Here is a 144,179-nt window from a genome sequence, read left to right on the forward strand (position 1 = left end):
GAAGAGTCAGGGGAGAGAGGACCATGGAGTACAGGGTAGGCAGCAATGGTCACCTACTTGGATGGCTTCAGAAGCGGGTTGGACAAGTTCATGGAGGAGAGGCCTACCAATGGCTACTAGCAGACATGACTTTGCTCTGCCTCCATGGTCAGAGTCAGCAATGCTTCTGAATGCCAGTTGCTGGAAATCACTAAAGGGGAGAATGTCCTTGAGTTCGGGTCCTGCTTGCAGGTTTCCCACAGGCATCTGGTTGGCCACTGTGAGAACAGGATGCTGGACTAGATGGGCCTGATCTGGGTGGGCTCTTCTTAGGTTTGTATATCTGGAGCTGCATCCTCCCTCTGCCTAATGGCAGAGCTGGCCCTGCTCCACCCTCCTGGAAGACTCCAATGCTATTCAGGGGCCAAAGAGGAAACTCCTTCCCAGAGTGGCAAAACCTTGCCACACAGGAAGCTGCCTAATACTGAGTCAGACACATTGTTCCATCTAGCTCAGTATCATCTACACTGACTGGCAGCAGCTCTCCCAGGTTTCAGGCAGGGGGTCTCTCCCAGCCCTGCCTGGAGATACTGGGGGTTAAAGCGGCGAGCTTCGGCATGCCAAGCAGATGTTTTACTATTGAGCTAGGGCCCTTGGCTAAGCTGCCTCATACCATGGCCCACCTAGTTCAGTGTTGCTTACACTGACTGGCAACAGCTCTCCAGCGTTTCAGACAGGGGTCTCTCTCAGCCCCTCCTGGAGATGCTGAGAGTTGAACCTGGGACCTTCTACATGCAAGGCAGATCCTCCTCCTCCTCCAGAAACAGCGCAGAACCAGTATTTCCCGGGGGGGGGGAGAAAATACAACGACGACCTGCCCCGCTTCCTCTTCGGGGCGCGCCATTCTCCCCTCTTGGCTCCAGCCCAGCAAAGGCGCAGGCGGGTTGGGCCAAGCAAGCAGCAGCAGCAGCAGCCGCGCTCTGGAGCCGGCGCTGGAGCGGCGGCCGAGAGAGGGAGCGAGAGGGAAGGAAGGAAAGCAGGAGGGAGGGAGCCGAGCAGAGCGGGCGGAGGAAGGAAGGAAGGAAGGAAGGAGGGAGCGGGCCGGCCATGGCAGCGGTGCGAGCAGCGGCGGCGGCGGCGGCAGGAGGAGCCCGCCGCAGGAGGCGAGGCGGGCGCGGGCAGCCGTCGTTGCGCGCCTGATTGGCCCCCGGAGCCGCCGCCGCCGCTGCTCCCGGGCGGCCGGTGGGGACGCGGAGAGGGCCAAGGAGGAGGATGCAGGGCAAGAAGCCCCGCGGCTCCTCGGGAGAAGGAGGAAGCGGCGGCGGCGGGAGCAACAGCAGCGGGGACGGCGGGGAGCTGCAAGGGGACGAGTCGCAGCGCGCCAAGAAGAGGAAAAAGAAGAGCTCCCCGTGCGTCTCCAACATCCAGATCTTCCTGGTCTCCGAGTGCGCGCTCATGTTGGCGCAGGGCACGGTGGGCGCCTACCTGGTGAGCCAGCGGGGCCGGGGAGCGGGGGGAGCCGGAGAGGGTGTGCGGAAAGTGCGGAGGGGGGAAGTGGGTGCCACCTTCTTTTGGAGAGGGAGAGAGAGGAATCGGGCATGCGGGTGGCATCTTTAGCCCCTCTCCGCTGTAGCGTCAGCCAAGGCTGCGGATGGTATTGAGGGTCTGGGGGCGAGAGGGATAGGGACCCTCGCTCTATCTCTCTCATTCCGACTCCCCCCCCCCGCACCTCTCACTCCGGGTCCCGTGCCAGGTTCGGCAGGATGGAAGGTGATGCGAGGAGGGGCGTGTTTGGTGCAGGTGGCTTGATGGACAGCCAGTAGCCTCGGTTCCCTCCTGGTGCCCAGGCAAGCTGTCCGCGGCGGCTTCCTCCGGGCATCCTGAGCCTTGCCGTTGAGCTTCGATTGGGATGAGCGAGAGAGGGGGAAGCGTGGCCTCCCCTGTCCGCAGTTAATGGGGGATACACACACACACACACACACACACACACACACACAGCTGCATGGGAGCGTCTTCAGTAATTGGCCCTGGCCGCAGTAGTTGCTCCGAAGTAATCCAGTGTGGGGTAGAAAGAATCCCATATTTGCCTAGGTGGTATGCAGTAGAGATGCTGTGGCTGAGGGGTCCATAGGGGATATACATTCCTAATGCTAATAACTGTAATCATCAACTTGAATTAAGCAGAGGCCATTGTGGGTCAACCCCTCCGTGACCTGATTAACTCTACCCGCTCTGGTCTGACACACAGAAGCTGAACCAACAGAGGCAGTGACATCTGTGTATCTAGCTGGCATGGTGATTGACAGCCAGGAAGCCCCTGGTTCAAATGTCGCCTTGGCTAGGAATGCACTCTGCTGCTTTATGATGGCTGTGGCCTCCCCCTTGCCAATTCATAAAGGGGGCAGTTAGTATTCTAGCCCGCCTTACAAGGCTGGCATAAAGGTATCCCAGTTAAGGTACATCCGGACATTTAGCCACAGTTGTGTATGATTAAACCCTTCTCCCCCAACTACATGCATGCTGCGAAATGAGGCCTAAGAGCACAAAAACTGCATTTGCTTAAGCCACTTTACCCTTTTCTCCTCTCAAGTTGTACATTCTAAGTGTGGGTTACCAGCTGAACAGAAGGGGGGGGGGAGATCCTTAACTGTGCCTTGTAATCTGCAGTGATCAGCAGCTTGAAGTGCTTCAAGACCATGGAAAGGAGCATTTTTACACCAGAGTGCTGTGTAAAGGCACAAGGACTGGTCAAATAAAGACAATAAAAACTGGCAACCCTAACTGTAAGCTTTGTGGGGCAGGGGCTTGGCTTTTTCCTGACCATCCTGTTGACTGATATAATTGTAGCTGTGAATAATAATAATAATAATAATAATAATAATAATAACAACTTAATGTACAGCTATATACTGTAGGCTATCATGTGAATATAATTGTCTCCATCCTGCACCTTTTGCTGGCAACGGGGAAAGGTTATCAAGAGTTGCTAGCAGCAATGGCTATATGTTAAAGACCCTGCTGCATCAGGCCGGAAGCCTTTCTAGTCTAGCATCATGTTCTCATAGCAGCCAACCAGATTCCCAGAAGGGCAGCCCACAAGCAGGACCAAAGAACAGCAGTGCTTTCTCCCCATTTGTGATTCCCAACAACTGGCAATCAGAGGCACACTGCCTCCTACAGTAGAAAATGGGTCAGGGGTGAACCTTGCGAATATGCTGTCCTATGCAAGGCTAACATATGGTGCCCTCCCCACAGCCCTCAAGGTGCTAGTTTAAGCCTGCTAAACAAGTGCTGGATTTTGGGAAGGAGGTGTGAGGCTCTGGCAGAGTTCTAGAGCCCTCCCACCTCCTTCCTAAAGTCCGCTAAGTGCTTGCCCAGCTTTGGGAAGAAGGGAGGAGAACTCTAGGACCCTGCCAGAGCCCTCGTGCTTCCTTCTTGAAGCCAGGCAAGTGCTCACTGGGCTTTGAGAAGGCGTCCACCTTGGTTGAGCACTCAGTGCGAGCAAATCAGTGGCACTGTCCTAAAACCACCTCTGGACTGCTGCAGACCCTCAAACATTTCTCTGATGAAAATAGGGACATCCTATTTAATAATAACAACAACAACATTTGCACCCCAGCCACTCTGGGTGGCTTCCAACATATATAAAAACTTCCCTATGCAGGGCTGCTTTCAGATGTCTTCTAAAGGTTGTATAGTTACTTATCTCCTTGGCTCAGGGGGTCGCCTAACTTCGCACCTTCCAACATTTCTCTGATGACAATATGGACATCCTAAGGAAAAGCAGGACATTCCTGGATCAACTCAGAAACTGGGACAGCTTCTGTAAATCTGGGACTGTCCCTGGAAAATAGGGACACTGGGGGGGGGGGACGTCTGCTGCTGTTGCATTGTGCTTGGGGGCTTCCTGAGAACAGGGTGCTGGGCTAGATGGGCCTTTGGCCTGATCCAGCTAGATTCTTCTTACGTTCTTTTCTGATGAGCCAGTGCAGTTCTATTTAGGGCCTGCGTTCAGCCATGAGCTTCTCACCTGAGTCCTTGCCCTGAAGGTGAAAGGGAAACAGGGAAAGGCAAAAGAGGAGAAAGGTTTCTGCAGTCACCTGGCTTGCAAATCTCCAGTGCAGACCACCTTGCAAGCAGGGGGTGGCTATTAGCAAGCTTGGTTTTCTCGTTAAGTGACTCAGCATTTGCTCTGGGGTTGCCGGCTGTCTTTCCCTTTGAATGATGGGGTGAGAACAAGCACACTTTTTGGGTGGCGGGGGGATGGGGTGGGAGATAAAAGGTTGCGTTTGGAATCTGAGAGCGCAAGGCAAATGGGTTTGATCGGGGGACCAGCTGTCCTGCCCTGAGATCAGATGTCAGGGCAAATCGGAAGAGGGAAGAATGGGATACCATCTCTCTGTTCCTCCTCTCGCTCTGTTTCACCTTGCTGGATCTGAGTGACAGCATGTCATTCACAAGCACGGGGTGCGTCTCATGTCTGGGTTGTCCTGTGTTTGATACAGGCAAAGGCCACGAGACTGCACATTTGCCGTTGGCTGATTCTGCCCAATGGGTTTTGTGTGGGTGGGTGTCATTAGGGAGAGGCAGCAAATTCCCTCGGTCGGCTCTTGTGAACAGATGGAAACCGAGCAGCGGAAAGAGTTTGATGTGTGTGCTGTGAAATGCAGGCCTGCGCTGGGTGTTTCAGTGTGGCCTTGCATGGAGGCAATATTTCATCCGGAGGTGCCGATAGCTGCAGAGGAATGAAATCGAGGTGCAAGAGAGAAGTGCGCCATTGTGAGCTGGCTTGACCATTCTGCTCAAAATGCTGTGGGTTGTAAAATTGCCGGTAAATAGTAAATGGTTCTGGTCCAACTGAGGAACTGTGCTTTGAGCCTTCCCACTCTGCAGTTCTTTCGCTCCCTTAATTGGACTTTTTACGCACCCCCTAATTCAAATTGCTATTTTGGCAGCTGCTGTTGAAATCCAAGTTGTTCCATTGCTTTAGAATAGTGTGAGTGGGCTTGCTGTTTCCTTGTTATAAAGTGTGTGTATGTGCACACACACGCACGAGAGAGAGAGAGAGAGAGAGAGAGAGGGAGAGATAGATAGATAGATAGATAGATAGATAGATAGATAGAGAGAGAGACTGTTCTCTAATTGAAATTGAGAATATCAATAGCAGGAGTTGTACCTCTTCTTTGATCTTGCCGTCAATGCCGCCGATTGAACCTATGAGTCCCCAACCCACCCGCAGTCCAGAGCTTCAGAGAAGCTGTGTTGTCGCTTAACACTCAGCTGTGACCACATTTACCTTGAGTGATTGGAATGCTCTGTGAGCATTCTGTGATATCACAGCAGCACAGACAAGCAACAGCAAAGCCTCAGAGCCTGAGCCTCAGAGCTTGCTTGGAAGGCCTACTTGGACACGGCATGATATAATCCTTCATTTAAAGCATTTGTATTCCGTCATGCCCCACGTTGGCTGAAAGATTCCTGCATTGCAGGGGGTTGGACTCGATGACCCTCGTGAGCCTTTCCAGCTCTACAATTCTAGGATCCACGCCCAAGGCAGTTTGTTCCAAAAGCATTAAAATCTACCCACCCTCCTTGCCTAGGACAGTATGTGGAGGCTGGCTGTCAAATTACCACTTATGCAGAGTCTATTTTACTCTGGATGGGCTGTGCAGGAAAGTAAAATAGGCAGATGGGGTGTCTGGTTTTGCACCTTGCTTTTCAAATATCTGTAGATGCCTCCCTCTGCTTCACTTTGATTTTGCTGGGGGAGAGCTGGAGCTCAGGGCCAAAGCATTGGCTTTGCCTGCAGAAGGTCAAATGCTTCTGCACACAGAAGGCCACAAGTTACTCTCTAGCATCATTTATTTAAGGACCATAACACGGTCCCCGGTTCAATTCTCTGCATCTCTAGATTGGGCTAGGAATGTCCCCTGCCTGAAACCACTGCTGCCAGTCAGTGTAGGCAGGACTGATTGTGGTTTGACTCAGTATATGACTGTTTCCTGTGCTCTTGTCTCTCATTTCATCCCATTTCAGGTAGCAGGACAGGAGACAACCCCCCCCCCCCGCCCTGCCCCACCTTAAGCCTGCACACTGCAACACAGTGTGGATGCCCTGGAGAGCAATCTGCCCCACATCTGCTCTGCCTTCCCCCCAGAACATTGAGCAAAACAAGACAGGCAATGTGCGTTCGGTGCTCTGCTAGTTTCCCCACCCATGAATGCAGCAGCCAATGAAAGTTGTAGGAGGGTGGAGAAATCCACAGTAAAAGGACATTGTGCCTTTTGTTTTATTCACTGTTGCAGGGGAGGAAGGAGGTGAAGTTTGGAGCTGCTGGATTTGGTGGGGCTCAGCTATGGCCAAAGGATCTTGGAGAAGTGCTGTCAGCCGTGGTGGGGACTGCTGGGTTCACCATTTACAAGGCACCTTCAGGTGCTTAGATGTACCCCTGGCGTGCAAAGTGTGGCACAGAATGGATTCAGGATTGGAGGATGATATGGGGTGGCAGTCAGTGCCAGTCCTCCTCAGAGTAGATCCACTGACGTTAATGGGCATTATTAAGTCTACCTTCCGACACTGAGGATTTTCGCATTTGTTTTTTTACTGCTTATAATGCTGACTCTTCCTTGCTGCGTTATGAAGTGGTGACTTCTTGATTGACAACTCCTGGATTGATCTGACAGCCAATCCCTCTTCCCAGGGAACTCTGGGGAATTGTAGCTCCGTGGGAAGAACAGAGGTCTCCTAACAGTTCTCAACGCCCTTAACAAACTACAGAATTCTTTAGTGGGAGCCATGATAGTAGCTTTCCTATCTAAATGCGCTGAAGTTAATGATGTGATTAATTACATTGGTGGATAGTGGTGACAAATAATGTAGGTCTTAGCAGAACTCAGACTGTGGCAGAATGGAAACAGTGCTGATTGCAATGAAGGCCCCAGCTGAACTAACATTTTAAAGCAGTGTCATACCACTTTAACGGTCATGGCTTGTCCCAAAGAATCCTGGGAACTGTAGTTTGTTTAGGGTGCTGAGAATTTTTAAAGGAGATCGTTATTCTCTTCCCAGAGCTACAACTCCTAGAATAGTTTAACAATCAATCCCACTCCCCAGGGAGCCCTGGGAACTGTAGCCCTGTGAGGGGAATTGGGGTCTCCTAAGAACTCTCAGCATCCTAAACAAACTACAGTTCCCAGGATTCTTTGGGGGAGACCGATTGGGAAATTTGGTAGGATTCAGCTTTACATGGATAGTGCAGATGGGTGGGCCTAAGACAGGCATAGGCAAACTTGGCCCTCCAGATGTTTTGGGACTACAACTCCCATCATCCCTAGCTAACAGGACTAGTGGTCAGGGATGATGGGAGTTGTAGTCCCAAAACATCTGGAGGGCCAAGTTTGCCTATGCCTAGTTTAAAGCCTCCTTTTTCCAGCTGTTTTTGTGAACCCCTTGAAAACCGTGAGGGGGGCTTGTCAGACCTAAACATTCCTCCCCTCCCCCCAGCTGTGTCAAAACCACCACCATATTGTGAAAGCCACAAACCCAGAATTAGGCCACTGACAAAAGCAGCTAAAACTGGAAGGTTTCTAGAGAAAAATGAGTATGCTGAACCAGCGCCATATTGTCATTATTACAACTGATTTATTAATCTCCTTCTAAACTGCTGTATCAGTCTGATTTGCACGTAAGATAATTAAAAGCAGATAAAACCACAAAAGCCACAAGTAGAAGACTAAAATCCTAAAAGTGGACCTTCATGGAAAAGACCCATTTATCTGCTGGGAAAGCCTTTCAGAACAAAAATGTCTTCAACCGTTTCGAGAAAGTGCAGTAGTGGGCACCTGTCAAATCTCAACATGACTGCTATTCCACAGAACGGAGTCAGTCACACTAAAAGCCCTGCTGTTCTGTGTTAATGTGGAGAGGGCTTCCGAGATCTTTCGAATTTGCAGGAGAAACTCTCCCACAGACGGCGGCAGGCGGTGGGTAAGGGATAAGGCAGTTTCTCAAGTTACCTGGTCCTGAGGTGTATGGGTACTTAATATGTTAGTACCAATACCAACAGTATTATGAAAATTGTTGGTCCCAGACCAAACAACTTCAATAGCCATTATCAGAAGAAGGGAAAAGATTCTAGTGAGGCCCAAGTACACATATTTTCAGTTGTTCTACAGCCTTTCTTTAGATCACCTGAATGGAGCTCATAGGCCACCAGTGGTCAATAGACCACACTTCTGTTACTAGGTCAGGGTTTGTAGACCTTTTTAATCAGCCCAGAAACCAAATTAAGGTTGTTGTTGTTTTTGGTTGATCCAGGAGGAGAGACCAACTCCAAACTCCTCTTGTTTTATTATTCTTGGATATCCATATAATACATGGCACATTCATCCCAACACTAGCAAAGCAGCATTGGGTGGCAAATGGTATACTGTGGCACCTCGGGTTACATACACTTCAGGTTACAGACTCCACTAACCCAGAAATATTACCTCGGGTTAAGAACTTTGCTTCGGGATGAGAACAGAAATCGTGCAGCGGCAGTGCAGCGGCAGCAGGAGGCCCCATTAGCTAAAGTGGTGCTTCAGGTTAAGAACAGTTTCAGATTAAGAACGGACCTCCAGAATGAATTAAGTTCTTAACCCAAGGTACCACTGTAAATTTATTTTACCAATCCTGAAACATGTTGCTTGGTCATGTGCATCCACAGGAATTTTTCATATGTGTATGTGCATGCGCATGCAAAGTAGATACTCCAAACAAACAAACAAATAAACAAACAAACTTAACTGAAAGCTGGGAACGGACAGGCTTCTTGCAAAACAAATGAGGAGAATATTTTTTTTTATAATATTTTTATTGGTTTTACAAAAATTTTTATAGACAATACAAACAAATAAAGAAACAAACAAACATGTATAGTTTCGTGTCCTTTTTTTCATAAACCTCGCTTCTCCGACTCCCCCAAACCTCCCCTTTCTACATCCCAATTTCCAAAATTATTTCAGCAAATCCTAACACTTATTTTTACCAAATTTGTCCCTTATTTATTCTTTTCTTTTACTTAATCTTTGCCGCTGTAAACCCCTTTTTTCTAAAACTTCAACATTTTAGCATTCATCAATTTTATAATATTTCTTAAGATAAATTTTAAATTTTTCCCAATCTTCATCCGCCGTCTCTTTCCCCTGATCGCGGATTCTGCCGGTCATTTCAGCCAGTCCCATATAGTCTATCACCTTCAGCTGCCATTCTTCCAGAGTGGGTAGATCTTGAGTCTTCCAATGCTTTGCGATGAGAATTCTTGCTGCTGTAGTAGTAGCATACATAAAAAAAGTTCTGTCTTTCTTTGACACCAATTGGCCAACAAATGAGGAGAATAGTGCCTGAAATATTGTGCCTCATATCTGAAGTTCCACAAACACTAGAAACATAACTATCTCTCTTTTTTTATTGAAAGCTAGGAATCTGGGCATTAAGGTTCATCTGTGGCACGGGGAGTGGCTGCCTTGCTGACCCTGTGGGCAGCCATGTGGTTGGTTGGTCAGACCAGTGAATGGGCCCAAAACGTATCCACAGCTGGGTGTGGACACCAGGGATGTGGTCCAGTCCAGGTGATGGTGAGTCCAAGGAGTGACCGTTCTCAGAGTTCTCTGGGAAGAAGGTAGCTCTGCGAGGGAAATAGGGGGACCAGCTAAGTAGAATCATGATGATGATGATGCTCATCTGTGACAGAAGGGGGGGGGGGAATCTGTCAAGGATTCTTAAACTGTGATTCCTCCATTGCAGCAGGTTGGACCAGATGATCCATAGAGGGCCCTCCATCTCTACAATTCTATGATTCTATATCTCTCAGCACCCTTAAACTATAGTTTCCTGATTTTGGGCAAGATGGTGGTGGCAGCCATGACTGTTAAATTTGTATCACGGTGCTTAAAATGTATTCTGCAGATGCCACCTCTATGAGATCTTACCTGACGCAGACCGAAGGGTAACTAATTATGAAACGGGACGACGTAAGGGATAGGTGATGTAATTTCCAGGGATTATTCTAAATGGGTTTACAAAAAGCATAGTGAAAAATGTAATCCCACTTACTGGGGAAAGAAAACCATTATAAAATACACTGCACTGAATGGATGGTATTTGATGCCTACCAGGTTAAAAATAATTTATAATCTTCAGCATGATATATGTGAGGAACCCAGGAACGGACGTAATGAATACATTCTAGAACTGCACCCAACTAAGGCCTTTTTGACAAGAGATTATAAATATAAGTGGCATGGTTGGGTGTAATGTAGTTTTAAATCCAAAGCAAATGCTCCTTTGTTGTTTCCAAAGAATTGTTAATAAGGGGGAATTAGAGCTTGCTATGGCATTATTAATAGCTGTGGTTAATTTGAAAATCTCTCAGTGGGCCAAATGCAATGCAACGGTGTATCCAAAATCCAAAACAAAGGTGTAAAATAAAGGCTGGCAATAAATATATTGAGAGGAGCAGTTACTTTATAAACTTCTGGAACCCAAAAAGTTTCATGTTAGTATTCATCCATAGGTTTTGTTTCCTTTAGAACCATACATTTAAGTCAATTTAAGATGATTTGAAGGGTCTTTTCTTTTCTTTTCTTTGCCAAAGGCTGATATTAGTTGCTGATTTACAGATGTTTCCTTTGTTATTTAGAATAATATTTAATAATGTGGAAATATGGGGAAATATTGAATCATTGCCATCTATGTATCTAATGGGGATATTTTCCTTCTTTGAAACAACTTCAGTAAACAGGTGCTATGTGCTTTAATCGGGTTTTTGGCTTATTTTTGATTACAATTATTTTTTAATGTTTTAAATCATTTTTTATTGTTTTTACTGATAATGTGATTGTTTTTCTCCCCCTTTGTAAGCTGCTTAGGGTTTGTTTGTTTACAATCAAGCAGCATATAAATTCTATGAAATAAAATAAATAAATACAAGGAGTGGATTTAACCCCAAATACCCCTATCATGGTGCATATTAGAGCACTGACGTGGTGTTCAACTAAGTTTTACTGAGAGCAGCAAAACCTACTGGAACAATAAGAAACCAAGAATAAATGAATTTCATTAAGGAATGGGGAAAATTTGTGGAACATCTGGAAAAAAAAATGTATACATTTAAGTTCATTAACAGGATTAATGTAACAGGATTAGCAAGTAGTTGGTTCGCTAGAAGCAGCTTAGTCATGCTGGCCACATGACCCGGAAGCTGTACGCTGGCTCCCTCGGCCAATAAAGCGAGATGAGCGCCACAACCCCAGAGTCAGCCATGACTGGACCTAATGGTCAGGGGTCCCTTTACCTTTAAGGGTAATGCTAAAGAAAAATCAGGGAGTAACTACTAAATGGAATAATGTAGGAAATGCAGTATTAAAAATTAACATTATAAGGAAACCGCAAAAGGGGTGGAGGGAAGTCAAAACATATAGGTTTATCAGGAAGCTATTAGATTTGTATGTCTGTAAAAATATATATCCAAAATTGAATATATATATATATATATATATATATATATATATAAGCAGACATACTGAACTTAATGGCGTTAACATAGTCAGGTTCATTCATTTCAGTGGATCTACTCTAAGTAAAATTTAGCTTACGCCCCCTTGGTTTTTAACTGTTGGGTCCTCAGGACCTACTGCCAGAATGAGGCCTGATTCAAGAGCAGCACCAGCACCATGCAAATATATGGCAAAAAAATAAGTAAAATGTGCCCCCAAAAGCATGTTAAAGGCATATCCCAGGTGTGAAAATGTAGATAGTGCTACTATGAAATTAAGAGACCTATGCTAGCCATTCCCATTGATTTCAGTTTCAGTTATTCACCTGAGTAAAGCACGGGTCAATGAATGGCTTTCAGGGCATGTCCATTCCTGGATGTAACCAAAAATAGCTAGACGACAAAGGGCATGGGAAGCATCTGAGAGACGGCTGTAGGAGTAGTTTGGTAACAGAGGAGGGAGAGGCGGGATGTGGCTGCAAAGGTTTCCTGGATGAAGCCATTATCATTATCACAGACCCTCCAAGTGTTCCTGTTTTCCAAGGACAGTCCCAGATTTACTGAAGCTGTCCCTGTTTCTGATTTGATCCTGGAATGCCCTGCTTTTCCTTAGGGTGTCCCTAATTTCATTGGCGAAATGTTGGTGGGTATGGAGTTATGCAACCCCTGAGTCAAGGAGATCAGTAACTATACAACTTTTAGAAGACATCCGAAGGCAGCCCTGTACAGTGGTACCTCGGGTTACGTACTTAATTCATTCTGGAGGTCCGTTCTTAACCTGAAGCTGTTCTTAACCTGAAGCACCGCTTTAGCTAATGGGGCCTCCCGCTGCCGCCGCACGATTTCTGTTCTCATCCTGAAACAAAGTTCTTAATCCGAGGTACTATTTCTGGGTTAGCGGAGTCTGTAACCTGAAGCGTATGTAACCCGAGGTACCACTGTATAGGGAAGGTTTTTTAAAAATGTTTTATATGCTGCCCAGAGTGGCTGGGGCAACCCAGTCAGATGGGTTGGGTATAAATAATAAAATCATTGCTGTTGTCATTGTTGCTGAATAGGATGTCCCTATTTTCATCGGAGAAATGTTGGAGGGTAAATTCGATTATGAATCACTTCTCATGATGCATATCAAACTGATTTACAATATAATGACACATATACGTGTGTGTGTGTGTGTGTGTGTAGAATTAGAAAAACAGCAGCTATAAATGCTGAAACACTTCAAACAACAACACATACATAAAGTCAGGTCAGAACCAGGACACACATCAACTGGGATAAATATTTTAGGAGGCTTGTTGAAAGGGGAATGTGTTTAGCAGGTACCGGAAAGCCTGCAAAGAAGGCGCCTGTCTGATATGCAGTGGGAGGGAGTTCCAAAGGGCAAGTGCCGCCACACTAAATGCAGCTTGCCAAAGGGATGTCCTTTCTTTATGCTATGTGGGAACATATGAGAGCATTCAGTCCATCGTGAGCAGCCAGTTGCACGTCGCAACAGGCTGGTCGGGTGATGCAAATGCAGAGTGCTTTAAGAGCTAGCCAGACTTTATCATGCCACTGCTGCTACTTGACACCACCCTCTTCCCTTCTGCAAAACCTATTATTAGGATTATACTGAGCCAGCCAAAACAAGCCCTAGGTGGGGCTCGGGACAACCAGCAAGTATACCTAAGGAATTTATCAGTGAGACCAACTTTGCTGACTCCTTTGTGGGATTTCTTTCAAGCTCATGTTTATGCTACCCACAATGCTGTTACAGAAGAAAAGGACTAAGATATTTAAAGCTGTACATTTCTCTTTTATCCCAAAGGCCAGCTTCAGTTTTGCGCTGCTTAAGTAGCATTTTTTTATTGTTTGCTGTTTATAAATCACTTTTAGAAATGTTTTACAATGCCAGTTTTAACCGTCCTTGAAACAGGTCAGTTGCAATTTATCACATAACCCACAGAAACATTTTTAGGTTGCCAGGAAGCCAACGGTTACGCCCTTCCCCATTTTTCCTTTCTGCACATTTAGCTTAAATATTTTAAAAATGGATGTCCTGTGGCCGATCATCTGTTGCTGGAGCCTTCTGCCCGAGCCACTGAATGAGTTGCTGGGATGTTATGGAATAGTTGCAGGCATTCTGACTGCTTGCTGGAGAAAGTGTCAGTGCTGGATTGCATCAGAACAGCCTCTCTAGCAGGCTGGGCATTTCTGACAGACCTGTTTGATTCCAGCCTTCATATGCTACTAAGGCAATATGATTCAGCCACGGAGAAACCATTTTCAAGTGGCTATCAATCTGCGTTGGTAATGTGTCATTTGGTCCATCACCAAAGCAACAAGGCACTTACAGAAAGTCTGCAAGGTCCATTATCTAAGCCAGGGATGAGGAACCTGTGGCCTGCCAGATGTTGCTAGATTACAGTCCCCATCATCTGATTGGCCAGCAACATCTGGAGGGCCACGGGTTCCTCATCCCTCATTGAATGACCAGTAGTTTCTCTTGGTGCATCGTGGTTAGAACAGTGGTTCTAAAATTATAGTCTGGGGAACCTTGACATTGCTTTTGTAGCTCATTAGGATCCTAGGAGTGGGCTAGTTTTTCAGAAAGGCACCAGCCACCATTCCTTGCAGTGTGCAGCCAAAAGAAAACTCAAACTGTGTCCTGGGATGACAAGACCCCATAGGCCTGCGCAACATGTTCTCTTGTGCAACTAAGAATGCACCCCAGCATCCTCTGCAATGTGCAAAGGATTTCATGGCAGGGGATACATAGAAAGCTGTCTTATTCGAGGTCCATTGATTTGCCTGTCTGGTTCAGTAGTGTCTCCTCTGACTGCGAGTGACTTTCCAGGGTCTCAGGCAAAGAGAGGTCCCATTCACCATCTTTGACCTGATCCTTTATCATAGGAAATGCCAAAGAATGAAACTGGATCATTTTGCATTCAGAGCGGTGCTCTGTTAAAATTGAGCGACAGTCTCAGACTTTGGACCCAGTGTTGTAAGAACATAAGTAGACCCTGCTGGATCAGGCCCATGGCTCATCTAGTCCAGCATGCGGTTCTCACAGTGGCCAACAAGATGCTTGTTAGAATCCTGGACCCACGCACAAGAGCCCTCTCCCCTCCTGTGGTTTCCATTAACTGGTATTCAGAAGAATTAATGCATCTAGCTATGAAATCAGAGCACAGCCATCATGGCTAGCAGCCATTGGAAGCCTTCTCCATGATTTTGCCCAATCCTCTATGAAAGCCATTCAATCTGGTGGCCATCACTAAGTCCCACGAGAGCGAGTTCCATAGTTTAATTATGGGTTGCATGAAAAGGTCCTTTCTTTTGTCTGTCCTGAATATCTCAACATTCAGCTGGGTATCCATGAGTTCTAGTCTTCTGAGAGAGGGAGAAAAATCTTTTTCTATACCCAGTTTCTCCCACATCATATCCTTCAGCATTTCTCTGATGAAAATAAGGACATCCTAAGCAAAGACAGGACATTCTGGGCAGCAGCGTAGCTAGCCGCTTGGGTGCCTGGAGCAGCATGTGTGCCCTGCAGCCAGGGGCAGAGCGAGCCACCCATGGGGACGGGGTGAGCGAAGGCAGGGCGCACTGTGTGGAGCCTCTCTGCAGCCTCCCCCTCAGCTGTAGGGCAGCAGACAAGCCCCAAACTGCTTGAAAAAGCAGTGGGGAGCTTGGAGGCAGTCCACCCGCCACTTCCTCCTCAGGAGAGATGCTCAGGCATGCTGCACGCCCCGCAGTGATGCCCAGTGCCCCCAGCTATGCCTCTGGATTAGGCAGATGCATGGAGGAGAGGGCTGTCGAAGGCTACGTTTCCAAGCGCAATTCAAAGTGTTGGTGTTGACCTTTAAAGCCCTAAACGGCCTCGGCCCAGTATACCTGAAGGAGCGTCTCCACCCCCATCGTTCAGCCCAGACATGGAGATCCAGCTCTGAGGGCCTTCTGGCAGTTCCCTCACTGCAAGAAGTGAGGTTACAGGGAACCAGGCAGAGGCCCTTCTCGGTAGTGGCGCCCGTCCTGTGGAACGCCCTGCCATCAGATGTCAAAGAGATAAATAACTACCTGACATCTGAAGGCAGCCCTGTTCAGGGAAGTTTTTAATGTGTGACATTTTAATGCATTTTTAATCTTTGTTGGAAGCTGCCCAGAGTGGCTGGGGAAACCCAGCCAGGTGGGCGGGGTACAAATAATAATTATTATTATTATTACTAGCCATAAAGGCTGTGCTCTGCCTGCAAAGTTGGAGGTGGCAACGTTTCTGGAAATCGCTCGAGGGGAAGGTGCTCCTGCAGTGGTGTAGGAAGGGGCGTGCAGTGGGTGCGGGAGTTATTTTTTCAAAAACACACATCTTGGCGATTTTGTCACACCCCTCAGTGATGACACCCGGGGCAGCCCGCACCCACCGCACCCCACTTCCTATGCCACTGGTTCTGGGATCAAATCAGAAACCAAGAAAGCCTCAGTTGTGCTGGTCCCGGGGGGTAGGTTACCGTTATCGTAGTCAAAGAACAGTCTTGGGTCACTGGCCTGGAAACAGTTCACAAGGAGCCAGGCGAGGTCCGAAGCAGGAAGCCGGGCGGGGACAGGAACACTGGAAGGTTGGAAGCAGGAAGCCGGGCAGGGAACAGGAACACTGGAAGGTCAGGTCTGGGTCCGGGTAGGAGCAGGTACTCAACGACGACGTTGCTCCCGCAACCTGGGACCGGGCTGACTGGCCTTTATCTTCTCTGAGGCCAGGGGCGGTCCCGGCCCCCAGGAGACCCGCCTCCCCTGGCCTTAAGGTGAGCACTCCTCCTGGGAGAAACCAGCTCCCTTCGCCTCTCTCCCCTGAGCCTCTGAGAGGCTGAAGGGTTAATGGACCCAGGAGGAGACTCACCTGTAGGCACCTCCGGAGCCAGAGTGGAATCACCTGGTGCCTGCTCCTGAGGATCCAGCACAGGTGCAGGCGCTTCAGACTCAAGGCCCTGCCCCAGTTCAGCCGGCCCTGGAGGTGGGGACTCCTGTGCAGGCTGGGATTCCTCCGGTTCAGCCTCTGAATCGGAATCCCAGGCCATCACATCAGTAAAGACGGGACTGTCCCTGGAAAACAGGGGCACTTGGAGGCTCTGCATGCATAGTTTAATAGACTTTGATCATGTCCCCTCTTACCTGCCTTTTCTCTAAACCAGAGTCCCAAATGCTGCTGCCTTTCTTCATAGCTGGGTGGCTCAACCCCTTGATCCATCTGGTTGTCCTTTTCTTCCAGGGTTGTCTACACTGACTGGCAGCTGCTCTCTGAATATTCCAAGTGGAGCCTTTCCCCGCTTGCCTGGAGATGCCAAGGACCAAACCTGACTGCTTTGGCATTCACAGCACGTTTCCTTAGCAGATATAACTATTAATTTATTCATTAGGATAACTTATAGCCAGCCTTTCCAGAAAATACAATAGTGCTCAGTGTGGATAACAGCTCCAACGCCCCCCTCCCAAAAAACAAAACCCCAGTAGAACAACAATTAAAGCAATTAAAAAGCAAAAAGAGCAAAGCAGAAGCAAGACAGACGATTAAATCATCAGAGCTGGCTCAAAATATAAATAAAAATGCAAGCATGTGGGAAAATGGGCCGTTTGGAAACAGTTGTGGGTAGAATAATTCTGCCCGGCCTTGCTAGCTTTGGAAGAGGAGAGGGGTGCGTCTGGGAGAGAAGGGACATTTACCAGTCTATTTACCATCCTTGGGACCCCCTGAGATACTCACCAAAACCACCTGTAGCCTGGAACTGGATGGGTGCAGCACAGCTGATTGAGGTCTGAAAGGGACACAGCCGCAAGAAGCCTGAGAAAGCGCCACACACACAAGCCTAGAGGGAGAGACTAAGGTGATGTCAATTTGTTTCAGAAACTGTTATAGTCATGAGATTTTGGGGGTGATCTGTGAGATTGTTTGGCCCCAGGGAGAGAGCCGGGGGGAATTGTGGCTGAGAGCCAGGAGGCTGAGTGACATTGAGTGGGAAAGCATGTCAGAGGAAGGAATTTATATCAATATTTGTTAGCAATTCGTATTACGGTATTATTAATTCCTGTAATAACTAGTATGTGCTGTATGCAGGTTAAATTTCTTTCTAGATTATTTATTTGTTTCATGATATGTATATACTGCTTGATATTTTTTTAAAAAAACACCACACACTCTCAAAGTAGTTTACAAAAAGAAAACAATGAAACTATCAGGGGTGTGTGGGGGTGTATTCTCTTTCTCATTTCTCATCTTTTCTCTCATTTCTCTCTCTTAATTATTTTTTATTAGATATTTTCTTGTGTCACAAAACAAACAATTAAACAAGTAAAAGCACATACAGTGGTACCTCGCGTTAAGAACTTAATTCGCTCTGGAGGTCTGTTCTTAACCTGAAACTGTTCTTAACCTGAAGCACCACTTTAGCTAATGGGGCCTCCCGCTGCCGCCGTGCCGCTGGAGCACAATTTCTGTTCTCATCCTGAAGCAAAGTTCTTAACCCGAGGTACTATGTCTGGGTTAGCGGAGTCTGTAACCTGAAGCGTATGTAACCTGAGGTACCACTGGATAGCCTCTCCTTTTTCGATTCATAGAGTCGTTTTCGCAGCTCGCTTATGTTTGGTATTGTCATAGACATCATGCCATAGCTGTCAACGTTTCCCTTTTCTTGCGAGGAATCCTATTCAGAATAAGAGAATTTCCCTTTTAAAAAAGGGAACAGTTGACAGCCTTGACAACCATATGTCAGGAGTGCTCTGATGGTGTTTCTTGCTTGGCAGGGGGTTGGACTCAATGGCCCTTGTTGTCTCTTCCAACTCTATGATTCTATGATTCTATGACAGTTATGCATCATGCAGTTGGGGGGGGGTAAGAGAGGGGAGGGAGGCAGAGAGACAGGGGGCAATGTTCTTTCCTTCTATTCAGTGGCGTAGCGTGGGGGGTGCAGGGGGGGCCGGCCGCACCGGGCGCAACATCTGGGGGTTAGGTTTAGGGGGCGCTAATCCACGTGTTAGGGGGCGCAAATCCATAGGTTAGGGGGTGCAAATTACTTGGCTTGCCCCGGGTGCTGACAACCCACGCTACGCCACTGCTTCTATTGCATAGTGTTTGTGTAGGATTTGGTGTCGGCATCACGTAGGTCCTTTATGTATTAATTTTTATTGGCAATATGTGGCACCTGCCACAGTGCCGGTGATATATAAACAGCCTTTATTTATTCAGAGCATGCGTCCACATCCCTGTGCTCCCCCCCCCCCTCACAACCTCCAAAATAAAATATCCCTGGTAATGTTTTCCAGAACATTTGCCAAGATGGCACCGCAAAGGGTGCTCTTCTGCAGCCTCGCAAGGGCTCTCAGCTGCCATTTGACACGTATGAAGGGCTTTGGCTGTGCCGCCTGCACCTCCCTGTGTCCACATCTTCCCCTTTGCATAGCTTTTATGCAAATGCAAACCCACGCTGCTTGCTCAGAGGCGGCTGCAGGCACCCTGCTATTTTCACGTTCTCGTAATGTTCTGTTTATGTTCTTGTTTGGATCCTGTCTAATTATCCCATAAGCACTTTGAAAATAGAAATTAGGGTGGACTGAAATGGCACCGGCAAAGGCCCCGCTCAGCTCGGGAGTTTCACCCTGTCTGGTTTAGTCCAAGCTCGATTCCCTTCACGGTGGTCAGCTTCCCCGCCGACTTGTCAATACTGGCTTTCCCTGGTCCCCTCTGGCGAGGAAGAAGGCCCTCCAGGTGATCAGGCCAGGAGGCCCGATGAAGCATGCTTCATTCAGGCTTCGGCTGACTAAGACTGCACTGCTAACCCTTCTTACCTGGAAGCAACCCCCACAGAATTCTATTGGGTTTACTTCTGAGTAGGCATTGCACTGTAAATCAGTATATTGAGGGCAGGTAGGCGAGAGACTTGGTGGGTTTGTAACTCTTCTGGGCATTTATATATTTATGTAATTTATTGTTTATTATTGCTTTTAGGCAATTATATATAATAGAATATATATTTTCTATTCTATTCTATTCTATTCTATTCTATTCTATTCTATTCTATATTGTTACACCATGGGTAGGCAAACTAAGGCCTGGGGGCCGGATCCGGCCCAATCGCCTTCTAAATCTGGCCTGCGACAGTCTGGAAATCAGCATGTTTTTACGTGAGTAGAATGTGTGCTTTTATTTAAAATGCATCTCTGGGTTATTTGTGGGGCATAGGAGTTTGTTCATATTTTTTTTCAAAAATATAGTCCGGCCCCCCACAAGGTCTGAGGGATAGTGGACCGGCCCCCTGCTGAAAAAGTTTACTGACCCCTGGGTTACACAGCCAAACCCAGAGCTGTTTTTAAAATATATGGAAACCATACAGGATCAATATGATTTAGGCTGTTTTCCTATTGTGTACTGCTTTGAAAGTAGGGCCTTAAGCAGCATTATGGAAATTAATAAGTTACATAAAGAAATGAGATGAATACAGGAAGAACAGTTGAGCTGAACGTCTTTAAAAGTCAGGGTGACTCATCTGAATCCTCTTTCACCCGGTGCTGAAAAGGCAATGGGGACAGCACCAGTTGAACTTCTCTGGGGCGAGTTACAAAGGTAGGGTGCCAAAGCAGAAAAGGCCCCGTCCTGAATTTCCTCTCGCATGAAATGGTGCTGGGACCTGCAAAAAGGCATTAGAAAAAGGAGAGGGACAAGTGTTATAGCCTCTAGGCACATCTGGTGACTTTTTAATATTAAAATAATGGTCATGAGCTGTGGGGACATAGGCTGCTTTCTGGTCTCCCTGGACACCTCCTAATTGATGTTGGGAAAGCATATATAGAAAACAGCAAATCCATATCTAGGTGCATGGACTTCCATCCTCAACCTTCTCCCTGCAACTACGGGATGAGAAAACTGGTCTACCTTCCAAGGCTGTTGTAGGATTTCTTGGGCACATGTTGAGCGCTTCAACTGCAGGTGCTAAGTGTTCTTATTATGAGGCGTGTCAGACGATTAGTGACATTTCAGTTGGTTAGTCCCCTTTTAACCAGTAATCAATTTATCCTTCAATTTTATTATTATTTTAAACTGGTCAATTTGCAAATAGCCAAATCCTCAGTGATGTTGGCGTCGTGAGAGGTTTGGTGGAGCAGAGCAAGCCAAAAAGCTTGGTTTTGAAAAGGAGATGAAACTATGCCCTGCAATTGGATTTCTCTTCTCTGCTTGCCCCCCCACCCCCCATTTCAATCTTATAAAGCCCCCATCCTTCTTAGGAGAGTGTTGCATACCTTTTTCCTTCTGTCTAACAGAGAATGTTTGTGCTAAATAATAATAATAATAATAATAATAATAATAATAATAATAATAATATTTCCCACCCTGAAGCTGATATTGTGGCTTATCTTGAAACGGAATTATTCTTTTTTGCGGCAAGAAGCAAAGCTCTCAGGTCTGACAGCTTCCAGGGTTGCTTTTTTCATTTTTTTGCAGAGCAAAGAGCCTGATTTAATTTTCTCTCCTCGGTCTTTAGCCTTCGAGAGTGCCAGAGAGCTCCAGTTCAGGCTGACCTAGTTGCAAGGACCCAACATCTGCCAGAGTCAGGGGGTGCTTCAGATAAAAGACTGTCCATCTGGGGGATGTGTTGCTGAAGAAAGCAGTTCCATGCCTGCTTTGGGCTAGCTGTTTAAACCGAGGCCTTTGGAGAAGTTGATTATTGCTCACCAGTCCTGGCTCTGAATGTGGCTGGCTGGGTGAACATAGGAAATTGCATGAATCAGACCATTGCCACACTTCACTCAGTATTGCTCCCACTGACTGTCAGCAGCTGTCCAGAGTTTAAGACAGGGGTTCTTTCTTAGCCCTACCTAGAGATGCTGGGGACTGGGCCTGGGGCCACCTATGGTAAAGAGACCTCGTGGTGGGAAGGAGACTAGGAAAGGGAAGAGCTGTGGTGTAAAGGAAAAACCATACTAATTGGGAAAGTGAGGGGGAGCTGGGCCAGTTTGGGCTGAAAAACAAGGCCATCTCTATCCTCAGATTTGCAATCTAGAAGACACGGCATAAAAGGAAGAAGGGAGGAAGAGCGAGGAAGAAAAAAGCAAACTCATTCCCCAGTTCTTAAAGTTAGTGTTCTTATAACAACTAGCAGGGATGGAAAAGGCTTAGGTAGCCTGATGAAACTGCTACTTCTCAGAGACAGTTGAAGGAGCAGAAAGGTAAGATCCTGGTGGCACAGATCTGCTTCCCTTCTCTCTCTCTCTCTCTCTCTCTCTCTCTCTCTCTCTCTCGCATCCTGATGGAATGGTTGCAGCTAGGTGACAGTTGAAGGAAAGCCAAAGGCAGCAGAGTCAATGAAACAGCCTTGCTTGCCTTCTCTCCTGCTGCAGCCTGATGAAATTGCATCTATTTGTCGATTATATCCAGCTTCACCCCCTCCCATATTTTGTGTGTGTGTGTTGTCATGCCTGTTTCTCTCAGGCTTGGTTCACACACTGTGTGCCCATTGCACGGGATCCATGTCAGGTGTCAGTTGGGCAGATCAAGGCTCTGTGCTATACTGAGAAAACCCAGAAAGAAAGAAAGAAAGAAAGAAAGAAAGAAAGAAAGAAAGAAAGAAAGAAAGAAAGAAAGTGCTTTTACACTTTCTGTCTTCCATACATTTAATTTGTGAGATTTCAGCTTGCCAGCCTTCAGCCACGTAAGGTTGAAATCTCACAAATTGAATGTGCGTAAGATCTGATTGTACTGCATTTCCATCTCTGACATTCGGGCGTCGTCCTCTCAATACAAGCTGCAACATCTTAAAACACTGAGGAGAAATGCTGATGGGGAAATGTGCTAGTCAGTTACAGCAAACACACAATCCCTTGTGGTAACAGATTTACTGTGGCAAAAGCTTTTGTGGACCAAAGCCGACTGTATCATATGCTCGGGGTGTTATTCTCTGTTGGCAGATACTGGGTTTGCTTTCTTGGCTTAGGATTTGATGTAGGTGATCCTCCTGGCTCTCCAGAAAGAACTAAACATGTGTAAAGAATCCTAGGCAGATCTGGCAAGAATCCATCAAGTGGTTGCATTTTTTTTTTTTTTAAGATTACAAGAAGTGTATGCCTTTCTGTCCTGTATTAGACTAGTTTCATCTTAGATCCTGCACCTAATTCAAAAGATCCAGTGGAGTTAAAGTATTTCTAGTTTGAATATTAGAACTTGAGGACATCTGGTGTTGCTGAATGTTGGATAAAGGAAAGCCCTCCTTCATTCTGTGCATAGCTGAACTATGGAACTCACTTCTGCAGGAGTCAGTGATGACCGCCAACCTGTAACGGTAAAGGGACCCCTGACCACTAGGTCCAGTCGTGACTGACTCTGGGGTTGCAGTGCTTATTGGCCGAGGGAGCCGGCGTACAGCTTCCGGGTCATGTGGCCAGCATGACTAAGCCACTTCTGGTGAACCAGAACAGCGCATGGAAACGCCATTTACCTTCCCGCCAGAGTGGTACCTATTTATCTACTTGCACTTTGACATGCTTTCAAACTGCTAGGTGGGCAGGAGCAGGGACCGAGCAACGGGAGCTCACCCCGTTGCGGAGATTCAAACCGCCGACCTTCTGATCGGCAAGTCCTAGGCTCTCTGGTTTAACCCACAGCGCCACCCGCGTCCCATGACCACCAACCTAGATGGCTTTAAAAGAGGATTAGCCATATTCACAGAGTTGAGGGCTATCAATGGCTGCTAGGCATGATGGTTGTATTCTGCCTCCACTTTTGGAGGCATTATACATCTGAATACCAGTTGCTGGAAACCACAGGAGGGGAGCAGGCTGTTGTGCGTGGGTTCTGTTTTTTGGCTTCCCATTGGGGTGTCTGGCTGGCCAGTGAGAGAACCGGAGGCTGGATAAGATGGGCCTTGTGCCTTGCACCATAGTGCCCTTCTTACATTGGTTAGTCTATTAAAACCATCTATGTTCCTTACTTAGGCTTTTAAAAACTATGTCAGGTGGGTTAATGAATTCCAATTCATCTGCTTCTCAGTAAGATGCAGCTTTTGTTCTTACCACCTACATCTCTGTGTGCCTGTGAGATGTGTGGGAGAGAGATTACTTGTGGTGTTTTTAACAGCTTGGCAGGTAAGTCTATGTGTGTGTGTGTGTGTGAGAGAGAGAGAGAGAGAGAGAGAGAGAGAGAGAACTTATATAATGCTTGTAAGTACAAAATTTGGTTCCCAGGAGTTTGAATTCCCAGCACTCTAGGGAGCAAAGGCTCATCTTCAGGAAATATGGAGCAAGTGAGAATGAACTTTTGTTACATCTGGCAATTAAAATGTGTCAGAAGCACTCCGGATGCAAATTGGTGTTGTTTGTTAGCTCCAAAATGGAGCCTTAATTTGCTGGGGGATTTATTTTACAAATTATTCGGAACAGAGGAGACTAATCAGGCATCCTGGAGCAGCAGCAGCACCTCCTTTCCATGTTGCTGCCTCGTTGCAGCTGAGCGCCTCCTTCCATGCCCACATTGTCTATATTTGTTTTTATTAAGGGCATTGCTAACCTGCCCTTCATTAATGGATCCCCAGGCTGGGTTACACCATCATTTTAAAACAATTTAAAATCACAATTGAGATGGTAATCTAGACAAAACAAGGGGCACGCCTGATATAAACTGAAAACAGAAGAGCAAACTCCAGGACAGGAATTGCAGCCACTGCAGGCAAACTTCCTTCAGACCTTCTCGGGTGCTCAGATTGGCAGAGGGGACTCTCAGAAGTTCAGAGGTAGCGACGTCCCAGGAGAAGGCATTCTCAGTGGCAGGCCCTAAGTTGTGGGATTCCTTCCCAACACCAGTGGGCCTGGCACCTTCAGCATATACCTCAAGGACCGCCTCTCCCTATATGAACAGACCCATACTCTGTGACCATCATCTGAGGTCCTTCTTTGGGTGCTTCCCCCACTAGAGGTCTGCAGGGTGGCCACATGGGAACAGGCCTTTTTAGTGGTGGCTCCCCATGTGTGGAATGCTCTCCCCGGGGAGGCTCACCTGGCACCTTCATTACATATATTTAGGTGTCAGGCAAAAACATTTCTCTTCAACCAAACATTTGGCTGATTAACATTCTATGGCCTTTTAAACGTGTCAGGAGGGTTATTGTTTTGCTTTTACTTTATTATGTAATTTGTATTTTCATTTTGTATTTTTACATTGTGAACCACCCTGTGATCTACACAAATTTAATTAATAATGATGATGATGATATAGCTTTTGGCTTATACTGAAGATGTACCTCTTTACCCTGGCCCTGAACATTCGAGAGAGAAAGAGATTTTAGAACCCACTCTGTTTTGTATTTTGGTTTAAATGATTTCAAATGCTGTATTTCATATTGCTGCAACCCATTCCTGGGGAAGAGTGGGTTGTAAATCGAATGATAAATCTCATTAATTACCGTATTTTTTGCTCTAGAAGACTCACTTTTTCCTTCCTAAAAAGTAAGGGGAAATGTGTGTGCATCTTATGGAGCAAATGTAGGCTGTGCAGCTATCCCAGAAGCCAGAACAGCAAGAGGGATTGCTGCTTTCACTGCGCAGCAATCCCTCTTGCTGTTCTGGCTTCTGAGATTCAGAATTTTTTTTTCTTGTTTTCCTCCTCCAAAAACTAGGTGCGTCTTGTGGTCTGGTGCGTCTTATAGAGCGAAAAATACGGCAATGATAAATTATGAATCACCTAGGTTTTAAATGCTACCAAAATATCAGCTTTATCTGTGCCAGGCATGCTTCCAGGAGCAGGTCATTTCATAGTTGTGGTGCCACCACTGAAAAGGCCCTGTCCCGTGTCCCCATCCAACAAATTGATTGGACCTTTGTGAGATGCCCTCAATCAGCCTTTGCCAACCATGTGGCAAACCCTCCTCGTTTAATCCCCACAACAATCCTGTGAGGTAAGTTAGGTTAAGAAGGCAATAACTGGCCTAAGCTCATTTAATGAACTTTGTGGGCAAGTGAGGATTTGAACCCCTCTCTCCCGGGTCCTAGTCCAACACTCTAACCACTGTACCACACTGCAAATCTGCAAATCTGTCAGCTAAGAGTCTGGAGTCTGAGTCTTTCATGGCTTCTCACTTTTCCTGTCTCTTACTTGGTAAATCCCATTTTTGTGTGACAGGCAGATATTTTGGGTGGAAGCTGAGGTCAGCAGCTTTTCACCCATCAGGCTGTTTCTGTGGGGATGATGATGAGCACAGTTATCTCTTGACATTGGAAGTCAGTGTTTGTGACAGTAGCAGGGAATATAGCACAGTTTCCTTTAACTGGACTGGGGAGGGCGGCAGAGGGGAGATGGGGTCTTCTCACAGAATCAGTGCTCAAAGCTTGTTAAAATGAGAACAAATTTTTGGGGGTAGGATCCTGAAGCAGATCTCCTAAATACATAATCGCTTTGCAAAACGATAAATGAAAATGGTTCCCTACTGTATGTTTTTTCAAAAATAGCTGTGATGATGTTTGGATTCAGAGGTGCTTCTTTTCCTTTTCTGTAAGGAGTTGCATTACAAAACAAATAGTATTTCTGATGTTAGACCTCTGGGAAATGTTTGTTTTCCTAATTATTCTCAACCCTTTTGCATTGCTTTCTGAACTGTATTGCTGTACATCTGACCTTGCTTGCATCTCTAGAAATGCTGCCAGCAAAAACTTGGCCTGTTTTGCATGGATCTGAGGTCCATTGAACCTCAGAGTAGCTTTTTCACACTTCTGTTTGCCTCTCTGCTTTCCCCCAAAGAAAACCTGTGATTTGGTGCTGAATCAGAACGAATGGCCATCAGGTTTTCCATAGATTGCGATCTGTTCCAATTTAGCCCCAAAGAGCAGGTTTCCCGGGGGAAAGCAGAGGGGTAAGGGCAAAACCGCTGGAACTCCTGCCTGCAAAACGTGGGACAAGTAGGAGACTTGCTTTCTAGGCATGGAACAAGCAGACTGTGTGGATGAACCCTCGCATTGGATGCTCCTTGCACCTTCATCCCTCCCCTTGCCCGACGTGCAAGCCATCCCTCCTTCACTCACTCGCAGAAGAAACCGCAAGGCTCTTTGTGTATGAAGTGTTATTACTGGTGTTCTCTACTTGCCAAGAAGTGTCTCCAAGGAGATATGGAGCAAAGACAAATTCAGGAGTAGGTTGTGTCATGTAAGACAATCCCAGGTGTGCCAAAGTACTAGGAAGGCATTTTGCAGTGATGCTTTCAAGTATGGCTTTTCTGTATTCTTAAATGTCTCACAGAAGGAAGACTTTCAAGGCTATCTCTATCTATCATCTCTCTCTCTATATATATATATACATATCTATCTATCATCTATCTATCTATCCATCTATCTATGTAATACATTTGTGTGTCGGAGAACTGCGTTGCAAAAATCAGATGAGTGCAAATTCTGCAGGATAACTGTGTTTCCATTCAATGCATTTTTACAGGAATTAGGTGCACCCACATTAAAATGTGAGCCAGACAAACGTCTTCTTGTTCCCCACATCCCATGCACAGCAAGAGTTCTTGCTCACATGTTTCTTATTCTGCACTGCCTGCTGTTTTAACTGGAAACTGTAGTGGCAGAAACACTACTATTACACTAGTGAAAAATAGCTAAGCATTACACCTAACCTCATCATTTTCCAGTGAGGGGTGTATTAGGACTGAACTGTATTAGGAAACCACAAACAGGTCAGAACTGGCAGGTCCCTTTTTGTCAAGTTCACCTGGAGGAAGGTTTTAATTGCTGCCAAACTAGGAGATAACCCTGCAAAATCCTGGGGAGCTATTGCCAGTCAGTGTGGACAATACTGAACCAGATAGACCAATATTCTGACTTGGTCTAAGGTAGTTCTGTATGGTGCTATGAGAGCTTTACAACTAACATCCCTGAAATCTTCTAAGGACCTTGAGGGGTCCTAATACCCTTTACCCTGCTTTGCATACAAGAAGTTCCAGATTAAATCCCTGGCTCTTCCAAGGTGACTTACCCTCCGGGAACTTGATGTACATTGGTGGCATGCAGTGAAATTTTTCATAGGGGAACAGATGTGCCACAAAGAAGGTCCGAAACACAACATAGTGGAAGCAGGCGCATTTCACCAAATTGCGCTGGCCTTGGCACAGGTTTGCAGCCTGACTGCACATGCGCAGATGCATTCTCTAAGCAGGGAAATGTTTCTTTAACTGAGTCCCTCTCCATACTTTCTAACTAAAGTACAGTGGTACCTCGGGTTAAGTACTTAATTTGTTCCGGAGGTCCGTTTTTAACCTGAAACTGTTCTTAAGCTGAAGCACCACTTTAGCTAATGGGGCCTCCTGTTGCCACCGCGCTGCCGCAGCATGATTTCTGTTCTCATCCTGAAGCAAAGTTCTTAACCCGAGGTAATATTTCTGGGTTAGCGGAGTCTGTAACCTGAAGCATATGTAACCTGAAGCGTATGTAACCTGAAGCATATGTAACCCGAGGTACCACTGTATAGACACACGGTATGGTCTTTCTGGTCACTTCACTTGAATGCTTGAAACTGCATGCTTTTAGTTGCTACAGGGAACAAACAAACAAACCTGTGCTGTGTTGTCTTGAGAACAAAAGGAGACACGTTAAACGCAAAGCACCAAACACCACGTGTAGTTATTTTGTCCAACAGACTATTCCTGTTCCTCGGCTCCAGCCACTCCCGCTGATGACTCATCTGTCGTAAGTAGAAGCCAAAGCAGGGCTGTACAAAATGCATTTGCACGCAGGAAATGAACCAAGGGAACATCTCTCGAACAGAGTATTTATCACGTCAGAGTGATAAATATCGTGATATAAACATGAATGTATACGAATGAGTTGGACACACTTTAATACTCTAATTTACCAAGAAGGAGAAGGAGAAGAGTTTGGATTAGATATCCCACTTTATCACTACCCAAAGGAGTCTCAAAGCGGCTAACATTCTCCTTTCCCTTCCTCCCCCACAACAAACACTCTGTGAGGTGAGTGGGGCTGAGAGACTTCAGAGAAGTGTGACTAGCCCAAGGTCACCCAGCAGCTGCATGTGGAGGAGCGGAGATGTGAACCCGGTTCCCCAGATTACGAGTCCACCGCTCTTAACCACTACACCACGCTGGCTCTCCAGGAACATTTAGGGGACTAGCCTAGTTCCCCTAAGTCCACTGACTGCATGCTGCAAGACTGAGCTAGATGGACAAAGAATCTCACGGTTTCCTATGTTCCTATGTCTTGCCCGTGGCTCAGTGGTGGCACACCTGCTTGACACACAGAAGGCCTCAGGTTCTACCCTCAGCACCTTCAGTTAAAAGAAATAAGGAGCTGGTGCTTATAAAGCCTTTCTTTCCCTGTGACCTTGGAGACCCACAGCTGTTCAGAGAAGACAGTGCTGAGCAAGATGTAGAAGTCATTTATGTATACACCTCATTGTTTTAATATTGTTTTTTATATGCAAAAGCTTTAGCTCTTTATATATGCAAATGTTGTAGCGGCCACCCTAGGCTCCTTTGGGAGGGAGGGATATAAACTTGAATAAACAAACATCTGCTATTTTGGGTGTATGTTTTCATTGGATTGTAAATCACTCTGGGGCGGCTAGTGGGAAGTGATTCATGAAGAAATATAGAAGTGTTTATTTTAGTTACTTTGAGGCAAGAGTAGCCAGGGTGGCACCCAGGTGATGTTCTGGACTGCTGTTCCTGTTGGACCAAACGAATGTGGCCAATTGCCGGGGATGATGGGAATTGCACATGACAACATCTGTATGTCACTACATTGGCTTTGTCTGGCTTCAGGGATACAAGAAATTAGTCCCCTACCCCTTTAATTTTCCCATACTAAGTAATACAGACGAGTCCAGTAATACTTATTCTCTCATCTGCCCAGTGATCTTTTAATGTCCTCTCAGCATTCTGATCTTCACTGAGGGCATATCTAAGAGGACAGAGGCTGCCAGAATCTCTTAGAATCCAGCTACAGAGAACATCATCTGCTTTTTGAGGAGGTTCTGATCGCCTCCAGTCCCAACTATTTTTTGCCTTTCTCCTAAGGCTGTCCTTTTTTGTTTTTAAGGTCTTTACTATTTGGGTGTGTGTGTGTTTTAAGTCTTTGGTGTGGATGTTTTTAAAGGCTTGCTGCAGAATATATGTTTCTCTCCAGAACAGTTTCTACATTTGCTCCTTTCAGGAGGAACAATTTTCTGTGTGCCTATTAATCTAATAAAGCTGCTGAAAGAGCTTATCCCCTGTCAGCAAGAGGAGAAAGTTCTGCAACAGAATATGGTGGGTCAGGTGTTAAGTAAGATGACCCCGAAACTGCATTCCCTCAGCCGTTTACTCCATTTCCCTCGTGTTTCCTTGTCAGTTTCTGCATTGTATTTGAGCTTCCACATGCCATAAAAGCCACTTCCAGAAAACTAATGGAATGTTGTGCATTTTTTGCGCTCATTTCCATTTTATTTGATTCCAGAAAAAACCCCTGTTTGCAGCCCCCTTACACCAGAAAATCACAGAAGTGACAAGATTCAGAGCACTATAACAGCATACAGTTCTTTTCTGCCATTTTCATGGGGAAATCACAGGGGAACGGAAACATGCATGTGTGGAAAGTGTGAGGGAGCTACTATTATTGTTGTTGTTGTATTATTATTATTATTATTATTATTATTATTATTATTATTCCCCAGCCACTCTGGGTGGTTTCCAACACATATAAAAACATAATAAAATACCAGACATTAAAAGCTTCCCCATACAGCATTGCCTTCAGATGTTTTCTAAAAGTTGTATAGTTATTTATCTCCTTGACATCTGATGGGAGTTCCACAGGGTGGGTGCCACCACCAAGAAGGCCCTCTGGCTGGTTCCTTGCAACCTCAGTTCTCGCAGTGAGGGAACCACCAGAAGGCCCTCGGCCCTGGACCTCAGTGTCCGGGCTGAACGATGGGGGTGGTGACACTCCTTCAGGTATACAGGGCCAAGGCCATTTAGGGCTTTAAAGGTCAGCACCAACACATTGCCCAACAATGTTTGTTGTTATGTCACACCGTGCCCACTGGTGTGAATGAAAATTAGCATGGCATTCTAGTATATGAGTAAAAAAAACACCACTTTCCATATTTGAACAGGTACTGCAATGGGAAAGGAACGTTAGAAAACAGGACACAAGCATGCTAAAACTCATTGTGAAACAATGAGTTTCATTGTTCATGATACATGAAGAGCATAAAAAGATTTTTAGGAGTTCAATCTTTAAAAAACCAGATGAATTTTTGCTGGGTTTAGTATCGAGTGACATTCCTAAGGATAAAAGGAATGTATTCCTTTACTCAACCGCGGCAGCCAGAATCATAGTGGCAAAAAATTGGAAAATTGATAAAATACCAGAATTATTCAAATGGAGAATCAAATTTCTTGAATTCGCGGAGATGGTAAAATTAACAGCGTCAATTAGAGGCTACTCTAATCAAAAAATTAATAAAGAGTGGGAATGCGTTAAGGAATGCATGAAAAAAGTTGGTGCTGGAGGTTAAAAATTAATATGCAAAAGTTTAAAAGGCACAAGGAGCTAGGGTAATAATATATTAAGGATGGAATAACAAATACAATAACAAAAATAATAGTAGGTAACGAAGATCGCACATGGGTGGAGGGAAGTGCCGGGCTGTGGGGGAGGGAGGTGAAGGGATTAATTGAAACTGTTAAAGATTGGTATAGGATTTAAGAGATTTAAATTTTCATAAAGATTCTATAAGGAAAGCAGAAAGCAGCAAGAAATATCAAGTAAAGGTATCGGAGAGGAGATCAGTGTAAATGAAAACATGAGACTTATGGTTTTGTTACATATTATTTTATTTTGGAGTTGTCTGTATATTTTGGAGTTGTTTGTTGTAAAGAATGTATATTATGTGAATAAAATAATAAAGGATGAAAACTAAAACTCGTTGTCTTTCCTCACAGGTGAGTGTGTTGACCACCTTGGAGCGGAGATTCAACCTTCAGAGTGCCGACGTGGGTGTGATCGCCAGCAGCTTTGAGATTGGGAACTTGGCTCTCATCCTCTTTGTCAGCTATTTTGGTGCCCGGGGCCACCGGCCTCGCTTGATAGGATGCGGAGGGATCGTCATGGCTCTCGGGGCTCTCCTCTCAGCGCTGCCCGAATTCCTGACCCATCAGTACGAATACGAATCCGGGGAGATTCGGTGGGGCGCCGAAGGGAGGGATGTTTGCGTGGTCAATGGCTCTGCCAGCGATGAGGGACCAGACCCGGAGCTTATCTGCAGGAACAGAACTGCCACCAACATGATGTATTTGCTTCTCATCGGAGCTCAAGTCCTCCTAGGGATTGGGGCCACCCCTGTGCAGCCTTTAGGAGTTTCCTACATCGACGACCACGTAAGAAGGAAAGACTCTTCCCTTTATATAGGTAAGTGGTGGAGCTTTCCAGAGTATCGTTTTTAACTGTTTCTTGTCCTCTTTACTAACTGGGTAGATTTGGAATGGTGCCTTCTTGCTTCTGAATTCTTGTTCATTGGGTGGTGTTAGGGATTGATTAGCTGCTTGTGCGTAAAAACGTGCTCCCTCAGAGTTTGTGTGACCCCACAAACCTCCGTGTGTGACGGAGCTCCTCAGACATGTCTGCTCTAGTCACTAGTAGAGTCCGACAGTGGCTGTCTGCGGAAGCGCTTCCAGCAAAGGAGCTCCTTAACGGAAACGCGTCTCCTGGACTCACGGCGTGACAGTTTCCGGCGAGGTGTGGGTCTCCCTATGGGAGACTCAGATACCTCCCCACTGTTCTCGCTGGAAGCGTCCCTGAGCCCTCCCTCCTGCTCGCATTCCCTCAGAGACCCACTCCTCCCCCTGCTGGTCCCTGCTTCAGCTGTTGAGTCTCTTTCTTCCTCCCTGAGTCCCTCCACCACCTGATGCTCCGATGGCAGTTCCCTGACATCCACCTCCCCTCCAGGGCCCCCCTCACCCCCTCCCATTTCCTCTCCCCTGGGAGGTGAAGGGCTAAAACCCCGAAAAGAATCTTCCTCATCTTCCGACGTCTCGAACAATTCCCTCCATCGATCGTCGTCCTGGCTCGCTGAATCCTCTTCCTCTTCAGAATCTGGGAACCCCTCCAACTCCTCTTCCTCGTCGGTGGCAAAGTATTCCCTTCGGAACCTCGCTACAGGCTGAGGTTTGCGTGGGAACCTCTGATGAAAAGTCTCTATTAAAACTTCGTCATTGACATCCTCTGCCCTAACCCAGGTGTTTTCCGACTCCGGTTCCCCTTCCCACATTACCAAATACTCTACTTGATCTCCCTTCCACCTGGAATCGAGGATCTCCGCTACATGGTAGCTGTGTTCCTTCTCCTCCATTGCTGGTCCCCTAGTGACCCTCCCTTCACTGTCTCCTCTATACGGTGACAGCAACGACCTGTGAAAAACTGGGTGCAGCTTCATGTGGTTCGGTAACCGGAGCCTGAAAGCCACTGGATTGACCTGCTGCATGACTTCAAACGGACCCAGCCTTTTGGGTCTTAATTTCTTACAACCTCCTTTGAACGGCAACCCTTGGGTTGACAGCCACACCTGGTCCCCCACCCTGATGCTTTCACCTTCCCTTCGGTTTTTGTCTGCCTGCCTCTTATATTCCTCCTTAGCCCTGTTTAAGTTGAGTTGGAGCTGGCGATGGATCGCTTCCATTTCTTCAACGAACTGTTCTGCGGCTGGAACGCTCCAGTTCTCCCCCTCCCCCCCTGGGAAGGCTCTGGGATGGCACCCGTGATTAGCCAAAAAGGGGCTCATCCCCGTGGACACGTTCTCTGCATTGTTGTAGGCAAATTCTGCCAACGCCAGCTTCTCCACCCAATCATTCTCTCTGTCATTAACATAACACCTCAAATATTGTTGGAGAACCCCATTTGCTCTTTCCGCCTGCCCGTTGGTTTCTGGATGACGGGCCGTTGAAAAATTAACCTCTACATGCAGTAAGCTCATGAGCTTCCTCCAGAACCTGGAAGTAAATTGTTTCCCTCGGTCTGAAACCACCCTCAAGGGGGCGCCATGCAACCGAAACACATTCTCTACAAACAATTTGGCTGTTTCTTCTGCTGTGACCGCATGTGAGCAGGCTATAAAGTGTGCCATTTTAGTTAACAGGTCTACTACAACCATGATGGCTGTTTTCCCTCTAGACCTTGGCAGATCAGTCATGAAATCTATTGCCACTGCTTCCCACGGTCTTTCAGGTGTGGGCAGTGGTTCTAATAAACCAGCCGGCGCCCGCCTCTCCCCCTTGGCTCTTTGGCATTGTTCACATCCTCTCACATACTCCCGCACCTCTTCCCTGACCTTGGGCCACCAAAATTCCCTGGTAACCAGCCACATGGTCTTGTGTTGCCCAAAATGCCCTGCTGTGGGGCTATCGTGCAGCTGCTTTAGTACCTTCTCCCTCAATTCCCCTTCAGGTATATATAACGCTCCCTTATAATACAATGCCCCGTTTCTCTCCTCAAAACCACCGGACTTGTCTTCCTCCCTCCTGAGACCCCTGAGTTTGTCCTGGGCGTATGCATCCTGCACCGTACCCTCTACCAATTCCCTTTGCCCCACCAGAGTCGCCCCACACACCCAGCGGTCCTCTGGAATGATATGGGTTTCTTCGGGTGCTCCCTCCCCCTCCAAATATTCAGGTTTGCGGGAGAGAGCGTCCGCCCTAACATTCTCTGGGCCTGGCACGTAACAAATCTCAAAGTTAAATTTGGAGAACTCCTGGGCCCATCTCAACTGCCTTTGGTTGAGCACTCGCGCAGTTCTCCAATACTCTAGATTTTTATGGTCCGTGCACACTTGCACCTTATGTTGTGCACCAACTAGCAGATGCCTCCATCTCCGGAACGCCTCATGAATAGCAAGAAGTTCTCGGTCGTACACCGTGTAGTTCCTCTCGGATTTGTTCAGCTTTCGCGAAAAGAAGGCACACGGTCGCCACTCTGACTCCTCCTTCCCCGGCTGCAGAAGAAGCACCGCCCCTATGGCTCTGTCAGATGCGTCTGTTTCAACCCTTAGCTTCTTTCGTAAATCCACATGCAGAAGTTGTTCTTCAGAGGCGAAGGCCCTTTTCAGCTCCTCAAACGCTCGCTCCGCCTCCGCCGTCCATACAAACTTCTTTTTACTGCTGAGACAGTCAGTGATGGGCGCCGTCAGATGGGCGAAGTTGCGGATGAACTTACGATAAAAGTTTCCAAACCCTAGGAACCTCTGCACATCCTTCTTGGTTTTGGGTGTTTTCCATTCCAGCACTGCCTGTACCTTGCCGGGATCCATGGCCAATCCCTTGTCTGACAGGCGGTACCCCAGGAATTCCACCTCCTTGGTATGGAACCGACACTTCTCCAGTTTGACCCACAGCCTGTTGGCTTGCAGTCTGCTCAACACTTCTCTGACGTCTCTCACATGTTGCTCCTCATTCTCCGAATACACCAACACATCATCTAGGAAAGCAACGCAATTCTTGTAGAGCAAAGGGCCCAGTACGTGGTTCATAAAAGATTGAAAACACGCTGAACCTGCTTGTAATCCAAATGGCATAACGAGGTATTCAAATGCCCCCAAAGGGGTAAACATGGTGGTTTTCCATTCATCCCCTTTCCTTATGCGTATCAGGTTGTACGCCCCCCTTAGATCCAGCTTTGTAAAAATCTTTCCCTTCCTCACCCTGGTCAAAATATCATCAATCCTGGGCATAGGGAAAGCCACCGGTTCAGTCACTGCATTTAACCTCCTAAAATCACATACAAGTCTCGGCTTGTCCGCGTTTTTTTTGTCCACAAAAAACACTGGGCTACCCCCTGCTGCTTTGGACTCTCTGATGAAGCCTCTCTTCAGGTTCTTGTCAATAAACCCTCGCAACTCCTGCATTTCTCTGTCTGACATGGCATACAACTTGCCCACGGGAAGCTGTGCTCCAGGGAGTAAATTGATCTGGCAATCAAAGGGCCTATGAGGGGGTAGTTGGTCAGCTTCCTTCTCGCTGAACACGTCGCTGAGATCTGCATACTGTGGTGGTACCTTCACCTTCTCCATTACTTCAGTCCCTGCTAGGGTGGCTTGGGCCCCTGCTGAACCCTTTTCCCCTTTGCAGTGTTCTAAGCAATGTGCTGAACCAAAGGACACCACTCTTTGATGCCAGCCAACCAGCGGATCATGTAGAGCTAGCCAGCTCATTCCCAAAATAATGGGAGCGCCTCCCAGGGTGGCCACATTAAACGCTATCAGTTCTGTGTGCCTTGCCACCCTCATTATCATTGGGACCGTCTGCAAGCTGACTCCTCCTCCCAACAACTCCCTGCCATCAATCGTGGTCACCTGCAGGGGGTTGCTTAAAGGGATAGTCTGTATCTGGTGTTCAGCAGCAAACTCCTTGCTCATAAAATTGCAGGAGCTGCCTGAGTCCAATAGCGCCTTTATTTTTAGGGGGTGCCCATTTTGCAGCTCTAGCGACACTTCAATCACTAGAGCAGGTCGAGGAGCTTCTGGCACGGGCACTTTCACTGCTCTTTGGCCTGGCTGCAGTGCCCCGATTGTGGCAACCAGGCGTTGGCTTTTACCTGCTCCGTTCCCCCCTGTTCTCCCCCCTCAACAGCTCCCACCATCCCTTGCCATTCCTTCCTCTGGGGGCAGACTCTGGCAAAGTGACCTGGCTGTTGGCAGAGATAGCATTTCCGGGCGCCCTTTCCCTCCTTCTTAGCCCCTTCGCTGGTTTTTGAAAATGCGCGCGCGCGCGCTGTTCCGATTTCCATCGGCTCTGCCGGCGGGAAAGCTGGCTCAGGAATGTCTGGAATGCGGAACTCCTTCCAACGTTCCCCTCTCCCTTCCCGCCTCTCCTAGGCTCTTGCCTCCTGCCGCGCTCCTATGGTCAGCGCAGATTTGGTCAGCTGATCCATAGACTCCGCCCTGGGGCTCCGTGACAGCTCGTCTTTCACCGCCGAAGAAAGACCTTCTTCAAATAGCATTTGAATGGGTGCCGCCGATAAATCCCAACTCAGTCTGTGAATCAGCATGGTAAACTCAGTCCAGTACTCACGGACAGATCGACTTCCCTGCTTGCAAGCCATTAGCTGTCTGCGCACCGCCCCTTCCTCAATATCGCTGGAAAACATGATATCCATTGCACGAAAGAACTTCCTCGTGTCCTTTAGTATGTCATTGTGCGTTGCCATTAGGGGTCGAACCCAGTCTCTCGCCCCTTTCTCAAGATGCCCAATTACGAAAGCAACTCGCGATTCCTCATCAGGGAACTCATCGAACTGCACATTAATGGCATATTGCATCTCTGTCCTAAAGGCATGGTAATCCTTGGGGTCCCCCCCAAATTTTTGCACCAATCCTGGTACCTTTCTGGGGAACTGAGTGGCTCTCCCCTTCTTGTCTGCATCCTGAGCCCTTCTCTCCTCCAGCCTCGCCGTCTGCAGCGCCAGTTGGACCTCCAACGCTCGGTATCTATCTTCCAAGCTTGGACCAGCTCCAGCCCCCGCTCCTCCGGTTCCGGTTGGTTCGCTCATGATGCTTTCTCTTGCACAGGCAGCGTACAGAGACTGTCGGACTGCTGTTAGGGATTGATTAGCTGCTTGTGCGTAAAAACGTGCTCCCTCAGAGTTTGTGTGACCCCACAAACCTCCGTGTGTGACGGAGCTCCTCAGACATGTCTGCTCTAGTCACTAGTAGAGTCCGACAGTGGCTGTCTGCGGAAGCGCTTCCAGCAAAGGAGCTCCTTAATGGAAACGCGTCTCCTGGACTCACGGCGTGACAGTTTCCGGCGAGGTGTGGGTCTCCCTATGGGAGACTCAGATACCTCCCCACTGTTCTCGCTGGAAGCGTCCCTGAGCCCTCCCTCCTGCTCGCATTCCCTCAGAGACCCACTCCTCCCCCTGCTGGTCCCTGCTTCAGCTGTTGAGTCTCTTTCTTCCTCCCTGAGTCCCTCCACCACCTGATGCTCCGATGGCAGTTCCCTGACAGGTGGGAATCCTCATCATCATTATATTACTACAGTGGTACCTCGGGTTAAGTACTTAATTCGTTCCGGAGGTCCGTTCTTCACCTGAAACTGTTCTTAACCTGAAGCACCACTTTAGCTAATGGGGCCTCCTGCTGTCGCCGCACCACTGGAGCACGATTTCTGTTCACATCCTGAAGCAAAGTTCTTAACCCGAGGTATTATTTCTGGGTTAGCGGAGTCTGTAACCTGAAGCGTATGTAACCTGAAGCGTATGTAACCCGAGGTACCGCTGTATTTGATGGACACCCAATGAAGCTTAATGTTGGAGGACTGAGGATCAATAAAAGAATGAACTTCTTCACACAACGCATAAAATATGGAACTCGCTCTCATAGAAGGCAGTGAAGGCCACCAACATGGATGGCTTTAAGAGAGGGTTGAACATTTTTGTGGAGGAGAAGGCTATCTATGGGGACTAGCCATGATGGTCATGCTCTGCCTCCATGTTCAGAGGCAGTAATGCTTCTGGATTCCAGTTGCTGGAGGCTATAGGAGGAGGAGGTGCTCTTGTTCATGGGCCCTTCTTACAGGTTTCCCACATGAGAATGGGGTTCTGGGCCAGAGGGCCCTGATGCAACAGGGCTATTCTTATGTTCTTAAGAATAAACCTCTACAGCACCTTCCTCTTTCCTGATGACTAGTTTAAGTCTCCATTTCCTTTCTTTTTTATAAATTTATTTATTTGGTTTTTCAGACTAAAATTTTGCAGTCATGTATCCAACATGCAACACAGAAACAAGATTCCAAAGAATCTCCTGGATTCCCCTTTGTGGGTCCTATTGTTAATCATTTCCTCCTGCATCTTTTATACTAATCCAAATCTTTTACCTCTCCACTGTATCCAAAATTCACCATTAAACTACAAGTGATATATTCCAGTCCTACTAACAATTTTAACTGTGTTTACAATGGTTTTTAAGATAAATTATACATTTCCCCCATTGCTTATTAAAATTTTGGTCTTCCTGGTTTCTGATTCTTCCGGTCATTTTAGCCATTTCGGCATAATTCATCAACTTGATCTGCCATTCTTCTCTGGTCGGGACTTTATCTTCTTTCCATATCTGGGCCAATAACATCCATGCAGCCGTGGCCACATACATAAATAGTCTTTTCTTAGGTCTCTGTTTTCATTCACCTTCCCCAGGAAATAGTTGCCATTCCAGAAACATGTGTGCCTCTTGCTCCGAAAATTAGTTATTTTGGAACACAATGGCAAAATATTTATGATGGGGAAAATAATGGCATCTTGAAACGAGATAGAATTTGTGGATATCCATGGTGGATGGGTGTAGGGGCAGATTAGGGCTGTGCAATGGGTGCTGAACCATGGAGCTGCTGTCTTAGAGCCCAGTAAACAAGGTGCTGGACTTTCAGAAGGAAGCATGAGGGTCTGTCAGGGTCCTAGAGTCCCCCCTCTTGTTCCTAAAGTCTAGTTAGTGCTTTCCTAGCTTTGGGAAGGAGGAGGGAGGGCTCTAGGACCCAGACAGGGCTCTCGTATCTCTTTCCCAAAGCTGGGTGCCTCCTTACCTGCCTATGGAAAGGCATTGAGAGGATGGTGGGGCAAATTTTGGCCTTGTGCAGGGTACCGTAGGATCCAAGTCTACCACTGGTGGGTGGATAGGGAAATTAAGGGTGTGGCAGAGAAGAAACTATTATGAATAGCTCCTCTTGCCCCATCTATTTGATATATATTTTTTGTAATTAGAATGGCAGGGAAGAGATAACCATTCTATTTATTCATGGTTGTTGGCATTAGAGAAAGCTGATGATCTGTTAATAATCCTTTTGGGCTGACAAGTGTAATGAGAGAGTGGTTAATTAGGAAGATATTCTCCTAATGTTTTCTGCAAGTGAAATCTCTAAAGCACCCTTAACTTTTTTATGGATCTTTTTTTTATTGACTTCAAAGTTACCAATTATGACTTTCTTATCTAGGCAGTAAGGTTCCCCCCTTCCACTTTTCATTGCTTTAAGTCAGTTGCTGGAAGATTCAGGTTTAGTTTCTGCCTAGTGGGAAGTAATATGTTTTCAGTCTGCCCTTGGGATCACAAGCCAAGACTTGTAAGTTGTTCTTGTGTAAAATAACAGAGGAAGACACCAACACTTTTCACAGACGCTTGTACCGATGTCATTCAAAAGATTCAGAAGCACCAACCGGACATCATAAGAGGTCAACAATGATTTACAAGGAGCTAAGATAGGGAAGGTTGCTTTGCCTGGCATCTTTCACCAAACTGAGGAATAGGTGGCTGCCTACCTTTAGTGATGAGAAAATCCACCAATTTCAGTTCCCCTGTTCCTCTTGTTTCCAATCTTAACTTTTAGACCACATTTTCACATCAGTTTGTGATTTCTTTTCAAAAGTCCTCATAAAAAAATGCATTTTAGCATAAATTTCTGCAAATATACACATTCAATGCAGTAGCCACATATTTTGCAAAGTGATCTCCCCTACTATAACATTTTTTTCTATGTTATTTTCAATATATGCATTTCTTTGGACACTTTGTGCATTTTGTGTACACATTGCTTGAGAACTGCATTGCAGAATTTGGAGGATTACAAAAGATGGTCGTGCTTTGGTTTCCGTATGGTTTCAGAAAGTGCAAATTAGGTTGGTTTCATTCTCAGTGCAAACGGAGTCTGATTTCTCCCTTATTCCTACTTACAGTACATCCCATTGGTGCCCCAAAGCCACCAATAAAGGACAGCAGAAGGGATAAGCCACCTTCACTAAAGACTGAGCTGGAAAACAGGTGTATGAAACCCTGAATTGCAGTAATGGATGCATACCTGTTAGAAGACCCCTGTGGGAAGGTGGTCAGGGCTGGGGGTCATAGGGTAGAGTGGGCATCTTGAAGGCTCGGCTGCCCTTCTCAGACACTTTATAATGATAATAAATAATAAAATTTTATTTATACCCCACCCTCCCCGGCCAGAGCCGGGCTCAGGGTGGCTAACACCGATAAAATTACAATAAAACATAATGGGGGGGGGGACAAACAAACAAACAAAAAAACAGTTTATTAAAATATGGGTTAAAATGCAATTTAAAATACAGCCTCATTTTAATAGTAGCCCATAAATCAAAACTATAAGGGGAGGGAAACATAAGGGTCAGACTGAGTCCAAACCAAAGGCCAGGCGGAACAGCTCTGTCTTGCAGGCCCTGCAGAAAGATGTCAAGTCCCTCAGGGCCCTAGTCTCTTGTGACAGAGCGGCCCACCAAGTTGGGGCAGGTACTGAAAAGGCCCTGGCCCTAGTTGAGACCAATCTAACCACCTTGTGGCTTGGGACCTCATTGTCATTTGTGGACCTTAAGGTCCTCCGTGGGGCATACCTTTGGAAAACAAAGAAGAGGAATCCTTTATGATGGTTTGACATGTTCAGCCTTAAACTTTTCCATCAATGGTGGCTGGGGGCCCATTTGGGATTTGTGGGGCAGAAAGCAAGGGAGCCCAACAGAGGATGGAGCCAGAGTCAGTGGCAGGCACAGACAGCCAACTTATTCATTCATTCATTCATTCTACTCAATTAAATCTAGATGCCATCTTTCCCCCAAAAGGAGCCTAGGGTAGCAGACACTTCTGTGATGGAAACAACAACATACAATTAAAAGCAAATGTTATCCCCCTAGAGCATTGTGGATCCAGGAAAAGGACTCCCCCTGTCATTTTCATTTGTGGGAAATGCTTCCTTTCTCACCACTGGCCAAAGTGAACTGGGGTAGTGGAGAAGTTTTTTCTTGGGCTCTGTCTTCCTCCCTCAAAGGCCTCACATAAACCCAGCCTAGCTCCTCATTGTTCAGCCAGCTTACACAGCCCTGCCCTTTTCTCCCTTGATCTCCATCGCGACTGGCTGCCAGGAAGGGAAGCCTCTGTCGACTAGTCCTTTCTGGTAGCTATGATACCTCTTGTTCCAAAACACAGATGATGACTTGGCAACCCTTGGATTGTTCCCCTGTTTCTGCTTTTTAACTTTCTGCACTGCAATCTCACTTTAGGTGAAATATCAGGGACAGAATGCCTCTATTGGCTGGCCTTTGTGGTCCCTCTTATTTGTTTTAATTACTGTCTTTTTTGCTCTATAAGACTCACTTTTTCCCTCCTAAAAAGTAAGGGGAAATGTGTGCGTCTTATGGAGCGAATGCAGGCTGCGCAGCTATCCCAGAAGCCAGAACAGCAAGAAGGATTGCTGCTTTCGCTGTGCAGCGATCCCTCTTGCTGTTCTGGCTTCTGAGATTCAGAATATTTTTTTTCTTGTTTTCCTCCTCCAAAAACTAGGTGCGTCTTGTGGTCTGGTGCGTCTTATAGAGCAAAAAAATACTGTATTTGACAAAATTTATATACCACTTGATTGTTTACACACACACAAAAAAAAGACACATGTCTAGTATCTAGATTAAGACACATGTCAGTATCTTGCAAGTCTGAATAGGCTTGCTTGAAGAAAAAAGTGGAACAGGCTACTTCAGAAGGTGGTGGATTCTTTTTCATTGGAGGGTTTTAAATAGAGACTAGATGACCAGGGATTCTTGAGCTGTGATACCTGCATTGCAGGGGGTTGGACTAGATGACCCATGGGTACCATTCCAACTCTGCAATTCTCTGATGCCTGATAGGTAAGGAAAAGGAGGTTCCAGCACAGAAAAGTTCCACAACTCCAAAGGCCTAGTTCCTACATTGTGTGGAACAGACTTCTTGATGAGAATGGTGTCTTCAGGAGGCCCTCTTCTACAGAGTGCCAGGGATGTGTGCAGTGTATAAGGGTGTGGTTATCTTTTTGGTCAGGGCTCAGGAACAGCTTGACAGACCGTTTCTCTCATTCCATGCCCATTTGCCCACACCTGTTGCCATATGTGATGTCAGGTGTGGGTCAAGTAGGAACACGGCTGGGTCAGAAAACAAGATTGAGCTCCCTGTGCATCACCTTTATCACTTCCATCCTATGTGATTCCAGGAATCTGACTAAGGTCTCCATGGGGAACTCGCTGGCACATTGACACCTGCAGGGAACAGGACCTTCACATCACCTTGTTCCTTCTGTCTTTCTTTTTTTGGTTCCTTCTTTCTAATGTATATTTTGTTCCAGGGCTTTCCTGTTTTGCATTGGATGAGTCAAGGGGGTGGGGCAACGTATATTTGCCTGATAAACAAAGTTCAGGGCTCCAGCCATCCATTCTGTGGTCCATTCTCTCCATTGATTTTTGGCATCAGAGAAACAGAACATAGATGGAGGCCATGTTTGCTGAATGAAGAGCTTTATTTCAGAATGCTTTCCTTGCTCATAGTTAAGTACAGACTGGAGTTCCTGCTTCCAGAATTCCCAGAGCATTCTAGAATCCTGGTCTGGGTCAAAGGATGGATCTGCTCAGATATTACAGCCCTCCAAGCAGGATATACCAGTTTCCCCCCTGCTGTTTTCTCCCCCGCCCCAATTGTCACAACGTTCCAAGGCTACGGTGCATGTTCAGTCCTCATTGGACTATGGGGTTTGGGAGTGGGGCAGGAATATTTGGCTATCACATTTTTTTAAAAAAAAAAATACTTCTGAAAACTTTGGGTTCCCTTGGGCATGCAGATACCTCCCGCTTGTTCCTCCTTGGCCCCATTTTTGTGGCAGTCCTGTCAGCACTCGCCACCTGAGTTTGCTATTAGAAGGATTGATGCCAGGCCCTGTAGAAAGCTCTGTAGTACGTGCTGTAAAGGTTGTGAGACAGCCACAAGAGAGTGTTGCTGTAGCAACTGTTTATAGGAATAGCAGGAAGGAAGGGTGGGGGAGTGCTTTGGAGTCAAACCAAATCCAAATTACCCCCGCCCTCTCCGAGCTCAAAAGAGGATGTTCAAACTGCCAGCACATTCAGCTTTTCGCAGGCGCCATCCTTTCCAGCTGGTGATGGGCACTGCATCTTCCTTAGCACCAAACGAAAACAAAAGGCTTGAAACGAAAGATTTGACTGCTTGTTTCAAACTGGTATGTGATTCCTCAGCTCTCTGCAGCTGCCAGGTTCCTGGCACTTCTCGTGGATCATTTTGTCTCTTGTCAAGAGCACAAGAAGAGCCTGCCGGGTCAGGCCAATAGACCATTTAGCCCAGCATGCTGTTCTCACAGGAGCCGACCAGATGCCCCAAGCAGGAGAAAGCACAAGAGCCCTCCCCCCTCCTGGTATTTGGAAGCACTGCTGCCTCCAGCTGTGGAGGCAGAGCACAGCCATTGTGGCTAGTAGCATAGCCCTCAATGCAGGTTGTCAAAGCCCTGTGTTTATTTATTTGTTGTTGTTGTTTAGTCGTTTAGTCGTGTCCGACTCTTCGTGACCCCATGGACCAGAGCATGCCAGGCACTCCTGTCTTCCACTGCCTCCTGCAGCTCGATCAAACTCATGCTGGTAGCTTCGAGAACACTGTCCAACCATCTCGTCCTCTGTCGTCCCCTTCTCCGTGTGCCCTCCATCTTTCCCAACATCAGGGTCTTTTCCAGGGAGTCTTCTCTTCTCATGAGGTGGCCAAAGTATTGGAGCCTCAGCTTCAGGATCTGTCCTTCCAGTGAGCACTCAGGGCTGTTTTCCTTAAGAATGGATAAGTTTGATCTTCTTGCAGTCCATGGGACTCTCAAGAGCCTCCTCCAGCACCATAATTCAAAAGCACCAATTCTTCGGCGATCAGCTTTCTTTATGGTCCAGCTCTCACTTCCATACATCACTACTGGGAAAACCATGGCTTTAACTATACGGACCTTTGTTGGCAAGGTGATGTCTCTGCTTTTTAAGATGCTGTCTAGGTTTATTTATTTACATCATACAATTCATATGCAGCTTGACTGTAAAAGAAAAGAAAAAAAAGCCCTCAAAGCAGTTTACAGAAAGAATAAAGCAATGAAATGATCAGTAAAAACAATTAAAAACAACTACGTAAAACATCAAAAAATAATAATTTAAACCAACAGTAAGGTAAAAACCAGATTGCAACACATGTCAGCATTCTCTACATGTCTTGATAGGCTTCTCTAAACAAAAGTATTTTTTAGCAGGTGCCGAAATGAGTACAGTGAAGGCACCTACCTGGTATCAATAAGCAGGGAGTTCCAAAGTCTGTGCTGCCACACTTAAAAGACCAAGGTCTCCCGAGGGCAGAATGGGTATTGTGTGGCCCTTGTGACAGTGCCAGTTCCTTAGATTGAAGTGGTCAAGCTGGTGAATGTGGGGAAAGGCGATCTTGCAGGTAAACTGGTCCCCAGTTGGTAAGGGCTTTATGTACCAATGGTAGCCCTGTAGCAACTTAACAACCAGTGCTGATCTCCAAGTATGGGTGGTATATGCCAGCAAGGCCTCAGTCCTGTCAGCAGTCATGCTGCAGCATCCTGCAATAACTGCAGCTTGCGGATCAAGTGCAAGGGGAGCACCATGCAGAGTGCATTGCAGGAATCCAGTCTTGACGTAACCAGTGCATGAATTGTGGCCAAGCTGTTCCTCGTCCAATCTTCCCTGTGTTGGTAATGTCAGGTGGATGATTTGTATAGCGGTACCTCTGGTTATGTACTTAATTCGTTCCGGAGGTCCATTCTTAACCTGAAACTGTTCTTAACCTGAAGCACTACTTTAGCTAATGGGGCCTCCCACTGCTGCCGCCACACGATTTCTCTTCTCATCCTGAAGCAAAGTTCTTAACCCAAGGTACTATTTCTGGGTTAGCAGAGTCTGTAACCTGAAGCGTATGTAACCCGAGATACCACTGTATTCCAATAAGAGAAGAGGGTGGGTCTCCCTTCCTTTTAATTTCCTGTGTTGATCTGGTGGGTTGTCAACACAACAGATACCGCATTGTGAAAGGAACATTAGAAAACAGGACAGAAACATTAGCTTTGTAATCAGGAAAACCAACACAATATTCCCCACATCTGTACGTCCCCTTAGTTGGTTACAGCCTTATCTATTTTCCATGGAAAGTACTCAACAACATTTTTCACTAATCCCAGACGAGAGTCATTTAGTAAAGTCTTACAGCTTCCATTCCCTGCCTACCCCATGTACAAAGGGATGTACTAGTGAGAAATGAATGAGTTATTAATACTAGCCATCCAAGAACTGTTCCCAGAAGTGCCATATATATTCTTAACAGCAGGTGTTCTGTCCATCTCGGACCGATTCCTCTTAAGATTAAATGGCAAAAATCTACAAGGATGTTGTGGTATCAGCCACACCGTCATTGATCCAGAAAAAAACCTGAAGCCTTTTAAATCACTGCCCTTCCTCCGGAGTCATTGTTTTTGAATATCCGCTCCTTAGTAGACCAGGCTCAGGTTGCCCACATCCCTGTTCGCGGCAGCATTAACCCAGAAAATTAAATGAAAACATAAATATTGTTGCAGTTCACTTAGAGTCATGGCCGTAATCAATTAATGGAAACACCTTCTATGCTTTGCGGGGGCACTCAAGCGGATGTATTTATTAAATTACAAAGAGGGGGGGGGGGGAGAAAAACGTTCACTGCAGCACCGTCGCTCTGGATCTCTGGCATATCATGGCAATTGCTCCACTTCATGTCATTTTGCTAATAGCTATCGGAGCTCTGAACGCAGCAGGCAAGTCAGGGAGGCAAACGAGAGCAATACAGCTGGATCAGCTGCCTGGTTTGCATGAGATTGGTTGAAGCCAGCTGGTCGTTACAGTTTCTGACTAGTCAAATAGACTGCATCATGAGAGGCTGCTGAAAGCTTCACCCTTTCCAGAATGCAGCATGTCTGTGTGCTTAATTTCGCAGGACCATCAGAAGCAGTCTTATGTTTATTTTCAAAGCGGTATAGCTATGATCTAAAGTACTAGGCACGTATCGTCTGCTTGGTGCCAAAGTGCAAAGCATCTTGTGAGAGGCACACAAAAGCCCTGCCTTTCTCTGCGTATCTTCTCCTTTTCTGGGTTCTGCTCATTCCAGGAGCAGTGGATGCGGGGAGTGGGGTTGTTGATTTGTGGTTCCTAAAAAGTAAAGGGACCCCTGACCATTAGGTCCAGTCGTGGCCGACTCTGGGGTTGTGGCGCTCATCTCGCTTTATTGGCCGAGGGAGCCGGTGTACAGCTTCCGGGTCATGTAGCCAGCATGACTAAGCCGCTTTTGACGAACCAGAGCAGAGCACGGAAACACCATTTACCTTCCCGCTGGAGTGGTGCCTATTTATCTACTTGCACTTTGATGTGCTTTCGAACTGCTAGGTTGGCAGGAGCAGGGACCGAGCAACGGGAGCTCACCCCGTCACAGGGATTCGAACTGCCGACCTTCTGATCGGCAAGTCCTAGGCTCTGTGGTTTAACCCAAAGTGCCACCCGTGTCCCTTGTGGTTCCTACTTCCTGCTATTATTATGTATTTTGTGTTTTTATCTTGTATATTTATGTTGCGAACCACCCTGAGATCTATGGATGAAGGAGGGTATATAAATACTGGTCTGTCTAGACTGGTATTGTCTACACTGACTGCCCGTTGCACTCCAGGGTTTGGGGGGGGCGATCTCCCTCTCCCATCCCTACCTGGAGATGCCATCAGGGACTGAATCCTGAGGCTTGCTGCATGCAAAACAGATGCTCTACCCCTGAGCTGTGACCTTCTCCATTTTGCATGATGTTTGCACACCACTGACAGGTCATTCAGTTGCTTTTGTCCTCTAGGACTAAGGGCAGAAAGGGTTTTTTAAGGCTTCCTTTGGAAAAAAAAAGGTTCATTGCAGCAGAGGAAAATGTGGTAGACATTCAGGTGGCATGGAAGCAAAATAAACAGGCATTACAGAATGAATTACAGAGACTGGAACCACAGAGCTATACAGTGGTACCTCGGGTTAAATACTTAATTCGTTCCGGAGGTCTGTTCTTAACCTGAAGCACCACTTTAGCTAATGGGGCCTCCTGCTGCCGCCGCGCCGCCGGAGCACGATTTCTGTTCTTATCCTGAAGCAAAGTTCTTAACCTGAAGCACTATTTCTGGGTTAGCAGAGTGTGTGACCTGAAGCGTATGTAACCTGAAGCGTATGTAACCCGAGGTACCACTGTAAAGGCTTTTCTCCATTGGACGAAAAGGAAGTGTTGCACCTGTTGCTCCACCTACCTTTGCTTCTGGCCCTGCCCACCACTTGCATCCGGCCCCCAGAAATATGCCTGCAAGGGAATCTGGCCCTCTGGCTCCAAATGGTCCCGCACCCCTGAGGTAGCTGTACAGGTAGCAGAAGTGCTGGCAGAGCCTGCCCCAAAGTAGGGAAGGGTGGACTTTAGGCTTGTAGAATCAGCTTTTTCTGTTTGTTTGCTCGAACCCTGGAATGCATTCACCGTTCTCTCGGCTTTTCCTCCAGCCTTCGAAGGCCTCTGCCCTCCCCACACCCACCCCTCACTCACCACGCTGCCCCAGCAGTAATAATAGCAGAGGAAGAAGTGGGTGTTGCAAGATATTTTCAAGGCCTGTCGGGGAAGATTATTCCGGCTGCCCTCAGCCAAATGAGCAAGACGGAGCTCTGAAGAATTCAGCGATGCCCTTTTCACCTTCCACAGAGAGCTGAGCAATATGCTGAGTGATGCAGGACATAATGTTAGCAGAAAACCACTGCCTTAATCACTAAGTAGCTTGTGCGGCTGGATTATGACTGAATTTGGGGCTCTTCCAGGCTCTCGCTAGTTTCGGGTGGGATTCAGTGCCAGCAGATTCAGGGAGCTTGATGCAGTCAGCCCCTCTTCCCAGGGAATTCTGGGAATTGTTACTCTGGGAGGGGAATAATGGTCCCCCAGCACCCTTAATAAACTACCACAATTCTTTGAGGAAAGCCATGACTTTAACGTGGTATCCTAGTTCCTTGAATGTATGGTTTGGACATTGCCCAAAAGTGTTATTTGTTCACAGCATAGGACACTGCCTTATACCAAATCAGGCCATTGGTTGGTCTAGCTCAGTAGTGCCTACACTGACTGGCAGCAGCTCTCTGGGTTGTCCAACAGGGAGTCCTTCCCAGCCTTACCTGGAGATGCCGGGGATTGAATTTGGGACGTTTTGCACGCAGTGCATTTAACTTGGCATTATCTATAATGACTGGCATTTCAGGCAAGAGAAGTTGGGGGTTGAACCCAGGTTCTTCTGTATGCAACACAGATGCTGTGCCACTGAGCAGCACCCTTTCTCCTTCTTTCCCTTGGAAATTGCCTTGCAACCCAATAATGGGACGCATGAGTTGGCTCTTCTCCCCATTCTCAACAACAACTTTCTGTCCTAAATACAGCCTGCTGCTTCTCCTCTGTTCATGTTGGATGCTGAATAAAGGGCAGGTTCCAACAGTGGCGATGGCCTCTCCAGAGTGGTGCATGATCTGGTTATCTCCCGCTTGGACTATTGCAATGCACTCTATATGGGGGTACCTTTGAAGGCGACTCAGAAACTAAAATTAATCCAGAATGCGGCAGCTAGACTGGTGACCAGGAGCGGCCACCGGGACCATATGACACCAGTCCTAAAGGATCTACAGTGGCTCCAAGTACGTCTCCGAGCACAATGCAAAGTGTTGGTGTTGACCATGGTTAGGCAAACTAAGGCCTGGGGGCCAGATCCGGCCCAATCGCCTTCTAAATCTGGCCTGTGGACGGTCCAGGAATCAGTGTGTTTTTACATAAGTAGAATGTGTCCTTTTACTTAAAATGCATCTCTGGGTTATTTGTGGGGCGTAGGAATTCGTTCTTTTTTAATAATAATAAAAAATAGTCTGCCCCCCACTACAAGGTCTGAGGGACAGTGGACCAACCCCCTGCTGAAAAAGTTTGCTGACCCCCTGGTGTTGACCTTTAAGGCCCTAAATGGCCTTAGCCTTGTATACCTGAAGGAGTGTCTCCACCCCCATTGTTCAGTCCAGCTTCAGGGGCCTTTTGGCAGTTCCCTCACTGCAAGATGTAAGGTTGCAGGGAACCAGGCAGACAGAGGGCCTTCTCAGTAGTGGCACACACTCCCATCAGATGTCAAGGAGATAAACAACTATCTGACTTTTAGAAGACATCTGAAGGTAGCCCTGTATAGGAAAGTTTTTTATGTTTTATGGTTTATTGTGTTTTTATATTTTGCTGGAAGCTTCCCAAGATGGCTGGGGCAACCCAGTCAGATGGATGGCATAATAATAATAATAATAATAATAATAATAATAATAATAATAATGATGATGATGATGATGATGATGATGTTTTTACTTGAAAATGAGCTGAGCTTTCTCCATAACAGAGAGATTTCCAGGCAAAGTTACATTGAATCTCATGGACAAAGAACACATTACCGTAATTATATCCTGAGCAGGGGGCGCACAAAGTCTTATCAGATTTCCAGATAACACTAACGAGAAATCCGTTAGCCTTCAAGGTGCCGCAAGAAATTCTCTCCCTTTGTGTGTTTGCTTTATGAAACTCACAGGGATACTACCTTTGGATCTGTCGGAGGGATGTTGGGTCTGGGCTGCTTAGATAACAAATATTTTACTACATGTAATCAAGGAGTGCTTTGTAGAAACTTTTGTAGCTTGTTCATAAAGAGCTTGTTGTCACAGCATCTGGTTGCAGACGTAGCAACCCTTTTCACTGTCCTTTGTTCCAGAACAATGGACTTTTTATCCATTCTCTCTCACATACACACACACACACCCTCCCACCTGCAAGATCTTGTGGCTCTGGCGATTAATAGGATCGTGCTAAGCCTCACCAAACCCAGACGTATCAGCTTGGCTGCCTTCCATAGGCCTTGTAACACAGTGGACTTCTGTTACGACCTTTCCCCTGTTGGATGCCAGCTTGAAGGGTGCCAAATAGAACTCATGTTACAAACATGCCCCCTGGTACAGATGACAAATCCACACTCAAGACTGTATATATTTAAAGTACATAGTAAAGGGACCCCTGACCATTAGGTCCAGTCATGGCAGACTCTGGGGTTGCGGTGCTCATCTCGCTTTATTGGCCGAGGGAGTCAGCGTACAGCTTCCAGGTCATGTGGCCAGCATGACTAAGCCACTTCTGGCGAACCAGAGCAGCGCACGGAAACGCCGTTTACCTTCCTGCCAGAGTGGTACCTATTTATCTACTTGCACTTTGGTGTGCTTTCGAACTGCTAGGTTGGCAGGAGCAGGGACCGAGCAACAGGAGCTCACCTCGTCGCGGGGATTCGAACCGCTGACCTTCTGATTGGCAAGTCCTAGGCTCTGTGGTTTAACCCACAGCACTACGCGCGTCCCCCAAATAAGAGCCACTGCTTTCAACATGTGGGGGAGATGGGATCTTAGAAGCATGATGCTGGCTGTTCCTGGTTGACCATGATGCCAAACTAGGCGTCATAGATCGGCTGGATGCAGAGGAGTGTGGGAGGCACCAGCTGGGAACCCCCCAGGGGAAGAAGGCTCAGAGCCAGGGGATTGGTGGCGGGACGACTGTGAGTGGTTATAGGGGGAGGCGGTGTCAGAAACAGGGTTTAGTGAGCAGGAGGAGTCTGTGGCAGAGTGCAGTTCAGACTCCGAGGCTGAAACAGAGGCAGGAGAAGAGGAGGAGCTGCTGAAGAATCCAGGGAGTCTCCCCCTCCTGCTGCATCCAGCTCCCCTCCCCGCTAGTCTCAGAAAATGCACAGAGAAATGAAAAGTGCAGGAAAGAGATTGGTTGTGCACAGATGCAGTTTGAGACTATGGGGGTGGGACCCTGGACAGGAGGAGCCTTAGACAGCTGAGGGAAGGCAGGGACCTTCAGTCCTCACAACTGTGTCATTGGGCCAAGACCTCCTAGGAAGACTTGCTGAGACCACTAGACCTGAGCTACATCCCCCCCCTTGAATAGAGAACTTCACAGGCATTGTTGTTGTTGTTTAATCGTTTAGTCGTGTCCGACTTTTTGTGACTCCATGGACCAGAGCACGCCAGGCACTCCTGTCTTCCACTGCCTCCTACAGTTTGGTCAAACTCATGCTGGTAGCTTCGAGAACACTATCCAACCATCTCGTCCTCTGTCGTCCCCTACTCCTTGTGCCCTCCATCTTTCCCAACATCAGGGTCTTTTCCAGGGAGTCTTCTCTTCTCATGAGGTGGCCATGAGTATTGGAGCCTCAGCTTCACAATCTGTCCTTCCAGTGAACACATTAGTGACTTATTAATTTAGTGCTGACTCCAGCCCCTCTCACACTAGGTGGACCTTGCTTCTGATCTAATGGGGTTGTTCTAATATTTTCAATAATATCTATATATTTGACACCTTGCGATGCTTGATCTCTGTATTTTGATCTCCATCTGACAGGCAATCATTTTTGATGACATGCGAAGGCTGTGGGTCTCCCCCGCCCCTCCACCGGGTTTTCTTTCTTTCTTGATTCATAAGTTTATGACTTTTAATGTTCTCCATTTAAAAACATACCCAGGGCAGTGATAAGCACAGCAGGAACACGAATGATTAATATTAATGTGGATTTTTTGGGGGGAAGTTATTTAACATAGAAAGTTAATGCAAACAAGCCTCATTTTATGCTTGTGACTGCTATTTGTAATTAGTGTGTGTTGCAATTACCCTGCAATCAAGACCACCTGGATCTTGTTAGCAGTTGGCTAACTACACGCAGGCTTGTTATTTAATCAGTCTAGGCATCAGAAGAATAAAAACAGTAGGCAGAGGACTCCAAAGAGAGTTATGAGTTTGTGGTTGAGCAATGTGGGAGGTTGATGGACTCTGGGGACCAGGCAGGGTGGGCATTTGTAAATCATTCTTCTTCTTCTTCATAATTCCTTTAAATTCTATACCACTTTATATTTTTAAAGGAAAAAAATCTCAAAGCAGTTTTACAGCCTACAATAAAGCATCAAATAAAACATTACTGAAGTAAGCCAGGTATAAAGTATACATTCAAAGCAACATAAGGAACAGGAAACTAAAAATATTATCTTAAAGACTTCAGAATAAAACATTATAAAGGAGGTCAACTACAGGACACACATTTAATGCAGCAAAGTTAACAAAAAACATTTTTTTAAAAAACATTACCGAAGAAATTCAAATATAAAAAGCACATTCAAAACAGCGTAATTAGCAAGAGAATAAAATATTACCGCAAGCACAGAGCATCTCTGCTGTTGTTGCTGCTGCCAAGCCTGCCAGTGGCTGTTCATGGCAGGTGGCAGCTGTGGAAGCTCAAACTCAATGAGCTGGGTCTGCACACAGAGACAACCAATATTGTCCTTTGTCAGTAGCAAAGGATCAAGATGCTCAACCCCTTATTGGGCAGGGAGGGAGGGAGAGCCCAGCGCGCTACTGGCACCAATTCAAGGTGTTTGTACAAGGCCCTAAAGGACTTGAGACCCAAGTTGCTAAAAGAGCACCTTCCTCAATATCACCCATCTAAGGCCTTACAATTGGAAGGGGAGCCTCAGTTAGTAGTGCCAATCTGGATGTAGTCCTCCAGGGCTCTCTACCTGGCCCTTGGAACTCTCCCCAGGCCACCACCCCCTCCCCACTGGTCGGACTTCACACCTCCAAGCTTTATTTTTATTTTATTTTTTGCCTCAGTACAATTCATCCTTGAACTGTGATGGTGCTTCTTCCTTGTTGGAGGGATGATAGAGGCATATCGGTGCAGGTGTGCACAAAGGCAAATGTCGCCACTGTCTGTGGCTCCAGCCATCACTGCCATGTGGCCCTTGGGTGGCCCCTCACTCCTGGACCAATGTGTATAAGTTGCATAATTCTGATTGTTTTTCAGAGGATTTTGTTAAAAAAAAAATAGCATGGCATCCACACAGCTCTGAATATGAAGCAGCTTCATGATGACTATATGATATCATATCCCCAACATTTCTCTGATGAAAATAGGGATGTCCTATTCCATTATTATTATTATTATTATTATTATTATTACCCTGACCATCTGACAGGGTTGTCCTTGCCATTCTGGTCAGCTTCCAACATATCAAAAATATATAACAAAACATTAAAAACTTCCCTATACAGTGCCTTCAGATACAGTGGTACCTCGGGTTAAGTACTTAATTCGTTCCGGAGGTCTGTTCTTAACCTGAAACTGTTCTTAACCTGAAGCACCACTTTAGCTAATGGGGCCTCCTACTGCCACCGTGCCGCCGGAGCACAATTTCTGTTCTCATCCTGAAGCAAAGTTCTTAACCTGAGGTACTATTTCTGGGTTAGCGGAGCCTGTAGCCTGAAGTGTATGTAACCTGAAGCGTATGTAACCCGAGGTACAATTGTATCTTTTAAAGGTTGTGCTTATCTCCTTTGCTTGGAAGTTGCATAACTGCATACCATCCAACATTTCTCTGATGGAAATAGGGACATCCCAAGGGAAAGCGGTTCATTCCAGATCAAATCAGAAACCGGGACAGCTTCTGTAAATCCAGGACTGTCCTGGAAAATAGAGACACTTGGAGGGTCTGAAAGCAGATTCATATATGATATGATTCCCCATGTACCCAGAAAACCACCTTACACTGAGCTGGTCCATTGGTCCTCAGTACCAGCTACCCTGAATGGCAGCAGCAATCCAGGGTTTCAGGCAGGGGGTCTCTCCCAGCCCTTCCTGGAGATGCTAGAATGGAATCACACCTGGGATCTTCTACATTCCAGGCAGATGCTTTGCCACTGAACTATGACCCTTACCTGCTTACCTAATGGTAGAAGAGGGCAGCTATATGCACAATAACCCTATTCTCATCATTCTTCATTGGGAAGAATTCCTGTTTCGGTGCAAAAACAAGAGGCAGGGGCCTTAGATTTTTTTTTTTTTTAAATCTCTGACACCGCCTTCTACGGAAAGTCCCGAGCTTGTGCAGAACACTTTTTTAAAAAAGAAAGTCTATATACCCACCGCTTTGCGTGCAGAATTAAATAAACCGATAAACTAGGGCAGAGTTATAATCGCCAGCCGAATTTGAGTGCCGCCAAAAGCCTGGGAGTACGAGCCTGTACTATTAAAATAATTTAAATTGTAACTGCAGCTCCACACAGCTTTTAAAATGTTGTATGCTTCAGGAAAGCTCTTGATAAAGGACAGGGAGTGCCTTTGTTCATTTGTAGTAAGTGCTAAACAGAGGAGGCTTGCAAGGATGCCTCTTGAAAGAGATTTTTTCCTTTTTGAAGCCCCTCCAGCTGTTTTGGGCGATGACTCTACTCCCCTCTGCCAGCCAGCAGGACAGTGGTGATGGGAGTCGCAGTGCAATTGCAACTGGAGAACAACAGGATGTGAAAATGCTCCAGGAATGGATCTTCTCCCCTTCCTCCTGCCCCTAACTCTTATGTCCTGCTGCTGTGCTAAATAGACAGTAACATGGATCCTGTGGATAATTAGGTACATCTAAACCCATTGATTTCAGAGGTTTTAAGCATACATTAGTCGGCCTGGGATTGGGGCTGCAAGCCTCACGATGCATAGTCACCTGGTCCCTGGACTTTCTAGCGAGCACTTTTGTCCATGGCTGTTTATTATTGTACTTCCTATTGACTTTCATGTAGACTAGCAGATCTGGACCATTTGAGGTCATCCTGAAATATAAATGTATTCAAGGATATTTGGGTTACTGTGGCAATTCCCTTTAACTTTTAATTTCCAAATCATTTCTTTTCTCCAGTTGTTGTTGACCTTAAAGAAGAGGCCTTTTGTAGCGTACTCTATAATTTATTGAAGGTTTTTTCAAAGTCATTTTTTTTCTATTTTGCATTTAAATATAAGTTTACATACACACACAACAGCTTTTTTTTGGAACTCAGTTCTGGCACCTCTCAGGTGGGCACCATTGCCATTACAAGAGAACCAGGCAGGCGTTCATGGTGTGTTCTAGCACCTCTTTTTCTAGAATGTGTGTGTGTGTATTCATACACAATATAGATATATATATGGAGAGGCTGTATCTAAGTGATGGAATACTTGTTTTGCATGAAAAAATGGCCTACGTTCAATCCATGACATCTCCAACTAGGGCTGTGAAAATCCCCTGTCTGAAATCTAGGAGAGCTCCTGCCAGTCACTGTAGATAGTACTAGACTAGATTCCGTGTTCTGACTTGCTACAAGGCAACTTTCGGAAGAGCCGTAGCTCAAGGGCAAAGCTTTCTGCTTTGCACACATAAGTTCCGAGGTTCAATCTCAGCAGCATCTTCAGGCAGGGCTGGGCGAGAACCCTCTGCCTGCAACCCTGGAGAGCTGCTGCCAGTCAGTGTAGTGTGGTGAGCTAGATGGACCCGTGGTCTGAGGGATGCACAGGATCGGTCTGAAGGTAAAGGTGCAGCATCCTATTGAGCAGACGTTTTGGCCTGGCTACCAAGTCCAGCCAGAATATGAGGAACAACAACCTCCCATAGATGCTGCAATGCCCTAAGGGTAATCATGAACCTGGTCCTCCACAAGTTACCTAAAAGCTTGCCTTTTTCAGAGCACAGCTCCAGCCAAACCCAGAGGAGATGGGCCATCTTTTCTCTTCCACGTCAAGATGAAAATCCTTCTCAGATTAAAATTTAAGCATTAACACTCCTGCAAGGTAATTAGGGAAAACCTGAGCCTTGCTTATAAAATGGGGACGTATATTAATAGCATTCATGCCATCTCAGAGGAAAAGGGAGTGAAAGCCAGCCTTCCTTTCCTGATGTGCCTCATTTCCCAATGTTTCAGGGCCACATTGCCTCTTGGGGGACCTTCAGGTGGAGCTAATGTCCACATTGGGCAGGCAGCAGAAGCAAAAGTGGTCAGAGCAGCAGTTGTGACTGTTACCTTTGTACAGAAGTCACACCACACCTCTCTGTTCTCCATCTAGACAAGCAAGGGACATTATCACAGCTCAAGCAGGCCTGCCAGCCAAACAGTAGAACTCAAAAGGGTCATGGAGCAGGTCCAGTGAGAGGTGTGGCCTGGGCAGGGGAGAGTCCAGAGGGGCCATACAGAGATGCCTGAAGGACCAGATTCTCCAGGGTTTCATCCAGAAGATGTTGGGACCTTCTGCATAGCTCTGCTCTGCCACTGAACCATGGATTCTCCAAAAGAACATCAGACGTTACCGTGCATTGAGTGAGATTGTTGGGCACCATCTACCCTGACTGGGAGTGGCTCTCCAGGGAGCATTCCCAGGCCTACCTGTAGATGCTGGAGATTGAACCTGAAACCATCCGTATACACAGCAGGTGCCCTGCCACTGGGCTGAGGACCTTCCCTGAAGGTGAGGACTATGACATACAAACAGAATGGGAGTCATGGAATGTGGCATCCATACCTTGTTTTCTGGTATCTCTTTCATGGCTCCTGCAGCCCTTCAAACCTGCAGAAGACCAAAGGAGAGGCTGACTCTGTTGGTGATCTAACCTATTTACAAGTCTGGCTACAGTCGATGTGGCTATTTTATTTTAAAATCAATGCACTGTCAAGGCAGCAAAGCCTGTTGAGCATTTCATCTGTGTTTTTTATACAGGGTTGGTTTTTTAAAAAAGGAATCAATGCTGAGATCCAGCTCAGCAGCGGAAACCTCATGCAATTATTGAGTGCAGTGGTGCTCATTGTCATGTTATTGATTCCTTTTCATTCACTAGCCTGAGCCCCCTTCCTGGGCAGCTGAGTCAGCTTCACAAAGTGTCCAGGAGTGAGGAGGAGAGCCTTTTGCAGAGATATGGTATGTGGGTGATTTCATCATTGGAACTGAAATTGGGATGATCTAGGCTGCATTCAAATGGCAGTGTAGTCCCTTTCCTTGATGTTTCTCTAACTGGTGATTCTTGTATTAGTTTTTAGTTGTCACATGTCATAGAAGCCACTTCCAGATAACAAACAGAATATCGTTCATGCTCATTTCTGTGTTATTTGATTCCAGAAAAAAATTAAAATTGCAGCTCATTTAACCTAGAAAATGATGGAAGTAAAGTGATGGGCTCTAGGATGGCATATCGCCAAATAGTTGTTTCCTGCTGGTATCATGAGAGAACATGGGCAGAATAATAGTGATGTTATCCAATGACATTTGTTGTTGTGGCACACTACACCACATATGATGGTATATGGGTGAAAAAGCCACAGGTCCGCAATACAAGAGGTATTGCGGTGTGAAAGGGACATTAAAAAAATGGGTCCCAAGTGCTCGCATCATCATCAGGGAAACAAATGTGATATTCCCTATGTCCAAGTGCACCCCAATCCCCCCCCAAAATATGATTTTCAGTTAAATACATTTCAATAGTTTTACAATCATTCTAACATTTCAAAACTCAGCTTCCTTCCTCCTCTTTCTGTGGTTCCTTAAATTTATTTATTTTTTACATTTCCTTCATGTTCTAAATTAATTTAACTTAGTCTTTTATTCATCTACTTTAAATGTATGCTCTTATAAAACTGCAGGTTATTACAATAATCCTGCCAATGTCCTTATCTGTGTACAGTTTGTTTGTAAATATTCAATAAACCATTTCCATTCTTTTATAAAAAGTTTGTTATCTTGATTTCTTATTTTTCCGTTAAGTTTTGCCATTTCTGCATATTCCATAAGTTTTTGGATCTGTTCTTCTTTTGTCGGGACTTCTTTCCATTTGGGGGCAAAGGCATCCCAAATCTAAGTACCTTCCCAACTCCAGCCTCTTTGTTACATGTCTACCCATCTTACATATGATTTTATCCTGTATGTTTGTTTGTTTAAAAAACTTTGTGGATTTTATGTATCTTTTGATAATTATATGGGACTATTGTTCAGAGACTTGACCCACTGAAATCGACTGACCCAAATTAGGTACATCCATTGAAAGATCTCCTCTGAATATGACTAGCGTTGGGTACAAGCTATTGCGTTTACTGTTGTAAAGTCTGCTTTTAATTGCTGCTTGTTTATTTATTTGATTCCATTTTCTCAGTTGCTTCCCATAAAACATCTCAAAGCAATTTTGCCATTAAAAATGCCAGCAGTAATATAGAAAGGTTTCTGAGAAGGAAATGTGGCCCTTTAGACTGATCAGGGTTCCCCACCCCCTGCTGCATAGGCTGAATTTCAATGGTAGAGCAGCTCCTTTACTTGTAGAAAATCCAAGGGTCAATATCCATCATCTCCAGGTAGAGCTGGTCAAGACCTCCATCCTGGAACCCTAAAGAGCTGCTGCCAGTCAGTGTGGGCCAGAGGTAAACAGCATGGATCCCTCTATATGTTCTGGACTCCCACTCCTATCAGCCCTAGACATCATGGCCATGGACCAAGGGTGAGGTGGGAGGTAGTCCACAATTTCTGGAGAGCACTAGGTTGGCTACCCATGGAGCAGGCAAGTACTGTAGTGAGCTTGACAAACCAATGGTTCTACTCATCTGTAAAGCATTTTCCTCTCTTCCTTTGGATGGCTCTAAAAGAGGATTGGACAAATTCATGGGGGATGAAGCTATTGGTGGTCACTAGCCACAAAGCCAATGTTCCTACTTTCACAGTTGGAGGCAGTAATGTTTCTTGAATACTAGTTGCTGGAAACCACAGATGGAGGGAGTGCCCTTGCAGTCAAGATTTTGCTAGTGAGCTGCTCATTGGGAGATTTGGTTGGCCACAGTGAGAGCAGGGCTCTTTTTAGGTTTGGCTACAATATCTCTCTCTCACTGTGGGTCAAGCTAAGCAATGATAGAAGCATATTCTGGAGCAGCTGAGAGCTTCTCAGAGATGCCTGGTCCGGGAGTCCTGTTTGAGAGACTATTTGTTGGAAGCTGTGTGTTTTGAGTACAGGACTTGCTGCTCCATGGAAGCCTTTCCAGAGCTGGTTTTCTCCTCTGTTTTGTTTGGAGCTGCAGGAATAGACTCCTGAAAAATTGAACAATCTTAATTGCATTTTGCACTACACATTATTCCCCGGAGGCGAACATTCCACTTCAGAAGAAGCTCACTTCATTTCCACTCCCAGCCTGCTTCTCACTCTCTCAACCGAGACAGGACTGAAGCAGCACTTCAGTTTATCTGCACCTGCCTTTGCCAACCCAACGGCCTTCAGAGATATTGGACTGCAACTCCCATGCAAGATGACAGGAGTTGTAGTCCTAAGCATCTGGAGGGAACCGGGCTGGCAAAGACTGACCTACATACCAAGCTCTGAGGGCACTCTGCATTGGAGAAGTTACTCGTAGGTCAAGGCTAACAAGCAATCCTTTGTTAATCCTTGCAGCCTGTCTTAATTTCAGCTGAACTCTCTCTTCTGCCTGCTTTCCCACCTTTAGCCTGATCAGCTGCTTGGCTGCTGCTAATTCCAGTTCAGTCATGTGTTGGCCTTTGGGAAACAATGTCAGACTTGCCTTACTAGGTCAGGTGAAGGAGGTCTCTCTAGTCCTTCAGTGGCCAGCCATATACCTGGCTCCAGGAGTCAGAACCATCAGGTGCCTGTTTGGGACCTTCAGGGGCTCACTGACAAAGTGGGGAGGTTCCTTCTCCCTGCTTCCATTGGCCCTGCAGACCCTTTCTGAGCATCACACACTCTGGCCTCTGCTATTGGGCGCATGAACTATGGCCACTTGGAGGCTGTCTCCTGGAAGAACATTGTGGCAAGGGAGAGACTGGCCTGGCTCCATCCATCAGCCAGTGAAGGAGCACCTTCTCCAATGCTCTCTTTCCTCTGCCCTCCCCATTCATCTTTCCTTTCGTGCTAGGCTTATTAGATTTCAGGTAGCGATGGTCTTACCTTTTGTTGGAAGTGCAGCATTCAGAAACTTTTGGCAGTTCATGAGTGTTAAATGATAACTTTCTGTTTCTCCCGTACAAACACCTGTACACTCAGGAACACAGTGAGGCAAGTGGGTCTGTCTGTCTATTTTTCTCTCTCTCCTAGCCCATTGAAATAAAGAATAAACCCACTGCAGCCCAATCATTTTTGTGAAGTGTCATCGTCTGCTGCTGCTATGAGGTTCCAATTAAGATGAGCAGGAGATGGATGGCTAAAACTCAGTGTGAATCACCTTTAGAAAGTACCATTGATAACTGTGTTTCCTTTTAAGTGCTTTCAGTGTAAAGAAGGAAGCGCCTTGAATATAGAGCATTTCATGTAGTCAGGGGTGTATGTGTGTGTGTGTGTGTGTGAGAGAGAGAGAGAGAGAGAGAGAGAGAGAGAGAGACTATATGTTCTGTGCAAGGAAATGGAAGTGATTTTCTACCATAGGCCCAGCTTTTGGGGTGACCTTTCAAAGGCATACATTTACAGCATGTGTGCAAGTGTTTTGCATGAATTCTTCTTGCCATCTTAATAAGAATATTTGCTTTAAAGAGGTAAAGCATTTCACCTCCTGCCTCTCTGCCGAAAGGGCCTTCAAGGTGACTTGCAGCTGAAAAACATATGCATTGGACAATCACAGCTGCAAAACAGCAAAAGGATCCTATTATATCTGTCAGGGGTGGTTAGTTTCATAAATGTAGGAACTTGGAAGGTGTTTTGCTTGTATGTGCAGTTTTAATCTTATATAATCCCAGACTTCTAGTTCGGAAGAATTATTTGCTAACAAAATATATTTTGGGAGGTAAGGAATCTTCATCTGGGTCAAATCAACCGGCAGTTCATAGAATCATTCAACATCTGTTTCAATGATGCCTCATGGAATCATCTATCCACATCACCCTGCACAGCTTCTGCTAAAAGGTTCCATGGAAAGTTTTGTCCTAGGGTTGCCATATTTCAAAAAGTGAAAATCTGGACACAAAAGTTTTTAAGCTTTTGTTTTTGGCAAAATCTCAAAAAAAGAAGACATGCTGGAGCTATTTTTAAGGAAAATCTGCAAAAGCGACACTGCCGACATGGATTGCCATACGTCCGGATTTTCCCAGACACTGCTTCTGACTGCAATATTCTCGCTGCGAGATCACATTCACCCGGTGCTATACCAGCTGCACTGGCTCCCGGTGGAGTACAGGATCAGGTTTAAGGTGCTGGTTTTAACCTTTAAAGCCCTATACGGCCTAGGACCCTCATACCTACGGGATTGCCTCTCCTGGTATGTCCCACAGAAGAACTTACGGTCTTCAAACAAAAACATCTTGAAGGTCCTAGGCCACAGAGAGGTTAGGTTGGCCTCAACTAGAGCCAGGGCTTTTTCGGTTGTGGCTCCGATCTGGTGGAACGCTCTGTCACAAGAGACTAGGGCCCTGCGGGACTTGACATCTTTCCGCAGGGCCTGCAAGACAGAGCTGTTCCACCAGGCCTTTGGCCAGGCCACAGCCCGACTCCCTCCTTTGGCAATCTTCACAGAACTCTAGCCCAATGGTTGCCATCAATTTGATTTGAATTAATTTTATAATGAAATGATTTTATAATGTTGTATTATTTTATTGTTGTTAGCTGCCCTGAGCCCGGCTTTGGCTGGGGAGGGCGGGATATAAATAATTTATTATTATTATTATTATTATTATTATTATTATTATTATTATTATTATTCTGGGCATGTTAAGGAAATTCCAGATGTGTGGCAACCCTATTTTATTCTCATCCTCACCCCAGATGCTGCCATACAGTTGAAGCCAATCCTTGTTGTTGAGGGTGACTCCAGAACTAGGGTTGAAGATGAGGTTTTGTAATCCTTTCATTTGTGTTCCACATCTCAGCTTGTTTCCCTTACCCCAAGAACTGAATATGAACTACTGATAACTTGCCCACCTTCAACCCACCTAGAGTTCCATTGCTTGGTTTAAAGCTGGGTTGTGATAGACTCCCAGGACATGGAAAGTGACAAACATTTTTGGAGGGTGGTGGGATGGGGACAGGGAAATGGAACAGAGTACCCTGGAAGGGAGCGTGGCTAACTCAACTTCTGAACAGGATCATTCCACATTGCAATATTTTGTTGGAGGTTCTTGTAGTCCATGTCGGGCTCTTGAGTGCCTACCAGCTCCCCCACCCATTTGGAGAGCCAGTGTGGTGTAGTGGTTAAAGTGTTGCACTAGGTCCTGGGAGACCAGGGTTCAAATCCCCACTTAGAATGCAATACAAATTTAATAGCATAAGAAGAGCCTGCTGGATCAAGCCAATGGCCCATCTGGTCCAGCATCCTGTGGCAGACCAGATGCCTGCGGGACACCGGCAAGCAGGATTTGTGCGCAAGAGCCCTTTCCCATCCTTTGGTTACCAGCAACTGGTTTTCAGAGGCATTGCCTCCTCTATCTGTGGATAGCCACCATGGCTAGAAGCCTTCAATGGTCCCCTCCTCCATTAATTTCAGCTCCCTTGTTGGGTTGGGGCTCCTGTTCCCCTAAGAGAAACTGCAAGATCCCCAGACGTTTGGAACGGCGCCGATACGAAAGGAAGTGTCCTTGAGATCACGAAGCGTGTTGCATTGGTGCCAGACAGATTTCAGCTTTGCACTTCTCCAGAAAAATGCCAAGCTGCTCGTGCCCTCCTTTGTCCACCGATGAAAGGCTTTCTGTCATCAGCTTAGGAGTTCAACATCGGCTCCTTGTGCACAGCTGAGATGCTCAGTGGGACGCTTTCCTCTTTTCTGTTGCCAGCCGTTTCCCTGCTGTGATCTGGTTAACGGTATTCAATCTACTGTGCAAGGCTGCCGGCAAGGGATCTGGGAACTTCGGACTTATTTTGGATGCCCAGTTAAAGTTGCCAGATATCGAAAAGAGATTGAGAGACCTCTAGAAATGTCAGCTACATATTTTGGGGTGTGGGGGGCTTGGACAACAGTCTCTCAGTGAGCCCCCCCCCCCCCACGCACACACACACACTTGAACAAGTCCACCTCTTTGCCAATCCTTGCCACTGTCTATTCATTAAAAAAAAGCATTCATATTGATTTGTGCTCTTGATGGTATCAGGTAGGTTGTATGTGATCCTGCATTCAATGCTGTTTGCACCTGCAAAATTCCAGGAAGAATATATTACTTTTTTCATAATTCTTATTAATTTTTCTGTTTTACATTTTAGAATATTCATTTAAACATCCTTAAAATATCCGTGGCTTCCCTTCTTCTCTGTCCATGGTTCATTTTGCGTAACATAAATCCCTGCGTATTTTATATAAACTAACCATTCAGTATTCCATTATTACATCCATCAAAACTTATTTACACTGTTGAATTTATCTTAATGCTGCCAGCATTTTCAAATGTACACAATTCCCCCCCCCCATATATTCAATATCCAGTCTTCTTTAAACATGTGTTCTTCTTGTTCTCTTATTCTATATGTTAAGTCCACAAGCTGCACATATTCCATCAGTTGAAGCTGCCATTCTTCTTTAGTTGGGACTTTGCTCATTTTCCAGGAAGAATATAGTTTCCAGTCAGTGCCTGTTACATAGCTTCCAGCTGAAATTCTGTAACTTTTCCGTTTTTCTGGAGGACTTTAGCCTTTAGCCACCCCCATTACAGGCCTCATTTTTTGGAGTTTAGATACTTCCACATGAGAGGTCTGATTTAGAATTGATCCAGGAAGCTCAGATGATTTCCTTCTTGGACCAATAAGGAATTGTGCATCCTGAGTCCCAAGTCCACAGCTCTCCAGTTGCCTGCCGGCTATCAGTATTTTGCAAGAGGGATTCAGTCAAATACAGAAATCTAGGTTTGTACAAATTGACCTTTTGCATTTAGGAAAGCAATGGGGAAATGCAAAGAAACATGCGGCATGAACAAGTGATTAACATGAGGACAGGTATGCAGCCTGAAAGCAAATTAAAATGAATCATCACTGCAAGAAAACAGACCCTCCAAGTGTTCCTATTTTCCAGGGATAGTCCCAGAATTACAGAAACTGTCCCGGTTTCTGATTTGATCCTGGAATTTCCCGCTTTTCCTTAGGACATCCTTGTTTTCATTGTAGAAATGTTGGAGGGTATGGAGTTATATGAGCCCATGAGATAAGTAACTATACAACCTTTAGAAGACATCTGAAGGCAGCCCTGTACAGTGGTACCTCGCAAGACGAATGCCTCGCAAGACAAAAAACTCGCTAGACGAAAGGTTTTTCCGTTTTCGATTTGCCTCGCAAGACGAATTTCCCTATGGGCTTGTTTCGCAAGACGAAAACATCTCGCGACTTTGTTTCCTTTGTCTAAAAACAAAGACATGTTTTGTTTATAAAGTTAATTTATTTTCCCTTCAATTTTTGAACTGCTCTTTACAGTATGTGTGACTTTAAAGAGCAGTTAATAAACTCTTGTTGTACCAAATTTGGCTTTGTTTGGACTTTTTTTTGACCATAGGAACGCATTAATTGATTTTCAATGCATTCCTATGGGATTTCGTGATTCGCAAGACGAAAAATTCGCTAGACGACAAAACTTGCGGAACGAATTAATTTCGTCTTGCGGGGCACCACTGTATAGGGAAGTTTTTAAATGTTTAATGCTTTACAGTGGTACCTTGTCAAACAAATCGGCTCCAGAATGCCGCAAATCCGAAAGTAAGTGTTCCAGTTTTTGAACATTTTTCAGAAGTTGAACGTCCGACGCGGCTTCCGCTTGAGTGCAGGAAGCTCCTGCAGCCAATCAGAAGCCATGCCTTGCTTTTCAAATGGTTTTGGGAGTTGAACGGATTTCCGGAATGGATTAAGTTCGAGAACCAAGGTACCACTGTACAGTATTATGTTTTTATATATGTTGGAAGCCACCCAGAGTGGCAGGGACAACCCTGTCAGATGGGTGAGTTATAAACATCATCATCATCGTCGTCGTCATCATTATTGAATAAGACACTCCTATTTTCATCAGAGAAATGTTGGAGGGTTTGAGATAACTGCCCCATAAACAAATCCAAATGAATGATCAGTAAAAACCAGATGTACCGTATTTTTCGGCCTATAGGACGCAGCGTCCCATAAGGCGCACCTAGTTTTTTTGGGGGGAAATAAAGGGGGAAAAATTATTTTCCCCCCAGGCGCGGGGCTGGGGCAGGGGAGGCCTGAGCTTCCCCCGACCCCAGCCCCCAAACAGGCAGCTCTCTGCAAGCCGTGGGAGCCCAGCGCTGGCTCCCGCTGCTTACGGAGAGGTCCGCGAAGCCTGGACATGCTGATCTCAGTGCGCGCAGGTTTCAGCATGCAGGCAACTCTCTGCAAGCAGTGGGAGCGCTCCCGCTGCTTGCGGAGAGGTCTGCGAAGCCTGGAGAGCGAGAGGGGTCGGTGCGCACTGACCCCTCTCGCTCTCCAGGCTTCAGCGAAAGCCTGCATTCGCCCCATAGGACGCACACACATTTCCCCTTCATTTTTGGAGGGGAAAAAGTGTGTCCTATAGGGCGAAAAATATGGTAATCTAACTTTACACAAGCTCTGCTCCGAACAAATTAGGAAGATCCCACGGTGCAAACACAAATTCTTCTCCACAGTTCCTTCTGAGCCTCAGGGCCCATTTTCCAGGGTCATGAGCATGAACAGATTGAGTGGCCCGCCAAACCATAGGGCCATTTCAAATGGCGACAGTCCTCCATAGAGATGTGTGTGTGTGGATGTTTGAAACAGACTGATGGCTTTATATTCCAAACTTCAGGGTTGTTGGAGGGAAAGGAACTTTTAATCCTATGTGTAAAATTGCATCCTGAGCGAACGGCAAAATTTCTCTACAGACGGAGTTCCCAAAAGAACATTTATCTCAATGGTGCAGCTGGGTTAGTTTTAGACCTTGGACTTAATAGCTTTATTTCGGTGGGGGGGGGGGGAACGGGGGGGAGGGTGCTGCCATTTGGGATGGTCATGTGTATTGCTCCAGTGGTGAAGCAGACAGTGAACATTTCATCTTCTCACTGCCCTGAAACCCCACTACCGAACTGCTGTTCCATGGCTTGCAATGACTTACTACATTCCTGATTTGATCGAGAAATAACCAGGCAAAAAGTACTTTTCCAACCCTTATTGAAAAAAGAAAAGAAAAGAAAAGAAGTACTCTGAGCATGTGCAGTTTCTCATTTTAAAAACTCAGGCAGTAATACCATCGTGACTACAGGATTCAAATAGTGTTTGCTTTGGCTGCCCTGGTGTGAAACGCTTAGGACTGGGGATGGAGGGAAAAAATGATTCAGTTCATATTTAAAGCCAAATTCAAATGTGCACTTTCTGAGGCAAGATGTGACCCAAAACCGCTATCCCTTGAAATTCTCACTTTTCCGAATTTTGCAGAGCAGTTGGTATTAGGAAGGCGCCTTTACTGTACTGTTCTCAATGCCTGCTAAAAACTTCCTTCTTTAGGAAAGCCTATCCAGTCCTATAATTTTATTGTGTATATTTGTTTCTTGAGCATCTATATCTTGATAATTTTGCTATTATCAGTCTTTAAAGTCTATTCTTACTTGTTTTTTAAAATGAATATTTTATGCCATTGAGTATTTTTGAATGGAGAGGTATATACATTGATGGGGGAGAAGGTTATCAATGGCTTCTAGCCCTGATGGCTTTGTTCTGTCTCCACAGTCAAAGGCAGTAAATTCTTCTGAATAGCAGGTGCTGAAAGTCACAGGAGCAGAGAATGCTCTTGTGCTTGAACCCTGCTTGCAGATTTCCCACAAGCAATCTGCTTGGCCCCTGTGAGAACAGGGTGCTTGATCCTGTCGATCCTGTTTTTGTGTTCTCAAATCTTGTGAAATAAATGAAATAGATAAAAATGTACCATGTATGTGGCCACCCAACCCCTATACGGTCGTACAATGGAAGTCAAACGGAATCTGTTCCGGAAGTCCGTTCAACTTCCAAAATGTTCAGAAACCCAAGCGCAGCTTCTGATTGGCTGCAGGAAGCTTCTGCAGCCAATCAGAAGCCCCATTGGACATTTGAGTTTCTAAAATAGTTTACAAACCACAACAGTCACTTCTGGGTTTGCAGCATTCAGGAGCCAAAACATTCGAGAACTAAGCTGTTTGAAAACCAAGGGCACTCTCTCTCTCTCTCTCTCTCTCTCTCTCTCTCTCTCTCTCTCTGTGTGTGTGTGTGTGTGTGTGAAAGGATGCTGAGACCATCTTTAGCTCTGGTGGACTCTGGTTTGCATCTCAGATGCTGATCTGAGACTTGTTTGCCAGTGTCCCCATCATCTTATGTCCTCTAAATGGTCATCTGGGGGCCTCTGGACCATAGCCAGTATTCGAAATTCGCCAGGTGGATTTTGCACCTGGCTATCAGCCACTTGCAACCAAGTGAAGATGTCCGGGTATCCGGATGGCACCTGATGTCTCCACTATCTGGAGGTACATGCCTGGGGATCATTGGATCTTGCCTGTTTTCACACACTAGCAACACATCCTGTAGAATTCTACCCGTTATATTTTATCTGTGCAATCAGAATGAATTTCAGGAACCAAAAAGTCGTATTGAAAAATATGACTTTCGAGCCATCTGGCCCCAAAATAGCAACTAGGCATTTCATATTGGCGACTGCAACCCTGGATTAAGGAGCCATTTGACACCTAGCATGTATATCTGAGTTTCTAACACTGCCGTAGACCTGAAGTCCAGGCCTAGCTGTACCAAGTGGTTTAATTTGTCCTCTTTCATAGCTGTAAGAGAAAAGGGTTCGTTTGCCCAGCTTATAATACAGTTTTCCTCTACAGTCACAGACAGATAGGAGACCTTGCTTTGCCACTTGTGCAAAACTCATTTCTTCTCTGGAGCAAAAGAAGAATGCTTGATTTTTCCATGATTGGGGTGATCAATTAACCAACCAAAAGGAAAATCTTCTCCGTGTTTGCTTTATCAGGCAGGAAGGTTGAGTGGGCAATGGATCACCGCCTTGAACATAAAGCCGTCTCTCCCCTTTCAGGAACTCTGATTTCTATCCAAACTATGACAAGCAAGGCAGCTGTTCCTTGCTTGTCAAGTGCAAATCTGTAGACTTTATAAATAGAAGCAGGCAGTGTTTCTCGCCAACATCTAATGGTTGGAATCTCAGCCGTGGAAACGTCCCAGTTGCTGGAGTGATGGAGGTCAGCATACCGGTTTGGATGCTTCACTGAGCACTTCGCATCCTGACATCGAGGCATGTATCAGTAAACTGCAAATTGGATGAGGCCTTGGGACCTTGGGTGGGTTAGTCCCATGGCAGGTGGCATCGTAAATTTGCTCCCTTCAAGTCCCCAGCTAGAAACTGATCTGGGAAATGTGAGAATTGTAAATGTTGTGAGGAGTTGGGTAGTTTGCAGTTCTGAAATGCTTTAAATATGAGGGTTACTGACCCTCTAACTGCTAAGTAATACTGCTTCAGTGCTAAGTAATTTGGCTTTAACTGACTCTCTAACCCTAGTACGCTTTGCAAAAATAATTTCTGAGTTCACTAACATAACAACTGTCAATATTACTTGGATCTATGCCTGATCCAAAACCTGATTTTAGTATCCTGGTTTATCCTGGTGAAGAATTCTGGAGATCTCCAAAGCTTATGCTCTGTTTCTGAAATGTTTGGGTTGGTCCTAAGAAAGGTTCCATCCAACTGTAGGTTTATTTGGTTTTTTTCCGGAGGGTCTAACTCATCTGCTTCCTTCTTTTTCTTTATGTGACGTTGCGCACATGAACACCATGCATTTAAAGCACTATGGTATTGCTTTAAACAGTCATGGCTTCCCCCAAAGAATTCTGGGAGCTGTAGTCTGTTAAGGGTGCTGGGAGTTGTCAGAAGACCAACACACAAACCACTGCCGCCACCACCACCACCACCACCACATCCCCTTCATAGTGCTGCAATTTCAGAGTGGTTTAACACTCAATCTCTCTTCCCAGGGAACCCTGGGAAATGTAGCTCTGGGAAGGAAGCACCAGAGTTCCCAGAATTCTTTGGGAGAAACCATGACTGTTTAAAGTGGCACCATAGTGCTATAAATGTGTGATGTGAACAGGGCCTTTTATCTTCAATAGTCCACTTTCTCCATGATACCCTGGCCAGCTTCACTACTAGGGATGTACAAAACCTCACAGGTAGGGAAGGAAGAGAGATTTATTGCCTTTGCTGGAGATGAGCATGGACTGCTGTTTCCTACCCAGGGAAGAAGTGTTCCTTTTCCTTTTATTGGGTTTTATTTATAGACCCCAAAACAAAAGCAAATTATTGAAGTATTAAAGTGATAAATACTACCACTGGCCACATAACTCATAGTTCTTGGGTTTAATGCAATACAAAGCTTTCCTGATTCGCCTCTGCAGCCTTAGAGATATTTAGGTAAAGGTAAAGGGACCCCTGACCTTTAGGTCCAGTCGTGGCCGACTCTGGGGTTGCAGCACTCATCTCGCTTTATTGGCTGAGGGAGCCGGCGTACAGCTTCCGGGTCATGTGGCCAGCATGACTAAGCCACTTCTGGCGAACCAGAGCAGCGCATGTAAATGCTGTTTACCTTCCCGCCGGAGTGGTACCTATTTATCTACTTGCACTTTGACGTGCTTTCGAACTGCTAGGTTGGCAGGAGCAGGGACCGAGCAATGGGAGCTCACCCCGTCACAGGGATTTGAACCGCCGACCTTCTGATCGGCAAGTCCTAGGCTCTGTGGTTTAACCCACAGCACCACCCGTGTCATTTTATGGATATTTAGATTCCTCTTAAAAGAATTCCATGCAGCAGGGTGTCTTCAAAAAGTCTGTACCACTTGGGGCTAGGGAGGTGGGAGGGTGGGGAATATGGGGTGTTCCTTTTCTGCCTTATTTGTTGTTCTCATTTTTAGCTTTGTAAAATTATATGAAATCCAATAAAAAAAGAAAAAGTCCCTTGGATTATATCTGACTTGGATCAATGTGCTGTTTTTAATGACTCGTACCATCCCCAGTTTGGCTGCTGTATCCGGCGGGGATAAGAGGATTTCGTGATATCTGCTCACCTGCAAAATTTTTAACACCGTTGACAGGGAGAGTGGGAATGATTTCTCATGCATTTAGAAGGGTAAATAAATAGGGTTCCATATTGTTAGGCCAGATGCATATCTAGAAGGGTTCCTGGCAGTAGACGGTTTTGAAATCCACTGATACAGTTCATGAAAGCAAATAAGAGTGAGGGAAGGTTGTTTTTCCGCCCATCTGACTCCCTCTCTCATTCATACCAATTCCAAGCTATTGCAACTTGAAAAGCCATCAGCAAAACAGAACAGGTTCTTGAGATTTGAGAGGAAAGAAGCTTATATAAAGCGGGAAGGGTTGTGGCTCAAGGGTAATGTGCCTGCTTTGAATTCTGAAAGTTCCAGGTTCAATGCACAGCATTATTAATATGGTTATTATTATTATTTATTTACATCATTTTCAGCCCTCTCTTCAGCCCCAAAGGCTCCCATACAGTCCCTGCCTACAGGCTTAAAATAATCATGGCACACAAGGGGAAAGGGATGGGGGGGAGATGGGGGAAGCAAACTTTGGGGGCCAATTCTTAAACAATGGTTCTTATAATGACCATAGAAACAGCCCAGGGGCACGAGGTGCCCCATGAAGCTGGTCTTTTAGCCTCACTTCCCATCTTTCCCGCTGAGGAAGCCTGATAGAGTGGTTATCTACAAACCTGGAGAGCCAATCCAATTTGGTGTAGCGCAGGGTGCGTGGGAGGAAGCCAGTGGCCATTCAGAGGTTTTTGGACTCTGGATCCCATCACCCCTGACTGTTGGCCATGCTGCATGGGGCTGATGGAAGTTGGAGTCCAATAGCATCTGGAGGACCACAGGTTAATCACCCCTGAGCCAGATGGGTCAGTGGTCATACTTCTTAGTATGGCAGCTTCTTACATTTCTAGTTCTTCCTTGGAAGTTTATTAGGGGGTCCTCAGTGTAGGGACCTGTAACAATGAAAGCCCTTTGATAAAAGGCAGTTGGCACAACCATTCCTGAAATGTGAAGTCACACAAGACTACTGGGTGGAAGATTCAGGACAGACAAAGGAAAGTACCGTATGTTTCGCTCTATAAGATGCACCAGACCACAAGACGCACCTAGTTTTTGGAGGAGGAAAACAAGAAAAAAAAAATATTCTGAATCTCAGAAGCCAGAACAGCAAGAGGGATCACTGCGTAGTGAAAGCAGCAAACCCTCTTGCTGTTCTGGCTTCTGGGATAGCTGCGCAGCCTGCATTCGCTCCATAAGACGCACACACATTTCCCCTTGCTTTTTAGGAGGGAAAAAGTGAGTCTTATAGAGCAAAAAATACGGTACCTATTCAGTGCAGAGTTGAATTGAAGGATTCGGTCCCACAAGAGACTGTGATAGCCACTGGCTTGGATGCCTTCAAAAGAGAATTAGACAAATTCATGGGGGAGAAAGCTATCAGCTGCAGGAGGGGAGACTGATGTTTTGCTCAGCTCCTTCTTACAGGCTTCCCATTGTGGCAATGTGAGAACAGGATACTCCCCTCGATGGGCCTCCCTTTGGCCTGATCCATTGGGGCTCTTCTTATGTTCTTTTGCATATGCTCTAGGTTCGATAATTCTGTTTACACCAGGCAACAATAACTCTGTTGTTGAGGCTCAACATCTCTGGACAGAAAACTCCTACCTGAAACTGAGAACCACTGTCAGTCAGTGAGCTGGATGGATCAGTGGTCCAGTTCAGTATAAGGCAGTTTCCTATTTAAAGGGGGACTAGGATCTTATTTTGTTTTTAAGGAAAGTGCCAAAGTGCAGGAATAAACCACCAGTTATGCATGCAGAAGGTCCCAGGTTCAGTCCCTGGCATCCCCAGGTAGGGCTAGGAAAGACGACCTGTCTGAAACCCCCAAGAGCAGCTGCCAACCCGTGTTGACAATGCTGAGCTAGTTAGACCATTGGTGTAGCTCAGGATAAGGCAGCCACCTCTGCTCCTGCTGTGCCGCCTTATGCTGTTGGAGAGGATTTTGCTGGTCGTTGCTGTGTAAAAATGATGCTGTGCTATGTTTTGCAGACAGAGCCATCAGGAGGAAAAGGGAGGGGAGAAATCAAAGTATATTGTTTCTGACATTATTTGCTTTTCCCCGGCAGTTCTCAGCTTTTGACATTTCTCTGGTCCTCCTTGTTTTCTCATCATCCACTGACCCGGAGTTTCATGGCTGCGCAGCTCAAAGGCTGTCATTAACTTCAAATTTTGTGGTCAGTTGAGTTATCATTCTGGCTGTAGGTCACTGAATCAAGTGTGTTCCGCCTGCTCCACTCCTAAGCCTCCTTCTTCTCTTATAAACCCATTACAGGCAAAGTCTTGTGCAGGCAAAATCATGAATAATATTTGGAGAAACACCAACAAGACCTTAATTAGGAAAATGACTAGAGTCTGCAAGAGGAAAATGTCACCTTTCTGCAACTTTTATGCCTCCTATTATCTTATTTATTTCTTACATTTATTTTAATCTCAGCTTTCCTCCAAGGACCTCAAATTCTTCCCCTGCAATTTGTCCTCACAGCAACTGTGTGAAGTAGTTTAGGCTAAGAGACTGTGATTGGCCTGTGAGTTTTATGGCTGTGTGGGGATTTGAACCCTGGCCTTACAGGCCTGGTCCAACACTCAAACCACTGCATCACTCTTAACTGGCTCTCTGTCTTTGCCCTATCGGGAATAGAGGGCATTTGAAGTGTGCTAAGAGGGAGCTTGGCGGGATGCGGGTGGTGCTGTGGGTTAAACCACAGAGCCTAGGACTTGCCTATCAGAAGGTCGGCAGTTTGAATCCCCGTGACAGGGTGAACTCCCATTGCTCTGTCCCTGCTCCTGCCAACCTAGCAGTTCAAAAGCACGTCAAAGTGCAAGTAGATAAATAAAGTACCACTCTGGTGGGAAGGTAACAGTGTTTCCGTGCGCTGCTCTGGTTTGCCAGAAGCAGCTTAGTCATGCTGGCCACATGACCCGGAAGCTGTACGCCGGGTCCCTCGGCCAATAAAGCAAGATGAGCGCCTCAACCCCAGAGTCAGCCACGACTGGACCTAATGGTCAGGGGTCCCTTTAAGAGGGAGCTTAGATGAGCCTTTGGCCTGAACCAGAAGCCAGACAGTTCTCAAGGCATAAGAAGGGGGGAGGCCTGTAAAAAATCTGCAATTCAGATGCTAGTACTAGTTAAGGAAAGAGGCAGAGGTTAGTGACAGAGCCCATACTCTGCAGGCGTAAGATTTGCAGCATTTCCAGATCAAGCTGGGGTTGAGGGTGGGGGAGAGGAAACCTTGGAGAGCACTTGCTCTGCATACTCAAGAATGTCCCAAGTTCAAGTCCCAGCACCTCTTCAAAGGGAGCCCCTTCTTCTGTTCCAAGAATGCAAAATTCGCTGCAGCATTTTCTTGAGTAGCCCAAGGGTGCCGCGACCTCCTGAAGGTCACTTGGCCTATTGAAAGCAAAGCCGGGAGACAGATGGTGGAAAGTAAACATTCCTCCAGCCCCCGTCGGAGGTGGGGAGGAAGGCTGAGCAAATAAGTGGTTGGAGAGCCCTTTGGTCTTCTGGGTGCTTGTTGCATCCCTGCGAGGCAGTTGCCGCAGCAACAGCCGGGTGTTAAATCGCCAGAGTATCATAGCAATCGTTGACTTCCCCAAGCACGTTTGCAACTATTGTTCCGTGACATTTCAGAGCAGCATCCCACCAGCTGCTTTGTCGCTTTAGAAATCAGCAGGCTGTCCTGAAGGACGGCACGGCTCAAATGTTCTGCCTTCCAGGAGAGCCCTTGCCATGGAACGTGCCTGCCCTGGGACCCCAAACGCTGCAGGAAAGGCAACACAGAGAGTTCTATAGCTCCTTTAAGAGCGACAATATTTCTATGGCACATAAAACGTCTGTGGACCAGAGTCCGGTTGCATCTGATGAATGAAGTTCTATCCTCCCTTTGGGAATATACAGACACTTGAGTGCAGGGTGGCAGCGAAGTATACCGTGGAGTCAAATTGCAATGAATTGCAAAAATAAAACTACACCCTGTGATAATTCAGATGAAATTTAGATGTGAGGTATTGCAGCACAGTGACCATTCACAAATGTTTGTGTGATCTTGGCATTGTCTACCTGCAACAGAGGATTCTGGGGGTGTGCAGAATGGAGATTGGTATCTGCAGGTAGATTTCAGGGCATTTTTCAGTTGATAGGCAGAGTTTTGGGGAAAGGGTGTTTTTTTCTAAATTAGTTTGCTGAAATGAAGATAGCTGGTGGTTTGTGGAACCAGGAGTGGATCTATGTGTGCGAGGGCTCTATGAGATCGGTTCTGAGCCTAAAAACAATTTTCCTGGCTGAGTATCTGCTCAGAGGCACCCTGAGCCATAATGCTAAGTGTAGCCATTTTGATCTGGCTCTGGTTGGTGGATCCATCAAGCCTGAAATCTGCTGACCTTTGTTCTAAGGCACACTCAATTCATGGCGGTTTTTGACCAGAGCTGTTGGGCCCCACTGTCACTTGATATAAACAGAATGTGGGACCTAGAGCATGGCCAGAAGAACTTGAAACTAGGCCTCCTGGACCAGTTCAGTGGCCCATTTCGTTCAGCATCCTGTTCTCACAGAAGCCAACCAGATGTCTGCAAGCTGGACCTGATAGCCACCTCCATGAGTTTGTCTCTGCCTCTTTTAAAACCATCCAAACTGGTGACTGTCACTGCCTTTTGTGGAAGTGAATTCCATAGTTTAACTGCACTGTGTGAAGACAGCAATCCCTTTGGTTGGTCCTGAAACTTCCGCTCATGTGACTGCACATTTCGGCAATGGTGTGTCAAAGTGCATTCTGTCATGCAGAGGGAAAAAGAGATAAAAAGAGAAAGTGTGAAACTCAGGCTCCTTCTGGCCTGACTATTATAGTCAGCATGACCTTGACAGAAGGGATAACAGAACCAGTTTAAACCAGCTGTACTCAGCTTCTCAGAAGGAATAACCCAAACAGTCATGAACATCTTGCCTGCTTCTTTCACACAAAAGAAGCTTCCAGAACCCTCTTGAATTAATTAGAATAGGAAAGATCTCTGCACATCAGATCAATACTTTCTATACTAAGAAATGCAAACTGACACATTCATCATTACCAACCTGTACATTCAGGAATCTCTAATAAGCTTCCAGGGATGGCAACATAGGAAGATGCCCTAATATCAATGATGAGCATCTAACTCAGGAGTGCTTAAGATTCTGTTGGACTCCAGCTCCCATCAACCACAGCCAGCATGGCCAATAGCTAGGGGAAATGGGATATGGAGTCCAACAACATCTGGATGTCCATAGGCTTCACTCCACTGTTCTCCATTAAATGGGTTTGGCTTTCCAGGTTTCAGGCAAGGGGGTCTCTCACAACCCTACCTGGAGATGGCGGGGTTTGAACCTGGGACCTTCTGTATGCAAAGCAGATGCTCTACCAGTGAGCTACAGCCTTTTCTTGAGCAACAGAAAGGAAGTTTCCTTATGGAGGAGGAGGAGGGAGGGGTAAGATGTTTCTAAAGCTTGAGAAAGCAGAATACTGCTGGGCCACCCATTCACATGGGGAGCTACACTGTTAGAGACTATTTAAGAGATAATTGCTGGAATGCCAAAGGCAAATAATGATGATGGTGGTGGTGGTGGTGGTGGTGGTGATGGTGATGATGATTTATTTGTATCCCACCCTCCCCAGCCAGGTCCAAGCTCAGAGCAGTTAACATCATGAAAACAACACAATAAACATGAGAACAGACATCAATTAATTAAAATACATCTTAAAATTAATTCAGACAAGTTAAAATCCAGGCAGGTGGCAATTATCAGGGTGGAATTGAGAGTGGTTTATAATCTTTAAAAGTACATTCACCAACTTTTTTTAAGAACAGTGGCAAAGTGCTTCCCAAACTTCCACTTTGATCTGAATTTAAATAGAATAAGGAACAGAAGAAACTGCCTTATACGAGGTTCAGATCATTGATCTGTCTAGCCTAGTATTGTCAACAGTGACTGGTCATGGCTCTTCACTCTTCCAGACAGGAATCTTTCCAATCTGAAGATGCTGGGGGTGGAGTCTGGCACCCCCTTTTCCCTGCAGTGAATTTGTTTGGTTACTGAGCTGTACTTTTGGGAATGCAGTTTTCTTTCTTGCAGTGGGAGAAAGTGAACAAGGATCTGGCAGCTTGCTTGTTAAACCGAAGCAATGTTTTAAGACCTGTTCTATTCTCACTGAGAAAGGAGCTCAGTGTGAGACTCACACCAGGGTAGGCATTTTTCTGGAAGGGGGCTGTCCAACCTTTACACCTGAGTGGTTGTTCAGGGATCTTCTCCTTCTCTTTTGCTGATGTTTCTGCAGTGCGAGAAATCCTGCAGACAGCCGCTTATGGGCAATGGTGCAAAGTACATAGCCCATCTGAAGGGAGCAAAGGGGGGGCCTCAGTGGAGAGATTATTTTTAGAAGCTGCTAATTCCACTTCCACCATTCGTGGTGCTATTTTTAAAAGCAACTGTGTCACAGAGTCCCTTGAGTTTGTGTGAAAGATGGACAATGTCTCCAGCACTGGATAGAGAGAGCCAACTGCAATTCAGAAGCTAAACTGCTTATTTTAGCTGCCTATGATTCAGCATAGCTTGGGTGTTATTTCCATGAATTGGTGGACGTCATTCTTGGGAGAAATAGGCTTTATTCACTATTCGCTATGGCCAAAGCAAACATAATCAATTGTGTAATTACAGTGGTACCTCGGGTTAAGTACTTAATTCATTCCGGAGGTCCGTTCTTAACCCGAAACTGTTCTTAACCTGAAGCACCACTTTAGCTAATGGGACCTCCTGCTGCCGCCACACCGCCATAGCATGATTTCTGTTCTCATCCTGAAGCAAAGTTCTTAACCCGAGGTAATATTTCTGGGTTAGCAGAGTCTGTAACCTGAAGCATATGTAACCCGAGGTACCACTGTACTTACCAATGCATTTAGGTAGGAAAACTACTATCATGACTTCCACGCAATAAAAACCCTTTTGCACCCCTAACAAACTACCATTCCCAGGATTCTTGGGGGAAGCCTTGACTGTTAAAGTAGCATAGTAGTGCTTTAAATGTATGGTCCAAATGAGGCCTGAGCCCAGGGTTTAGGCAGAGAGAGTTCTTTCCCATTTCCTCTTTCTCAGTCCTTTCAACTAGAGATGCTGGGGATTCCTGCATGCAGAAGCTTTATTGGGTGCATTTGAATGTTCAGAATGAAAGTTGAGTATTGCAGAAGTCCTTGCCGAAGCCCAGTAGGGTAGGCCAGTGTCATTGTCCCTATATTGCGGGGCAGGTAGTGACAGAGATTGAGGCTGACAGGGAGTGTAACTTGCTTAAGGCTACCTATTGAAATTGCAGCGGTGGTGAGATTTGAACTGGCAGCTTCCGACATCACAACCTCATTCTCTTTGACGCTGCATGACACCAGCAGAGCCAATGTGCTTCTCGTGAGTTTCCAGAGGAAGGTTCGGGGAGGGAGAGATCACAAACTGCTTTTGCGTTTGATTAGGGTAATCTGAGACGGATGAAAGTGTCGGCCTGAGCTAATTGGCCCTTTCCCCATTTAATCCCGGCGCATTGCAGGCTCTTGAAGGCAGATGGTTTTGCTCTTCCCCTCCTGCGCATGTGACGAGCGACTCCTTTGCTTGTGCTTTGTCGAGCCCGCAGCAAATTACTTTTAGAGCTTCAGAATTCCCTCCAGAGAGAAACACGAGAGCATTTTCACAAAGGTCTCCTGAGTTACTTAATGGATTGCATGAAGTGCTATTAAGCACCACAAAAGAATTGAATCGGAGCTCAAAGTCAGTTTGTGTGGAAGCAAAGGGCTGACACGCTTGCCTGGACACTTCATCCTCCCATCCCTTTTCCTCCTGAGGAGTGAATGCTGCTGGTTTATCCTTCATAGATATTGCAGTGAGAGTCGCAACAGTGATGGTTGGTGCCAATTGTGACTATTGCTTATTGGGGCATAAGGCAGGGAGGGCAACAGTAGGTGGCGCCAGAGCCAATGGCAAGCAGTTCCAGCTAATCCTAGTTTTGCCCCCATTCTCCTCCCTGCTGAGTTTTGCAAGGGCAACACTTGAGATGAAGGAGGAGGCAGCTGACAGCCAGTGCCACCCTCTGGACTGCTTATAAGTAAGAAGACAAGCAGGTGGACGCTAGATGTGGCAGACTGAGGTTCATGAGCCAGTGCTGCATTCATCTGAATGGACCAGCCTCTTTACCGATCTTAATTTACAACCAGACAGAGGTGACAGCTCAATGGTAGAGCATCTACTTTGCATGCAGAAGGTTCCAGGTTCACTCCCAGGTAGGGCTGGGAATGTCCCCAGTCAGTGAAGCCCAGTAGATGCTTCACTTGTGGCCACCCAGATGTTGTTGGACTCCAGTTCTCATCAGCCCCAGCCAGCATGGCCAATGGTTAGGATGATGGGAGTGTGAGTCCAACAACATAGGAAGGGCACTATGGGTTCCCCATTCCTGATGAGAGGAGGCAAAAATGGGATGATAATAATGATGATGATGATGATGATGATAATAATAATAATAATAATAATAATAATAATAATAATAATAATTTATTATTTGTACCCCGCCCACCTGGCTGGGTTTCCCCAGCCACTCTGTGCGGCTTCCAACAAAGATTAAAAATACATTAAAATGTCACACATTAAAAGCTTCCCTGAAGCTTCAGATGTCTTCTAAACGTCAGATAGTTGTTTATCTCTTTGACATCTGATGGGAGGGCATTCCACCGAGGGGGTGCCACTACCGAGAAGGCCCTCTGCCTGGTTCCCTGTAGCTTTGCTTCTCGCAATGAGGGAACCGCCAGAAGGCCCTTGACACTGGACCTCAGCATCCGGGCAGAACGATGGGGTGGACACACTCCTTCAGGTATACTGGACCAAGGCCATTTAAGGCTTTAAAGGTCAACACCAACACCTTTGAATTGTGCTCGGAAACGTACTGGGAGCCAATGTAGGTCTTTCAAGACCGGTGTTAGGTGGTCTCAACGACCGCCCCCCAGTCACCAGTCTAGGTGCCACATTCTGGGAAGAAGAACTGAAGAACATAGGAGTCTGCCCATCTAGTCCAGCATCCCGTTCTCACAGTGGCCAACCAGATGCCTCGAGGAAACCTGCACCCAGGACCCAGGCCACAAGAGTACTGCCCCCTGCTGTAATTTCCAGAAACTGGTATTCCCTCCAACTACGGAAGCAGAGCAGAGCCATAATGGCTAGTAGGCATGGATAGCCTTATCCTCCATGAATCCATCCAACATTTCCTTACATCCACCCAAGTTGGTGGCCATCGTTATGTCCTGTGGCAGTGAGTTCCGTGGATCAGCGTGATCTTCCTAGAGGCATCTGCTTGGCTGCAGCAGGGCTAGTAAAGAGAGTGCTGGCCTGGATCGACCTTTGGTTCCTTCCCATTCTCATGAGCTTGGATTTGTGGCTGGCCCAGAGCTATCACAACCTGTATTGGCACAACACCTGCAGTACCTGAAATCTTTTTTTATCTTGCGCTTGCTGCAGTTGCAACAAGCTGGTGCCCGATTGTGGCGGGGGGGGGGAGGAGGCTGGCGCTTTGCCCAAGTAATTAAGTTGACGGGAAGGAGCAACGCGTGCTGTGCTTCTGCCACGCAGCCGCCTATTGTCTGTGTGACAATGGAGCATCTCAGGACCTGTGGGTTAATTATCATCTTTTCCGGGACCTAAATAATGGATAATGGTGCTCAGGGCTTTGGCGTGTTAGCCTGTAATCAGTTTATTAGGAGGCAGATGAAGACGACACAGCGGGGTGGTATTATTCCCGGTGAAGGCCCTGGAAATTAAATTGCATGGCATTTATGCATAATTTGCCAGTACAACAATCTCTTAAAATCCTGCCTTTTTGCCCATTTGTTTGTCTCATTTTTTTCTCTTTTTTTTAAAAAAAAAGATTATTTTAAAGCTGCTTGCTAAGAGAAAAGATAATCGGAAGGCACTGGCAGCTATGTTTTAGCAGCCAGCATGCCTGGAACATGTTGCCATATAAATAGCTGTCAAATTCTCCCTCTGTTTATTTGCGTAGCTCTCTTTACATTTTTATTCCACCTTTGGTTCCCAGTTTGGAGACCCCTGAAGGAGCAGACAATGGCAATATTTATATAAATAAAAGAGAGGAGGATAGAAGAGGACACAATGTCTTTTCAACTCACACTGGAAATATTGGATTTTATTAAATGCTCAGCAACAACAACATCCTTTCGCAGTAAACAGAACAACAGCGGGAAGCCAATGTGAATTTGGCCGATTATAAAGCTGTACCGTTCAAATGTCCAGAAGAACAAGAAAATGTTTGGCTGCTTCTTAAAACCTTCCATAGAACTTGGGAAGGGGGAGAATTTCGATTCAGTTCAATTTAAAGGTGAATCTGCCTAAAGCACACCACTTTCTTCATGCCTCGTTGCCTTTTCTCTAAATTGTAAAGTCCCAAACACTGCAAACTTTCATCATGGGGGATTTGCTCCATCCCCTTGATTATTTTGGTTGCCCAAAACCTTTCCTGATTCTACAATTTGAAGCTCGAAAAGGGCTGCTAACCCCCAAGCTTCTCAGGGTGAAACATAGGAATCTACTGTCAGGGACCTTGCTGAGGAGGACGGCACTGAGTAAGAATGGTGGGAGCCACCCTCTCCCCCTGATCCTGAATCTTCCCAGGAGCAGGAGGAAAGTATAGATTTGGAAGAGTGGTTTACAGAGGGGCATAGTTCAGGAGTCAGAAGCTGGGAAATACTGGATGGGGAACAGCTAGGTCGGGGGTCGGCAACCTGCGGCTCCAGAGCCGCATGCGGCTCTTTAAAGCCTTTGCTGCGGCTCCGGGGCGGTGGCGAGGGGAGGGGGCGAGGGGCGGAGGTGAGGGGAGGAGGCGAGTGGCGGAGGCAAGGAGCGGAGGCATAGGCGCAGACTCCATGGGGCCTGAGGGGGCCCGAGCCCCCTCAAAAATTCGTTTGGGGGGGCTCCGCCCCCCCAATAATCTCGGGCGCCCCTCCAGCATCAATCCCCACGCCCGCGCCGCCCGCCCCCGACGGGCGCCCCCTCCCCGGCTTGCCAGCTCCGCGCGCGCTCCGCCTCGCCTGCCAGCTCGGCTCCCTCCTTCCCTCGTGCAGCTTGTTTTGAAATTCCCCTTCCAGCTCCGCCACGGCTCGCCCGCTCCCTCCGCCCTCGCCGCCGCCTCCTCCTCCTCCTCCCCCAGTCCCCTCCCCTCGGCTGTCCCCGGCACAGGCTGCCTCACGTACGCGGCTGCAGGCAGCCCCCGGAATGGAGTCCCCGCGCGCGGAAGGGAGTGGCGGGCGCGCAAAAGGAGAGAAAGCCGCTGGCGCGCGGAAGGGGCCGGTGGATGGATGGACCGGCGGGCGGCGGAGTCACCTGGCTGGAGGGAGGTGGCGCGCAGCGGAGCTTCCAGGAGCGGCGGCAAGTTACCTGCGCGTCGCCAAGGGTGCACCTGCCTGGCAGCCAGCTGGAGGCTGAGGGCCGCGCTATCTAGACTTTTGGCTTTTGGTCTGCAGAAAATGCACCCACACCCAACAGGGGGTGAGAAAGGCCTAAATAGCTTTTTATTATCACTATATGTATGGTTCACTGGGGCCCTGGTTAATTTTCTTTGACATTTTGTGGCATTGATTATGCAGTCGCGGTTGCGTGGAATTCCACGTGGAGTTAGTTGCCTGAAGCCCCTTTTTAAACTTAAGCAGGGGAAAGTTAGGTGAAAGTTTGGTGAATTGCTGCCAAGGAGTGTGGTGGAGTCTCCTACTTTGGAGGTCTTTAAGCAGAGGCTTGACAACCATATCTCAGGAGTGCTCTGATGGTGTTTCCTGCTTGGCAGGGGGTTGGACTCGATGGCCCTTGTGGTCTCTTCCACATATGTATGTGAGCAGGTCTTCTCCAACATGAACTATATTAAAAACAAACACCGATCATGCCTCACAGATGACACCTTGCAAGCCTGTGTGAAAATGAAGGTGACGTCTTACAGCCCTGATGTGCAGACACTGAACACTGAGGTTCAGGAGCAAAAGTCCCATTAACCTGGTTACCTGGTTGTAAATTAAATATTTTAATTAGCTATTAATTTGTCCTTTTTTCTTGAGATTGACAGCTGACTGCACGATCCTGTATATATAGCATTAAGGCAAGAAACAATATATGCAGTGTTATATTTGTTTTAAATGTTGCAATGTTTTTGCGGCTCCCAGTTGTTGTTGTTTTTTCGGAAACGGGTCCAAGTGGCTCTTTTTGTCTTAAAGGTTGCAGACCCCTGAGCTAGGTGAAGAAACACTGGAAGAGAGAGGGTTAACAGATTCACAGTTGTTGGACAGCATTCCTCCAATCTCCTCAAAGTCCCAAAGAGCTCAGAAAGTCTCAGAACAGAAAGCACAGAGGTTACAAACTCAGATTACAAAACGTAGGAGTGACGTAGATTAATAGGGATGGAAGGAGGTGTGATCCTTAATTGGGAGCACCGCCATTTCTAAGAGATGTGTTCTTTGTTCTCTCACTGTGATTATTAAAGTTTCTAACTGGTAAGATGTTCCTTTCTTTGATCTTCTTATCTACTGCCATGGGGGAAGGAAGCCGATTCCCATCTACTTTGGTTTCCAACCCTCTTGGCCCCATGGGCATATTCGGGGCCTCTCCAGATATCATATTATTATTATTATTATTATTATTATTATTATCATGCATTCATGATGATTTGCTATCAGGGTGGTCACACGAGTTCCTGCTTTCATTACTGCTTGTTCCTGAGGAAGGTCTGCTTCATTTCAGTCAGCACAGGCTGCCATCAGCTTCCAGCATCATGCCATTTGCGTTGGGTGAGGCTGATGAACATTGCAATCCAAAACATCTGGAGCACACAGGCTTGGTGAGGGCTGGGCGGCCGCCTTGATCAGTACACCCGATTTTGCATCCAGCTTTTGGTTGCTGTTGCTGCGAAAACATGGCAGAAGCGAAAAAACCCAAGTCCTGCCAAGGCAGAGTCTGCTCTTGATTTATTCGCCTTCTCGACGTAGCCATGAGAGTAAAGGGAATGCTAAAGTAACCCTGACAGATGTTTAAAAAGCCTGCAGCTGTTAATTAATGAGAGGCAATGCCAGGATGACTTGCTTTAATGTTCTCCTTTTATTCTGGTGGGGATCAAAGCAGTTCCAGCCAGGCACTTGTACCAAGTGGGGTGATGGAGTCTGACAGCGCCAGCATCTTGGCAGGGCGGGGGGGGGGGGAGGCAGAGAGGTAAGAGTCAGGGAGAAGGAAGGGAAGGTTTTTTTAATTTAATTTTTAAAATAACAATGTTTTTGTAATCGCCGCAGCAGCGCACCCATGAATAATGGAGAGCAGGTTTCACCTGGCAAGTGAGATTTTGCAGCAGACGGGAACCGCTTCATCCAGCCAGGAGGCAGAGGCTGTGTGTACCTTTTTGTATTAGATTTCTCTGTCGGGCTTACTAAAAGCCTCCCGCCCACATGCCTGGAGCGACTCAGACTTGCCTCCAAACAGACTCATGTAGACGTAGGAAAGACTCTCCTCTTGAACCCTGGAGGGCTGCTTCCCAAAGTCAGTGTAGACCACAGAGTCTCAAACTGTGGACCGTGTAGTTTTTCAGAAAGGTTGTGGATCAATCAAGAAAATGTCCCTGCTGCCTTGCACTTGTACATCATGACTCAGAGCTGCCTTCAAAGAACATTGAAATTCTGCCTTATCCCGAGTCAGACCACTGGTTCATCCAGAGCAGAATTGCCTACACTGACTGGCAGCAGCTCTCCAGGGTTTCAGAGAGGGATATCTCCCATCCCTAGCTGGGACCTTCTATGTGATAGACAGAATGCTCTGCCACTGAACTGTGGCCCTTCTCCTTGATACAGAAACCTAGGAAGTTGTCTTATAGCAGGTTAGACCACTGGTCCGTCTAGATCAATATTTGTATACACTGACTGGCAGCAGCTTTCCAGGGCTTCAGACAGGGGTCTCTTCCAGTCCTGCCTTGAGATGCTCAGAATTGAAACCTGGGACCTTCTGCATGCAAAGACTTGCTGGTGCTCTCTTGAGTTGAAATGCAGGGCCAGGTTTACAGCCCTGCTAATATCTGGCCTGTTAGTTACTGCCTCTCTGTTCTCACTAGAGATTTAAAAGGCCATTGGTTGGCCATGGATCATTAGCTAACTCCCCGTTGCCTCGGCTAAAGGTTTCTTCTTTAGAAATGAATTATGTATCCTGCTGAATTGTCGCTGAGCTTGCATATACATAAGGGACGCGGGTGGCGCTGTGGATTAAACCACAGACCCTAGGACTCATCAATCAGAAGGTCAGCGGTTCGAATCCCCACAACAGGGTGAGCTCCCATTTTTTTGGTCCCTGCTCCTGCCTACCTAGCAGTTCGAAAGCACGTCAAAGTGCAAGTAGATAAATAGGTACCACTCCAGCGGGAAGGTAAATGGCATTTCCTTGTGCTGCTCTGGTTCGCCAGAAGCGGCTTAGTCATGCTGGCCACATGACCCAGAAGCTGTACGCCGGCTCCCTCGGCCAGTAAAGCGAGATGAGCCCCACATCCCAGAGTCAGTCACAACTGGACCTAATGGTCAGGGGTCCCTTTACCCTTTCCTCACATATACGTAATCCATTCAAAGCACACAGTTTCCCTCGAGGAATCCTGGGAACTGTAGTTTGTTAAGGGTGACAGAAACTGTCACTCTGTGGAAGGGAACTACAGTTCCCATGGTTATTTGTGGGAAGACATGTGCTTTGAATGGATGGCAACCTCAGCAGGAGAGCACACTTTGAAGGCAGAGGGCCCCAGGTCTGATTCCTGGCAACTGTTAAAATGACTTTGGAATGACCCTGGGAGATACGAGGCAATCCAATGGGGTGTGCATGAGATAGAGCTGTAGTGGTCCAAGGTTGCAATGGCTCAAAGACCATTCTCCTCACTCTTTGTGTTGACTGGAGCCAATCGGAGCGAAAGAAGGTGAGTCAGCCATTGAGGATTGGCTGCTAGTCTCACTCTGGAGAAGGTGCTCAGGAAGAACAGTGAGGAGTTGTTGTTCTGTATGCTCCAAAGCTAAGCATTAAACCACTCCTCACTGGAGCACTGCAAATAATTTACCCACACCTGTGCACTGGAAATAGTAACTCTAGCTGAAAGACAACACATGGAGATTGGGCCTGATCATTGCCATGCACCCATAATTATTATTAGTGTTTAATTAACAGATCATTATGTGATTTTAGGTGGCTGTATTATCTTAAAGGTGGGTCTGGCTATGAGGGGTGTGGCTGTGACTATCATGAAGGGATCCTGAATTTGCCACTACCCTATTGGTGTGTGTTCGCAGATCAGGCAAATTCATATGTTCAGGCAAATTCGAGGTTTGGCTTTCTCAGCAGCCAACATCCCTTCCATTGGCCTGATCGAGTAGCACCCTTTTTACATTCTTATGGGAGGAAGAAGGCTTGCACTCCACATGCAGAGAACAGATCTAGGGTGTGACAAAGGAGTGGTGGACTCAGTGGTGTAGTGTGGAGGGGTCATGGGGGCAGTTGCCCCAGGCACAAAGTTGTTTGTTGTTGTTGTTTAGTTGTTTAGTCGTGTCTGACTCTTCGTGACCCCATGGACCAGAGCACGCCAGGCACTCCTATCTTCCACCGCCTCCCGCAGTTTAGTCAAACTCATGCTGGTAGCTTTGAGAACACTGTCCAACTATCTTGTCCTCTGTCGTCCCTTCTCCTTGTGCCCTCCAATTTTCCCAACATCAGGCTCTTTTCCAGGAAGTCTCAGTTTCAGGATCTGTCCTTCCAGTGAGCACTCAGGGCTGATTTCCTTAAGAATGGATAGGTTTGATCTTCTTGCAGTCCATGGGACTCTCAAGAGTCTCCTCCAGCACCATAATTCAAAAGCATGCAACTGTTGTTAGGGGTGCAAAATTTCAACATTTGGTGCTGCCTCAGAACAGTTGCACGCTTCCGTCGCATTGAAAACGGCTTCTCCATGCAAAGCAGGAAGTGACCTCTCCAGGAAACAGAACAACTTTTCTTTTCTTATGTCTGTGGCTGTGGTCTCCTGGGTGACATGGACGCCATTAGGCAGTCAAACGTTCACGTGTGCTCTGTCCATTTTCCTCTCTCCCACCCCATTCCAAGCCGCACATGTAGGCACCTCGGTTAAATATATCCCAGTAATCTCTCCATGGGGGAGACACGCCCCTTTACTATCAGCTGGCCACAGCGGGGAAATGTGGGGCAATCAGGCTTTTGAGATTAACGTGGGCTTTAAAGAGGCAGCCGGTCGTGTTGGCTGGACGAAGGCAATCACATTTTTTCTGAGGTTGAAAAAGCAGTCTGCAAGAGGAACAATCTGCTACGGAGATGCCCCCCCCCCCCAGCTTCTCTTCTGGTTAAACAGGTTTGCATACCCTCCAACATTTCTCCGATGAAAATAGGGACATCCCATTCCATAATGATGATTTTACTATTTATACCCCACACATCTTACTGGGTTGCCCCAGCCACTCTGGGCAGCTTCCAACATATATAAAGACATAATAAAACATTAAACTCTTTGGGGGGGGGGCTCAGAGTATTTAACCCGTATCGGAAAACTGTATTTTGTTTAGTTAATATCCTTTCTCTTTTTAAAAAAGAAAAAAGAAAAGAAACCCTCTGTCTTCTTTCCATGCTTAGTGCTTTAGCATACAGCATACTCTAGTGGTGAAATCTCAGACTGGAGGAAGCGAGAAAAGAATAAAATGCCCCAGTACTCTCTCAGATGTTTAGACTCATAGAACCGTTGAGTTTAGTCTGGTCACGTACAAACTTTGCTTTTGGTTCAGTTTCTGGAGGGCAAACTTTGCAGTTCTGTTAGCAGACTTGTCGGAAGGGAAAGTGCCTCGAGGCATTTTTTTTTTCCAGTAGGAGAACAAAGAGAACCTGTCCGACTTCAGCCAGAATTTGGGGATTTAGTCCCGTTGGTCCCATGCTGTGGATTTATCTTCCAACAGAGGTTCAGCCGGCATCAGTCACGTCCAAAGCCATACATTTAAAGCACTTCAACAGACATGGAGGATCCTGGGAACTGTGGTTCGCTAAGGGTGCTGGGAATTGTAGCTCTCTAATCTCAGCACCCCATAGCAAACTGCAGTTCCCAGGATAATTTGAAAGTGGCCACGACTGTGAAAGTGGCATAAGACTGTTTTGCTTAGTTATTATTATTTTTATTGCAAATAACTGCATCTCATATTTTTCTCCAAGGAGCTTAAGGTGGCATGCATGGGTCTCCACCATTCTCATTAAATCGCTACAACAGCCCTGTGAGGTAGGGCAAGCTGAAAGGCAGTGACTAGTGGAACGGTCTCCACTACCTAAGAAAACCATCAAGTCAGGAGAAGGCTTCGCATAGAGCTCTTCTCCCATGAGCTGCTAGCTTTCTGTGTGAAGGGAATGCTTTGGTCTGGAGGAAACTTCAATCACCAGAGAACTTTTCTTCCCTCACTGCTCCCCAGCGGCAACTCAGAGTGCTACAACCCATCCACATATCGAGCACCTCACTGAGGACTAGATCCTTGTTCCAGGACGCGCCTCTCACTGTGTCGTTGTTTTTCTGTGTTCCCTACAGGGATCTTGTTTACAATGCTTGTGTTCGGACCAGCCTGTGGATTTATCTTGGGTTCCTTCTGTACCAAAATCTATGTGGACGCCGTCTTCATCGACACAAGTAAGGAGGCACTTAGTTACAGGTGGTGGGTCTGTGCATGGCAGGGTGGGCAGGGGACCACTTGCATTTTGGAAGGTGTAGAATGGGAAGAGGCTGGCTTGCATAATTGCAAAACAAAAAACAAAAAAAACTGGCAAGCATTTTAGGCACATTGAGCAAGGATTGTAGCTCAGGATGGCTCACAAGTTTCCCATGCAGAAGGTTCAATCCCCAGCATCTCCAGATGGCACTGGAAATCCTGCCTGAAATCCTGGAGAGCTGCTTCCGGTCAGTGTAGGAAATATTGGGTTGGATGGAGCAACGGTTTGACTCCATATAAAGCACATCTTATGTTGGGGAAGGGCCATTGCTCAGTGGTAGAGTATCTACTTTGCATGCAGAAGGTCCCAGATTCAACCAGAGGTGGACCTCTGACAGCATCTCCAGGAAGGGCTAGGAGAGAGCCCTCCCTGAAATCCTGGAGAGCCGCTGCCAGTCAGTGTAGGCAATAGCAGGTTGAGCAGACAAGGGTTTGACCTGGCATAGGTCAGCTTTTTACCTAAAGCATGTACTCAGCCACTGAGCTGTGCTTTCCCCCTGAAAATAACTTAAGACCTCAGTCCCCATTTTTTGGCAGAGGGGGGAAAGTGTTGATTTATTTATTTTATAACAATTTTTATTAATTTTCCAATTATAATCCAATGATAGCCTCATTATAACAATGCCAGTTTAAAATACAATTACTAATATCAATCATTCAAATACCAAATTATATAATTTAGATAAGGTGCCCCTCCACATGCTAGAATTGATGATTCTGATGATTTTCTTTATTTCTGCGTTCCAAAGTCTTACTGACATTCCAGTCATCATAATAATCCCTTATACGACAGCTGCAATATTTATAACTTCTGTTCGTGTTGACACGTTAAATAATTTATAAGACTACAAGTGAAGATCTCATACTATATCATTGTTCTTCCTGCGTGTGACATTTATTCTGTCCGTATCGTTTCTTCCCGTCCTTGTAAATTGTTATGTCTATCTTTTGCTGCTATCCGTCATACCTTGAGCAGAGCTGATATCCCAATGTGTTCCAAAAATTTCTCCCTCACTCAGTCACTCAACTTTAACAATAGCTGCAAAACTTGCTGTGTTGATTTAAGCCACAGCATATGAATCTGCGGACGCGGGTGGCACTTTGGGTTAAACCACAGAGCCTAGGACTTGCCGACTTGCCGCTGACCTTCTGCTCAGCAGTTTGAATCCCTGCGACAGGGTGAGCTCCCGTTGCTCGGTCCCTTCTCCTGCCAACCTAGCAGTTCAAAAGCACGTCAGAGTGCAAGTAGATAAATAGGTACCACTCTGGTGGGAAGGTAAACGGCGTTTCCATGTGCTGCTCTGGTTCGCGAGAAGCAACTTAGTCATGCTGGCCACATGACCCGGAAGCTGTACGCCGGCTCCCTCGGCCAATAAAGCGAGATGAGCGCCGCAACCCCAGAGTCAGCCACGACTGGACCTGATGGTCAGGGGTCCCTTTACCTTTACCTTTTATATGAATCTGCACAATAGCATCGGTTCATTCCAGGTCAAGGGAAGTACTGGGCTATTCTCTGTTCTGCCTTGGTCAGACCCCACCTAGAGCCCTGTGTCCAGTTTTGGGTGCCACAGTTTCAGGAGGGTATTGACAAGCTGGAACATGTGCAGAGGAGGGAGTTGGGTATGTTTAGCCTGGATAAGAGGAGACTGAGAGAAGATGTGATAGCCATCTTCAACTATCTCAAAGACTGTCACATGAAGGATGGAGCAAGCTTGTTTTCTCCTGCTCTGGACGGAAGGACCCAGACCAATGTATTCAAATGACGAGAAAAGAGATTCATGGAAACCATCAGGGAGAGCTTTCTGACATTAAGAGCTGTTCCAACAGTGAAACAAAGTCCTGCGAGAAGTTGTGAACTCTCCTTCCTTGGAGGCTTTTAAGCAGAGGTTGGATGGTCACCTGTCATGGATGCTTTAGCTGGGATTCCCACATCTCAAGGGGTTAAACTAGACGTCCCTTGGGGTCCCTTCCAACTCTACAGTTCTATCATTCTTCAGGGTTTCAAGCGGGAGTTTTTCCGAGCCCTACCTGGAGATGTTGAGCATTGACTCTGGGGTCTTCTGCACACCAAGCAGATGCTCTTCCGCTGAGTAACAAGATGCTCTCACATGGGGATAGACCACAACTCCCCTCGGCCAGAATGGCCACTGGTCAAAGATAATGCATGGTGACAACAAAAACTGGAAGGCACCACATTCGCTACCCTCCCAAACTGGGAGTAAGAGGCTAAGGTGGGCTGTCAAGAAGCCGTGGCAAAGGAAGGCTCTCTGGTACCCGGTGTGGGGTGTCAAGGGGCGGGGCAAACTGCCCAGTGGCGCATGCGCAGTGCTGATACAGATGGCGCATGCGTGGCACTGATACCAACGACACATGCTCGGTGCCGATACCAACTGCGCCACTGGAGCACCCATACGGGCAGCGTTCGAGCGGCGTCCATATGGACAGTGCTCAAGCGGCGCCCATAACGATGGTGCACGCACGCCCACAGCCGCCCTACAGTGTGTGTAGCTCTTGGCCGGCTGCCATTTTGTCAAACCCCTCCCTCAGGGTGACACCCAGGGCAGACCGACCCCCCAACCCCCTTCCTACGCCCCTGTCAATAGAGGCACAGCCTCACTTCTGGACGAGTCTATTTGTGGCTGCCAGCATTGAGGACTATGTTCTGCCTCCATACCTGGAGGAAATAGCGTTTCTGAATCCCAGTTGGGGGAAACCTCAGGAGGGGCGAGGGCTCTTGTGCTCAGGTCCTCCTTGCAGGTTTTCCTTTGGGGGCATCTGGTTGTCAGGAGTTCAGCCTACACTTGAGTAGGACTCTGGCAGAGACACATGCCCGACTGGCATGTTCTCTCCCTCCTGGTCTTTCGTTCAGGAGCTTCAAAAGCTTTCTTCAGCCCAAGCATCACAGCGACCAATGCCAACCGACACCGGCACATTTAGGGATCCACAGAGTTTGCACATCATGTGTGACAGACCTCAGCAACTCAGCATTTTGGCTAATCTACTTTATTTACATATAAACACACACGGAGCACTGCAACATGGCTCCCTCTCTCTCTAGCATCAGACAGCAAGGAGAAAAAGAACAAAGGACAATAGTCCCACTTCATGGAACACAGGAACACAAACATCCTGTCTTTGTCACTTCCCACTCTGTGGAGTCAAAATATACGCCATCATGTGATAGACATAAATCCCATGACTGCAATCACGGAACAGGAATTCTAACACCGGTTGGCCACTGTGAGAACAGGATGCTGGGTTTAGATGGGCTATACCCTGATCCTGCAGGGCTCTTCTTCTGTTCTCACAGTGCAGTTCTGGGAAGCTTGCCAAAAATAAACAATTTAAAAATATCAGTTGCTTTTGGTGCTTATTCTGGAGCAGCTGATGCGGCTGCGAACAACTTGCAATTTATTTTCTTTTTTAAAGGAGACCCCTGTGGCCAGCAGAGGGAGCTATAAAGTAACTGTTACTCCATCTCCACCTGGTTTCCTCATCCTTTCATCCTTCCTTGCCTTGCTTTGCTGCCTCATTTTAAATGGCATTTCTGAAGTTTCCATAGATGTCTACACACACCCCAGCTTGCTGTGACCATAATAACCATAAACCCAACCCCTTGTGCCTGGAAGTTATTTTCTTTTTTTAAAAAACCACTCCAATGTGATTGCTAATATATTAGCAGTATATATTGCTAATCACTTTAATGGAAGGTGTAGTTAGCACCCCACCACCACTACCATGTGTAAGTTTTCTTACTGGCATAACAGCTGGTGTAGCTCAATGGCTAAGACAAGAGAAAAGGGCCACATTCCTTCTTGGGGAACCATCTGGGGGGCCACAGGTGGGCTGGGCCAAAGGCAAAAGTGGGAGGAGCAATGAATCAAGGCTACATTCCAGCCACACAAAAGGCAGCGGTTATACACCCAGAAGCATTGCCGCAATTCACAGACACATTCCAGACACATTCCAGTTGCATTTCAAATTGCAAGCTCCTTGCAGCAAGGACCTGCTTCCTCTTTCCCCCCTCTGATCTTTGTTTTATCTTGCGCCACCAAGGCACTCGGCACTTTGCCAGCAGGGAAGCCCTCGGCTCAAGTCATTCTTTCCTCCTGGAGTAGGAGAATTAGAATACTGGCCTACTATGCAAGGTCCTTGTAAAGATTGTGGCATGTGCAACATAGACTCCAGGGTGCTACTCAGATGTGGCCATAGCATTTCTGTCCTCGAGTTGTGGTGTACAATTCCTAGAAACATAGGAAGGTGACTTCTCTTGGTTTATCTAGCTCAGTACTGTCTGCACTGCTTGGCAGTGGCTCTCCAGATTTTCAGACCCAGAGTCTTTTTCAGCCCCACCTGGAGATGCTGAGGAGTTCAGTGTACACACGGGTAGGACCCTGGTAGAGACACATGGCTGACTGGCATGTTCCCTCCTTCCTGGTCGATCGCTCAGGAGCTTCAAAAGCTTTCTTCTGCCCAAACATCACAGCGACCGATGCCAACCGACACCAGCACACTTAGGGATCCGCAGAGTTTGCGCATCATGCGTAACAGACCTCAGCAACTCAGCATTTTGGCTAATCTACTTTATTTACATATAAACACACACGGAGCACTGCAACATGGCTCCTTCTCTCTCTAGCATCAGACAGCAAAGAGAAAAAAGAACAAAGGACAATAGTCCCACTTCACGGAACACAGTAACGCAAACATCCTGTCTCCATCACTTCCCACTCTGTGGAGTCAAAATATACGCCATCATCTGGTAGACATAAATCCCATGACTGCAATCATGGAGCAGGAATTTGAATGTCAACTTGGGGCCTTATGCATGCAAAACATGTGAGCTATGGCATTTCCCTCAAATGCCATAATAAGATACCAGTCCTCAGGGCTCTGAAGAATCATAGAATCAGGGAATTGTAGAGCTGGAAAGAACCCTGAGGATCATCTAGTCCAAGGATCGAACCTGCAACCTTGGCATTTTCAGTACCGTGCTCTAACCAGCTGAGCTATTGGAAGAAAAAGCTAATTCAAACAGAGGTGTAGGAAACTGCCTTATACCTAGTCAGACCATTGGTTCATTAGCTCACTGTTTCCCAAACTTGGGTCTCCAGCTGTCTTTGGACTACAATTCCCACCATCCCTGACCACTGGTCTTGCTAGGTACGGATAATGGGAGTTGCAGTCCAAAACAGCTGGAGACCCAATATTGCTCAATATTGTCTGTAGAGACTGGCAGTGTCTGTCCTGGGCTTCAGACAGGGAATATTCCAAACGCTACCTATAGAATTATAGAACTGTAGAGTTGGAAGGGACCCCAAGGGTCATCTAGTCCAACCCCCTGCAATGCAGGAATCTCATTTTTTAAAAATAAATATTTTATTGGTTTTTACAAAAAAAATCAAAATAATAAAGAGAAAAAAACTTTTACCATATTCATATTTGAGACCCTCTGAATCTCACGACTTCCCCCTCCCCTGCATGGGTCCTTAAATATTTTTTCTAAAACTACAATCTCCACAGTTTTCTAAATTATCCATATTTATTGTTTCTTTACAAGTCATTTTTTTAATAATATAAATTTTATTAGTATTTTCCACACAACAACAGCAACACGAAAAATATCGAAAAATAACAAAACACAAAAACCAACATTCAAAAAACAAAAAAAAATTCATATCTTACAAGTTAATAATATAAACACTAAAAAGAAAAGCAAACATTGACTTCCACCAATCCCACAAGTCATTTTTAAAGTCCAGCTAATGTTTTTATTTGTTTACAATGGTCGCCGAAGTTCCCCTATTCTTTTTTAAAGTCACTATCTCCTTGATTCCTGAGTCTCCCAGTCACTTTTGCCATTTCCACATAGTCCAGCAGTATGGCTTGCCTTCTTCCTTGGTCGGAACTGTTGGTTCTTTCCATCTTTGGGCTAGTAGCTTCCTTGCAGCTGTTGTCTCATACATAAACAGTCTTTTCTGGTCTTTTGGGTGCAGGAATCTCAGTTAAAGCATCCATGCCACGTGGCCACCTGCAGATGCCAAAGACTTAGCTTGAGGCCTTCTGCATGCAGAGCAGGTGTTTTTTCCAGGGAGCTTGGGCTGGTGCTCCATGAATGGTGGCTGAGGTTTGGGGTAGCCCCAGGTCCCCTTGTGTGGAGTAGACCACCCCCATGACATACCCCTTCAGTCCCTGGAGGGGTTTCCTTCTTATCTCCCGTCATGATCCTCAACAGCCTTGTCTTTCTGTCCTTTGCAGGTAAGCTGGACATCACCCCCGATGACCCCAGGTGGATTGGCGCATGGTGGGCGGGCTTCTTGCTCTGCGGTGCCTTACTTTTCTTCTCGTCTCTCCCGATGTTTGGATTCCCACAGTCCCTGACCCGCCGGCCAGAGCTCTTGGCAGAGGTCGAGCAGGCCATGCTGCCAGACAGGGACTACGAGAGGCCAAAGCCCAGCAACGGGGTCCTCCCGCGAAACACCTTGGAAGCCCCAGATGACGTCTCCTGCTTCCAGCAACTGAGAGGTGACATTATCCCTTCGTAGCTCACCTGGCATCTGCGGGAGGCGACAGGTCGATGACTGGTTAGATCAGAAGTGGGGGATCCTGAGGGCCGTGTTCCTTCATGGGGAACCTTCCAGGGGCCGCATGGCCATGGTGCGTGGGGCCAGAGGCCAGTGGGTGGAGCCATTAATGCAGATTTTACATTTAAGCAGTAGGCTAGTTTCTGCAAGCCCTTCTCTGACCTATCTATCCAGGAAAGCAAGGGCAGGATCGAGAGGTCAGGAGGGCTGTGTTTGCCCCCCAGGCTGGTGGTTCCCCACTCCTGAATTTGAGCCACTGCCTCTTGTGGGAGTGAGTTCCATAGTTTAACAATGTGCTTCGTGAAGTCCTTCGTTGCGTCTTTCTCGAATCAGTGGGCAAACACTGAGCATTTTGGCTGCTGAATCTCCCTTCCACATCTTCCACTGCACTAGGGATGTGGGTGGCGCTGTGGACTAAACCACTAAGCCTCTTGGGCTTGCCGATCAGAAGGTCGGCAGTTCGAATCCCTGTGATGGAATGAGCTCCCGTTGCTCTGTCCCAGCTCCTGCCAACCTAGCAGTTTGAAATCACACCAGTGCAAGTAGATAAATAGGTACCGCTGTGGCGGGAAGGTAAACGGCGTTTCTGTGTGCTCTGGTTTCCATCATGGTGTCCCGTTGCTCCAGAAGCGGTTTAGTCATGCTGGCCACATGAGCCGGAAAGCTGTCTGTGGACAAATGCCTGAAAAGCGAGATGAGTTCTACACCCCATAGTTGCCTTTGACTGGACTTAAGCATCCAGGGGTCCTTTATCTTTCTCACCTTGCTGCACTAGAGGGCAGGAGACTAGCTCAAAAGGAAGAGACACAAAGCAGGCTGCCTGGCAGATGCACATGCAAGACAGACACGTAAAGAAGCACAGCATGTAGTTAAAACTATGGCACTCCCACAGGAGGCAGTGATGGACACCAACTAGGATGGCCTTCAAAGAGGGTTGGACAAATTCATGGAGGAGAAGGCTGTGTTCAACCTCCACTGTTGGAGACAGCCGTGCTTCTGAATACCAGTAGGGAGACTTGCTGATGCCCTCAGGTCCTACTTGGGGGCTTCCTAGAGGCATCCCTGAGAACAGGATGCTGGAATAGATGGACTCCTGATGTGATGCAGCAGCCAAGCTCTCAGCTCTGCCCAGTTACCACCCCTCAATATCTGCCACCTGAGCCACCTGTCTCACTCTGCTTCATGGTAGAGCTGGCCATGACTGCAGATTTAAGTGGACTATTGTGTGGTACAGCAGGGCTTTTTTAAAAAATGGAGCTCAGCTAACCCCTGCTCAGATTGAAAACTGAGATTCCCTAGAGGAACCCAGACTTCCTTTTGCCCTGCTATTTACAGGCACAAGTCCACACTTTAAAAGTCCATGCCCATCTGTTGTCGTTGTTTTTGTCCTGTCACTTTCCGTGGGAAATTCACTGCCAAATTGGAGCAAATGGCAATCCACTGAAAATCCATTTGCTGCAATTCAGTGGTAGGACATGGGTTTCCTTGGGGAAAGTGCTGTGACAAAAAAAAAAAGGTCTGTGAGCTTGCAGTCATTAGGAGCTTTGCTGGAAGAGACAGTGAGCTGAAGAACCATAAAGAAATATCAGGAATGCATATCAAAGCAGTGTGAGGTTTGAGGCCAGCTCAAAGCATGAGGGGGTTCTAGGAGACTCCCGTCCTCTGCTGGTGGGCCCTGCTGGGGAACTAGAGATGAGCAGTCACTGTAACATCTGCACCCTGAGCAGCCCTGGGGGCCAAGCCTGCCCCCCAGGATAATTCCCAGCAATGCTCTGATATAGTGTTGCTTGGGATGCGGGTGGCGCTGCGGTCTGAACCACAGAGCCTCTTGGGCTTGCCGATCGGAAGGTCAGCAGTTCAAATCCCCATGACGGGGTGAGCTCCCGTTGCTCTGTCCCAGCTCCTAGCTGTCCAACCAACCTAGCAGTTTGAAAACACTCCAGTGCAAGTAGATAAATAGGTACAACTGTGGGGGGAAGGTAAACAAAATTTCCGTGCACTCTGGATTCCGTCACGGTGTCCCGTTGTGCCAGAAGCAGTTTAGTCATGCTGGCCACACGACCCGGAAAGCTGCCTGTGGACAAATGCCAGCTCCCTCGGCCTAAAAGCGAGATGAGCGCCACAACCCCATAGTTGCTTTTGACTGGACTTAACTGTCCAGGGGTCTTTTACCTTAACCTTTAGCTTTTTGCCATGTTAATTCCCAGCAATTCCCTGATATAGTGTTGCTTGGAGTGTTGTCGGGGCCCTGAATGACAGAGCCAGGCCGGGGGGGGGGGAGAGACATTTTGGGGGAGATGATGGCATTAATTTGGGGCCCTATTGATGCCTGGGGGTCCCAGCACATGCCCACTGTTACTAGGTGCCAGCATTGGCCCTGCTGAGTCTAATGAGAGGGGTGGAGGGGAACAGTCAGCTTTGAGCTTCCAAGCAGTGAGGTTAGTGTAAAATCTGTGATGGGGCAAAAAAAGATTCCTTTGAAGCACAGATGCAGATGGAGAAATCAAAGGAAGTGGCTGCTCCTTGATGTTGGGCTTATCTTGATGACAGAACAGCCAGTGTCTTCCATCCCCCCCCCCCAAAAAAAATGGTTGGCTAGAACTAGACAAGCAAAAGCCCCCTGGTGATGTTTTGCTGGGCTGCACCATTTCTGACTACAGGGGGGGTCAAATATCTGAATGTTTCTCTGCATTAAAACCTAGTGTCTATACATCCTAAACCAGTGTGGTATGGGGCAGGTGAGTCTAAAAACCTTCCTTGCCAAGGGGCTGTTTTGCCCATAGTCACGTCTTGCCGCCAGTTCTTGCTCCTGCATTATAAAACTTTGAGAATCTAAAGGAAGAGACGGCAGTCAACCCAGGAGGATATGACAATTGTTTTTCAGACCCAAGAAACAGAAAGCAGAGCGAGAGAGGATGGGATTTGCACAAGGCAGACAGGCCCTGCTGAGGCTTCAGCTGCACTTCAGAGAGATAATTTTTCAAACGTCCTGATTTTTCACATGTAGGACTCGCAGAGGAGTTAGTTGCCAGGTATCAAGGCAAGGCGAGGTTCTTCGCAGAACCTCAGCGCACTCCATCTTGCTCAAGCGGGGTTATCTCTGGAATAATTAAAATACTCACCCAAGCAGAACAGGCTCTGCCTGATTCATTAGCTTAAGAAACGCTTTGCAACCAAAGTCTTTCTCTCCTTCTTAGAAACAAAGAGAAACTCCTGCATGAACTTCGCGGGGGGAGAGTTGGGGCTTAGAGAAGGTTAATTGAAAATGAAAATGGGGATTTCACATACTCACATAGGCAGAATGGAGTAATACCGGATGCAACTCTTGACATATTCAACAAAGGGATGACTGGATCTGTCAAATTCAGTTTCTCTTTTTTCAGTCTTAGTTTCATGTTTCCACATTTCCAGATCCAGCTATCACCCAGCCCTACTGTTTGCCTCTACTTAGTTCCATCCTTATTTCATAATATATCAGTATATCATGATGCTTAGCTGGTAATATATTGCGATTTTGAAAACCAGATATTGCCCAGCCCTAAGGCCAGCCAGTATTAACTGTGGATTCACCCTTTCTGGGGGAAATTCAGCAAACTTTAGCCTGCCAGTTTGCCCTGACATAGCTCAGTTGATAGAGCATGGTACTCTTAATCTCAGGTTCCTAGGTTCAAGCCCCATGTTGGGCAAAAGATTTCTGCACTGCAGGGGATGAGACCAGATGATCTTCGTGGTCCCTTCCAACTCTATAATTCTGTGATTATGTCAGCTGATTGACAGCTGGACATGGTTTGGGAGGAAATGGCCATCCATTTCCCCCCAAACCATGTCCTCCTGTCAATCAGCTGACATAACTGGCAAGAGTTCATTTCTCAGTTCACTGGGCCCACCAGTTCCACACAGGTAGTTCAGTCCTGCTTCGTGAGTGCCTTCCTTGAAGGGGATGTGCCAACAGAGGAGACCTCTCCCTGCCACCCCTGTGGTTCAACTCACCTGTCATCATGACATCAGATGACTGACAAGTGAGTGGCCCTGCCCACACTGGCCCATAGAATGAGGTAAGGAATAAAGATCAGACCCACTGGGCCAGACCTCTGCAGCACACACACACAAAAAACCTGCTACCAGCAACCCATTGTGGTACCTCAGTTAACTTCTTAGAAATAAGCCCCAGTTTGGAAGCATCAAGACATAATCCTGTTTGCCTCCATTGGATAGATGACCTGTCACTGATTTTTAGAGCAATGTTTCCCAGGCTTGGGTCTCCAGCTGTTTTTGGACTACAACTCCCATCATCCCTAGCTAGCAGGACCAAGGGTCAGGGATGGTGGGAGTTGTTGTCCAAAAACAGCTGGAGACCCAAGTTTGGGAAAGATTGCTTTAGAGAAAGGCAAGTACTCCTTATCCAGAAACCCAGTAGTTAGTGCAACATTTGGGGCAGAACCAAAGCCTCAAATCTAAACACCCAGAAGTTTAGTGCTACTCATACAGTAATTGATTTCCTGTGTAATATGCTCTGTAGCCCCTAGATGGCCCCATGAGCCTCAAAGCAGTCCAGGTATGGTTGGATGGCAATGGTATTCTTAGGGAACTCATGTCTGCTTGTGTCGATTTTTCTGTTGAACATCCCCAAAGGGGCTAGCCAGGCCAAAGCTGCATAAAGCCATTAGGCTAAATCAATGCAAAGTCGTAAGAATAAAGATGAGAATCTTACAAAGAATCTGGTTCAAAGTCGGAATAAAGAATGCACAGAATGGGAAATGTCTTGACTTTAGAAAAGGCGCCCTGTGGCAAGTCAAGCCATTGCGTGATTGTAGAGGGAGAAAGCCGACATCATGGGCGCCTGCTTTGCGGAAGGCAGAGCTAATAGTTCTTGGAGTCATAGTTTAAAAACAAAGGAAACATAGTACAGTCATACCTCGAGTTGAAGTAGCTTCAGGATAAGTATTTTTGGGTTGCACGTTACTTCCGGGTTTCGCCACTCACACATGCGCAGTCAAAATGACGTCACGCGCATGTGCAGAAGTGGCAAATCGTGACGTGCGGGTGCGGGTGCGGGATGCGTTCACTTCTGGATGCGAATGGGGCTCTGGAACGGATCCTGTTCGCATCCAGAGGTACCACTGTACACCCCACAAGCCTGAAGTCTGTCGAACCCTGGCCTTGAGTGCATAGGCACACCAGAAGACCTCCTTGTCATCTAGTCCACCATCCTGTTCTCAAACTGGCCACCCAAATGCTAACGGGAAACCTGCAAGGAGGACCCAGGCACAAGAGCATGCTCCCTGCCTGCAGTTTCCGGCCATGTGTATTCAGAAGCATGACTGCCTCTGACCATGGACATGGATGTGAACTAATGTGCCGAGGCTCAGTCACATGGATCTAGCAGCATAAGACCCATGTGACTGAGCCCTGCCAATGTGGTTGGGTCACGCGGAGTGTCCTCCCAGCCACATGGGAGCTGCTTACAGACAACCAGCTGCCCCACAGCTGGGAAAATGTCTTTAGGCAGCCTTCCGTAACCTGGCATCCTCTAAATGTTTTGGACCACAACTCCAATTATCTCCGTTCAGCCAGGTCATAGTGAGCCAAGATGCCTAGAAGCTGGGGAAGACCTTCTTGAGGGCATCTGGGGAAGCTCAGAAAGTAGCCCCCTTTCTAAAGACCCTTTCCCTCTCTTTTCTCTTCTTCAGTGATCCCTAAAGTAACCAAGCACTTGCTCTCCAATCCAGTCTTCACCTGCATTGTCCTTGCAGCGTGCATGGAGATCGCCGTGGTTGCTGGCTTTGCGGCTTTCCTGGGGAAATACCTGGAGCAGCAATTCAATCTCACAACGTCGTCCGCCAACCAGTTATTGGGTGAGTAGCCAGAGCAGGCCATTGGTTGGGCCATAGTTCTTTTCAGGGTATATTATGGGGTGTCAGATGCTGTGCTGCTTACACCCATGCCCACATGCACCCCTTGCCTTTGCTATTCCAGGCTTGTAGCAAAAGCTTGGCAGCTCACAAGTCATGCAGGACCAGTCTCATGGCCTTCATAGATGGTTGATGCTCACAAAACCTTTTTCACTATGGCATGAATAGTGCTACCTTGGTTCTCAAACTTAATCCATTCCGGAAATCTGTTCCAAAACCAAAGCGTTCCAAAACCAAGGCACGCTTTGCCATACAAAGTAATGCAAAATGGATTAATCTGTTCCAGACTTTTAAAAACAATGCCTAAAACAGTAATTTAACATGAATTTTACTATCTGATGAGACCATTGATCCATAAAATGAAAGCAATAATCAATGTACTGTACTATAAAATAAATAAGACAGCATTGTATATGATAAAAATTAAAAAAAAAAATCTTACCTGCACTGATGATAGTCATTGTTTGGATCGGGAGCTTTTATCCATTTCCTCAGTCACACAATCAATCCATCAGTAGCTGAACTGGGTTCCACACAGTCACAAAAACAAATTAACAGAAAAAGCCACAAAAACGCAAAATAAAGAGCAAAAACAAAAGCACCAAACTTAATCCGTTCTGGAAGTCTGTTTGACTTCCGAAATGTTCAAAAACCAAGGCGCAGCTTCTGATTGGTGGAGGCACCCTGGAAACAATAGATGACAGCTGCACCGGACGTTCGGCTTCCAAAAAACATTCAAAAACCAGAACACTTACTTCCGGGTTTCTGGCGTTTGGGAACCAAGGCATTTGAGTACCAAGGCATTTGAAAACCAAGGTACCACTGTACTCAAGTTCGGAACATAGGTGGCTCTCTCTGAGTCAAGAGGACTGTGAAAAATTACATAAATTGTATGTGTAATGGACTGGGATAGCTTGACACCAGTTGCTTATGCTCTGGTATCCTCCCATCTGGACTACTGCAATGCGGTGTACATGGGGCTGCCCTTGAAGATGGCCCAGAGGCTGCTGTTATTGCAGAATGGGGCTGCTAGGCTGGTCAGCAAGGCAACTTGTTGGGACCATGTACCACCAGTCCTGAAAGCTCTGTGCTGGCTGCCTGTCAGTTACAAGTCCTAATTCAACTGGGGCTGCCTGGTTGGTATTGACCCATGACAGGGCCTTTTCAGTGGTGGTTCCCCACTTGTGGAATGCCCTCCCTTGGTGAGGTGCACTTGTCTCCCTCATTGCTGACTTTCAGGAAGAAGAATAGGGGGAAATTCCTGTCATTTGATGGCTGGAAAACACTTCCTGGCAACTTCTCACTGTTTGAGAAGATGTTTTTAACTGTTTTGGACTATTTTAAACAACTTTTTTAAATGCTCTTAAAAAGAAGTAGTTTTATTATTGATGTGTTTGGCACCCTGGGCTCCTTCAGGAGAAAGAGTAGAGTATAAACTGAATGAATAGGTAAATAAATAAAACAGCTGCCCCTTCAAATATACTCCAAACAACCCTGTGGGGAAGGCTATGCTTAAGGACTGCCCCCATTTCATCCCATCAGCTCTTTGGCTGAGCAGGGATTTGAAACAGTCCCACCCCATCCTTTCCAAAACATTCTTCCACACCAACTCTCATAGTAAGCTATGCTTTTTGTGTTCCTTTTTATTCATATGCAAATACATATGCAGATTAAATTAATTGACCCAAACTCATGCCATTTATCAACTCTGGTTTCTTTAATCAGGTGCTAGCCTTTCAATTTTGTGCCAAAGGAACCCAATCTCTGAAACAAGAAATTGTCAAAGCTTGAGACCTGCATAAATTAAGCACATGAGACCAAATGGCGAGGTTGCTCTCACTTTGCTTAATGTACCCTGCAGTTTTTAATATTTTTCTCTCCACAATTCATCCACACTCTTAGCCCTGGAAATGCTGTTCAGCAACCTGTCTGACTACAGAGGTTTCAGCAAGTCTTGCAGCCAGTTTTTCAAGCATATCTCTGAAAAGTGTGAGGTCTGGGATCTTGCTGTTTTTTTAAAAAGACAACCAAGGATCTCACAAAACTGACCTCTGAGTGCTGCATTTTGTAACTTTTCGGCAATTTCATGGAATTGTGCCATTCCCCACAATGTGAAAAGCAAGGAAAACCAATTCCCTGTAACCTGCAATAGTTATGAACACATTCACTTTGCAGAGAGCCAGTGTGTTGTAGTGGTTAGAGTGTCAGACCAAAACCTGGGAGAACAAGGTTCAAATTCCTATTCAGACTAATCTCCCTCACAGGGTTGTAGTGAGCATAAAATTGAGGGAGGGGGAGAATCATGTATGTCATCTTGAGCAACTTGGAGGAGGGCCAGGATAGAAATGTCATCATAATAATAATGGGGGGATTCTCAAGGTTTTGAAAGCTGTGGAGGCGCCCACACGAAAGCCATTCCACCCTCTCAGTTGCTGTAATGTCACTCAGCATTGCTCACATAATCTCGGTCCTATCATCCAATCCTTAAGGCAGGGGTCAGCAAACATTTTCATCAGGGGGGCGGTCCACTTCTCCTCAGACCTTGTGGGGGGCCAGCCTCTCCATCCATGGCCGCACCGGGTTTACCTCAGACGCAGGCGGCAAGGCTTTGGATTGGCTGCAAGAACTTCCTGCAGCCAATCCGAAGCCGCGCCAGCGCCAACAGCTTTGGATTGGCTGCAAGAACTTCCTGCAGCCAATCCGAAGCCGCGCCAGTGCCTGCGCAGAGCCGTCCGCAGCTTTGGATTGCCTGCAGGAATTTCCTACCAGCCACACCAGCATTGCCACCCGCCCGGAGTCGTCCGCACTTCAGATTGGCTGCAGGAGCTTCCTGCAGCCAATCTGAAGCCGCGGCAGTGTCACTGCCCACCCAGAAGCCATGCCAGCATCACGGAAGTCAGTCCCCACGCAGTGAGGCATCCACAGCACACAGGGACTGACCAAGCGTGCAGCAGGGTCCGCGGGCTGGATTTACATGCCTGGGGGGCCACATCTGGCCCCTGGGCCTTAGTTTGCTGACCCTTGCCTTAAGGCCTAGAAACTTGGTTTTTTATTTTCAAAAGAACTTAAAATTACATTTATTTCCCTACATTTCTCACCCACCTTCTTCTCCAAGGAGCTCATAGTTCCCACCCTCCCCATTTAACCCCCACACGTCTGACACTCTAACCACTACACCACATTGTCTCTCTAATAATATAAAGAGTGTGTGTATATATATATATATATATATATATATATATATATATATATACACACACACACACACACACACACACACACACACACACACACATACATACAGTGGTACCTTGGTTGTTGAACTTAATCTGTTCCAGGAGTCTGTTCGATTCCTGGAATGGTTCAAAAACCAAGGCGCAGCTTCCGATAGGCTGCAGGAGCTTCCTGACGCCAGTCAGAAGCCGCGTAAGCTGTGTCAGACTTTTGGCTTCCAAAAATGTTCACAGACCAGAACACTCACTTCCAGGTTTGCAACATTCGGGAGCCAGTTTATTCGCCAACTAAGCCGTTTGACAACTGAGGTACCACTGTAAGTGCCTTGTGTGTTTTTTTTGTAAGGGTTCCTAATGTTTCAGGAAGTAGGTTTTCCACACCTGCATGCGCAGGGACTGAGGCAAATTGAAATGGAAGCTATGAACCCCTTTTTCTCTTTGTGCAGGTATGACAGCTATTCCCTGTGCATGTCTGGGCATCTTCCTGGGCGGCCTCTTAGTCAAGAAGCTGAGCCTGTCTGCTCTCGGAGCCATCCGTATGGCTATGCTAGTCAACCTGGTATCCACGGGCTGCTACGTCTCATTCCTGTTCCTGGGTTGTGACACAGGACCGGTGGCCGGGGTCACTGTTCCCTATGGAAACAAGTGAGTATGCCCCGTGAAGCGGACTTTGAGCCAGAAATGCTCCTGGGATTTATTCCTCCATGGCCAACCCGCTGCCCATCAGAAGTTTTGGGTTACCTGATGGATACGCCCCTGTGACTGGTCCGGATGTTAAAAAGTCCCACCGACCTGGAAGTAAGGGCTGCATCCAATAGGTCAGGTTGTGACTGAGCTGCTCCTTGAGGATGAGAGGAAGGATCCCAGCCTTGGTGGCCTGGCACCTTTAAGAGCAGAATCTCTGCTGGAATTCTTTCATTTGGCCGTCTTAACTAGAGAGGTCTAATCTAGTGGGGTGCAATCCTGAAGGTATGGTGTTATGTACTGAGCTGAATCCTAGAACAATACGATCCAGAATGCAGCAGTCTGATTAGTCCACAGGAGCCATCCAATCCAGCTCCAGGTGGAAGTGAATCAGCGACCTGATTGGCCTACAGGAGCAGCCAATCAGGTTTCTGGAGGAAGTGAATCCGCAACCTGATTGGCCTACAGGAGCAGCCCAGAATTAGCCAATCACGCAGGGCCCACCGTGTAAATAACGTACATATAGCTAGACATTTTGGGGAAAGTTTCATTCATTGCTACTACAAGCTGAATAAAAAGCATGAAATTCACACTCAACTCCGAGTATATTTCATATAGTTATGAAGCCTAGATGCAGGTAGGGTTGGCTTTGGGCTGGCTTCCAACAGAGCCTTTAGCTGCTCCTGGATTTCTCAGCATGCACCTGTCCCAATTAAGAGACAAGATGGCTGCTGATGTAGACCTTGGTAATATGGTGCCCTGTGCGAGTCCAAAATTTGACACACACACAGAGCCAGCCCTTGCGCCCCAAAGCCAGGCTTTGGAAAGGAGGCATGAGGAATCTTGTGCCTTCCCTACTCCTTCCCAAAGCTGGGTTTTGGACCCTGTTAGAGCCCTCACACCAACCAGAAGGCACTCACTTGGCCCCTTCATTCTGTGAGGGGGAACCAGTCAACCTGCCCTAAATCTGCCTCTGACTGATCAGTATGGCTATCCCTAACCTTTGGGACCTTAAGCTCCTTCTGTTCTCTTTGTTGTCTTCCATACAATCAGTAGCCAAGGAAGAGTCTGAGACCATAATTCCATGGTGTCATACCATGCACAATGATGCTTCCCCCAAAGAGTTCTGGGAAGTGTAGTTTGTGAAGGGGGCTGAGTGTTGTGAAGAGACCCTTATTTCCACACACACACACACACACACACACACACACACCCTGACCTATAGTTTCCAGAGTGGTTTAACAATCAGTCCCTCTTCATGGGAAATTCTGCAAACTGCAGCTCTGGGAAGGGAATAGGGGTCTTGGCACCCTTAACAAACTACACCTCACAGGATCCTTTTCAGGGAGGGGCCTTAAAAGTGAGGCCTTTTTCCAGCTGAAACTCACCTGAACTCAGTTCCTCCACCTCTCAGGTGGGCACCACGGTGAGTTTCAACATGTCTTTCTCTAGAAAAATAGCACTGCTTAAAATTATGGTGTGAATATGGCCTGGGTGTAACTTTTGGGGAGGAAAGGTTCACTAGGAAAGAAATACTTCAGAGTCACACTTCCTTCTGACCAACTGCTGCCCTCCCCTTACCCCCCACCCACTTTCTTCCAGATCAGGACCATCGTCCATCCTGGCACCATATTCCGCCTGCAATAACAACTGTAAATGCCAAACTGATTCCTTCACTCCGGTCTGTGGGGCAGACGGGATCACGTACTTATCTGCCTGTTTTGCTGGATGCAGTACCATGGTAATCCATATTTCCTTCATTGATTGATTGGATTTCTTACCTGCCTTTCACCGTAAGGTCCCCGTGCGGATTGCAGCATTTGGTTACAAAAAAACAAAACAAAATGCATTTGGGGCACTGTGCAAGATCACCCCCCCAAAAAAAGTGCTTTTTTCAGGGTGTAATTGTGGCGCCCAAAATGGCCGCCGTGCCACAAAAAAAGTGGGATGTCCCGGTTTTATCAGGACACTTGAGGGGTATGTATGTCTTTGTGCTCTGACAATGCTGGTTACATATGCTTCAGGTTACAGACTCCGCTAACCCAGAAATATTGCTTCAGGTTAAGAACTTTGCTTCAGGGTGAGAACAAAAATTGTGCTCCGGCGGCGCAGCGGCAGCAGGAGGCCCCATTAGCTAAAGTGGTGCTTCAGGTTAAGAACAGTTTCAGGTTAAGTACGGACCTCCGGAACAAATTAAGTACTTAACCCGAGCTACCACTGTATACAAATGTAAAATTGACATTCATAGCGCCACCTGTTTATACTCTTGCCCCGCCTATCGCTTGCACAAGCCCTGCCCAGAAAGGAATGTGGCCCTCACTCCCCGCTCTTGCCTTAAACAAAACGGACGGAGCCTCATCTAGTGGCCCAACCCTCAAAACAAAGAGAGGGAGAATGGAGCCAACAGAGAGGTGCTGGTGAGCATCAGTGGCATGAGCAGGTGGGAAATTCTCTTTTGCCAAAAGCGCCAGGCAAGGCCCTCAGGATGGAGGGGAGCAGGTGGCCATGGAAGAGCTTGCTAGCCATTGCTGGCAAAGGGAGCCTGTTCTTCTTCCGGAGGCTCATTGTGCCCAGATATAATTGCTTCCTCAACTGCATCTCCTTCATCCTCCTTCCCGCCCCAAACCCCTTTCATATCCTCTCTCAACGTTTCTCTGGAGAGAGGGAGAGAGACAATGACAGGTTGTGAATTCAGCAAATCTCTAAAAGCTTGACAAAGAGAATAATTTCTCTTTGTTCTCCAAAGCCTGATATTTTGATAGAAATAAGATGACTGATGTGTGTGGACAAGGCAGAGTTGATATCTAAGGACTAAGAAGTGTGTGTGTGTGTGTGTGTGTGTGTGTGTGTGTGTCTAGACCTAGATATTTCAATAACTTAACAGTTCAAGGCGAGTCAGTTAGAATAAATCCTCCTAGCAGGAAATAAAGCGATTCTGTATCTCCCAGCATCCTCAGGGAGCAACAGCCATGATTGCGACACATTCAGAAAATGTTGTTCAGTTCTTCTGGGGATCTTACTAAATGCACGCACAAAAAGCGGAAGAAAAGCACAGCAGATTTTCTGTGCCGCTGAAAGCTCACAGATCCAATTATCCCCATTCTCCTCTGCTCCTCCTTTATCACACCACACCATTGTGTGACATTTTCCTGGGCCACTGATATCATCAAAAGCCTTCCTCACTCTTTCCTTCGGCAAGCACGCCTCAGAGAGCCAGAGTCCCTCTTCAGACACACCAGTGGGGAACCACAGCATTGTCACTTTTTGGCACCGTTTGGACAGACACCTCTTTTGTTGTTGTTGTTGTTGCATGAATAATAGCCGCGGGGAGCTTGCCTACACTGCTCTTGGGGCCAGAAAAGCGAAAGCATGGTGGAGGGGGGCCACATGCAAACTTTCTGGAAAAGCAGAAGATTGTAAGCTTCAAGGCACAGCAGAGAAAGGCATATCCCAGAATAACTAGAAAGACTTTTAAAAACCAGGAAGCAAAGACTTTGTGTTGTCTTTTATGCCTTCCTACATAATAGGGGCTTATTAGTTTGCTCTGAGGGCAGATGGGAACCTTTCCACTTGGACAGAGGCATAGCTGGAGGGGCACACTGGGTGCTACACTGCAGAGGCCATTCCCATGGATGGCTCGCCCTGCCTCCAGGTGCCCAAGCTGCTAGCTATGCCCCTGTACTTGGGACCCCCAAAGCTCTGCTGTGTGTACTGCTACAACCTGTCAGACAAGGGTTTTGATTAGCAAAAGATGCACCAGTTCTCTTAAGGCAGCCTTCCCTAACCTGGTGCCCTCAATTATTATTTTTATTAGCAGTAGTGGTAGTATTTATATGCCGACCCTCCAGCAAATTAAAACATCGAGCACAGTAAAACACCCAACATTTAAAACTTCCCTATACAGGGCTCCCTTCGGGTATCTTCTAAAGGTTATATGGTTACTCATCTCCTTGACCTTTGATGGGAGGGCCTTCCACAGGGCGGGTGCCACTACCGAGAAGGCCCTCTGCCTGGTTCCCTGTAAACTCACTTCTCACAGTGAGGGAACCACCAGAGGGTAGCAACACGAGAACAGGCCTTTTTTGCGGTGGCTCCTCATGTGTAGAATGCTCTCCCTAGGGAGGCTGGCTTGGTGCCTTCATTACACGTCTTTAGGCACCAGGCAAAAACATTTCTCTTCTCCCAGGCCTTTGGCTAATTATGCCCTCTATGGCCTTTTAAACTGTGGGGGGAGGTTATTTATTTTATTTTTGTTGCTAGGATATGAATTTTTCTGTTTTAATACTGTACCCTTCCCTGTGATCCTCGGAAATTTAATAAATAATAAGAATGGGGGCGGGGGCTGAAGAACATGAGCAGGGGACCAGGAGTGAGATCCGTGTGCAACATAAGCCCTTCGTGATATTTGCAACTGGCTGGGAGATCAAAGGGAATACAGCCACTTTCTTCCCTTTCTGATTGCGCGTTGATAAAGCTTATCTCGCCTGTCTCTGGCTTTCAGCCCCTGAACAAATCCCCTGTAAACCTGAAACTCTCTGTTCCCCTTCTAAGGTGTGTGTGTGTGAGAGAGAGAGAGAGAGAGAGACAGACAGACAGACAGACAGACAGACAGACAGAGGGAAGCACCTCTGTTATTATCCCTACTGCTGCTGATTCCTGACTTTCTGCAAGAGACAGAGTTAACATCACAAACCAGTATCTTTTGCCTCTTCATTGTTCTGAGGTTCTGAAATGAGGCTGCAAAGGGCTGGGCAAATTTACTCTTTTTAATGCACTCTGGCATAATTAGAAGCAGTGGGTGAAAAGTGAGGGGGGAGTAAATCAGAAAGTAATTAGAAGCTTTAATTTGAAAATGGTTTAGCCTAATGCAGGGACACAGCGTCTTCCTTTTATCCCTGTATTCACAAGGGGTCTCAACCCATGGTAATTTTCTTTTCTTTTTTTAATGGTAATTTTCTCACAGTTGTGCTTATTTGAAAGACTTGAAAGAGCCAAAGGGAGAACCACAACGGGGAAAGGAATGGCACACCACTAGAGCAAAGATGGCCGTATTCTGTCCCCTGGCTCTCTTCAGACTGGCAGATGCAGGAGGTGTGTGTGTGTGTGTGTGTGTGTGTGTGTGCGCGCACGCGCGTGTGTACCTCCCATTTTCCTGCCTCTTGTCTGACTTTTATGGACAATATTACAGTGGCAGAGTTGGCACTCAGGCCCACTGTGATCCTCGCAGAAGTGCAGAGCACAATCCTGAGTGTAGAATCTCTTTATGGACACAGTCGCAGAATTTTGCTTTTTAATAATGATATCGAAACCCAAGACCATAGTGCAAAAGGTTGAAAAAGGAATAATTCAGTTATCCAACCCCAAGCCATCTGAAGGAAAAACTCTGTACAGAGTTTTTTTTTAATGTTTAATATAGGGCTGCCATACATCTGAGTTTTCCTGGACGTATCAGGGATTTGTGAAATTGAGTCTGGGTGGAATTTCCAAAAATTGTGATGGATGGCAATGATCTTTTCAGGGAGATTTTTCAAAAAAAAAGCTCAACAACCAAAAAGACCTCATTGTATGTCAATCCTAGTTTTTTTCCCCCAAAAAATTTAATGATTTTCCAAATTTTTTAAAGCTATTTACATCGAAGAAATGTTGAAGGGTATGTGATGGTGTGTTGGCAGTGCCTCTCAGAAGCCAGAGCATAGTTAAATACAGTTTGCAAGCGGGCTACAGGTTCCCTCTTGCCTTTCCATGGCTCCCAAACTAGAAAGAGTGGCATGTCCGCACCCTGTAGCAGAAAACCCGCTGCTCTGTGTTTTGCCAGCTGAGCGTCCTTAGCTGGGCTTTCTCTTCCAGAACCTCACGGGTTGCACGTGCCTCGGTCTGGTCCCTGCGGAGAATGCCACGGTTGTTCCTGGGAAGTGCCCAACCCCAGGATGCCAAGAAGCCTTTCTGACATTCCTCTGTGTGATATGTGTCTGCAGCATGATCGGAGCCATGGCTCAGACGCCCTCCGTCATCATCCTCATCAGGTGAGAGCCTTCGAGCGTTTGGGGACTGTGGTGACAGAAAAGGGGGCTGCTGGAGCTGAAGCAGAGCTGGATCTGAAAGTGTGGCCAGCTGAAGGCCGCATCCGTACCATACATTTAAAGAGCTGTGGTGCTTTAAACAGCCATGGCTTCCCACTAAGAATCATGGGAGCTATAGTTTGCTACGTGTGCTGAGGGTTGTTAGGAGACCCTTATTCCCCTCAGAGAGCTACAATTCCCAGAGTTCACTGTGAAGAGGGATTGATAATTAAACCATTCAGGGAATTGTACCTCTGTGAGGGGAATAAAGGTAGAGGGATCCCTGACCATTAGGTCCAGTCGTGGCTGACTCTGGGGTTGCGGCGCTCATCTCACCTTATTGGCCGAGGGAGCCGGCGTACAGCTTCCGGGTCACGTGGACAGCATGACTAAGCTGCTTCTGGCGAACCAGAGCAGCACATGGAAACGCCGTTTACCTTCCCGCCGGAGCGGTACCTATTTATCTACTTGCACTTTTTTGGCGTGCTTTTGAACTGCTAGGTTGGCAGGAGCAGGGACCGAGCCACAGGAGCTCACTCTGTCACTGGGATTCGAACCACCGACCTTCTGATCAGCAAGCCCTAGGCTCTGTGGTTTAACCCACAGCGCCACCTGTGTGGGAATAAGGGTGTCCTAACAACTCTCAGCAGCCTTAACAGAACCCAGCATCCAGAATTCTTAAGAATTAAGCCATGACTGACTGAGGTCTTATGATAGCACTTCAAATGTAGTGGGCTCTGGTTATATCTGGATATCCTACTCCCCAGTTTGAAGCTGCGTCAAAACTTAGCATCCCTTTCATGGCTCACAGCGGAGACTATTCCGCTGGGGAAACTGGTGCACAGCCCTCCCAAGGAGAATGTCAATAAAAAAATTTTAAGCCCTCAAATCTCAAAGCCACACACTCTTTCCTGTGTCTGTTCTCAGCCTATTTTATACTTCTGTTTGATGTTAGAGAAAGCTCTGCAAACATCTCTGTCAATCTACCATTCTCTGGCCAATCAGCTGTCTGCACCACTCAGCCAATCCCAATCTAAACATGTAACTATGGGAAAGAGGTTCCTCATCAAAGCGGAAAGCTAGGTGACTGATGAGGCCGCCAGAAACTCAGCTCCTGTAGGAAGGCAATTATTCTTACTCTTGTCATGAGACCTGTCCAGCACAGCTGCTATAGCAGATACGAGAAGAGCCAGGACTGCTTCATAAACAGCCCAGGATGCTGGAAGAGGCGGGCCACTGACCTGATTCATCAAACTCGTCTTAAGTTTTTATGTTCACACTTTTGACCCAAGGCCAATAGATTATTATTTTTTATTGCCTCTCCCTGCACATTCACACTGCCTGTCCTCCTTGCAACGTTCTAACTTCTTTTTTAAAAAAAGTTTTTCCTTCTTCCTTTCAAAAATTCAGTACCTGCAGGTGCTGGCAGCAGGTTGGGGGGGGGGGGCTACAGAAAACAGGAAGGTCCTTTTTGCGGCCTTTCTGGAGGCTTCCGACTCTGACCACTGTTGGAAGCAAGTTACTGGACTCGAAGGTCCAATCTAAAGGTTTCCTGTCATATCCAGCATATAAAAAATGTGAATTCCTTACGTGATGGTTCACAAGGGGTTGTGATTTGCAGGCGGTGGATGGGAAAGTCCACAATGCTGCTAGATTTCTTAACTTACCAGTTAGCTGCAACTTTTTTCTAATCTGAAGGCACCTAGAAGTGGAGTGGTAGGGAAGGGAGCACATTAATGATTTAATTTCTGAAGATGGGACCATCTTGGTTGACGGAAAAACATAACTGAGGTAGTGGTGTGCATGTACATTAATTAAAGCCTAGAGCAAGGAACCATTTTTATACACGAAAACGTATTGTATATACCTATATTTTGTTTGCTTGAATTTCTCCTGTACAGAACAGTGAGCCCAGAGCTGAAGTCTTACGCTTTGGGAGTTCTCTTCCTTCTCCTCCGATTGTTGGGTAAGTAAAACTTAAGTTTTCTTTTCGTCTTTTCTCTTGCTGCTCTGCTGCTTTAGGCAATGACTTCAGCAAGAGCAAAGACTAGACCAGGCCAGCACCATGGAGAGCTCAAGGGGGAGACTCCATAAGAACAGAGCTCAGATGTTGCTTCAGCGAAGACTGGAACATCTTGCAGAGGAGGAGCCAAAAGTTGCTGGTCTTTCAGCAGAACTGATAGAAAGATCTGGACTTTCCATTTCTCTCCTGTGTAGCTTGATGGAATGGGCTGCTGTAGATGACAGTTGAGAGAGCCCTTTTAGCAGAGCTGATGAAGATGCTAAGGATGTTCTAGGGACCCAAGCAGATATAATGATATGTCTTCTGAGATGCTTCTTTGTGGTTTTCCATAGGCATCTGGTTGGCCACTGTGAGAACAAGATGATGGAGTGTTGGCCTGATTCAGCATGGCTTTTCTTGCTTTCTTTTCTTATATATAAATTTTATTCATTAGTTTTCAAATGTTTACATACTTAACCATCAACAATATGTTTCATTTATCCATTGACTTCCCATCCCCCCATTATGTTCTATGTTTATCCTTTAATGCTACATATTTTAACTTATTACATTCCATATATACATCCTAAATTATTAGCCTTGATGTCTTTCTACTGTTCTACTGTTGCTCATATTTCAAATCCTCCTCGTGTTTTCAAACAATTATAATAGTTCTTTAGATATTCTACAAAGGGTTTCCAATCCTCATAGAATGTTTTGTCATTTTGGTCTCTAATTTTTGCTCTTAGCTTGGCCAGTTCCGCATACTCCATCATTTTAATAAGCCATTCTTCCTTCGTTGGAACCTCATCCTTTTTCCATTTTTGAGCATACAATGTTCGTTGCATAAATAAATAAATTAACCAACTTTTTCAGTGTATTTGTTTCTGTCACCCTAAGAGAGAAGCTTCAGGTTTCTTGGGGAACATCATCTTAAACATCTTCTTTATGTCATTATAAATGATTTCCCAATAGTCCTTCACTTTTTTGCAAGTCCACAACACATGGAAAAAATATCCCTTCTGTCATTTTCTCACGTTCTTATCTTCTGCTTTCACAGGTTTTATCCCACCTCCCCTGATCTTTGGAGCGGGGATTGATTCCACCTGCCTGTTCTGGAGCACGTTCTGTGGAGAGCAAGGAGCATGTGCTCTGTATGACAACGTTGTCTACAGGTACCTGTACGTGAGCATCGCAATAACCCTGAAATCGTTGGCGTTCATCCTGTACACCACCACTTGGCAGTGCTTAAGGAAGAACTATAAGAAATATATCAAAAACCATGAAGGTGGACTAAGCACTACTGAGTTCTTTGCCTCCACTTTGACCCTGGACAACCTAGGCCGGGACCCCATTGGCCAGAATCCACCACATAGGACAAAATTTATCTATAACCTTGAAGACCACGAGTGGTGTGAGAACATGGAGTCTGTTTTATAGTGATTATGAGGGTGGATTGCTAACCCAAAGTTCCTTTTTAAAGTTAAAAAAAAGATAGATAAGATATATGGGAAGAAATGTAATATAATATACAAGGATCTTTTGCAAAATGGCAGCCACCACTATATCTCAAAATCTACTGTGATGTTCCAGAACACTCTCATACATAGTTAGACGGACAGAGGAGGAAACTCTGTCCTTTTCTGAGAAGCAGGGCTAGACAAGATTCAAGAGAACAGGAACATTCTTAAAATTTGGCATCAGAAATGGAGGTGTGGAGCTGTACCAAACATGTTGGCTGGTGGTGACATTATGGATGGGCAAAGCTCGCAACATTTTGGGATCCATAGTTTCAGTAGAGAGCTGTCTGCCCTTTGGCATAAAGACAAAGAGAAAGAAAGAAGGAGAGAATGGAAGAAAGAAAAGCCTTTTTTCCAGAATAAGCGCCATTTGAATCTCAAGTACCGCTGGGGGTAACCTTTGCAATAAGAGCTAAAAGGATGCAAACTTGGCTGCTGTTTAGTCCCAGCATTCTCCTCTTACCGTCTCTGTCTTTGTTATCAAAGAGGGAGCCACATCGGAGTTCCTCAGCTGATCCAACTTCACCATCACGAAAACCACGATCCCAGAAGACATATCTAGGCAGCTGTTGAAATGCCCCAAGCCAGTCCGTGACGCATCACCACTCAAAACGCACCAGCATCATTCAGTTGACATCTCTCCATTTGGTATTGGGGGGTATGGTTTGAACCTGGCTGTGCCAGAATAAGGTGGGAAGGGGGGCGTTGGATGATCCATGCCGAACGTGCTGTAAGCTGGCCATTTTCCAACCTGGGATCCCTGCAGATGCGTTGCACTACGACTCCCATCCGTCCCAGGAAGCAACAACTTGGGCTGATGGGAATTCCAGTGCAATACATCCGGAGGACACCCAGCTGGGGAAGGCTGCTGGAACTTTTTTTAAAAGTACATACAGATGAAGAAGACATTTAAGGGTGAAGAGAGATGTTACAGATTAAAAGTGGCAGAGGTGACATGCTTGCCCTTCCTGTATACCACTGTGCATTTTTGTATTCTGTCATAAGCTCTGAGGGGGGGGAAACATATTTTCGGTGCAATTTGGGTTGAGCCAGGTGGAAAGTTGGAACGTGGTTGGACTGGGCTTAGTTGAGGGTAGCGCCTCTCCCCACTGCAAATGTTCATCCATTTGTACAAGATTTGTGGTTTTTGTTTTTTTTGGTAGGGGTATGGTGAATGAATATATATATATATATATATATACACAGTGGTACCTCTGGTTACGAACTTAATTCATTCCAGAGGTCCATTCTTAACCTGAAACCGTTCTTAACCTGAGATACCACTTTAGCCTGCCATGCCGCCGGCGCACGATTTCTGTTCTCATCCTGAGGCAAAGTTCTTAACCCGAGGTACTACTTCCGGGTTAGTGGAGTCTGTAACCCAAAGTGTTTGTAACCCGAGGTGCCACTGTATAGTGAGAATATATATATGGGTGGTGGGTTTGTTTGTTTAAAAAATTGTTTGTTTGTTTGTTTGCTTATTTTTAAATACAAATCCTGATACTCAAGGGCAAATTACTCACCTCCATATGGGAAGCATTTTGTTTATCACTTAGGGCCAAGGGGAAATGCCTGCCATTTTGGCCCCTCTCTTCATTTGTGAGGAAATGGTGTAGGAAGTGAGCAATGAAATCAAACTGTTTCAGGGACACCTTCCTTTTGCTACATTTATCTCGCCTGTCTCTTAAACTGTAAAAACCTCTCTTTCTCTGCGGTGACAAGCAAGACCGGAAGGGAGGGAGGGAGACTAATGGCTACCAGCCACCATGATTTTATCCCAGAACGCCTGCTGCAGCATTGGGAAATTTTGGCAAACAACTGGCTTTCACCTGTGGGAATTCTCTTGGTTCAGCCCACTCCCTAAGGTGACACTGTTTCTCTGCACATGTACAGCTCAAAGGGCAACCACCCTTTTTCTACCTATGGCACCTTTCCCCAAACTAGCTGGCTGGGGCTGATGGGAGTTGCAGTTCAAAAACCTCTCCAGACCAGTAGCTTGGGGAAAACTATAGTGCCTCTCTCACCAATGCAGAACAGCCATTCCTTGGTCACTGTTAGGTGACCTGGTTTTACTGAGCATTCATCCTGATTTGTTTGTCAGGTGATTAGATTATGTTGGCTATTTAATGAGCATTCATTCTGATTTGCTCGGAGGGAGGTGGCCTTGCCTCAAAGTAAGTATTAGCCCACACTTTCTAGTGCATTTCTCCCCCCCCCTTTTTTTCTGTTGCAAAAAGGCTGATTTGGGAAGAGAGGGAACAGATCGTTGTGCAAAAGTGACCTGAATTTGCTGGCCTGTAATTAAATCTCACCCGGAAATACAGTGAGGAGCCCAGGAGTGCCCAAAATCACACTGCAAGGAAGAGAACCATTGCGAGTGCCCCCAGGATGTGATGTGCATCTCTTTGCTCTACTTGCACTAAACTTGCCGTTGCACACACATCACACACTTCTGTGCATTTTAGGCCTATGTTAAATTTCTTGCTTATTCCAAAAGCAGAAGTGTGTGTATGTGTGTTTTTAAACAACAACCATCCCCTGCTCCTTATTTTTTAAACTCTCTATGAATATTTTCCAATACATTTTAGTCTTCCTCATTTCTGGATGCCCCATGACTCTTAACTGCAACAGAGAATTTCCCAGTGTAGATCCATATCTCTACCAGTAGTAAAGAAAGGAAGGATCACAAAATATTGTTTTGGGACTGGAGTAGTTTACCCTTGGCCTGGGGGTGGTAATCTCCCCCCTCAAGTGAAGTTATCATGGGTGGGGTCCCATCACCAATTTTGACAGTAGCATACATAGAGAGAAAATTAAAGGAGGCAAATCACCTTCTGATGATCATATCAATCTTTTGATGAGCAAGATGGGGGCCAATAACACCCACAAGTAATCAGAGGACAGGGGGCTGTGCAACTGTGTGAGAGGAAGAATGTGGGCTGGCCACAGCCAGTTTTGGCCACACTCACCACTGTCATGAGGTCCTTGGAGGGGTGGCCAAACATGAATGTGACCCTACACAACAGCCACTCCTGGTGTAGAAATACAGCAGAGGCTAAAACTGGTGCAGGGTCTATTATTATTATTATTATTATTATTATTATTATTATTATTATTAGTCATTGTTTTTCTCTTCTTCAGTACTTGTAAATCCAAATTGATTAAAACTAATATATTTAATATATTTAATACAGTCCCAGCAAGCACAGCCAGAGTCAGCGATGGTGGGAGTTGTAGTTCAGTAACATCTTCAGGGCCAAATTTTCCCCACACCTGTTATCCAACAGCAAACCTGGCCTTGCCATGTATTGCACGTTGAACAAGGAGTCACAACCAGTCCAGGTTCTCTGATCCGTCCGCATGATACATTCTTTTGGTTTCATTCACACTTCAGACACCTACCGAAAAGGAGTATAACAGCCTAACTGTGCCCCTTACGCTTTGCCATTTCATACCCCAGGTATTCGCAGGGGACCAGTTTTTCACCCAGCACGCAACTCTGCCATTGCATTTCATTTGAGGGTTCCACTAAAAGGACATTGCAGTCAGATCCCAATAAAATTGACTTGCGGGAGGGTGGGGCGTTATTTCAATAATTCAAAACCATTCCCTACCCCGCAGGCTAAAGAGATATATCCTTTCTCCTACTTAAGGTCTCTTCTGCCATGCTTCATCCTTGATCTGTTGAAAATGTAGGTCCAACGGGGGAGCTTCGGCACTAATTTGAACGTTAACTTAATTTTGCCTACTGCCATATACGGGGAAACAAGAAACGTGGGTCATCATCACCTGCAAAAGGTTGGCTTGAACTGCAGAATGTGGCTTTTCTTAGCATAGTCTTCATCAACCTGGTGCCCTCCAGATGTGCTGAACTACTGCCTGGCTGTGCTGGCTTGAAGTTCTAGTCCAAAAAATCAGGGGAGGGGCACCAAGTTGGAGAAAGCTGCCTTCGTGAATCGTGCCAGCACCCAATCTCTGGGATCCTGGGTTTGGTTTTTCTGGAATTTCCAGACAACTGGGTTTTCCTTGTTTGGACCATGGAGAAATCTGGAGAACACAAATGAGGTTGGAAAGTCCCCTTCCCAGAAAAGTGGAACAGAAGCAGAGCCCTGAAATCTGATCTGCTGCTTCCCCCAAGAGGGCTACAAACGTGATCTTGTGTCTTCCTGAGATATTTGTGAGCAATTCTTCCATTTGGATCACCTCTTGGCTGGTCCTCTGTTTAAAATGTATTCTTATTCATCCCTTTTGTGTGTTCCTCCAAGTTGCTCAAGGCAACATTCATGGAGTACTCCCACCCAAATATCACCACGAGCCAAGGCAGGGTGAGATCCAGGGACTTGCACTAGAATTTGAACCCAGATCTCCCCACTCCCAGCCCAGCACTATTTACTTAGGATCGCAGCCTAACTTAGGGACAATATTGGCAAGTTCTCTCTCTCTCTGCATGGTGGCAGTCAGACAGTTTTATTAGTTGAAGATCAAAGGTTATTGCAAAGATGATAAATCTGTCTTCTTTACTATACAGCTTTGGGAGAATGCTAAAAACACACCTCTTCAACCTGGTCTTTGCCACCTGAGATGTGTGTTTTCAGAGCCCACCCTATTTCCAAAACAAGACAGAAGTAAGCGATAAAAGGATTCCCAGAATGAAAATTAGCAACAGTTTGTACATACTTTGTTTTAGCATTTTATGAGCTGCCAGGTAAAGCAGGGATATCCTATACAAAATGATACATCTGTTGGAGTCTCACCGCAATAGGAAAAATCTTATCTGCTCTCATTCCTATCCAGCATCTCTTTCAAAATTCTGTGGAAAATGTTCAGGCTGCTTTATGGACCGAGGTTGTCCATAGCACCATGCAATGTATACAAATTTTTGTTGTTGTTTGTTGTGATGTTGTTTATAATGGAAAGACGAAAAGCATATATACCCATTTCCAGCCATGTCTTGTGCAGGAAAAAGAAAAATCCATGCATCTTGAGTGCCGTTACGAAACGGCCGTAAGCAATAAGAAAAGTATCAGGTATAGCCAGCAAAGCTAGAGCAAATAATTTACTAAGAACAGGTTTGATTGTAACAATTTTTTCCCATCTGAAAGAGAGGAAATAATCATTTGCAAAGAGTTTCCTTAAAACTTCTCATCACATTGTTCGGTGCCATGCAGATATTTCATGAGGAGTAGCGTGTTGAAAAAAATGTAGGAGCCAGTCCTGGGGGCAGTCACTGGCTCCTTGGTGCATGCAGCAGGGGAAACGCACAACATGCGGTTATGGGCCCAGAATCCAGCTTTCATCAGAAGAAGAGCGAGTTTCTAGTCCACATGGGACATGAGTGGGGAATGCTGACAGCAATCTCTGAAGTGGACAAGGTGACTAACCCAAAGTTCCTAGCTTCAGGGATAGTAGGGTAGCTTATGTGTTGTCAGAGGACAATCCTCCGTTTGAAGGTGTCTTCCATTTGAAGGGCTGTCCAGTCTAAGTGTGGTTTAAAGACAAACAAGCGTAAGAAGGAGAGAGGGAGGCCTTGACGTTGCCCATTGGTGATTAGGAGCACCTACATCCGACCAAGCAGGTACATATGGGTAACCTATCACAGTTTTGTTCCCCTCCAGGATGAAATGTATTGTACTTCAAATGATAGTGAATAATCGTAAATTAGCATCTATGCATAAGAATTAGCCCATGCAAAGTCGATGCAATCCGTTTCCTCTTTATTTTTTGGGAGGGGGGTTTGCATAAGTGGCCCCCCAGCTCAAGAGCCAACAGAACTCCTTGCCTTCCCCACTCCCAAGCCAACCCGAATTATGAAAAATAGGGGGAATGGCAGAAGATGACAGAAAAAAATACTAGGCGTTGTGCAAATTTGCATCATTTATGCAGTTTGCAGAATTGGGGGTTTGGTCAGCACCGAATCTGCATTTCCTTGGTGCACAAGTTCAGCTTTTAAAAGAATCTGCAGCAGGGTCCATGCAGCCAGTGGCGTAGCGTGGGGGGTGCAGGGGGGGCCGGGCACACCGGGCGCAACACCTGGGGGTTAGGGTTAGGGGGCGCAAATCCACGGGTTAGGGGGTGCAAATTACTTGCCTTGCCCCGGGTGCTGACAACCTACGCTACACCACTGCATGCAGCCACGATTACACCCCGTCTCATTCTTGAGGGGCACTTAAGAGAGGTGAGCCATTTGGAATTTGGCACTTCAAGACTCTCGATTCCTGGCATTGGGGCCTCTCTCAAAAAGCAAAGGCAGGCAGAATCCTTATAAATCCCAGGTTCTTTGGGGGGGGGGGGACATGGGTCTGAAAACGACCTGATCCATCCTGAATCCAAGCAGCAAAACAAATAATATCTTGCTTCCAGAAGAGCAACATACGGTACCAGCTGCAGTTAATACCAGGTTTAAGGAGATCACAAGTGAGGAGGGGGCTGTTGTGTCTGTAGCCTCCTTGTGGGTTTTCCTCCCGAGTTGTGCACTGTGAGAACAGGATGCTGAACTAGATTAGGCCATTGGCCTAATCCAGCAAGAGGGGTCTTCTTAGACTCCCAGGGTGGGGGGGAGAGGCAGATTTAGTACATAGAAAACTGCCTTATCCTGAGCCAGACCATTGGTCCACCCAAGCTCAGAATTTGAGTACCGTTTTCTGGGAATCACAAGTGTGGAGAGGGCTTCCCTTGAGCACCTGTCTATCCACAGGGAGATCAGGATGCTAGACTAGGTGGGCCTTTGACCTGATTCAACGGGTGACGAGTCAATGCAAGTTGTGAAATCTGCAGTGGCAATTCCTTTGGCAATGGAATGGTGGGTATTGGATGGCAGAGTCCCTTTTTATCCAGAATCCACATAGAATTGTACAGTTGGAAAGGGCCCTGAGCACCATCCAGTCCAACTCCCTGCAGTGCAGGAAAATGCAGCTGTCCCGTTCGGGGATCGAACTTACAACCCTGGCATTTATCAGCACCACGCTCTAACCAACTGACCTATAAATCACATGTAAAGGCACTTCCAAATGCAGTGATTCCTCCTGCCCACCTCGCCGCCCACCCGCCCAAGACTAGCTAAGCATTAATACCCAGCAGCCTTCCTCCGTGTTTCCTTTCTGGGGCCTAAAACTGATTCCTTCTGACGCTTAGTTGCCCCTTTCCCCTATTTCAGCTGATGCTTTTGGATCGATCATGCCCCCAAAGGAGGGTTTGTTCCAAAGATACTAATGATATGATAATCTTTTTTGTGAGGTTTCTTTTGTTGTTGTTGCCTTGGCTGGTTTATCATTTGGGTGGGTGGGGGAGTTCTAGCAGGACTTCAGAAATTTAATATGTTAATCCTTTTTTTTTTTTTTTTTGGAGGGGAAAGAGATTTATTTAAAAAAACGAGAAAGATCTCGCTGTACGTCTGATCGAAAGGGAGAAAAACGGGAAAGAGAAGCGTCGTGCTCAGTATATTTTGAGTACCGCATTCTGTATTTTTGCAAGCTTATATTTTCCAGATGAGTTTAGAAATATGTGATGATGTGAAATAACGTACTGTAAGTTTGCTGTAAATGATATTAAAAGCACTATTTTCATTCATCACTGGTGTCCTCGGGTGAGCTATTCTTTATTTGCATTTTTTATTAATGTTCAACATTAGCATAACAGTTATAATCAAAAGAAATAAACAAGGGAAAAGACAATAGAAATTACAAGTGTGCAAAAACACAAGGATTACTTTTGAGAGCCAGAACAAAATGGAAAGCAAAACCTTCTGGGCAAAAGAAGAAAGTGGTAGGACAGGATTCGTGAAGATATAAAAACTAAATATAGATAGTTTTACCAAAAGGAAAGATGGTCATTTGGTGGATGTCTTGTACGTTCAGGTTGGGCTTGAAATTTTAGAAAAAGCCCTCAAGATTCCTCAGATTAATCCTTTTTTATTGTTCCTTTGCTAAGCTTTTGGGGGGGCATGTGAGGGGGGCGAGTCAATTTCTCTTGCACATAGGAGCAAACTCCTAGGGGCTGAGGGGTCTCCAGCCCCCCTAAAATATTTGGTGGGCATTACCATTCAAGTGGGGGCGGTGTCATGTAATTGATTATGTGGGGTGGGCCTTACCCCCCTCCCAAAATATTTTATTCAAGTTGGCACCCCTGCTCTTGCAGATCCGATTTCCAAATTTTGCACCACTCACAATGCACAATTTCTGCTTTGGCCATTGCTAAAAGAAACAAGACCAAGTTTTTATTGGTGACCTGATTCATATCTTCAGGAAACATAGAAAGCAAAGTGAGGCTATGAAATAAGCTGACAGACAAGAAAGTTGGATGAGCAAGTGGCCATATCTGTACACTGGTCACTTGATGTTTACAACATCAAACGACAACTGCACATATCTACCCTCAGGATCATTTAAATGAATTTTTGCTCTTAGTGGATTGTATGGCAAAAGTTGGTTTTGTATCTAACATGAAATTGTATTCTGAAATACAGCTGAAAGTCAGTAACATGGAAGGACATTAACAATAGAACCAGATTATAGAATAAGGAAAGAGGAATTGATCAAACCAATCATAGTTGTTGTGTGAGATAGTTAGAGAAAAATTGCCTAGGACAGCCACAGCCACTCCTGTGCCTTCCAGACATTGTTGGGCTCCAATACCCATCATCCCTGAGCGCTGACTGTGTTGGCTGGGGCTGATGGGAATTGTAGTCCAAAATACCTAGAGCTTACCCTAAGGAGATGATCACTAACTGCTGAAAGGGTTGCAATCCTGTTCCAACTTACTTGGAAAAAAAGCTTCTGTGTTTCATCCAAATGTCAGTGATTTGAAAGGCTCCCACACTAGAAATAAACAGATTGTGCATCCCATAGCACCTCTTCTAAAGTTGGAATTCCTGGCTTCACTTGCTCATTCACAATAATGATCACCTAGTGTTTACCATTCCACTTTGTTTTAAAAGGTTGCTTGGGAGATTTCCTGTTAACATGTTCCACGTCACTTTGCTGTTTTATATCATTGCATAAGAGGATCACTGTGCATGTATCTCTGGAGTTGTTTGGTTCTAAAGTGGAGAAATCCCTGACAGTGACCAGAAACATTATTCCAGAATTTCCATACAGGACTATTCCCACCAAAGGCAAAAGTATAAATCAACCTGTGCCCAACTTTCCCAACAACACTGGCTACCGTGTAGGTGCACTAGGCAAAAGCCTCAAAGAAGGATGTAGCACCTCCTGAGAATATTATTATATGGTGCTTATTTTGATTTGTAACATAGAGCAGGGCTGACCCTACCATTAGACAGAGTGAGGCAGATGCCTCGGGTGGCAGATGCCGGGTGTGTAGACAGCAAAGTTGAGGTCTTGGACAACAAAGCTGCATATATAATATACCAGCCAAACTAGTCTGTTGTCTTCAGATGTGGAGGTTGCTCTCCCTTCGCCAGTGCTGAAATAAGACCCAGTTTCCAGTTCCTTTTGTTACACTGGTACCTAGAGCTGAGGAAGTGGTTAAGAAAGTTCAGAGGTCACACAACCACCTTCATCCAAAACGTAAGAGAAACATCACCCATCAGCCAAGGATTATGGAAGACATGTTGAAATTTGGTTCCATGGGTCTGTGTAACATGGTGCTCTGTTTCCCACCACCTTGAATTCACCTAAGAGCAAACAAAACTGGGAAATGGCAGCACAGCACATTCTGTCGCCTTCAAAGGGAGGCAGCAGAACAATCTTATCTAATTATTGTTCTCTCTGCCCTCTGTAGTAGAAGACGGGGAAAGGGAAATCGCAACGCAGTTGTCAGCTTCACTGCAACATTTCTGCTTTGAAGGAAAGGGAACCATCTCCCCAGAGAGTTTTTAGCAACTATTTGTTTCCAAAAAGAAAAGCACCCCTCCTTTATTTCCCCTAGAGAAAGAAGAGTTTGATCGTTTACAAAAACCTATATTTAACAAAGCAGCTTATTGTCTACCTTGTTGCAGCCTTCACTGAAAACCAATAGATTCTTACCTATCTATACTGGATCTCAGGGAACAGACAATATAATGCTTTCCCTACAATTACACACAATTCCAGCCTGCTCTACCCTCCTCCCCCCCCAAAAAAAACCCCCACTTGGGTATTGCTTGTATTCCTATTTTGAATGAAAGCAAGTGAACGAAACACTATAATCCTTCAAGGCAGGATCACATCACCTTCAGGCAAAGTAAATGACTTGACCATCATTTTAATGTAATGACCTGTTCCCCAACCTGGAAGCCAATGTGGGGACCTCCAGATCTAGTTCAGCATTGTCTGCGTCGCCAGCAATTGACATGGTGCCCTCCAGATGTCGTTGAACTCCATCGCCCATCAGCCCCAGCCATTGTGGCCGGTAGACACAGAACTGATTAGAGTAGCTGTCTATCTAGTTGTGCAGGGAGTCCAGTAAGGGAGTCCAGTCACTGGTAGGGGGAGCCCCATCGATGCATACCAACTCGAGCTCCCCCTAGTGTTCCCATTGGGGTCGTGTCATGGCCCTAGCCCCGCCCCGGGTTTCAGACAAGATCCACACCCCCAAATTCCTTTAACAGAATACCATTAAGCTCGGAGGGGCAGATGATGGCCACACCTCCCCTCCCCCATCATAAGGTCAAACAATGCCTAACCGCAACCCTAACAAAGTTGTGATGATTGCTACGAGGTAGGCAAAAACCAAATGGCCTGTGCCAATTTGCCAAGTGGAAAAATTCCTACCAGGCCCCTCAATGGAGACCAACCAAGGTCCATAGCAAGGCCAATGACTAAAACCTGCAAAATAGGGGGGGAGGGGGGAGATTGAGGAAGAGAGCCAAAGAGGAAGCCCTCCGGCTCGCACCTCTGCTTAAATAGTCCTGGCCAGCAGATTGGCTGATGCGGCCGGGATCCCCCAGGCAATGCAGGAATACGTCCCCTGACCCAGAGGAGAGTGGGTGGCCACGCAGTTCACCGCAACTCCTCCCCATGGGGAAGTGGAGCGGATTTCTGAAATACAAAGATATGGGAATGTCTGACGGCTCACATCACCATATTTTATCCAACCATTGCAGCAGGGGAGGGCCATAGCTCGATGGTAAAGCATTCACCTTGCTTGTAGAAGGTCCTGAGTTCAATCCCCAGCATCTCCAGTTGGAGCTAGGAGAGACTGCTGCCTGAAACTATGGAGGACTGCCAGTCAGTGTAGACAATACTGAGCAAGATGGCCCAATGGCATAAGGCAGTTTCATATACTTCTATAACCATTAAAGAGCCTCAGTCCTGTAGACCTGAAGGAGTGTCTCCACCCCCATCACCGAGGGCCTTCTGGTGGTTCCCTCGCTGTGAGAAGTGAGGTTACAGGGAACCAGGCAGAGGGCCTTCTTGGTGGTGGTGCCTGCCCTGTGGAACGCCCTCCCAGCAGATGTCAAGGCATTTTACTTTTAAAAAACAACTGAAGGTGGCCCTGTTTAGGGAAGTTTTTAATGTCTGATGCTGTATTTTTTTTTTTATATTCTGTGGGAAGCCACCCAGAGTGGCTGGGGAAACCCAGCCAGATGTGCGGGGTATAAATAATAAATTATTATAATATTATTATTGAGTACACCCCCCCACCCCCTAGATTAAATAGGAAGTTTCTCTCACTTTTCTTTCCCGGTTTTGCTTTTTTGCGTCAAAGTCATGCCATGAAAGGCATTGAGAATTGTGCCATTGTGCTAACCATGAGGAAGAATCCAGCTCAGCCTTTATTACAGAGCATATGGCATCACTTCCAGAGTTCGCTGCCCGTAGCCAGCAGTGATCATTCTGGGCCGGAAGCCGTGCTGTGTCATCCCAGGGGCTGCCATCATGAATCATTCTGCTTAATAAGCAATTGGTTGGAGGCTGTGTGTTGATGGAGGCGCCATGCTGATGCCCCCTCCAACCGAGCAGTGACTGACTACCTTCCTGGGGGGCAAATGGAGCTGCTTCGTGGATAGCGACATAGCTGCTACCATCCGTGGTTGAGCATTCGATGAGACCTGAAGACTGCGGAGGAGCCAACTGCCTCCAATCCCCACTGCTAAATGCTCTCTTGCTACGTACAAGCATGAGATATCTGATGCCCGTCCACACTAGCAAAAAGGCTCTTTTGTTGGACGTCACTGTGGCGTTTGCCTCCTAGGATGGGTCAAGGAAAAGGTTAAAATGGGTGTGATGTGATTGGCCAGTGAGAATGCAAGGGGGGAGTAAACATAGAGTGGGAGGTTTTGAAAAGGCAGTTGAGGTCTGGGGGTTGACGGTTGAGGTTTGGGAGTTGGGAGTTGAGGCTTGGGTGTTGGAGAAGGAAGAGGGTGGGATACGCAGTGGGTTGGTTGAGTTGTATTGTGAGTGAGTGAGAGGATTTGTTAGGGAGTTAGATAGATAGTTGGGAATAATTCAGTTTGAAGTTGTAGGAACTAAGATTTAAGAAACTGACAAGAGAAAAATAAACCGAAACCATACGCTTATTCCTGCACTTAAAAATAAACTTGATTATTTGTTTATTAACAACTGTCTGGATTCCGTGTGTCCCCGTGAGAAGCGGGGTGGTGGCAGCGAAGAAAGCAACCGCAGTGGTGGCACAGGGTCAATAGACCGTGAAACGTCCGGGGGCCCTATGTGATCGCCACAGTCACCTGTAGGGATAAATTCTATACACCTATTAAGTTAGAAACTTTGTCTGAAAATAACAGCCTTTGCTCCAGAAGCCCTTTCTCTGGAGCTGGCTTAGTTAGAAAAGGTTTAGAATAACAGGAGCAAACTAATCAAGGCGGTGGAGCAAATCCCTGATGAGGAAAGGCTGCATGATTTGGGACTTTTTAGGTTAGAGAAAAGGCAAGTTAAGAGGTGGCATGATAGAAATGTATGAAATTATGCACAGCATGAAAAAAATGGACAGAGAAAATGTTTTCTCACCCCTCACATTACACTAGAACTCATACACACCCAATGAAGCTGGAAGATTTAGGACAGACCAAAGAATGTATTCATGCAGCACCACTCCCTCTGCAAATGAAATAAAAGGAAGTCCTTCTTCATGCGGCACATCGTTAAACTGTGGAACTCACTGCCACAGGATGGCCTCAAAAGAGGATTGAACTGGTGGAGCAAAATTCCATGTGTTGTTTTATTATTAATTTTATACCCCATCCTTCCTCCCAAAGGAGCCCAGGGCAGCAATCAACAAGTGATCAAACAAAGAAGCATCTTTCAAACAATCTAAATGCAGGCTGGGAAAGAGCCTAAAAGGTTTCATTGGAAGGTGAATTCAGCAGGCACCGAAAAGAGAACCAAGATGGTGGCTGTCTGCTGTGCAATGGGAGGGAGTTCCAAAGGGCACGGGTCATCACACTAAAGGCCCCATTCCTACATTGTGCAGAATGGACTACCTGATAAAATAGTATCTGTAGTGAGGTGGGGTGATGTTATGTACTGAGTTGAATAGGATCCAAAATGCAGCAGTCTGATTGGTCCTAGAACAATAGGATCCAGAATGCAGCAGTCTGATTGGTCTACAGGAGCCACCCAATCCAGCTCCAGGTGGAAGTGAATCCGCAACCAGATTGGCCTACAGGAGAATCCTGGAATTAGCCAATCATGTAGGGCTCATTTTGTAAATAATGTATATAAAGCAGACATTCTGGGGAACTTCCATTCCTCCTCACCACTATGAGCTGAATAAAGAGCATGAAATCCACTCTCAACTCTGAGTATATTTCAGGTGATTTTTCACATATGGACAAAGGGGGGGGGGTCCTGAAAGGAGGAAAGAAGGCGATGTAGTTCCCTTTGACCGGTTTATCCATCTGCTGCACCATCCTAGTTCTTTGAACACAGGAAGCAACCTTTTAGTGAATCAGTTTGTGAGTCCATCTAGCTCAGTCTTGTCTATACTGACCAGTAGCATCTCTCTAGGGTTTCGGACAGGGGACATTCCCATCCCTACCTGGAGATGCTGGGAACAAAACCTGGAATTAAGGGGGTTGAACCTGGCAAGGAACCTATGGATTGAATCCCAGCAAAACCACCAGGATATGACCCTACCCACATATGCAAGTGGGCCCACACACTACAACAGAAGCACACTCTGACATCTATGCAGAATGCAGCCTTCTCCTTCCGACAAACGTCTTCTCTAATTAAGTCATCCAAGGCATTTAGAGGCCTTGCCAGCTCCAGTTGGCCCGTTTGGGAGTGCTCCATTCCAAGGTTTCTACAGCAGCTTTGTTCAGTCACATGCTATCCTGGCTTTGCTTCACACTAGACTAGAGAAGCAGACAGAAGAGGAGTGCCCATGCCGCCTCCCTCCCTGTTGTGGGTGCACAAAGGGTTTGACTTCTGATGAGGCCCAGCTGAGGAGAAGATGTGTCCTGAGATGCTCGTGTGTCTCCCTTTCATTTGAAATAACAACAAACTCCAAACTAGAGGATCATAAAGGAAAGATCTGTTCATTGGCGGTCCAGACATTTTGCTGCCTGAGGTGCAGCGCTATTTTTCTAGAAAAAGAAGTGTTGGAACTTACCATGAACACCTCCCTCATTCTCTTATAATGGCAACGGTGCCCACCTGAGATGAACCGGCACTGAGTTCTGGTGAGCTCTGACTGGAAAAAAAGGCCCCACTGGGGTGACATATAAGATGCCTCTCACCACCATTGCATGTACAAGAGCCACAGACAATTCTAAGAGACAGGCGGTGCCGGATTTACATATAAGCTAAACAAGCTATAGCTTGGGGCCCCCACTCTCTTGGGGGGCCCCCAAAAAATAAAGGAAAAAACCCCCTGGATGTACATTTCCAAAATATAAGATAAAAACAAAACAAATAAAATGGCTTTAGATACTTATTAGGTCCAAAAATTACTATATAGCATATATTCAACACAAAAAACAGTGTCAACCTGTTGTTGACAAAGGACAGATGAACATATAAAGGGCCCCATTACCTTCAGTAGCTTAGGGCAGTGATGGCCAAACTTGACCCTCCCGCTGTTTTGGGACTACAATTCCCATCATCCCTGACCACTGGTCCTGTTAGCTAGGGATGATGGGAGTTGTAGTCCCAAAACAGCTGGAGGGCCAAGTTTGGCCATCGCTGGCTTAGGGCCTCATCAAACCTAAATCCAGCCCAGGTGATAGGGTTGTCAAAGTTTGAAGAGCAAAAAAAGAGGACACATTTGCCGACTTCTACTTTTAACTATGGATCACTATGATGACTCTACTCATGAAAAAGAGGACATCTGGCAACTCTAATATTCAATCCCTTTTCCCAGGGAACTCTGAATTGCAGCTCTGGGAGTGGAATGGGAGAACTCCTCACAACTCCCAGCATCCTTAACAAGCCACAGCTCCCATTATTGTTTCAGGGGAGCCACGAAGGATTAAAGTTCAATAATAGTATAGTGCAGATGGGACCTGAATAAGGGCTTATCCACACTTATTTTTTTTATCTCCGTGCTTTCTAGGCACAGTTCTTCCCTTTCCCGGTCCATGCCTGAGTGCACTTTTAATTTGCCCCACTGCTTTCCCCAGGAAAACCCACTCTTTAACATTGAATCAGAGCAAACAGCAATTCAGGTTTTCTGCAGGTTACCATTTGCTTCGATTCAGCAGTAAAGAGCAGGTTTTGTGGGGAAAGTGGGAAGGCGAAAAAATAAGGGGGAAGAAGCACTCAAACGCCGATCTGGAAATCCTGAATCTGTGCCTAGAAGTGCCTTGAATGGTAAGTTTGGACAAGCCCTAAGACTGCATTCATATGACGGTTTATTCCAGTTCCCCAGTGTTTCCCTACCTGTTAACAGTTAGTTCCCCACTCTGTTCGAATTTTCATATGAATAAAAGCCACTTCAGGAAAATTCGTGGAATATAGTACATGTTCAACGCTCATTTCTGTGTTATTTTATTTTGGGGGGTGGGGGAGAAAAAGAATTCTGTTTGCAGTTCCCTTGACCCAGATAATTGTGGGAGTAAAGTGACAGAATTTGGGGCATTATACTGGCATACAGTTCCTTCCTGCCATTTTCATTGAGGAATCAAACACACATGTGCAGAACGGCTGGGGGAGTTGCGCCATTGTCCAATAGCATTCCTTGCTGGGCCACACCGTGCCCACTGGTGCAAATGTAATTTAGCAAGACGCTCCAGTACAGTGGTACCTCAGGTTAAGTACTTAATTCATTCCAGAGGTCTGTTCTTAACCTGAAACTGTTCTTAACCTGAAGCACCACTTTAGCTAATGGGGCCTCCTGCTGCCGCCGGGCCGCCAGAGCAAAGTTTTTAACATGAAGCACTATTTCTGGGTTAGCGGAGTCTGTAACCTGAAGCATATGTAACCTGAGGTACCACTGTATATCAGTCAGAAAGACCCCGTTCCATTACACGACAGGTACTACCGCAGTGTGAAAGGAACATTAGAAAATGGGATGGAAGAGCTAGTATTATAACTGGGGAAACTGACACAATCCCCCTCCCCAATGCACCCCATAGCTCTTTAAAGTAGTATGATAGTGCTTTAAATGGGCAGTGCAAACGGAGCCTGGGTAAGCATCTCTCTCTCTGGGCAACTGCTACTGATAGTAATTACCGTAGATCTGAACATCTAATTCGTGGCAAAGAGGAAGGCGGGGAGGAAGTGGGACAGCTTGACCCACCAGCAGTGGGTGTTTGCAACACCCACCAGTCGCCCCAACCTTTATATTACCTGCTGATTAATTTGCCAGGGAAGCTGTTGCTTCAGAACACACAGACACACACACACACACACAGACACACACACACACACACACATAACCCTGTCCTTATTCCTCTGCACTGAGTGATCTCTCCACAAAGAGAGTCTCCAATGTGCAGATTTATGTGCAATTAAGCCTGGAATAAATGTTTTGCAAATGGAAGCCTTCCCTCTTGAACGGAAAGAGCCACGACGTGCCTCTGAAGGGTAATTTGGTCTTGTTTCCCCACCCCCACCCCACTTTATCGAGCTGATCTCTCCACAAGCATAACATGCCCTGTCTCGGCTGTGACACGTTTGAATTAGAGGTTTCTGAGGGCGGGCAGCACGACCGGCTTGCTTGCCCACTTCACTGTTTGAACAAACAGGCACCTCTGGGGACAAAGAAGAGTGTTACACGGAAAGACTTAGCTGCTTCATCTTAGTCTCTCTCTTGCCACACACACACACACACAGAGAGAGAGAGAGAGAGAGAGACCCCTGCCCTTCAAAAGGGTGTTGTGTTTGAGGAGGACGTGAAGGTGAGGAGGGCTAAGTGAGGCAGCGCTCCTCCTCAATCCCATCTGCAGGATTTTGACAGACATGAGCCCCTACAGAGGCCGCCATCAGCTTAACAATAATGATGCTTGGCAACTCAAATTGCGCCTTTCAAGTCTTCAAGTATCAAAGTACTTTGCATTACAGACCTGATGGCTTTAGAAGAGGCTTGGACAAATTCATGGGGGACATCAATGGCTTGGCTGGTTAGAGCGTGGTGCTGATAATGCCAAGGTTGCAGGTTCGATTCCCCCATATGGGGCAGCTGTGTATTCCTGCATTGCAGGGTGTGGACACCCTCCCAACTCTACAATTCTAGGGTTCTAGTGGCTACTAGCTATGAGAGAGGTAGGGCTGGGAGACAAAGAGTCCTGTCTGAGATCCTGGAGAGCCACTGTCAGTCCAGGTAGACAATACTGAGCTAGATAGACCTGGATACTGACAACTGGGAAACACTGGCCTGCAAATGCTTTAAATGGACAGCAGCCTTTACCAAAGGTGTCATGGACTCTGAAGATGCTTGAACTCAGGAAGACACATTTGGAAGACCCTCAACGTGATCAACTCCTGCCCGGAAACCTATGTCCCCACTGTGGGAGGACGTGTGGATCTAGAACTGGCCTCCACAGTCACTTACGGACTCACTGCTAAGACTGTGTTTATGAAAGACTTGGCTTGGCTACAAGGGATCGCCAAAGAAGAAGATGGTCTGACTCCATGTAAGACCCTCTGTTCCTAGAACTTGGGTGGTGCAGCAGTGTAGGGACTTGGCTACATGCTGAGGAGTGGTAGGAGGTGCCAGCTAGGGAACCTGCAAGGGAAACCCCAAGGGAAAAAGGCTCAGAGCCAGGGGGTTGGTGATGGGACGGTGATGAGTGGTCAGAGGGAGAAGAGGGAGCAGACTGGGGGGAGGAGGTGTCAGAAGCTGAAGAGGTAACAGGGTTTAGTGAGCAGGAAGAGGCTGGGGCAGAGGGCAGTCCAGAATCAGAGGCAGAAGTGGAGCTTGGAGATGAGAGGAGAGGTAGAGATGAAGGGGCAGAGATGAAGCAGGTTGCTGAAGAAGCCAGGGGGTCTCCCCCTCCTGCTGCGACCAGCTCTCCTCCCACCTGGTCTCCCCGAACCAGAAGTGGTATGAAGAGGGAGGAGCAAAAACAGGCATGGCGAGAGGGTGTCAGATTGCTTGGGAAGGAGCCGGTGGACGAGGTACCAGGACGAGTTGCTCTGCTCACTAGGCCTGGCCTCCTGAGTCAACCTTGTTTTCTTGACTAAAGAGTTAACTTCACAGGTGCTGTGTGATTTATTGTTGACCTCCTGGCACCCGCTCCTGACAAGCAAATAGACAAGGAGGGTGGCCCACTGTGTCCCGTTCTACAGATGACGATCCTCCATTTTTCAGGCCTGTCAGAATAAGTATCCTTTATCTCAGGCCTGTCCATGCCAGGTCTGGTTTAAACAGTGTGCAGATCTCTCTGGGTTTGACTGTGAAATTTAGGGGAAGCTCGATGTCCATTGAGGGCACTACATAAAGCAGATCAGACTGACATGCTTATTTATTTTACTGAATATATGATTGCCTTTATATCACACCTTCCCTCCAAAGTATAAATGTTTCTTCCTTCTACCCATCTTATCCTCACAACAAATCTGTGAGGAAGGTGGTTCAGGCAAGGATTTGAACCCTGGCCTCTGGGGTTGCAATCCAACTAACCACTAGGCCAAACTGGCTCTTTCGTGCATGTGTGAATGAGGCTGACACATCATTCATATCATCTCCGTCCAATGGAGTCAGTTCAGACAGTGAGCTGCCACTCAAGAAGCACACAACTACTGTGTGGAGAAATCAAAGAGTGCCCCCGAAAAGTTTGCATTCCAACCCCACATCAATCCCAAAGAGTCGTTTCCATCCCACCGTTCCTCACGACTGCTGCACCACACAGGCTTCCAAACCTAATTAAGCTTGACGTTATCACTGTTTCTATCACATTATGCCCCCCCATCCCTTGTCTCTCGGCTGTGCGGAGCGCCAAGTCAACAGCGCATCTTTTAAAGGGAAACAACAGATTTCGGTTCAATTAAAAATTCATTAAAATGCAAATCAGCTCGCAATTCTCCCCTCCCCTACCTCAGCGTGGCATCTTTAATCACTGATGGGAGCAAGAGGCAAACTCATAGCACCAAGGAAACGGTGAGGGGAGGGCTTCTCCTTCTTTCCATCGACAGGCAAAACGCTAAATAAATCTTTGAAATACAGATTAATCTTTTGCCTTCCCTCAAGCTGCCTTTGCTTTTGCAGCTGATTACAGCTAAGGTTGCCAACTTCTCTACCAGTCTCTGTGCTCTTGTGTCTTTAGCTTCAGTTTTGCCCACAGATATTAGATGATCATCATGCTGGACAAGGTTTGCCTCCTGGTATCTTTAGGCACATCCACACTTTACATTCAAAGCACATTCAATGCACATGTAAAGCACATGACTTCTCCCAAAGGATCCTGGGAACTGTAGTTTCCTAAAAGTGCTGGGGATTGTAGAGCAGGTGGGGTTCTTGGGGGAAAGTCATATGCTTTAAGTATGCATTGGGTGTGCTTTAAATGAAAGGTGGTATCTGCCTCATATATCAATCAGCTGTTACAAATAGAGAAGCAGACCAGGCCAGGTACTGGGGTTTTTTTCTGATCTGTTGACAACCCAAGTTCAAACATGCTTTTCTCCACATATCACCAAGAAAGAATTTTGTTTGATTTCCTCTTTGCATTTCTATTGCTTCTTTTTTAAATTATAAGTTTAAAAAACAGCTTAAGCATTTCTTAGCCATCTTAGCATATAATAGAGTTGTAAGGGTGTCATCATGCTGTTTTCCTTTGCTGTTTTCCAAGGTTCTAAAGGCAGGGGCGGGTGAGGTTGCTCTGGCAAAACAGTGTGGTGGTGAGAGTAGGTAAATGAGAAAGGACTGGTTAGTATGACAGGGGCGCCAGTGGCACTGTGGTTTAAACCACAGAGCCTAGGGCTTGCCAATTGGAAGGTCAGCGGTTTGAATCCCCACAACAGAGTGAGCTCCCGTTGCTCGGTCCCTGCTCCTGCCAACCTAGCAGTTTGAAAGCACGGCAAAGTGCAAGTAGATAAATAGGTGCCGCTCCAGCGAGAAGGTAAATGGTTTCACCAGAAGCAGCTTAGTCATGCTGGCCACATGACCTGGAAGCTGTCTGCGGACAAACACCGGCTCCCTCGGCCTATAGATGAGCGTGCAACCCCAGAGTTGTCCGCGACTGGATCTAATGGACCAGGACCTACGTTTACCTTGAGTCCTTTGGTGACTGGCAGAAAAGACAGTGAAGAAATTGGGGAGGGCCAGATGAAACTGGCTAGGAGTAAAGTGGACACTGGGAGGAATGGGAGGGAAGGAGAATTCAGCAGAATTAAGTTCTTATTCCAGTGTCCTGAAATTATTCTCTTTCTGAATTGTTTCTTTTACTCATTCATATTATTTATTTCCGTTCTTAAGTTTTAAATTATTGTTGTTGCTTAGTGGTCTGGTTTTGTTTTTCCACTTTGAGCATTTAGAAAAGCAACACTCCATAAGCCACAAAAACAAATGAAATTAAATTTGAGGCACCAAGATCAAATAGGAGCTTCAGGCAGTTGGCAGCTTTTCTCACTTCCGCACAAGTGTGGAAAAGGACAGTACCCAACTGTTCTCTTTGGTATCTTGTATTCTGTGTTCTCATTTTGTTTGGGGGGGGGGGTTGTGAACCACCCTGTAATCTTTGGATAAAAGGCTGTATACAAATTTTATGAACTAACTAACTAAATAAATCTAGTCAAGTTAGCTTCAGAAACACAATACACAGTGCACACCTAAAAGCGTGAGAATTGCCTTGTTGGGATTATTCCATTTTCAGTTGCAAGCAACCAAATGCCTCTAGAAATCCCACAATTGAATGATGTTTATCCCCACTGTAATGGGCAGAGGTAACATGGAGTGGGAGACCTAGACTGGCAGTTTTCTGGTGTTGTTTGGAGACTAGAAGAGAATTCTGGACCTCTGAATGGGTCAGGCAATCAGATGCCAAAGGTTTCCATGGAAGAGAAGATCTGAACAGGTGTCTGTTCATCCTACATGCACATTTTCTGCCTTCCATATTTTACTGTGTGTATGCATTGCATGTCAGAGAAAACCTCTGCAGTCTCTGAAGTAATAACAGCTCCGGAAAGGTAACTAAATGTTCATCAGAGCATGTGCTGATTTTAATGTGCTCTGGAGTTGCACAAAAGGATTTTCCTACAAGTTATCTGTGTAAATCTCATCACTGCCGCGAGTTCATTAGGTGTCCTTAATTGCCACAGAAAATGTTCAGCATGTATGTTAAAGGCAACTTAATTGCGAGCTAATTGACTAGTGAGAGTTATTACGTTACATGGCAATTGAACTTTTTGGTACATGAAAGAAGAATAAAGAATTTATTGGGCCTGCCAGAAACAGAGATAACTCTTTTGACTTTCACCACAGGCCTGAACTGAAAGTAACAAATGATCGTGGTGATAGTTTTAGAAAATCCAAATATACATGGGGCCCAACAGATCAGGGCTTTAAGGCAGGGGCTGTGATTCAAAGGGCCTGGGGTCCAGCAATCTATCCCAGGTGTCTGTGGGAGACAGCTTTGGTTACTTACTAGTAAGCTGCATGAACCTCTGCATATACAGTAGTATCTCAGGTTACAGATGCTTCAGGTTACAGACACTTCAGGTTACAGACTTTGTTAACCCAGAAATAGTACCTCGGGTTAAGGACTTTGCTTCAGGATGAGAACAGAAATCGCACGATGGCAGCGTGGCAGCAGCGGGAGGCCCAAATAGCTAAAGTGGTACCTTAGGTTAAGAACAGTTTCAGGTTAAGAACGGACCTCCAGAACGAATTAAGTTCTTAACCCGAGGTACCACTGTACTCAGAAGTCTGCAGAGGTGAGAGAGAGACTTATTCAATGCACCATATGAGAGATGAAGGTAAAATGAGGTTGCATTTGTAGTCATTTCAAGACTTTTTCTTTTTACTGGTATAAGTAATTTCAGGCTCAATAATACTAAGGCCACTTACAGACTGTTATTATTTAGCAGGTGCAAATTCAGGTTGTGAATGCCAGATTCTAGATCTGGGAATCCTTGCACATACATATACACACCCCCCCCCCTAAAAGTGACCTCTGCTTTTGCAGTCAGCTTGCTGCCTTACAGAGTGCCAGGGAATTCAAATATAATAAGCTACATCATGTTTCAAAATTGCATCAGAATGGCCTTGTTTTCTCCTGGGAAAATGTGTCAATTAACTGACACCTGCAGACATTCATTGCTGTCTTTTCACGGGAGTGCCTGAGGTTAGAATCAGACTTCCAGGGTGAGACTGTCTGAGCATCCCCACCTTCCTTGTCCTGATGTGATCTGAGAGAGGAAAGGCACATTTCCTGGGATTAAACCAGCAGATGGGGCAGTTTGTGTGGGTTTACACCTGCCACTTATATCAGAATGACTGGGGAAAGGAAGCACTCTGCTGGTATTCATGGATTAATTAATTTCTTTCTCCTTTTCTTTTTTTGCAGGCGGTAGGTCCACTGTGGGCTAGCTAGGTTATATGCCTGAACACTTTCCCATGGGGGGAAATCCCCAAAACTGGTATTCTCAAACTGTGGTCCATAAACTGCTTTCGAGTGGTCCATGGAAAAGGTTACAGAGCAGCTGAGGATATCTGTACTTGACCCTGCACATGATTTCCACCCCCCACCGCCGCCACCTGATATTGGAGATCAAGACCGGAGGCGGAGGGGTTAAGGGCTATGTCTCAGTGGTGCAACATCTGCAGAAGGTTGAACCCCCTGCATCTTCAGGTAGGGCAGGGTCTGAAAAACCCGATTTGGAAATGTCGTAAACTGAATTTAAGATTGGAGAAACGCGGAACCGAAACAGACAGCCCCATCCATTCCCACTTGCAGCAGAAGGCAATGCCACAACCCACACCTCACTGAAATAAATTCCGCCTTCCTAAACTGGAGGTGGGATGCAGGTGGCACTGTGGTCTAAACCACTGAGCCTCTTGGGCTTGCTGATCAGAAGGTCAGCGGTTCGAATCCCCATGACGGGGTGAGCTCCCGTTGCTCGGTCCCTGCTCCTGCCAACCTAGCAGTTCGTAAGCACGTCAAAGTACAAGTAGATAAATAGGTACCACTCTGGTGGGAAGGTAAATGGCATTTCCGAGCACTGCTCTGGTTCGCCAGAAGCAGCTTAGTTATGCTGGCCACATGACCCGGAAGCTTTACGCTGGCTCCCTCGGCTAATAAAGTGAGATGAGCACCGCAACCCCAGAGTCAGCCATGACTGGACCTAACAGTCCGGGGTCCCTTTACCTTTTTAAACTGGAGGTGCCCAGTAATAGTGCCCATGCCATAATCACCCTGGTCTGGTGCCAGACAAATGAACAGCAATGCCAATGCATTTGCATCTAATCCTGGATGACAGGTGGTTGGAACCCCCTTTCCCCTCTACTTTCCTAATTTGGTCTGTGTTTTAGCTAATTGTGAAACAAGAGGCAAATCCACCTTATCTGTCTGGACAAGAAGTGCCAAGAAAGATGGGGAAGGCTTCATATTTTGAACCAGTTGGGATCTTTTCACATGGAAATATATTTGTGTAAGGAAAGGTTTCCATTCATGAAGGCAGGGTCTCTTAGCAAAAAGCCAAACAAACAGAATTTCAAGAGTGGGGAGATGAGAAAAAATTGTTGCCATTTTAGAGCAAACATTGTGCTCCAGAAAAGGCAAGGTTCATACAACCAAGGGCCATTTGTGCATTCATGTTGATTTGTGCTCATTGTGGCAGTTATCATGATCCCGCTTTCATTACTGTTTCAGGGGTAAAGGTTTAGGAGCAAAAGTACTGCCTGGTTTCTAGTGAGTGCACATCCCATAACTCCCTGCTGAATTCCTGTACTTTTTCATGTTCCGAACGATCCAGGTCCTGCTTTTGCTGTGCTCTGTGGGGCAAGAGTGCCTTTCCAGATGGCAGCAACGCGGCAACATCGCGGAACCATTGCGAAACAACTAATAAGTGTGTGGCCACCCCAATAGAACTCCACCACTAAATGCACTGCTATTGCATCAATGGCACAATGCAGAATAGACACATATAAAAATAAAAACCTTTGGCTACCCAAAGAGGAGCATCCTACTTTGCAACATGCTACACTGGTAGAAAGAAGGGAAAACAGGTGATTATTGTCATTGTGCATTCATCCCAAATGGAAGTCAATTGGCTGTTTATACAGCCTGCTTAATTTCTCCTTTTCTCCAACGAAAGGAAAATTGGTGCATTTTCTAAAATAAGCGGGTTAACACCCCCCCTTTCATTTGTAATTCTCTCCTAGTACCTGAGATGTAGAGTTCTTATTCCCTACTGATTGATTCTTATCTTTTTTTGTATAATTCAATTTTGTTCTATCTTTTTGTGCAAGGTTCATCCTAGATGACGCGATGACTGTTGGCTCCCATTTCCCGACAGTGGATATGTTAGGAGAATTGGAGGCTGCCTTTGACTGCGTCAGATTTTGTATCCACATAACTCAGTATTGTTCACACTGACAGGCAGCAGCTTGTAGTTTCTTGTTTTCCTTTCCTTTAGCTACAGGCTAAAGAACAGGACCTTCCCTACCAATCATAAATGGCTGATTCTGAGGGAGGAACATATGTCTTTTCATAGTTATATATGTTGTTGTAGGTATCTGTGTGCTGAGTGTATATGTACATATGTATAACAATGCATAGAATATTATGTGTATAATAACACATAGAATATTGCATATAATATGCTAGAATTGTTCATATTTTTAATACAACTGCGAGATCGGGGTGTGTGGGTGTGTGGAATCTGTGCAGATTAACTTGACATTGAGATCTTCAGAAATTTTCACCCCTAGTTCCACTCTGGGTTCATTCTTTGCTCATTCCAAAAATGAGGAGCCACCACTGAGAAGGCCCTGTCACAGGTTAACCCCAATAGTATGGATGCTGAATCAACAGGTCATCAGGAGTCATCCTCAGACAAACCTCCTAATGGTGAGAGCTATTTGGATGTGGGGAAGTCAGCCTCAGAAGATAGCAAGTTGTCCTGTGATGGAGGCATATAATAATAATAATAATAATAATAATAATAATAATAATAACAACAACAACAACAACAACAACAACAACAACAACAACAACAATTTATTATTTATACCCCACCCATCTGGCTGAGTTTCCCCAGCCACTCTGGGTGGCTTCCAATCAAGTGTTAAAAACAATACAGCATTAAATATTAAAAACTTCCCTAAACAGGGCTGCCTTCAGATGTCTTTTAAAGAGAAGATAGCTGCTTATTTCCTTCACATCTGAAGGGAGGGCGTTCCACAGGGCGGGCACCACTACCGAGAAGGCCCTCTGTCTGGTGCCCTGTAACCTCACTTCTCGCAATGAGGGAACCGCCAGAAGGCCCTCGGTGCTGGATCTCAGTGTCTGGGCTGAACGATGGGGGTGGAGACACTCCTTCAGGTATACAGGACGGGGGCCGTTTAGGGCTTTAAAGGTCAGCACCAACACGTTGAATTGTGCTCGGAAACGTACTGGGAGCCAATGTAGATCTCTCAGGACCGGTGTTATGTGGTCCCAGCAGCCACTCCCAGTCACCAGTCTAGCTGCCGCATTTAATCAGGTGCTGGGTGGGCGCCTATCAGAGATGTTACTGTTGCAAGTTCCTGCACTGCAGACCCTGCTTTTGGGTTGGTCCAGATGGTTTTCAATGTCCCAACTCTATTATTCTGTGCCTAATAGTAGGTGTTGCCTTTCCTTGAAACTCCCGCATGATCAAGCTCCCCATCTTCAGCATCCTTGCATAGTGTTATGTGGGGTTGGGAGGGGGGATCAGTCTGGAGAATATCCTGGGTCTCTTCCAGTTCTTGTGACCCTGTATCTGTGAGGCTATAATGTAGAAGAGGGAAGCTTCCTCTTAGGCGACCACTTGTAGCTGAGTAAGATTATCTTCCATAAACATGGTTTTAACAGTGGGTCCATAAGTGACTGTAGAGACCAGTTATGGATCCACACATCCTTCCACAGTGGGGACATAGGTTTCCGGGCGGGAGTTGATCATGGTGAGGGTTTGCCAAACGTGCCTTCCTCTTAGCACATTTCTCCCTTTCATTCTGAGTTTGAGCATTTTCAAAGCCCATGACACCTTTGGTAAAGGCTGTTCTCCAATTGGATCACTCGCAGACCAGTGTTTCTCAGTTGTCAGTGTTTACGCTACATTTTTTTAAATTTGCCTTTAAACCTCTTTTGTTGACCACCAGCATTATGCTTTCCATTTTTAAGTTAGGAATAGAGCAGTTGCTTTGGAAGACGATAATCAGGCATCCGCACAACATGACCAGTCCAACAAAGTTGATGTTAAAGAATCATCAACATCAGGGAAACTAGTGTCCTTGTCAAACTGATCCCTTTGTCTAGGTAATGGTTTCAGATGGCCAGTTAACTGCACCTCCTGCATCTCAAAGACTGAGCTGGGTGATGCTGCTCTCCAGGAAATTGGGTAGGCATCTTCCCCAAACCCTCTCACCTGGCTGGAGGCCACATGATCCTGCGTGAAATAAGGATAGCCAGCATTACTGTGTGTGAGAGGTGGAAGCTGGATGTTGGAAGCTGGACAGACAGGGGCATGTCTTGCTCTATATGCTGATCTGTGCTGGACTTTGGAGTTTAACTGGAAACCTAAAGGATAAGAAAGATCTACGGGAGTGTCAGTTCTGTGAGCCCCTCCACCTTATGCTCTTATGCTCAGCGGGTGGCACTGTGGTCTAAACCACTGAACTTCTTGGGCTTGCCGAACAGAAGTCAGCAGTTCGAATCCCCATGATGGGATGAGCTCCCATTGCTCTGTCCCAGCTCCTGCCAACCTAACAGTTTGAAAGCATGCCAGTGCAAGTAGATAAACAGGTACCACTGTGGCGGGAAGGTAAACAGCATTTCTGTGCTCTCTGGCTTCTGTCACTGTGTTCTGTTGTGCCAAAAGCAGATTAGACATGCTGGCCACATGACCCGGAAAGCTGTCTGTGGACAAACGCCAGCTCCCTCGGCCTGAAGGCGAGATGAGCACCACAACCCCATATTCGCCTTTGACTGGACTTAACCATCCAGGAGTCCTTTACCTTTTACCTTTATGCTCAGGGTGTATCTCTGCTGACCCTCGTTGCAAAGAAACTGCACCCAGGGTACAGTCCAGGCAAGTCTGGTACCACTAACCGCTCAGAGAGCCTAGTGGCGCATAACAACATCTTCTTGTTTATCTTCAGTTAAATATTTGAATCATGCCATGCAGTTGGAGCATCATATGTCATTACAATATTTCATTCTGCAGACAATGGTGGCATAGAATTGCTTCCTCACAGTCAGTGATTTTGCATCATCAGTGTATGAAACATCATCTCATTTACAGGGGAAGGTTGTGGCTCCATAGTAGAGCAACTCATTGCAGGCAGAAAGTCCTAGCTCCGATCATCGACATCTCCAGACTGTCCCCTGCTGCAACCCTGGAGGGCTGCTGCCAGTCAGAGTAAAAGGCACTGTGCTAGATGGACCCATGATCTGAGTATAAGACAGCTTCCTACGTTCCTATGTTACTGTCAGGGAACTGACATCGGAGCAAGAGGCGAAGGGGAGGCTCCCACATGATGCTGATGAAGGACCCAGCAGCAGGGGGAGAAACAGCTCAGTAGAGGGGGAAGCCAATCAGCGCAACACCGGGAATAAAGGGGGGCAGACGGGGGAAGTGGAGAGAGGGCTCCAGGACTCTTCACTGGACATCAGTGAGGAGAGCCCAGGTCCTCCGCTACCCACGCCTTCCCTGCGCAGAAGACTCCCGCGCAGTGAGAGGAGGAGGAGACTGGGTGTCAAACAACTTTTATGTTGGAAGAGGTTCAAGAAACGCCCACTGACGGATTCTGCCAGTGACTGAGGCAGCCACCATGAGAAGGGGCTGTGCAGTCAGAAAATTTTAACAAGGCAAATTAGCCGAGAAAGGCACCAGTTTACGCACGAGTAACTCATACCCATTACAGTTACATAATGGAATCCTGGTTTTTTAGCTCATTGAAGCACATGTCCTGGAATTCTCACAGGATCAATTAAGACTTTGTGACATCCATGAAGAAAAACGGGTTGGGAACATGACAAGGAGGTCAGATGTCAGCCTTGGAGGAGGGTGTGGGCTCAGAGATGAGAAACTGATTCCCCGTTTTTAGGTTACACCGTCTTACGACAATTAACTATTTTTATGGTTTGCCCTTCAGTACGCAATGGCCCAAGACATTCTGTGCCCCAGATTTAAGGATTAGCATTCTGTTTAAATTCAACAGTCTTCTGCATAAGCTTGCCTGTTTTCTCACAAGCCTTGCTAAGGATGTGTTTTTAAAAAAATGCAATCTTTAGATAAATGTCTGCCCTTTGTGGAAACAGATTAGTGACAAAAGTCTTGTGCTTCCTGCTCTTTTTGCACTTCTGGCAGGCGAGTGGAATTGCTCAGGACATATCCATGCAATGGTGCAGGCAGGGGAGAGAAGGTTCGTCCTGCAAGAGTTGCGGCATTGGTCAGATTCCTAGGCTATCTTATTGTCAAGAGCATTCCCTAAAGAAGATGGAGGGCTTTGCTCAGATTAGCATTACTGAATCCTTCTAACGAATTTCTCCAGGAGAGAAGTTCTTTTCTGCCCCTAGAGAGATTTTGGGGGATTTGAAAAAAAAAAAAAGGCTTGAAGGTTTGACTGAAAGTTGTTTGCAGAAAGCAACAGCGTGGGATCCTGCGGCAGAGCCCAGCTGCTGCCATCATCAGCCAGGCCTGCTCATCATATCCAACGCAACACACCCACTGTCCTAAACTGCACTGCAAAAGTGGGTTTGCATTCACCAAGGCTGACAGATTTATTAAAGCTGATTCAAAGGCCGGGAGAGGCAGGAGGGAACCTGACAAGACCCTTAGCTATACAAATGCTTCTTGTGTGCCCTGCCAAGGGAAGTACCTTGTTTGGTTACCTTGCTACTATGGTTCTTAATGGCATCATTGCTTGCTACAAAGTAAAGAGTCTTATAAATGCGGGGATTTTCCTTCTGCAGGGAAAATACCATTGCAGTTTAGTCACTAGGCGGCACTGGACTTAATTGAATCTGGAAGGGCAATGGGGCAGTTAGATATTTTTAAACTTGGTACTTTAATGGTCTCAGAGATACATGCACCACCTTTAAACGGCAATGTGAATTACTGTATATGTGAATTACTATGTGGTCAGCCAGCCCTGCTGCATTTGAAGGTCATGACGTCTGCCCCAAAGCTCTGGTCTGATGGTAAAGGTAAATGCAAAGGACCCCTGGATGGTTAAGTGCAGTCAAAGGCGACTATGGGCTTGCGGCGCTCATATTGCTTTCAGGCCGAGGGAGCCAGTGTTTGTCTGCAGTCAGCTTTCCAGCTCATGTGGCCAGCATGACTGAACCACTTCTAGCACAACAGAACACCATGACGGAAACCAGAACACACAGAAATGCTATTTATCTTCCTGTCACAGCAATACCTATTTGTCTACTTGCACTGGTGTGCTTTCAAGCTGCTAGGTTGGCAGAGGCTGGTACAGAGCAACTCTCATTTTGTGGTTGTCCCATCCTCTTTAGACTCTTTACCAAACTTATAAACTTGCAAGATTGTTATTGTACCTATTCTAAACTTTACCTAATAAGTGTTTATACAAATGATTTCCAAATA

At 46.3% G+C, this 144,179-nt stretch overlaps 1 protein-coding gene and 1 long non-coding RNA gene across 2 annotated transcripts; one reads left to right on the top strand and one right to left on the bottom strand.

Annotated features, from left to right (window-relative positions):
* The first annotated feature begins 857 nt into the window (after nucleotides 1-857).
* Nucleotides 858-115,121, top strand: SLCO3A1 (solute carrier organic anion transporter family member 3A1). The gene is made up of 10 exons (XM_083475071.1): nucleotides 858-1,467; nucleotides 31,462-31,927; nucleotides 87,934-88,032; nucleotides 94,370-94,636; nucleotides 100,386-100,550; nucleotides 104,287-104,485; nucleotides 106,127-106,265; nucleotides 110,372-110,547; nucleotides 112,485-112,549; nucleotides 113,646-115,121. Exons 1-10 carry the CDS (start codon nucleotides 1,252-1,254, stop codon nucleotides 114,023-114,025), a joined length of 2,172 nt encoding a protein of 723 aa, XP_083331197.1. The 5' UTR covers nucleotides 858-1,251; the 3' UTR covers nucleotides 114,026-115,121.
* A 424-nt stretch (nucleotides 115,122-115,545) lies between these two features.
* Nucleotides 115,546-121,668, bottom strand: LOC310693326. Its single transcript, XR_014519079.1, has 2 exons — nucleotides 120,218-121,668; nucleotides 115,546-120,061 (listed from the first exon to the last, which is right to left on the bottom strand). It is a non-coding gene; the product is annotated as an uncharacterized lncRNA (long non-coding RNA).
* Nucleotides 121,669-144,179: the final 22,511 nt, after the last annotated feature.

This window comes from Podarcis liolepis, assembly GCF_965112155.1.
Source record: "Podarcis liolepis genome assembly, chromosome: 14".
Taxonomy (NCBI): domain Eukaryota; kingdom Metazoa; phylum Chordata; class Lepidosauria; order Squamata; family Lacertidae; genus Podarcis; species Podarcis liolepis.

Coding starts and splice junctions, on each gene's coding strand:
- SLCO3A1 (XM_083475071.1), top strand. CDS start 1,252: ATGCAGGGCAAGAAGCCCCGCGGCTCCTCGGGAGAAGGAGGAAGCGGC. Junction 31,928..87,933: donor AGACTCTTCCCTTTATATAG/GTAAGTGGTGGA, acceptor TGTTCCCTACAG/GGATCTTGTTTACAATGCTT. Junction 110,548..112,484: donor TCCGTCATCATCCTCATCAG/GTGAGAGCCTTC, acceptor TCTCCTGTACAG/AACAGTGAGCCCAGAGCTGA.